Below are 144,179 nucleotides of genomic sequence, written 5' to 3'. Positions count from 1 at the left end.
CACGCTTCCAATGTGCGTTCACCGCGATGTCGCCAAACACGGATGCGACCATCATGATGCTGTAAAGAGAACCTGGATTCATCCGAAAAAATTACATTTTGCCATTCGTGGACCCAGGTTCGTCGTTGAGTACACTATCGCAGGCGCTCCTGTCTGTGATGCAGCGTCAAGGGTAACCGCAGCCATGGTCTCCGAGCTGATAGTCCAAGCTGCTGCAAACGTCGTCGAACTGTTCATGCAGATAGTTGTTGTCTTGCAAACGTCCCCATCTGTAGACTCAGGGATCTAGACGTGGCTGCACGATCGGTTACAGCCATGTGGATAAAACGCCTGTCATCTCGACTGCTGGTGATACGTGGCCGTTGGGACCCAGCACCGCGTTCCGTATTACCCTCCTGAACCCACCTATTTGATATTCTGCTAACAGTCATTGGATCTCGACCAACGCGAGCACCAATGTTGCGATACGATAAACCGCAATCTCAATAGACTACAATTCGACCTCTATCGAAGTCGGAAACGATATGATACGCATGTCTCCTCCTTACACGAGGCATCACAGCAACGTTTCACCAGGCAACGCCGTTCAACTGCTGTTCGTATATGAGAATTCGGTTGGAAACTTTCCTCATGTCAGCACGTTGTAGGTGTCGCCACCGGCGCCAACCTTGTGTGAATTCTCTGAAAAGCTAATCATTTGCATATCACAGCATCTTATTCCTGTCGGATATATTTCGCGTCTATAGCACGTCATCTTCGTGGTGTAGCAATTTTAATGGGCAGTAGTGTAGAAGCATATACAACTAGGGGAAATATAGATACTGCCTACAGAAAAATTAAAGAGATCTTCGGAGAAATGAGAAGCAGCTGTATGAGTATCAAAAGCTGAAATGGGAAAACTATTAACAAACACTGAAGGAAAAGCTGAAAGGCGGAAGGAATATATAGAAGGACTATACAAGGTAAATGAATATGAAGGAAATAATGCACACTGAAGAGCCAAAGAAACTGGTACACCTGCCTAATATCGTGTAGTGCCCCCCTGAGCATGCAGAAGGGCAGCAGAACGACGTGAAATGCCTTAAAGCCTGAAGTAGTGTTGCAGGGAACTGACACCATGAATCCTGCAGGGCTGTCCATAAATCCGTAAGAGTACGAGCGGGTGAAGGTCTCCTCTGAACAGCACGTTGCGAGCCATCCCAGATGTTCTCAATAATGTTCATGTCTGGGGAGTTTGGTGGTCAGCGGAAGTCTTTAAACTCAGAAGGGTGTTCCTGAAGCCACTCTGTAGCAATTCTGGATGTGTGGGGTGTCGCATTGTCCCGCTGGAACTGCCCAAGTCCGTCGGAATGCACAATGGACATGAATGGATGCAGGCGATTAGATAGGATGCTTATGTACGTGTCGCCTGTCAGAGTCGTATCTAGACGTGTCAGGGTTCCATTATCACTCCAACTGCACACGCCCCACACCATTACAGAGCCTCCACCAGCCTGGACAGCCCCTGCTGAGATGCAGGGCCCATGGATTCAATAGGTTGTCTCCATACCCGTACACGTCCATCCACGATACAATTTTAAACGGGACTCGTCCGATCAGGCAACATGTTTCCAGTCATCAACAGTCCAATGTCAGTGTTGACGGGCCCAGGCGAGGCGTAAGGCTTTGTGTCGAGCAGTCAACAAGGGTCTCCGAAAGCCCATATCGATGATGTTTCGTTGAATGTTTCGCACGCTGATACTTGCTGATGGCCCAGCATTGAAATTTGCTGCAATTTGCGAAAGGGTTGCTCTTCTATCATGTTCAGCGATTCTCTTCAGTAGTCGTTGTCTCGTTCTTGCAGGATCTTTTTCCTGCCACAGCGATGTCCGAGATTTGATGTTTTGCCGGATTTATGTTAGTCATGGTACATTCATGAAATGGTCGTACGGGAAAATCCGCACTTCATCGCTACCTTGGAGATGCTGTGTCCCATCGCTCATGTGCCGACTATAACACCACGTTCAAACTCACTTAAATCTTGATAACCTGCCATTGTAGCAGCAGTGACCGATCTAACAACTGCGCCAGACACTTGTCTTATATAGGCGTTGCCGATCGCAGTGCCGTATTCTGCCTGTTTACATATTTCTGTATTGGGATTCCCATGCCTATACCAGTTTCTCTGGCGCTTCAGTGTATAAGCAGTTATAAGAGTCGAGGTGTATGGAAGCGAGGCAGTGGTTGAAAAGGGAGTGAGGCAGGATTTTAGTCTATCCTCAATGTTATTCAGCCTGTACCTTGACCAAGAAGTAAAAGAAACCAAAGATAAGTTTGGAGAAGTAATCAAAGTTTAAGGAAAACAAATAAAAATTTTAACGTTTGCCGATGACATTGTAGCCCTGTCAGAGACAAAAAGGACTTCGATAAGCCGTTGAATGGCATGGACAGTGTCTTGAAAGGAAGATATAAGACGAACATGAACAACAGCGAAACAAGTGTAATTGAATACAGCCGAATTAAATCAGGTGATGCTGAGAGAATTGGATTAGGAAACGAGACACTAAAAGTAGTCGAAGATTTTTGCTATGTGGGCAGTAAAATAACTTATGATGGCCGAAGCAGAGAGGATGTAAGATGTAGAGTAGCAATAGCAAGACAAACGTTTCTGAATAAGAGGAACTTGTTAACATCGAATATAGATTTAAGTGTTAGGAAGTCTTCTCTGAGGGTATTTGTCTGGAGTGTAGCCTTGTATGGAAGTGAAACGTGGACGATAAACAGTTCAGGCCAGAAGAGAATATAAGCTTTTGAAATGTGGTGCTACAGAAGAATGCTATAGATTAGACGGGTGATCATGTAACCAATGAGGAGAAACTGAACAGAATTGAAGATCACATAAATTTGTACTATATCTTGACTAAAAGTATGGCTCACTTCACAGAACACAGTTTGAGATATCAAGGGATCACCAATTTAGTACTGGAGGGAATGTGACGGGTGGGAGGGAGGGGGGAGGTGAAGATTGTAGAGGGAGACAAGGAGATGAATACTAACCAGGTTTGAAATGAGTATGGGTTGCAGTAGTTGTTTGAAGACGAAGTGTTTTGCACAGGACAGAGCTGCATCAAATCATTCTTAGGACTGAAGACCAACACAACAACAATAGTCAGCAACGCATTTCCACTCTAAGAAAGAAACATCATTAAAATAATCCAGCACAAGGAAACATTCTACAGCTAAAAACCAGAAATTCAAAAACAGTCTGACATTTTGGAACAATGGATAGTTTATATCAAACGGCACTTATATCACTATGAGGAGAAATCATCAGTTACTTCAACACATCTTAGTAAATCCATCTCATTCAGTGCATAACGACAATATTCCTTTTGTAATAATAATATCTTCTATCAAGTCCTTCCTAAACAAGCTCACTGCCATGAACCCCGCTACAACTTCCTATCTCATTCCCATGCGATCGTCACCGAACACCCGCGCATCTTCGCAGAGCAAAGATGACCTAACTTGTCTCCGGGCAGAGCTGCATCTGTGTCGAGGCAGTGTGCGCATAACTAAATGACACAAATATTACATGCGTGTCCTAAGACATCCAAAAACAAGATAATTACCTATAAAATTATATACACACACCTTTGTCTACCCCTTCGCCTCTCCAGCCAGAATTTTGCAGAATGAGATTTCTAAGTGACAAAGATTAGTCTGCAAGATTCTCTAACGAAGTTATAAAACGGAGTATAAAAGTTGAAACAACACATTGGGCATAAAAAAGAAACTTGTTACACAATAATAGTAAATACATTATATCATCATGCACAGGCACTCCTCCGACGCCCCATCCTGGCAAGGTCGCCAAGTGAAAGTCATCTTGATAAATAAAGAAGATGAAGAAGATTATGTGAATGTGCACCAGTTTGCTGTACTTCTGGCTTATCTCTCTCTCAATGTATAGTTTCCTTATCAATGTAAACTGTTGTATACCTGATAATTCCATTCATAGAAAAGAAATATGTCCATAAGCTAATCTCACGTTTACAGTTAACAATTACATCTGTCTGCAAGAAAGAGACGCAAATCTGAGTGTGAGAATGTAAATGATATATCCGATGACTCAACCAACACTGTCTGTTAAAAAAAAGACTGAACTTTAATGAGAATAATTAAACTCAAACAGCAACGAACGTATTAAAACACAAAATCTCCCAGTGAACAATGAATAGAATACGCGCATTGTTGCGTTTGTGGTGCCTGTCATTCATTGAGGCCTACGTCAGTCTATTTCGTGATCTTTACGTATAAGATTGTTTGCAGATGACGCTGTAATTTACCGTCCAGTAAAAATCATCAGATGATCAATTCCAATTATAAAATGATCTGGAGAGAATTTCTGTATGGTGCGAAAAGTGGCAATTGGCACTAAACAAAGAAAAGTGCGAGGTCATCCACCTGGGTACTAAAAGAAATCCGATAAATTTTGGGTATACGATAAATCGCACAAATGTAAGGGCTGTCTAAACTCAAAACTGTTAATTGACATGCATTAGGCAGAAGTGAGAAAGACTTATGATCCAGAATAATATTCAAATGATATAATGGTATTGTTCGTGATAATCGTTCCTTTTTTCTGTATTACTGTTTTGAATATATAAATAATGGTTGATGGATACACACTGCACAGATTCTGTGACATTGCTGCAATTAGTTTATTTCACCATAAATACCAAGACAGCTCTTCACTGAGATGTAGTATTTGTACAGCACTTCGTCGGTGATATATATTCAAGGAAAATTGGCAACAACATGAGTGTACCCTGTACAACACAAAAATCTCGTAGAAGGGTATCTCGAACTAAATATTTTGTCGAATATTCAAAGCAAGATAAACATTGTGTTAAATCCCACTGACATCAACAAATGTTGCATAAGTAGATGAATTCATGTGTGAATAGGTTAAGAGCAGAGTCAGAGAAAATTTGGAAACTTGTGGTAAGGTCTTATGGGACCAAACTACTGAGGTCATCGGTCTCTAAGCTTACATACTACTTAATCTAAATTAAACTAACTTACTCTATGGACAACACACACACACCCATGCCCGATGGAGGACTCGAATCTCCAACGGGGGGAGCCGCCCGGACCGTGACAATGCGCCCTAAACCTCGCGGCTACCCCACGCGGCCTGATGCAGAGGATGCAGTTCCAGTCCACAAATTCCCCGCTGACAACTCAAAGCCAACGTGTCTCACAACCGTTACTGCCACGTGCAAATTTCCATATTAAGACGAAAACGTAGTTTCAGTTCGTGAAATGTCTGGTAGTTGTTAGTAATCTTGTCTTAAATCCGATTGAAGAGAACTAGCCTATATTTGTTGTGAAAGTGTGAATTCCTTGCGTAATAATATCATAGTGCTGATTTCCAGGCAGAAAGAATCCCAAAAGTGTGTTCAATCAGAACATTACATAGACTTTAAATATTGTTATAAAAGATTAAATACGTAAGCTACTAGAAGGATTGAAAGATGTGCTGTAGTACACGAACAGCCAAAGGAAGTTGGCACAAAAGAATAAGTTTGCCGGAGGCAATTAAGTATAGAGCTTAAGTTAAAAATCCTAATGCTAATCAAATGACAGAATACAATAAACACTGCATAGTAAGAGATAAATGAAATTATTCACGTCAGTGGAACAAAATATTATTTCCACACTAGACGTTTAATGGGGAAAAGAAAATCATAGCGTTAATGAACAAATATGTGTCTAAGTTCAGTTATAAAAAAATGCATCATCATCATGATATATTAAATCAATGTTCGTGTGTGTAAGACTGGCTTACATAAGGTGAAACATATTTACAATAATTATAGGTCAGAATACTGCATCCTGCAGAATGGTCGAGCTCGAACTCTAGCAACTGCTATCAGGAAAGTGGATGAAGAGAAGAAACAAAAGGCATGCACATGTTACCGGCCAAACCCGAGTTTAGGATGAACTAGTTTTAGGCAAAATTAGTTCAGATTAGGACGTACCAGTTTATCCTAAAGCATGTAAATTCTAACTAGAATAAACCGATTCCATCTAGGCTAAACTGTTTTATCCTATCGGTAACAGGATGAACACGTTTGACCTAGGCGAAACTAGTTCATCTCAAAATCTGGTTTGGCTGGTAACACATATAAAACATAATTCCTCCAAAACATATCTCATAAATCCACGTAATGATAAAATCAGCATATTACCCAAAAATCACAAAGCCATCACGTCCATTACTAATGAAAAAAATTAAACAGTAATCTCAGTAGCCTCCATCTTAAACTATGTATGTGGCTACGGTTTCTTACGGCTCTCTGCTCATAGAATTTACACTTCATTATTCCGCCTCAGTAGCCTCTGCTGAAAATAGGATATCTCCTTCAATCAGTTACATAACATGTCAGACACTTCCAAAGAATAACTGTCTGATCCACATATAAATACTTAACACTGTATGTCAGCGTGCTTCAAATTGGTGAGCATAATAGTATATCTGCCTGTAACAAATATTTCATCAGTTTACGATGTATCTGACGTTACCTTCTATGAATCAAGCTTTCATCCTATTTAATATTACTATGTGAAGAAAATTTGTTGCTTCCTCATTACTTTGACGTTTTTTCCAGAATTGTGTGGCATATACAGCTAAAAATATTTTATGATTAATTATATAGGACTGATAATCTGTAGCAGCAGAGCAAATTATATCACACAAGTACATGAGCTAAAAGAAATACAAAATGGTTTACACCCTCTTCATTCTATAAAAACCAGGATCTATACTTAACCTCCAACTTACGCCTAACAAGACAAAGTGACATAGAATAATATCAAAGGTTCACACCTAAACCAATAAAGCAGTTTGCAAAATTGGTAAAAAATTCTAAAACATGAAGAGGCCGTGTACTTACGACAATTCAGATGTAATTAAATGTGCCAAAAGCTGCATATCAAGTCAAGAGTAGAAAATACGTAACACCATGAAATTTCTGAAGTACTTCATCCATCGTCGAGGTCTGTCTGTTTCCGATACAATAAGTTCGTTAATTTGTCTCAAACCAAGGAAAAGTCTCAGAGAACCATTTGTTCGGTACAATGTGTAACAGGCTGTTGTAAGGACTACCTGCTGTCTCGCCGATACTTTGCTTGAGCATAGGTTCAGTTTTCTGTTTAACCTTTTCTCTGTTAATGAAGGAATGGTGTAATGCCTGGCTACAAATGCATTATGAGATTTCACGTGAAATTCATAAAGAAATCCACGAATAGTTCAATGAACGTTGTCGAAAACGTGAACTTGAGTGAAGAATCTGCTGTGCATGTTAGTTATCTCGGTCTGATGCTGCTACACGGCTGTCTACTTTAACCTGTATTGCCTGAAAAATATCCAAGTTCGATTTGTCATCTCCATTCATCTAAGCGAAATCTACAGTTGTGTAGTGTGATGTGTACCAGTTCATATTTTTATTTCAAGTTAAAAAAATAATCTGTAGCTGAAAGGCTATGCTCGAAGTATAACGTAATTTGAGCATCGTTGTTAAGTAGCGAAACGCATAAATTGTTGAAATCAAGAATGGTTTTGTCTCTTCGAGAAGTCCATACCAAGAATTGCTTCCATCGTAAGTAAAGGAACACTCAAAAAGTGTGCGAAAAATATGTAACCCTGTACTGTGATTTCTAAATGCATTTGCATTTTGACATCAGTTCCTTTTCCTGAAACAGTACCTCTTACTTTAGTTCTTTGTAAGGGTAAAGTTGGACAAGCTTCATCATAATTTCATTTGTTGAATGCTGAATCACTGTTTACTGTGATGAGAGAAACTGAGTCTAAAATTGCGTTAAGGTGTGTCTTCGTATATCTGAGTACTGATAATCGGACTGTAAATATGTTTCCGTGGTTCTTCATTTTCATGGAACAGCGTACCCCTAATGTCTTACAAACAGATAATATTTTCGATAATGTCGTCAGAATGAGTAGTACACTGTTGTTACAACGTGAGCATCTTCCGGACTCCTGGCTGCTAGCCACTGTTGTCCCTTGCTTTCAAGTCTCTGTGTGTTGGGCAACAAAACTTCTACTATTTGTACTGATCGTTGTAATTCCGAATTATTCGAAATATATTGCTGCGAATGGAAGCGACTGTCTGACTCATTCAACGATAAGTTCTGCTGATTTTTGAAATTCTTCCTTCTCCAGTTGTCGTTTCTCTTGTTTCTGTATCTGTCATTTTCCCTGTAATTATAGTTTTGTTGCCTGTGTTTGTAATTATTTTGTTGGTTTGGTGTGCAGAGTACTGTTTCTCTGTACATAATTGTTGCCAGAATTATTAGGCTGAAAGTATGACTGTGACCTCGACTGTTGATGTGAAGGACTGTTCATATTACCTCATGTACAGTATGATCGCTGGTTGCAGAAGTTCAGATTTCGTTGGTAATTGTTCTGTGGTGATCAGTTAAAATTCTCGTTTCCCTGATAACGATTTTGATTCTGTCTGTTATTCCCGTACCGGTTGTCTCTGTTGTTGTTGTGGTCTTCAGTCCTGAGACTGGTTTGATGCAGCTCTCCATGCTACTCTATCCTGTGCAAGCTTTTTCATCTCCCAGTACCTACTGCAGCCTACATCCTTCTGAATCTGCTTAGTGCATTCATCTCTTGGTCTCTCTCTACGATTTTTACCCTCCACGCTGCCCTCCAATACTAAATTGGTGATCCCTTGATGCCTCAGAACATGTCCTACCAACCGATCCCTTCTTCTGGTCAAGTTGTGCCACAAACTTCTCTTCTCCCCAATCCTATTCAATACTTCCTCATTAGTTATGTGATCTACCCATCTAATCTTCAGCATTCTTCTGTAGCACCACATTTCGAAAGCTTCTATTCTCTTCTTGTCCAAACTATTTATCGTCCATGTTTCACTTCCATACATGGCTACACTCCATACAAATACTTTCAGAAACGACTTCCTGACACTTAAATCAATACTCGATGTTAACAAATTTCTCTTCTTCAGAAACGCTTTCCTTGCCATTGCCAGCCTACATTTTATATCCTCTCTACTTCGACCATCATCAGTTATTTTGCTCCCCAAATAGCAAAACTCCTTTATTACTTTAAGTGCCTCATTTCCTAATCTAATTCCCTCAACATCACCCGATTTAATTAGACTACATTCCATTATCCTTGTTTTGCTTTTGTTGATGTTCATCTTATATCCTCCTTTCAAGACACTGTCCATTCCATTCAACTGCTCTTCCAAGTCCTTTGCTGTCTCTGACAGAATTACAATGTCATCGGCGAACCTCAAAGTTTTTATTTCTTCTCCATGAATTTTAATACCTACTCCGAATTTTTCTTTTGTTTCCTTTACTGCTTGCTCAATATACAGATTGAACAACATCGGGGAGAGGCTACAACCCTGTCTTACTCCCTTCCCAACCACTGCTTCCCTTTCATGTCCCTCGACTCTTATAACTGCCATCTGCTTTCTGTACAAATTGTAAATAGCCTTTCGCTCCCTGTATTTTACCCCTGCCACCTTCAGAATTTGAAAGAGAGTATTCCAGTCAACATTGTCAAAAGCTTTCTCTAAGTCTACAAATGGTAGAAACGTAGGTTTGCCTTTCCTTAATCTTTCTTCTAAGATAAGTCGTAAGGTAAGTATTGCCTCACGTGTTCCAGTGTTTCTACGGAATCCAAACTGATCTTCCCCGAGGTTGGCTTCTACTAGTTTTTCCATTCGTCTGTAAAGAATTCGTGTTAGTATTTTGCAGCTGTGACTTATTAAACTGATAGTTCGGTAATTGTTGTCTCTATTGTCATGAAATGATCGTGACTGTCCCCTGCTACGTCCGTCATCATAATTGTGGTTATTCCGTAAAAAGTTACTGTTTCTGTAAGAATCGCTACATTCCTCAATTTCGAGAAGTTGTAAGACGCTGAGGAAAGCATTTGTTATATTTCTGGTGTCCAGTTAGTGACGATATGCGTAATGATCTAGGGTGTTTTGAAATGCATAGCTATATTAATCCCAATGAGCTGTATCGTTCTGTTAAATGCTGATTGAGTTAAAGTAGCAGACTGTGAGTTTTCAAAATTTGGTAGACTGACAAGTTTGTCCTTGACCCCACACCAGATCGGTTAGCGACAAGAAATTGTTCTGAAATTCTTCTGATGAGTAATATTGTCGTGCTAAAGGTCGCAAACGCATCGCTGGTTCTCCTTCTAAAAAACTGCAAACAAATTCTAATTTATGTGTGAGTGGCCAAGTAGGTGGTAAAGAATAACTGAATTGCTGAAACAATTCTAAAGGATGTAAATCATTAGCACCATTGCGAAAGACTTTGAACTTTTTACTGACAAAACTATATTGTCTCGGAGTATCTGTTAAAACAAGTGTGAGAATGCTCACGTTCATGAGCAAAACCCTTTTCTCGTGTAAGTCTGCCTAAATATTCTTGCACGCAGTGTTCATGTCCATAATGACTCTCACAGCAATCACGTATGAAGTATTCAGGTGTCAAATTCTTCTCAATCTCAGCGAGATGAATACGTAACCCATTTACTTCCTGTATATGTTGTTTGTTAATTGCCATTTGTCCTTCCTTGAAGCCTTCTAGAGATCGGAATTCTTCCATATAGTAAAATGTATTAGCTGTGTACCATCAGAGCGATCGCCTGCGTATAACTTGATTTGCGTAACATTGCTTGAAGCATCATCTACTTGTGCTTTCAGTGTGTCAAATTGTTCTATCGTGCTGAGGTCAATCTTTTTTGATCCTGCTTCTAAATGTTGAATTTCTCCCGAATACTTTTGTGATTTCCTTTGGATTCGTAACCGCGGCGCTAGGAACTACCTTGTTAATCTTTGAAATAATTGAAGTTTCGTATTTGCGATATGTGTCTGTTATTTCTTTCAATTTTTCGTCAAGCTCAGTCTCTCTTTGATAAAACTATTGTTTTAACCGTGTCTGTGTAGCTGCAATTTCTTCGATCCTTGTAGTGACGTTATTTAACACTGCTTTAACTCCTGTAGTTAAATTCTTTTCGAGTAAATCGGTGTTTTCTTTTTGTTTCGTAACATCGTGGTTCGCTGTTATTTTGTTGTTTTCTTGTTATAACAGCTGAAGCAGAAGTCCAAGAACATTATTCTGCAAATAATTCCTAACATTCGTTGGGTGATGAACCTATTGTTTCTCTGTGTTTTCAGTGTTTCCTGTAGTTTCTGAAAAATTTTGCGTCGTCCGTATAGTGTTATTGTCCGACTGAGTGGAATCCAGAGAGTCTGTGTTATTGACAACTGAATCATCTGAAATCAAAGTATTATTATCTATCAAATTTTACATATTTCTTCTGTGTGATGTTAGTGCTTAGCGTTTTGCTATTCCGTAAAGCATGCGGCATGATATTGGTAATATTACATAAAGGAAATGCAAAAATGTACCCTAATAAGATGAAAAGAAATAAAAATGGTTAGTAAATGGCGCAGCGGCAAAGCGAAATTATAAACAAATGGTAGACATGAGCAGTGCACTAAATCTGAAAACTCACAGAAAATTCCTCCGACGCCCCATCCTGGCAAGGTCGCCAAGTGATAGTCATCTTGCTAAATGAAGAAGATTATGTGAATGTGCACCAGTTTGATTTACTTCTGGAGTATCTCTTTCTCAATGTATAGTTTCCTTATCAATGTAAACTGTTGCATACCTAATAATTCCATTCATAGAAAAGAAATATGTGCATGAGCTAACCACACGTTTACACAGTTAACAATTAGATCTGTTTGCAAGAATGAGAAACAAATCTGAGTGTGAGAATGTAAATGATGTATCCGATGTCTCAACGAACACTGTCTGTAAAAAAAAAAAAAAAAGAAAAAAAAAAGCTGAACAACTTTAATGAGAATAATTAAACTCAACACTGTTCATTGACCTTGTGAAACTGAAAAGTAGTATGTCCTGTATTTGATTTACCTGTGTCGCAGTGCAACTGCTCTAATAGAAAAAGAAGAAAACTATGTAACCACAGAGGCAGAATAGAAGAATTATCAAGATAAGCACTCACAACATGCTGTGTCAGCAACCTGTTTGGATCGATAATGTCGATATCTTCTGTAGCAGAATGGACGCATTATCTGTAGAAGATAAAAGAGGCCATCTGCCGCAGAGCTCCATTTTCAACAATGTGGGCTGTGCAGTGTGCTCCAAAAGATCTGCTCATGCTCCAGTATTAACTCTGGCGTTTTCTAACAAAGAGGTCCAGTACAGCAGAACTTCAGTGATCCAAACTCCAACTATCCGGATCTTTCAGGACAAAGAAATTTGTACCATATGACTAAAATCGATGGTTCTGTTAGATAGTTATTACAGTATACAGTGCACTGTATGTTTCTTTATCGTTCTAAAATCAAACCGCAACGAACGTATTAAAATACAAAATCTCCCAGTGAACAATGAATACAATACGCGCATTGTTGCGTTTGTGGTGCCCGTCATTCATTGCGGCCTACATCAGTCTATATCGGGGTCATTACGTATAATCTGAGCAGCCCACTTAGATTGTTTGCAGATGACGCTGTAATTTACCGTCTAGTAAAATCATGAGACGATCAATTCCAATTACAAAATGATCTAGAGAGAATTTCTGTATGGTGCGGAATGTGGCAATTGGCACAAAACAAAGAAAAGTGCGAGGTCACCACTTGGGTACTAAAAGAAATCCGGTAAGTTTTGGGTATGCGATAAATCGCACAAATCTAAGGGCTGTCAGTTCGACTAAATACCTAGGAATTACAATTACGAGCAACTTAAAGTGAAAAAAAATGGCTCTGAGCACTATGGGACTCGACTGCTGTGGTCATCAGTCCCCTAGAACTTAGAACTACTTAAACCTAACTAACCTAAGGACGTCACACACATCCATGCCCGAGGCAGGATTCGAACCTGCGACCATAGCAGAAGCGCGGCTCCGGACTGGAGCGCCTAGAACCGCACGCCCACCACGGCCGGCCTTAAAGTGGAAAGACCACATAGATAATATTGTGGGGAAGACGAAACAAAGACTGCACTTTGTTGGCAGAACACTTAGAAAATGCTACAAACCCACCAAAGAGACAGCCTACATCACACTTGTCTGTCCTCTGCTAGAATATTGCTCCGCGGTGTGGGATCCTTACCAGGTAGGATTGACGGAGGACATCGAAAAAGTGCAAAGAAGGGGAGCTCGTTTCGTGTTATCGCGCAGTAGGCGTGAGAGTGTCACTGATATGATAAGCGAGTTGGGGTGGCAGTCACTGAAACAAAAGCGGTTTTCTTTGCAGTGAAATCTATTTACGAAATTTAAATCACCAACTTTCTCTTGTGAATGCGAAAATATTTTGTTGACACCCTTCTACTTAGGGAGAAATGATCATCATAATAAAATAAGAGAAATCAGAGCTCGAAAGGAAAGATTTAGATCTTCCCTTTTCCCACGCGCCATTCGAGAGAGAGGAATGGTAGAGAAGTAGTATGAAAATGGTTCGATGAACCCTCTGCCAGGCACTTAAGTGTGAATTGCAGAGTAACCATGCAGATGTAGATGTAGATGTACACTGATTTGTCGCTATAGGTTCCGTCTTCCGCGCCTTTTGTTTTGTTTTGTGCATGTGGTTTAATTTACTGTGCGGCATATCTCTTCTGAAACGAAACGCCTTGTCCTGTCCTTGGCAGACAAAATAAAAATCCTTGGGCATTAGGCAAAGGCGTGAATGGTAAACAGTTATCTGAGATGTTTGGTGTGAGAACATCGACAATTTAAGACATAAAAAACCAAGTACTCAATTTTAAAACTCTTAGTCTTTCCTTCAGCGTGAAGGTGAAAGTTTGTTGAGAAAAACAGATGGAAAGAGCAAAAAGAAAGTGCTTGAAGAGGCTGTTGTCAAGCGGTTTTTGCAGCTGCAAACATTGGGAAACACTCTTTCACTGTCAATTCTATTATGAAAAAACAAACTTTTAGCTTAGAAAATCGACAGTTTTGCCTTCATTTAAAGGGATTTGTCCTATTTGTCTTTAACAGAAGTAAAACAGAGTAGCATGGAAAAGTCATAATGCGCTGCTTTAAGCCGGCCGGAGTGGCCGTGCAGTTCTAGGCGCTACAGTCTGGAACCGCGAGACCGATACGGTCGCATGTTCAAATCCTGCCTCGGCCATGGATGTGTGTGATGTCCCTAGGTTAGTTAGGTTTAAGTAGTTCTAAGTTCTAGGGGACTGATGAGCTCAGAAGTTGAGTCCCATAGTGCTCAGAGCCATTTTTTGTTGCGTTAACAGCCGCAGATCAGTAGCCGCCAGTGTGGCGACATGTGGATTACAATAACAGACATGCCAGTGGATTGTGCAATAAGAGTAGCCGATCTCGGCAGCAAATGTCACAGCAGAGCCATAACCATGTAGCACGTTGGGCAGTGTTACCACACCAGGGCAAGCCTCTTGTTTCGTCAACGAAACAAGGCGCCAGGTTATACACTACTGGCCATTAAAATTGCTACACCAAGAAGAAATGCAGATGATAAACGGGTATTCATTGGACAAATATATTATACTAGAACTGACATGTGATTACATCTTCAAGCAATTTGGGTGCATAGATCCTGAGAAATCAGTACCCAGATCAACCACCTCTGGCCGTAATAACGACCTTGATACGCCTGGGCATTGAGTCAAACAGAGCTTGGATGGCGTGTACAGGTACAACTGCCCATGCAGCTTCAACACGATACCACAGTTCATTAAGAGTAGTGACTGGCGTATTGTGACGAGCCAGTTGCTCGGCCACCATTGACCAGACGTTTTCAATTGGTGAGAGATCTAGAGAATGTGCTGGCCAGGGCAGCAGTCGAACATTTTCTGTATCCAGAAAGGCCCGTACTGGACCTGCAACATGCGGCCGTGCATTATCCTGCTGAAATGTAGGGTTTATCAGGGATCGAATGAAGGGTAGAGCCACAGGTCGTAACACATCTGAAATGTAAAGTCCACTGTTCAGAGTGCCGTCAATGCGAACAAGAGGTGACCGAGACTTGTAACCAATGGCACCCCATGCCATCACGCCGGGTGATACGCCAGTATGGAAATAACGAATACACGCTCCCAATGTGCGTTCGCCGCGATGTCGCCAAACACGGATGCGATCATCACGATGCTGTAAACAGAACCTGGATTCATCCAAAAAAATGTTATTTTGCCATTCGTGCACCCAGGTTCGTCGTTGAGTACACCATCGCAGGCGCTCCTGTCTGTGATGCAGCGTCAAGGGTAACCGCAGCCATGGTCTCCGAGCTGATAGTCCATGCTGCTGCAAACGTCGTCGAACTGTTCGTGCAGATGGTTGTTGTCTTGCAAACGTCCCCATCTGTAGACTCAGGGATCGAGACGTGGCTGCACGATCCGTTACAGCCATGCGGATAAGATGCCTGTCATCTCGACTGCTAGTGATACGAGGCCGTTGGGACCCATCACGACGTTCCGATTACCCTCCTGAACCTACCGAGTCAAAAATGGTTCAAATGGTACTGAGTACTATGCGACTTAACTTCTGAGGTCATTAGTCGCCTAGAACTTAGAACTAATTAAACCTAAGGACATCACACACATCCATGCCCGAGGCAGGATTCGAACCTGCGACCGTAGCGGACACGCGGTTCCAGACTGAAGCGTCTAAACCGCACGGCCACACCGGCCGGCCCTACCGAGTCCACATTCTGCTAACAGTCATTGGATCTCGACCAACGCGAGCAGCAATGTCGCGATACGATAAACCGCAATCGCGAATGGTTACAATCCGACCTTTATCAAAGTCGGAAACGTGATGGTACGCATTTCTCCTCCTTACACGAGGCATCACAACAACGTTTCACCAGGCAACGCCGGTCAACTGCTGTTTGTGTATGAGAAATCGGTTGGAAACTTTCCCCATGTCAGCACGTTGTAGGTGTTGCCACCGGCACCAACCTCGTGTGAATGCTCTGGAAAGCTAATCATTTGGATATCACAGCATCTTCTTCCTGTCGGTTAAATTTCGTGTCTGTAGCACGTCATCTTCGTGGTGTAGCAGTTTTAATGGCCAGTAGTGTAATATAACAAATGGGCTCTGAAGGCATATAAATTAGTCTCGATTTTGAGGCAGGGATCACTCGTTATCGCCAGAAGCCAGCAGTACCTCCACGACACCAGAACGACGCCAGACAGAGAACGACTGGGCTTCGCCACCTGCAGCCGTCGGTTCGAGACCGGGCTGTACCTGCCGTCTGCACTAAGTCGTTGATGGGGCTTGGTGACTCAGCTCTGCCGACCTGCCATCCACAGCAGCCGACTCTAACACTGAGGTCTTGGTGGGACTCGCCACCACAACGACAGCCGCCACCTGACATGTGTGGGAGGACACCGGCTCGAATCCAGAGTACAGCAAATTCGTCACGCCGTCACAGTGGCTGCGTGTGAAGCCAAGAGGATGCCCCCTGGATGGGGCGGCATTGCAACACAACACGACGCACCACTGACATCGACACCTGTGGCTTGCAGTAGCGTGAGGCACTGGCTCAGTAACAGAGTCTGGCGGAAGGTAATGCCTGTACAACAGACCCCGCCAGGGTCAACGAGCAGAGGCAAGCCTGCCTCGCTATGCCTTGTATCAAGATCAATAAAGTCCTTTGCAACCGTTAACAGTGTTTGCCACGGACCCCCTCGTTTTTCTCACCACCCTTCTGAGATCACAGAGTGGTGTCAGAGGGTCCGACGTCACAGCAATCTACAACAAAGAGATACCACCCCTACAGCGCACAGCGCATCGTCCAAGCTGCACGCCACGGTATCTGGACGAACGGAAGGTTCCAAATGATTGGAAAAGAGCACAGGTAGCCCCAGTTTTCAAGAAGGGTCGTCGAGCAGATGCGCAAAACTATAGGCCTATATCTCTGACATCGATCTATTGTAGAATTTTAGAACATGTTTTTTGCTCGCGTATCATGTCATTTCTGGAAACTCTGTAGGAATCAACATGGATTCCGGAAACAGCGATCGTGTGAGACCCAACTCGCTTTATTTGTTCATGAGACCCAGAAAATATTAGATACAGGCTCCCAGGTAGATGTCATTTTCCTTGACTTCCGGAAGGCGTTCGATACAGTTCCGCACTGTCGCCTGATAAACAAACTAAGAGCCTACGGAATATCAGACCAGCTGTGTGGCTGGATTGAAGAGTTTTTCGCAAACAGAACAAAGCATGTTGTTCTCAATGGAGAGCCGTCTACAGACGTTAAAATAACATCTGGCGTGCCACAGGGGAGTGTTTTTGGACCATTGCTTTTCACAATATATATAAATGACCTAGTAGATAGTGTCGGAAGTTCCATGCGGCTTTTCGCGGATAATGCTGTAGTATACAAAGAAGTTGCAGCATTAGAAAATTGCAGCGAAATGCAGGAAGATCTGCAGCGGATAGACACTTGGTGCAGGGAGTGGCAACTGACCCTTAACATAGACAAATGTAATGTATTGCGAATACATAGAAAGAAGGATCCTTTATTGTATGATTATATGATAGCGGAACAAACACTGATAGGAGTTACTTCTGTAAAATATCTGGGAATATGCGTACGGGACGATTTGAAGTGGAATGATCATATAAAACTAATTGTTAGTAAGGTGGGTGCCAGGTTTAAATTCATTGAGAGAGTCCGTAGAAAATGTAGTCCATCAACAAAGGAGGTGGCTTACAAAACACTCGTTTGACCTATACTTGAGTATTGCTCAACAGTGAGGGATCCGTGCCAGGTCGGGTTGACGGAGGAGATAGAGAAGATCCAAAAAAGAGCGGCGCATTTCGTCACAGGGTTATTTAGTAAGCGTGATAGCGTTACGGAGATGTTTAGCAAACTCAAGTGGCAGACTCTGCAAGAGAGGCGCTCTGCATCGTGGTGTAGCTTGCTGTCCAGGTTTCGAGAGGGTGCGTTTCTGGATGAAGTATCGAATATATTGCTTCCCCCTACTTATACCTCCCGAGGGGATCACGAATGTAAAATAAGAGAGATTCGAGTGCGCATGGAGGCTTTCCGGCAGTCGTTCTTACCGCGAACCATACGCGACTGGAACACGAAAGGGAGGTAATGACAGTGGCAAGTAAAGTGCCCTCCGCCACACGCCGTTGGGTGGCTTGCGGAGTATAAATGTAGATGTAGATCGTCGTTAGAGTGTGTGAGACTATTTTTGCTCTTGTGCGGTGATAGTCATGGGATATAAATTTAGGGTACATAATTACACTCCTGGAAATGGAAAAAAGAACACATTGACACCGGTGTGTCAGACCCACCATACTTGCTCCGGACACTGCGAGAGGGCTGTACAAGCAATGATCACACGCACGGCACAGCGGACACACCAGGAACCGCGGTGTTGGCCGTCGAATGGCGCTAGCTGCGCAGCATTTGTGCACCGCCGCCGTCAGTGTCAGCCAGTTTGCCGTGGCATACGGAGCTCCATCGCAGTCTTTAACACTGGTAGCATGCCGCGACAGCGTGGACGTGAACCGTATGTGCAGTTGACGGACTTTGAGCGAGGTCGTATAGTGGGCATGCGGGAGGCCGGGTGGACGTACCGCCGAATTGCTCAACACGTGGGGCGTGAGGTCTCCACAGTACATCGATGTTGTCGCCAGTGGTCGGCGGAAGGTGCACGTGCCCGTCGACCTGGGACCGGACCGCAGCGACGCACGGATGCACGCCAAGACCGTAGGAACCTACGCAGTGCCGTAGGGGACCGCACCGCCACTTCCCAGCAAATTAGGGACACTGTTGCTCCTGGGGTATCGGCGAGGACCATTCGCAACCGTCTCCATGAAGCTGAGCTACGGTCCCGCACACCGTTGGGCCGTCTTCCGCTCACGCCCCAACATCGTGCAGCCCGCCTCCAGTGGTGTCGCGACAGGCGTGAATGGAGGGACGAATGGAGACGTGTCGTCTTCAGCGATGAGGGTCGCTTCTGCCTTGGTGCCAATGATGGTCGTATGCGTGTTTGGCGCCGTGCAGGTGAGCGCCACAATCAGGACTGCATACGACCGAGGCACACAGGGCCAACACCCGGCATCATGGTGTGGGGAGCGATCTCCTACACTGGCCGTACACCACTGGTGATCGTCGAGGGGACACTGAATAGTGCACGGTACATCCAAACCGTCATCGAACCCATCGTTCTACCATTCCTAGACCGGCAAGGGAACTTGCTGTTCCAACAGGACAATGCACGTCCGCATGTATCCCGTGCCACCCAACGTGCTCTAGAAGGTGTAAGTCAACTACCCTGGCCAGCAAGATCTCCGGATCTGTCCCCCATTGAGCATGTTTGGGACTGGATGAAGCGTCGTCTCACGCGGTCTGCACGTCCAGCACGAACGCTGGTCCAACTGAGGCGCCAGGTGGAAATGGCATGGCAAGCCGTTCCACAGGACTACATCCAGCATCTCTACGATCGTCTCCATGGGAGAATAACAGCCTGCATTGCTGCGAAAGGTGGATATACACTGTACTAGTGCCGACATTGTGCATGCTCTGTTGCCTGTGTCTATGTGCCTGTGGTTCTGTCAGTGTGATCATGTGATGTATCTGACCCCAGGAATGTGTCAATAAAGTTTCCCCTTCCTGGGACAATGAATTCACGGTGTTCTTATTTCAATTTCCAGGAGTGTATATGGGGGTTACCTTTACAAGACTGGAGGAGCCGGCTGATTTATCACAATTTAAGGGGAATTCTGGAGATGAGTGTTTTGTACTCAGTCTACTTTGCTGGGGCACTCTCCCCTTGTGCTGAATGGGCGGCAGTGAACTGCTTTACGTGTAATCGTTTTGGCATTTAGCTAGACAGTGTAGGGAGTCCAGGTGGCTGATGATCAGACAGAAGAAGTATAGTATGTTGATAGAGCACTCTCCGACTACCTTTTCTATCTGAATTAGTTTTGTTATTTCTCTTTCTTCTTCTGAGTCGTGAAATTGAGTAAGGTCAAGGCAGAGGCATAATCAGAGACACAAGGTGTCGTCATTGAGGAGGGTTCGTAATCGTTAGTGAATCAGGTGGTTGTAAACAATGTATTGGCGGAGGAAGATCTCAAAATAGAAATGTTGAGATCTCAGGTTCTAGGGGTAGATCTGGCTGTTGCTAATCTTGCTTCTCCCTTCTCTGGCATGGCGTCGGAGGATGCGCTAGCGTTTATATGAGATCTTAAATCATTGCCTAACTTAGAGGATTGGTCAGACAAGTAATCATTATAGATTGCGAACTGTGTTTGGCGGAGGAAGTTAAGTTGTTCGTAAGGTGCACAGAAGCGTTGCGTAACGCAGAAATGTTTAATCAACTGAGACAGGGGTTGGAACAATGGTACAGGAAACAGGACAGTGCGCTGTTTATTCTGGCATACTGTGTGGAGGAAGTATAATGAGGCAGTGGAGGAGGTCACTGATAAGATTAGGAAGTTGAATGTTCACACATATGACTTATCACAAAATGACGAGGCGAACGAAGTGGTGCTGCAGAAGGCCGGGCACCGAGCACTCGGTGCTTTCCTGAGGGATTTGAGAGATGTCTAGGTGGCTACATACGGGGGCTCCTAAGGACTTCCATGCTACATCTACATCTACGTGATTACTCTGCTATTCACAATAAAGTGCCTGGCAGAGGGTTCAATGAACCAGCTTCAAGCCGTCTCTCTACCGATCCACTCTCGAACGGCTCGCGGGAAGAACGAGCACAAACCCTAGGACGCCCAAGCCTTTTTTTCTAACTTGGGTGCCTAAGGAGGGGGGGGGGGGGGTGGGCTCGGAGAGTCCACAGGTTTTAAATAAGTTTACTGACGAAAAATTACAACTTTCAAAATTGGTTATGTATTTTAATTAAGGCATCGGTCTATAAATGTTGTTAATTGTTATAAATATTGAATTGAGTGAATAAAAAATTGACATATTGCAGTACAAAATACAGATGTGTTCATATACAATAGACTACTCTGAATCCTCAACTTCAAGGCGAGAGACACACTTCACAATTTTTTCTGAATGTGTGTTACACACATATTTATGACACTGTCCACAATACTGTTTTGGTTTACTTAGATTGTTGTACTTCTGCTTCTTTGTTTTAGCTTTTCTTACACAAATATGGCACCGACCTTTCCCTGCAGGAGGCTGACGTGCTTCTGTTGTCACATCTTTGATTTTCTTTTGTAGAATAGTCTCCATTGATTGAACAATTTGGTTCGATAACCCTCTTGCATTGGCACTTCTTTCTTCTACCTGCAATTTCATTAGTTCCATCCCAGATTGCGGAAGATAAAGTTTCCGTTTGTTGTGTTTCTTTTCAATCCATCTTGGATGTTGCTGAATGTATATGGTGGTTGCATTGATAGCACAAATGTCAATGAGAGAGTAAAATACAGATAGAGGCCATCTCTTTGTTCCCCTCTTGCAGGTGTACATACGCGCCATTTGATCAATGGTAGTATCAATTCCACCTTTAGCGGAATTATGATATGCATTTATCTCGGTTTTATTCTTCTCTCCTCCAACAGTGCCTTTATCTTGGTGCACTGTTGCCAAACATCAGTAAGTTTTTACTTGGTTTCGTTTTTGCTGTGTAGGACACCAAAGTTACTGGAGGCCAACGTGTTGGGAACTGCATTAACTCACTGCAAGTTTACAAGATAAATAACAGCTGACTGACATCAACAATCACTTCCTCTGAAAGTAAGCCGATTGTTGAGAATATCAAGAATACCAACCAACAAGAAACTAACTTGCATTGTTGTTGAGATGAGAAATACGAAATCCTACTAAGGGAAATTTTCTATAGCATGGAAGCCTAAGGGGGGGGGGTTTGTTGGACCCATAATAAGTTTATTTATTTTTTCTTTCAAAGCAGGAATTTTCTATAAAATATATTGACGCTAACATTTCATAAAATAGCCAACAAACAATAACTCGAAGGGAATATGTAGTATGAAAGCTACTTGGGTCAAAGCAGGGGACATAAAAAATTTGTGGGTTCAACGAACCCCACCCTTAGGCGTCCTAGGTTTAATTTTTTCTGTGCGAGCCCTTATTTCTCTTATTTTATCGTGCAACCATTTCTCCCTATGTAGGTGGGTGTCAACAGAATGTTTTCGTAATCAGAGGAGAAAACTGGTGGTTGAAATTTCATGAGGAGATCCCGTCGCAACGCAAAACGCCTCTGTTTTAATTATTGCAACTCCAATTCACCCATCATGTCTGTGACACAATCTTCCCTATTACGCGATAGAACGAAACGAGCCGCCCTTCTTTGAACTTTTTCGATGTCCTCCGTCAGTTCCACCTGATGTGGATCCCACACAGCACAGCAATACTCCAAAATACTCTCTAGTAGACCTGTTGCACCTTCTAAGTGTTCTGCCAGTGAATCGCAGTCTTTGGTTTGCTCTATCCACGATATTATCTATGTGATCATTCCAATTTAGGTTATTTGTAATTGTAATCTCTAAGTATTTAGTTGAATTTATAGCCTTAAAATTTGTGTGACTTACTGCGTAATCGAAATTTAGAGAATTTACTCACGTGAATAACTTCACACTTATCTTTATTCAGGGTTAATTGCCACTTTTCGCACCATACATATATCTTATCTAAAGCATTTATCAATTCGTTTTGGTTATCTGATGACTTTACAAGACGGTAAATGACAGCATCATCTGCAAACAATCTAATAGGGCTACTCAGATTGTCTCCTATGTAGTTAACATAGATCAGGAACAACAGAGGGCCTATAACAGTTCCTTGGGGACGCCAGATATTAATTCTGTTTTACTCGATCACTTTACGTCTAATACTACGAACTGTGACCTTTCTGACAGGAAATCACGAATCCAGTCGTACAACTGAGCCGATATTCCATAGGCACGCAGTTTAGTTAGAAGATGCTAGCGAGAAATGGTGTCGAAAGCCTTCTGGAAATCTAAAAATATGGAATCAATTTGACATCTCCTGTCGAAAGTACTCATTACTTCATGAATATAAAGAGCTAGATGTGTTTCACAAGAATGATGTTTTCTGAATCCGTGCTGACTATGTGTCAATAAATCGTTTTCTTCTAGGTAATTCATAATGCTCGAACAAAGTATATCTTCCAAAACCCTACTGCAAATCGATATCAGTGACATGGGCCTGTAATTCAGCGGATTAGTCCTATTTCCCTTTTTGGTTATTGGTGTGACTTGAGCAATTTTCAAGTCTTTAGGTATGGAACTTTCTGTGAGCGAGTGCTTGTATATAACTGCTAAATATGGAGCTATTGCATACTCAGAAAGGAATCTGACTGGGATACAATCTGGACCGGAGGCCTTGCCTTTATTAAGCGATTTAAGCTGCTTTGCTACACGAGGATACCTACTTCTATGTTTCTCATCTTGGCAGTTGTTCTTGATCGGAATTCAGGAATATTTACTTCGTCTTCTTTCGTGAAGTAGTTTCAGAAAACCGTGTTTAATATCTCCCCTTTAGTGGCGCTGTCATCAGTGACTTCAACCGTTGCTATCGCGCAAGGAAGGTATTGATTGCGTCTTGCTACTGGTGTGCTTTATGTATGACTAGAATCTCTTTGGGTTTTCTGACAGATTCCGAGACAGGGTTTCGTTGTGGAAATTATTAATAGCATCTCGCACTGAAGTACGCGCTATATTTCGAACTTCTACAAAACTTTGCCAATCTTGCGGACTTTGCGTTCTTTTAAATTTGGCATGTTTTTTCGTTACTTCTGCAACAGGGATCTGACCCGTTTTGTGTACCATGAGGGATCAGTACTATCACTTATTAATTTATTTGGTATATATCTCTCAATAGCCGTCGATACTATCTCTTTGAAATCATTCCACACCTTTTCTATGCTTACGTAATCAGATCGGAAGGAGTGGAGACTGTCTCTTAAAAAGGCGTTAAGGGCATTTTTATCAGCTTTTTTATCAGCATTTTATCATCTTTTTGGTGGTTATAGGTGTTACTGTATTCAGCCTAGCAGCAACTGCCTTGCTGTCGCTAATCCCTGTATTCATCATGTTACTCCCTATTTGCCCAGGATTATTTGTTGCTAGGAGGTCAGGTATGCTTTCGCAAGCATTTACGCGTCGAGTGGGCTCGTGAACTAACTGTTCAAAATAATTTTCTGAGAAAGCATTCAGTACAATTTCGGATGACGTTTTATGCCTGCAGCCAGCTTGAAACGTATAATTTTTCCAGCACATGGAGAGTAGATTGAAGTCACCACCGACTGTAATTGTATGAGTGGATTACCTATTTGAAATGAGACTCAAGTTTCCTTTGAACTGTTCAGCAACTATATGTTCTGAGTCGGAGGGTCGGTAAAACGATCCAGTTAATAGTTTAGTCCGATTGTCAAGCATACCCATACTATTTCACACGAACTACCTACTTCAATTTCACTACAAAGTAAATTACTTCTGACAGCAATAAATACTGCACCACCAACTGTATTTAATCTGTCCTTTCTGAACACTGTTAGGTCGTTTGAAAAAAATTCGGCTGAACTTATTTCCGGCTTTAGCCAGCTTTCTGTACCTATAACTATTTGAGTTTCAGTGCTTTCTATTAGAGCCTGAAGCTGTGGTTCTTTCCCAACACAGCTACCACAATTTACTGAGTTTTATCGGCCCCCTTTTAGACGGACGCCCTTTCTATGGTTTTCTGATACCCTCTAACCTAAAAAAACCGCCCAGTCCCTTCCATAGAGCCCCCACTACCCGTGTATCCACTACGTGTGTATAGTGGACTCCTGACCTATTAAGCAGAACACGGAATCACCACCCAGTGGTATCGCCCCACATTGTGGTTGCCTACTTGAGGGGTAAGTATACTATCAGAGGTAAGCCTATTGTTCTCTTTTGATTGACAGGACCTTACGCTATTGTTCTGCTAAGTGGATTTCGTTCCCCTGGGGATAATCTGTCCTTCTGAGAAACTTCCTCACACCCCTTCCCCATCCCTCCACCTCCCAATCCCTCTGGAAACTTACAGCTCTCCCCCCTCCTCCTTGCCAATACAAGTACACTTTCAGGCCTGAGTTAGTCGAATAGACCTGTCCCACTCTATCAATTTGATTGCCTAATCAATTAAATCGATCAATTAATTGACCCCTCCAACCCTGGTAAAACACCCAGCTCCCCCTCCCTCACTTCCCTCCTCCCCTCCAACCTGGAAACTGACACCTCCATGTTGGAGAGGAAGGATCCCACAATAGGAAATTCAATTACATAGCAGAGAATATGTTGTTTATTTGTAAAAAATTCAATTTGCAGGTGTTGGATCTCTCTTGCTCATCATTATATGCTGTTTGAGAAGATGCAGGTCTTGCAAAATACATCGAAAAGATGTGCTTAAATCGATCGCCTCATTTTATTGTCATCATGCAAAGAATATTGTCATGAAAAACTCATCACACGTAATTACACTGTTAAAAATCTTGCGATCGCGAAGCGCACACTGTCCACCATCCACTGGCCCACACACTGTGCTGGTTTACCCCACCGCAGCAGCCGCCAGATAATACCATGTGCCAGTGTCCGAGAGACGGCACTGTGCCCACTCGGGGCCTCGCAACCAATGTCAGGCCAGCTGCCACACCATCAGCAGCCTCATGTGATGCAAAGTCCAGATGTCATGCTAATCCCCAAACAACAGTTTCACAGGATGACATCCCTTTGATATTTGATAACCATAAAATTTCATCGAAAAAAACACATGCTCTCTCTCGCTCTCTCTCTCACACACACAAGCGCTCACATCTTGAACCATGCCACTGCCGGGCCTGCATGCACCATCGGTCACAGTAGGATCGAACCACAAACAAATCAATGTTTACCTAAGAAACCGCCAGCTGTATCAGACTGATTGACTAATTAATTAAATCGACACCCTTTGCATGGAACAGTTTTCCCTTACTTCCTATTGGTGGATACTAGGATTGTAATATTTGGTGCGATTCGATCCTGCAACCACCGGTTACCAGACACAACTGGATTTTTTCCCCTTGCCTCCTATCAGTCGATACTGGCACAGTTAGGTCATTTGGTAGGAGGTCCATCACGTTGGAGGTAGCTGAAAATTTCAGGTTTCAGCTCAGTTGCATGCTATATCCTTAAACAATTTGTAGGAGGGGCTGGACAGATGCGTGCTAGCAATGCAACTGTCTGAAACAATAAATTGATCATTCTGGAATTTGATTGGGTTTTTAAAGCACTATAAAATTCCTAAATTCGTTCTCTCCACTACATTTGGAAGGAGGAGGAGTAGTCTACCATGTGATGGGATAGAAACAACAACAACAACAAATATTTCTACAAGACAGAGTCCACTGCAATATATTGAGAAGCAATAAATATGGCACACTCAAACCACAATCCAGTCTGTTGCAGAAGTCATGGCTAGTTGTCGAAGAAGGCTGAAAGACTCGCATATCACCGACCGTTGTGACCGAGCGGTTCTAGGCGCTTCAATCCGGAACCGCGCTGCTACTACGGTCGCAGGTTCGAATCCTGCCTCGGGTATGGATGTATGTGATGTCCTTAGGTTAGTTAGGTTTAAGTAGTTCTAAGTCTAGGGGACTGATGACCTCAAATGTTGAGTCCCATAGTGCTTAGAGCCATTTGAACCATTTGAACTCGCATATCCCATGCGCTCATGTCCCGATGTCCTCACGCTCTCCACCAATACCATCATGTGCCACTAGCGCCCACACTCAGAGGTCAGTGGTAATAAATGCCGCAGCTGCAGCTGCAGGTGTTGGTGTATATCAGAGTGCACCACTCCTGCCATGGAGGGCACCTGGGGATGATTGGAGTGGTAGGAATTCGGATGTTATCAATATGTCCAGCGCCAGTACTTGGCAGTCTCTTAGGAAGAGAGACATAATCTTCTTATAAGCAACCAGATGTTAAAGAAACGATCGCAACTACCATGTTATTGTCATCCTGCATTAAAAGCAGTCTTTCTTCTACAGGCACACAGAAGTATTGCTAACGATATCCATGCTAAAAACTATAGATGCTTTATAAATCAAGGTATGGTATTGCTTCTGAATGAAGTGGTCTTCCACACAAATACCTCAACGTTGAATAAAGACAGTGATCGTGGGGTGTGTATTTACAGAATGAAAGTGCAGGTGCATATCACCAGTGGTGTAAGCTCGTAATAAAATCACCCTTACCATCGAATTTAGAAAGTGATTCGGTTGAGAAATCGGGTGTTAAGCCAATATTGGCAACTCCCTCTTGCCACTGCTAGATATTTTCCATGCTAACAAACAGTACTTGTAGCGCATTCTATATCAATACCATGTAAACTGTGTAACAGAGGAGGTTCTGCAATATATCCACAGGGTTATATGCAAGGGAGGATCATGCTTTACTGAGAATGATCACATACTATAGATGGTGTACTTTGTAAAGAATCACTTAAAAATGCATTTCTAGATTGAAGTCGTAAGAAGTGTACAAGATCCTATGACCAATGCACTGGCTTTCCACCAAACAAGGTGGAGTGGTGGTTAGCACACTGGACTCACATTTGGGAGGATGATCGCTGAAACCCATGTCTGGCCATCCTGGTTTAGGTTTTTCATGATTTCTCTAATTCACTTAAGGCATATGCCAGAATGGTTCCTTTGAAAGGGCATGGCCGACTTGCTTCCCCATCCTTCCCTAATCCAATGGGACTGACGACCTTGCTGTCTGATACCAAAAAATCAACCAACATACTGGTTTTATGTTGGATTCTATGGAGATGTCTTTTAATGATTGCAGCCACTGATGAATCTTACACCCATGTTCCCACTCTTGCTTGCTGTGAGGAAAATAGTCCCTACTGCTCTTACAAGATCATGAATACAAGAATGAATCATAGGGGACAGAACTCCTCCAACATCATGCAGCACGATAACTTTCCATGCAATTTACCATCCACATTAACAGTTGGCATTATTATATATGAATATGTTAAGGAATTGCATTAGTTGATCTTGATACAAATCTCTTGGTACCTCTAATTCCCAGGGTTTCATTCATATGCATTTCCTCTTCAAACCCTGATTGCTCTGAGTTGAAAACTAATTCCTTACTGAAATACTGAATAAGTTTGTTTATCTCATATACAAATTTTTGGGCTAAGCCCGTAGTTTGCTGCTCATTGTCAAGTTGACACTCTGTTTGAAATTTCGTTATCTTATGACTTCTAATTCTGTCGCACTATTTGACGTTATGCAACCATCCACTGCTTGCCTTGAAATCATTATAATATATGTGACGCACAATTTGATGTGCATAACGTAGTAGGTCATCATCATGCATATCATGTGAATTGTGTTGAGTATCCTTGAAATGTGCAAACGCCAGTATTTATAACAAGTGCACCTTGCGGTCATTTTGCTGCGGACTTATTCAAAATCTATTCACAATTGCTTTTTTACTATGCTGCGAGTAGGAGGGCAACAAGGACACAAATGCATTTTGTTAGTGCAGGTTGCCTACGTTCAGGAACAAGTATGCATTCACAGGGACAAACTTATTGTTCTCTTTTGACTGATAGGTCATTAATCTATAATTCTGCTAAGAGGGTTATGATCCTCTGGGGATAACCCATTCTTTTGATTTACAAGTTCTTAATCTATTTTTCCCCAACCTGTCCCCTCCCCTCCTCCTCCCCTTCTTTCCCTCCTTCCCCATCCTTCTGGGAACTCCCCTCACTTATACAAGCACACTTTTCATATCAGTTTCATTGACTAATCAATTAAATTGATCAATTATTTAATCCCCCTCTGGGAAACCCCCAGCCCTCCTCCCATCCCCAATCTGGAAATTGGCAAGAAAAAGACTCAGTTGATTGGCCATTTGGAAGGAAATAGATTGCAGTGTATGGAATATTGTTTAAACAATTTGTACAATCTGTGGAATACTGTTTATTTAAACAATTTATGAGATACAAGATAGTGTATGAAAATACTTTATTTATTTATTTATTTAAAGAATTTGGTGTGAAATCGATTGCAGTATATGAAATATTGTTTAAATAATTTTGACAATGTAGTTTATTTATATATTTAAATAATTTGATGAGAAATCGATTGCAGTGTTTGAGTGTTATTTAAACAATTTAGACAATTGCATTCCAATCACGTAAGCAAACACGTATTTGCACTGTCACAGACCGTTTAAACATATCTGAAAAGCTATCTCGTGTCTCGTCACCCACGCAAGTTGCCTCAGCCGCGCACCCCAGGGCCCCCGACGGCTGTCGGCGGCTCCACAGCTATGTGAAGTACCACGCTAATGCCTGAACAAGAGTATCAATGACGGCACCCCTTTGGTACTGTTACCTGAGAAATTCCTGTCACTGTCCCCTCGCCATCTCAAGAGGTCTGTATGCATGAATCAACCTGCCACATACCAGCACTCGCGAGAGATGCCTTCCTTCCAAATCAAATATCTGACAGGGAATCGACCCAGAAATACTGCTGAAGTTAATAAATAATTAATTTCTGGCTACATGATTGTGATGAATGGGATTTAAGGCACATGTGGTAGCTATTTCACACACACACACAAATTGACGATGTCACAAAGATAGTAGGAGGCTGGCAAGAAATACACTTAAACAAAAGATAGTTGCATACAAAGAGAGAGAGATCTGTAGTTTGCTTTGCAGATGACACAGGAACTAGCATGGGATATTTCATTCCGCCGTAGCCTCTAAGCTGCCCGAGCATTCCTGGCGCACTTTCTTGTGCTGCGTCTCAGAAACTGCCTCAGGAGTTATTAAATCTGCTGCGGAGTATCACATCTTGAAGATGTCGCAAATGTTGCTTCAGAAGACATTCCACAGGAAATATTAATTAAAACTTTAATATAGCGTGTAACAATTCGCTTCACAAAACTTAAAACTACTCGAAATAAAAAAGATCGACCGTGTACAGTATTTTGCGTGCATAAACAGCAGTGTTACGTTTTTGACGAGAAATTTCATTAAATAATCCAAACCTATTACTATTTGCTGTCACGATTCGAAGTGGTGATGTATGAAATCATAGTAGGAAATTCAAATGTCGACGTGAATTTATACCATCATGTTTATAGATTTCCCAACCGCTACAGGTCTGCTAAGTGTATTTTCTTTTTTAAAAGTACTATCAAATTCCTAAGTTGACTGATTCTCTCAGCTACACCAGGAGGGAGGAAAGGGTCTACTATGTGATAGGATAGTAACAACAATAAATACTGCTTCGATGTACTGACGAGCGCCAAACATGACACACACCTAAACCGCGATCCAATCTGCAGTAATAAGTTGTCATGGCCAGATATCAGAGGTCACTCACAGTCAGGAATTTGACATCGTGATTGAGGTTTTAAAGTGGTATAGAATTCCTAAATTGGTTCTCTCCACTACATTCGGAAGGAGGAAGCCCTACTGCGTGATAGGATAAAGACAACAACAAATACCATTGCAAGACAGAGTCCACTGCAGTGTGTTGAGAAGCACTGAACACGACACACCTAAAGCACGACCCAGTCTGTAGCAGTAGTTGCCAAGGGTAGATGTCGGAGATTGCTGAAATACTTGGCACATCCCGTGCACTCACCTCCCAGACGTCCATACACAGCGCGCCCGTCCACTCGTATGCCACCAGCGCTGACGTTCAGAGACCGGAGAAAACTACCGCCATAGCCGCAGTCATGGACGCGTGTGTATGTCAGAGTGCACAATCCCCGGCCATGGAGGGCATCCGGGGATGATTGGAGTGGTAGGAATCCGGATGTTATAAATACGTCCAGCACAAACATCCATTATTTTCAATCTTTTCTCATGCAACACACACATCCTCTGTCATGGGCAAGATCAGACAGGTCGGCCCATTCTTTGTACCCGGAACAACCTGAACAAATCCGTTACTTCGAGTTGCCGACTCCACGTGACCACCACTGCAGCCAGCTGAAGTGCACTGCAAAACAAGCAGATGTAGCTTGGACGTACACAGTAGTTCTGAACAATTCCACCCCAGCATATGCCCATTAGTTTCAAAAAATCCACTTTACCCAATCCGAGGCAGTGATGTTGTTCACTACACACCTCGAATTTCTCGCTCAAAATATGGATTCCTCCCGTTTACACGATTTATTTTCGAGGACAGAATAAATCGGACAATACACGCGTTTTCACATCGCTAAAGTATCGTTACTTGTGAAAATCCTGTACAGGACTATGGCATATGCTATACTCCCTATAAGTATTATTTCATCAGGCAGGAAAAAATCTTTTCTTATCTGTCAAGTCCTGCATCACAGAGCTAGACTATTAAACTCGTTTTTGGCTCATGATGGAGTGCTAAGGTCTACCACTGTCACAGAATGCCTCTTTGCTTTCGGACTCTCCCTTAGGGTAATAGCTCAGAGAAGTTGTTAATATAGGTTTTCTACTACGCATCACCTTGTAAAGTCGATAATACATTTGATTTTAGTACGATGGTCGTCTCTCCTTGTGTAGGTGAGAGATTCAAATATCGTTAAAAGATATCGCCGCAACGAAAATATGCCAAGTCAAGAATCATATCTGTGCTGCCCTAGCCATAGCATCCAACAGCCAGGTGGCACATCACTGATATCAAATCGAAAGGCTAATTAATTAAGTTGATCATGAGAGTCACTTTGCATGGCAAGTAATTTTTCTTTTTCATTAGGTAGATTACACTCACCTGGTAGTACAAATGGGAATCCCTGGAGGGAAGATGACGTTCTTTTCGAGGAACACTACTGAGAACTGACATTTGAAGCTGCCCGCAGAAGGACTCTACCTCCGGCAACATACACTTCGCATAAGGACCACGCCATTAAAAACATGACCACAACAATTCTGTTACCGTCACCCTGAAAAAAAAAGTGGTCTTGGTTCTACAGGCACATGCACAAAAGTCGCTGATAGTTTTACGCTTTCTGGTAGAAATGCTGTCTGCAATTTGGAGTCAAGTCTTTCCATTCAACCACATACCTGGGTGGATCCTATGGAGATGTCTTTTAATGATTACAGCCACTAGTGAATCATATTCTTGGCACCTTTTTCGAACCTATCTGCTACAGGAAATCTTAGACAGTCCCCCAGCATCTTGTAACTGTTCCTTAGTCTCTGCCCTACCATCCCTGAACCTTTGCCCATTTGACCATCCCAATGCATGTCAGAACTGAGCAGAATTTGGAGAGCTCTATATCTAAGACCTTCTGCAACCCGTGTAGTAACAGGGTGAACTGCGTTCATGAGACAGGACCGTGTTTTGTTTACTCAGTGGAAATGAGACCATGTTGTCATAGCTCAGCAAACTATGTATGATGTGTAAGGCCAGCGTCAAACGAATCTTTCTCGTGCAACATGGGGTAGTAGTAGAAAAAGACAGTACAAGCAGTTAGGGGGACTGGGAGACTGATGGGGGTTTCGCTACTGCATTGTGATGCGTGTCCAAACTACATACAGATATTGCAGTCCGAAGGAAATCTGCATTGCTCATGGTGCATTCATGTCTGTTACCCAAACATTCTCTCTATCATTGTTATTTTGTACCATCCAACAGAGAAAAAAAAACTACAAACTATAAGAACTCCACTAACATCAAATCGTAGAGAACTCGAAAAGATATTACTGCATCCCTGTCTTCCAATATATATATCAAAAACAAAGACCGCCTGCATGCTGGCATCGGGTATATGTGCTGACCCTGTTAAATACACAGATATTGACCCACTCAGTGATTGAAGCCACCTGCACAGACCAGTGTAAAGTTTCATTGCCCGCACTATAGGAAGACCATATCCCACAGACCATGAGTAGCAATAGATAGTCCCTGTGTCCCTGTAGTGTTGTTTGATACATTTTTTTTTCTGCTGTAACTTATCCAAGCAATGTATGACTCCAGCTTTGTACACTGCCATACATTGTGTTTTCTACCACGACTTCAAGGTCTGTGTCAAGTTTTTAACTGACATTAACACATTCTGTTTGGAGATCACACAGTGTAAATTATCCTGCTGCTCCCACAACATACAAGCACTGGGTGATTTTAAATACAAGGCAGTCACAGCATGTGGAAACTGAAAGAGTTTTACGGTGTTTCTAAACAGCTATCCAAAGGTGATTGATGACCTCTACATTTAATCTCATCTTTCACAGTGATGAGATAGCTGATGGCTTGGTGTTTTGTTTCGATTGATCCCTCATATGACAGTCGTGTTCGCGATCATGGCTTCGGTGCTATTCATCCCCGGAAGGTGCTGCCCCTCCTCCAAGACTCTTTCTCCATCTTAAACAAGCGATATCTGTCAATCATTATGTGGTAATCAATAGCGTACCAGTGGATGGTTGGGATGGAAAAACACCATCGCTGTATTGTAATAAGCATCACAGTTGATAGTGCCATCAATTTTAGCGATTTTACCAGTTTTTCTGTAATTTCAATGCCTCCTAGTGACACGGCAGCATGCTTCCTAGTTTCTGTATCATCCCTAAACCATCCCCTCACTACTTTCTGAGTACCATTGCGAATGTAAATAGATGACTGTGGGGTATGTCCACTCTCTCTACTCTTTTGGTAGCCCTGCGTCTGCTATACGGACGTCTGAGTCACAGCTCTCGTACAAGTAAAAGTAGTAATAAACTGTTTTTAACACTTTAAACTAATTTATTACGTTAATTATAGTGCTCTTCAAGCGTACCATTAAAGGTTTTTGTCTTACTCGCGTATTTTCACAGTAATCACGTAAAGTTCGTTTTGTTTACATATCGCGACCAGGCCAAACTTTTGATCTTCCAGATTAAACTTCATACCGCAATTTTAAGTGCATTTACTGATAGTTTAGTGTTCTAAATACGTTTGCTGCCCCTTTATATCTGTAGAGTATCGTCATCTCTTAAGTAATTTCTAGTAAAAAACTTCTGAACCACTGTTTACATAGTCGCGAGTAGGCCTAATTTTTCGTACACGTATTTTCATTGTTTTCCGGTAACTTAATTGTCTTTCTGTCACTAAAATCGATTTGTACCATGAGTGTAAAGTGCCTGACGTGCCGTAGAATCGTTAGCTCCGGGATCTGGTGTGATGGATGTAGTAACTTTTTTCATTGGGGCGATTGTAGTGGCGTGGGTATTGGGAAAATGAGCGAGACTCATCAGTGGTTCTGTAGGCTATGTAGTAGAGATAGAAAGATTGTGGAACAGGAGGGGAAAATTGCTGCCCTTCAGGCTGAGTTAGATGAGGCTAGGCGAGAATTGGGCAGGTTAAGGGGGGATAAGGGTAAACAGGGGTGGGAAGTAGCAACAGGCATAAGGAACAGGCCAAGAAATTCTTCTGACAGCCTTGTTATTAATGTACAAAATAGGTTTGAGCTGTTGCCTCAGTCAGAAACTGATGAGCCTCTCACAGAAGTAGATGTAGACAGGGCTCAACAAGCTTTCAGCAGCAAATTGAATAAGAATGTAGGGAAGTCTGCAAAGAGAAAGAAAGTCTTGTTGCTAGGTAGTTCGCATGCTAGGGGTGTGGGCCAACTTCTGCAGGATGAATTAGGGTCAGAATACCAGGTCACAAGTTTTTTCAAACCTAGTACTGGACTGGGGCAGGTGACAGAGGATTTAGGTTCACTATGTAGAGGCTTTACTAAGGAAGATACCGTGGTTATTGTGGGTGGGCCGGGCAACAGTATTGACAGAGATCTGGGGTACAGCATAGAGTGTGACCTGGCAAAGATTGCATCAACATCGAGTCATACCAGTGTTGGGTTTGTGTCGGTTCTGGAACGCCACGACCGACCTCATTTGAGCTCTTCTGTCAGGAGAGTTAATTTGGAGTTGGAACGGCTACTTGGATCTGGTGCAGGGTCACACATTGGTGTGGTTCCTGTTGATTCACTCTGTAGGTGGGACTATACACCTCAACAAGAAAGGGAAGGGTAAACTGGCTGGGCTGATAGCAGGAAATTTAAAGGGGGGAGGAACTACATGTCGTGGTGGGAACTCTTTTTTAGTGTAAGGTCAGTGTCCAGTGGGAAACTCAGCCAGGCAAGTACTAAAGATGTTAAAAAAGTTCAAGATACTCACAAAAGTAAAGTGAAAAATAATGTTAGTATATTTCATCAAAATATTGGGGGATTGAAGAATAAAATTGATGAGCTTCTGCTTTGTTTAGAAGATATAGAAACTGAGAATGTAGTAGATGTACTATGCCTGTCTGAGCATCACATTGTCACTGATGTGCAAAAGGTTAGCATCAATGGGTTCAAATTAGCTGCACACGTAAGTACAGATAATATGATGAGAGGAGGAGTTGCCATATATGTCAAAATCTTCCACAGTGTAAAAAATTTAGAAACTAAAAAATTTTGTGTAGAGCAACATGTGGAAGCATGTGCCACAGAACTTAAACTAAATGATGGCACTTTCATAATTGTAACAGTGTATAGGTCCCCCTCAGGGAATTTCCAGCTATTTCTAGAAAACTTGGATGCTTTGTTGTGCTATCTGTCAGACAGGGGGAAGCAAATTATCATTTGTGGGGATTTCAATGTTGATTCCCTGAACGAGTGTAATAGGAAGAATGACATTGTAGTATTACTCAGTTCTTTCAATTTGAGCTCCGTCATTGATTTTCCTACTCGGATAACAAAGAACAGCAGTACATTGATAGATAATTTTTTTATAGACCAAGATAAGTTTGAGGACATAAATGCTTGTCCTGTTGAGAATGGTCTTTCAGATCATGGTGCACAGATAGTTACGGTACATGACATAGCTCCATGCAGTATATCAAATCAGACTTTCAAAGCAGTGTGTTCAATTAACAATATAAATATTGCAAACTTTAGGGAAAGCCTACAGCAGCTAGACTGGGATGAAGTGTATAAGGAACCCGATGCAAACTTGAAATATAACTTATTTCACAATAAATTTTTAAGGGTATTTGAAAATTGTTTTCCCAAGAAAATAGTTAAACATAATTCCAGGAAAACATATAAAAAACCTTGGCTAACTAAAGGAATAAGAATATCTTGCAACCATAAAAGAGAACTGTATCTAACAGCAAGAGGGAGTACTGACCCCGAAATTGTTCAATATTATAAAAACTATTGTGCGGTACTAAGAAAAGTCATTAAAAAGTCCAGAAGCATGTGTATCATGTCTGAGATCAGTAACTCTGATAATAAAATTAAAGCAATTTGAAATATTATTGAAAGGGAAACAGGGCAACCAAGAGCACAGGAAGACTTTAGTGCCATAAAACTGAATGACAAGTGTACTAACAAACAATCAGAAATTGAAAATATTTTCAATAATCATTTTTTAAATGTTGTGGAGAAAATAGGATCTAGATCTTCACTAGAAGAGGCAATGCTACTAATAGAAGATACCATACCTGTGCAGTTTGAAACAACTGTAATTCCACCAACCTCTCCCTCTGAAATCAGTAGAGCAATAAACTCACTGAAAAGTAAAAGCTCTTACGGAATTGATGGCATTTCCAGCAAGGTACTTAAAGCTTGTTCCCCACAGATAAGTAGGATTCTCTGCCACGTATGTAATAGCTCTTTGGACCAGGGTGTTTTCCCCGATAGACTGAAATATGCCATTGTAAAACCATTGCATAAAAAGGGGGATATGTCGGATGTCAACAACTACCGCCCAATCTCTCTTCTGACAGCTCTATCAAAAATTTTTGAGAAAGTAATGTATTCAAGAGTAGCCTCCCATATTTTAAAAGTAAAGTACTAACATAATGCTAGTTTGGTTTTCAGAAAGGCTTTTCAACAGAAAATGCTATATACGCTTTCACTGATCAAATATTAAATTCTCTGAATAACTGAACATCACCCATTGGTATTTTTTGTGATCTCTCAAAGGCCTTTGATTATGTAAATCATGGAATTCTTTTAGATAAGCTAAATCATTATGGTTTGAGTGGGGCAGTGCACAAATGGTTTAATTCATACTTAACTGGAAGAATGCAGGAAGTTGAAATAAGTGGCTCATGTAATGTTAAAACAACAGCTGATTCCTCAAACTGGGGGGGGGGGGGGGGGCTATCAAGTACAGGGTCCCACAGGGTTCAGTCTTAGGTCCTTTACTGTTCTTGATATACATTAATGACTTACCATTCCACATTGATGAAGATGCAAAGTTAGTTCTTTTTGCTGATGATACAGGTATAGTAATAACATCCAAAAACCAAGAACTAAGTGATGTAATTGTAAATGATATTTTTCACAAAATTATTAAGTGGTTCTCAGCAAACGGACTCTCTTTAAATTTTGATAAAACACAGTATATACAGTTCCGTACAGTCAATGGCACAACTCCAGTAATAAATATAGACTTTGAACAGAAGTCTGTAGCTAAGGTAGAATTTTCAAAATTTTTAGGTGTGACCATTGATGAGAGGTTAAACTGGAAGCAACACATTGATGGTCTGCTGAAACGTCTGAGTTCAACTACGTATGCTATTAGGGTTATTGCAAATTTTGGTGATAAGAATCTCAGTAAATTAGCTTACTATGCCTACTTTCATTCACTGCTTTCGTATGGCATCATATCCTGGGGTAATTCATCGTTGAGTAGAAAAGTATTCATTGCTCAAAAACGTGTAATCAGAATAATTGCTGGAGCCCACCCATGGTCATCCTGCAGACATCTATTTAAGGGTCTAGGGATCCTCACAGTAACCTCACAGTATATATATTCACTTATGAAATTTGTTGTTAATAATCCAACCCAGTTCAAAAGTAATAGCAGTGTGCATAGCTATAACACCAGGAGAAAGGATGATCTTCACTATGCAGGGTTAAATCTGACTTTGGTACAGAAAGGGGTAAATTTTGCTGCCACAAAAGTCTTTGGTCACCTACCAAACAGCATCAAAAGCCTGACAGATAGCCAACTAACATTTAAAAATAAATTAAAAGAATCTCTAGATGACAACTCCTTCTACTCATTGGCTGAATTTTTAGATATAAATTAAGGGGGAAAAAAACTTAAACATTAGTATCATGCAATATTTTGTGTAATGTAATATCTTGTACAGCCATCTTTTATTAACTTGACATGTTCCACATCATTACGAAGTGTCGTATTCATGATCTATGGAACAAGTATTAATCTAATCTAATCTAATCTAATCATCATTAATTCTCGAACTTATACACCAAAGTATACCAGATAGCGATCTACAGATTTCTAGGACTCGGATCATAGGGTGTCACAGAGCATTTTTGCATTCTTAGGATAAAGTTAGAGATCATGTCTTTGACCAATGCTCCCTGCAACGCTGTCGCCGATTTAATGTGTAGCTGACCAGAAGTAAGCTGATACATCCCACATCTCATGAAGGAACGGAGCGAGCCAAGTCCATAACTGCTGTTCCTTCAACAATCTCACTTGTGGAACCCATCCAAGTCCACAAAATCTCTCCATATGCACACATGTTGAGTAGGTTAGCACCCCTTATCAGTGTATAGTATGTATAAGAGCTTTGTGATCATATAATAGACGGTTTAGAATAGATGTGTGGCTTATGCATGATGGACCTCAAGACACATGTAGTTTTGACTCATTTTATGTAAATCAACTGTGCTATCAATTCTAAACTATAGCTCTTGTGTTTGGTGTCCATACCAAGAAGATTGATTTTTGTAATAGTGAAATGGTCATGGAACATAAACACACACATTCCTAAGGCGACAAGTTCTGCACTCAAAACACATTATAACGCTACAGCGGTGCGGCTTCCGACCTATTAGACGTGCGGAATTAAACGCTGTTAATATCCCAATATAAGAAATATACCCCCAGCGCATGACATACATTCTTGATTCAAGTTTTTCTACGATAAACTATCTACATCTACATCTACATCCATACTCCGCAAGCCACCTGACGGTGTGCGACGGAGGGTACCTTGAGTACCTCTATCGGTTCTCCCTTCTATTCCAGTCTCGTATTATTCGTGGAAAGAAGGATTGTCGGTATGCCTCTGTGTTGGCTCTAATCTCTCTGATTTTATCCTCATGGTCTCTTCGCGAGATATACGTAGGAGGGAGCAATATACTGCTTGAGTTCTCGGTGAAGGTATGTTCTCGAAACTTCAACAAAAGCCCATACCGAGCTACTGAGCGTCTCTCCTGCAGAGTCTTCCGCTGGAGTTTATCTATCATCTCCGTAACGCTTTCGCGATTACTAAATGATCCTGTAACGAAGCGCACTGCTCTCCGTTGGGTCTTCTCTATCTCTTCTATCAACCCTATCTGGTACGGATCCCACGCTGCTGAGCAGTATTCAAGCAGTGGGCGGACAAGTGTACACTGTAACCTACTTCCTTTGTTTTTGGATTGCATTTCCTTAGGATTCTTCCAATGAATCTCAGTCTGGCATCTGCTTTACCGACGATCAACTTTATATGATCATTCCATTTTAAATCACTCCTAATGCGTACTCCCAGATAATTTATGGAATTAGCTGCTTCCAGTTGCTGACCTGCTATATTGTAGTTAAATGATAAGGGATCTTTCTTTCTATGTATTCGCAGCACATTACACGTGTCTACATTGAGATTCAATTGCCATTCCCTGCACCATGCGTCAATTCGCTGCAGATCCTTCTGCATTTCAGTACAATTTTCCATTGTTACAACCTCTCGATATACCATAGCATCAGTGAACTTCCGATGCCATGGTGACAAATTGTAAAGTAATAAAATTACTACCTTGCACACCAAAGAAAACATCGATTCTTTGTAAGACAAGCACTACATAGGTTGCCAGAGGTGTATGACACCTGCTGTTTACGTGGTTCACGCCCGATTACGGTTCGGAAATTATGATATGTTCACAAGAGCCCTATAAAATGATCGTCGACAGCCGAAAATGCATCTGAAGAAACAGTGACATCTTAGGAAGAAATAAACACCATGATCAGTAGCCAGAGGAGATGTAACAGTCCCACCACAGTTTACCACCGCCCCTGGTAACCTTCCTTTTGCAAACAGAAGTCATGGTCCCATGTTGGGCTGTATTGCTCATGTGCGGGATAATATTACCGTTTCGCCTCGATGTCATGTCTGTAGAATGCCTCCTCTCTCCGCTATTAAGGTGTGTATATGTAGCATCAGTCTACTCTCCTCCTCCAGAACACGCAGTTTCGTTGATTTGATTGATTTTTCATGGTATTTGTCTCTAATCTTACGTATTCTCAGTCAATTTCCGTAATTTTACTTGGTTTTCGCGATTTTACATATTTCATGGCATTTCCCTCAATTTGTACGTATCTCATATCAATTTTTCTTGATTATGCCAGATTTTCCTCGAATTTTACCGATTATGAGTCATCTTCCATATTTTTTCACAGTTTTCCATAATTATATGGTCGTTCTGCTGACATACCCATATGCTGTTTGATTGTCTATGAGAATATCTGCGCTTCTTATACACCAAGGCTTGCCCCTCCCCGATAATCCACTTGCATACATTCAGGATAGGGCGAAGTTGAAAAGTTTAGTAACAGTTGTTTCGTATTTATATGAAAGTGAAGACTCGATTTATGTCCAAGATGTGGCAGAAAGAAATGACCTACTTCGCATACGTCTTCGTTCGTCTAGAGGAGGGTACCGAATCAGGTTTTTCATAGATGGACTCATTTATCACACATGAGTTGGAAGCCTTTTGATGACTGTGGTTTGGAGAGGTTTGCTGTTAACTATCACATACAGATTGTGCTCTAAGTCACACACAGAACACGCAGTTGTATACTAGTCGATCGCAGGTTATACCATACAACTGATGCATCCCAGGAGAACAACGGAAAAAATGGTTAAATGGGTGATAAATGACCTGCAGCAACATCTCCCTCTCAACTGATCAGCCCATCTAGTCCCTATCACCTTTTAACACAGATCCATGTAAGTTCAGAGGCAGGTGGCTCTCTTTTCCAGGAAAGCATCAAAGACAGCAGTCATCTTGCATGTATCGCTATCACCTCTACAGACATACATTACAGTGTTGCCATACAGCAGTTCTTTGTTTGCTGACACCGCAGGGTTGTGATTGACGAACAGGACAGAGAAGCACATTGTAAATACTGATTGTTAGGGTTTAAAACACCTATACAGTTCTGCACAGGGTCAAACACGAGGGGAGGGGGCACTTGAGCTACTATGCTCACAGACAGCACAATGACGTCATTGACATACATTGTAAGACAAGAAAATCGATGCACCACGAAGGAATTATCCGAATGGGACAGAAATCAGTAACTGTGATGTACACGCATGTGTGCAGAGAAACAAAAGATTACATTTTAGGAAAAACTGGATGATTTATTCAAGAGAAAGAGATTCACAAATTGAACAAGTCAATAACGTGTTGGTCCACCTCTGACACTTATGCAAGCAGTTATTTGGCTCAGCAATGATTGATGGAGTTTTTGGATGTCTTTCTGAGCGATATCATGCAAATTCTGTCCAACTGGAGCGTTAGATCGTAAAAATTCTGAGCGGGTTGAAGGACCCCACCCATAATTCTGCAAACGTCTCAATTGAGGAGAGATCTGGCGATATTGCTACCAACGTAAGGTACAGTAAGCACGAAGGTAAGGAGTAGAAACTCTCGCCTTGTGTGCATGGGTATTATCTTGCTGAAATGTAAGCCCAGGATGGCTTGCAATGAAGGGCAACAAAATAGGGCGTAGAATATCGTCAACATACCACTGTGCTGTGAGGGTGCTGCAGATGACAATCAAAGAGGTCCTGCTTTGGAAAGAAATGGTGCCCAAGACCATCATTCTTGGTTGTTGGGCGGATGGCAGCTGCCAAGTGTGTCTCCAGACATATCTTCGTTGGCCAATAGGGCACTGTTTGAAGCAGGACTCATCACTGAAGACAGTGACATTCCACATTGAAGATGTGTCTGGAGATGTACCAGAGAGAGGTAGGACACCAACCTGTCACCCACTATACTGCCCGACAACCAACAGTGAGGGCATGAGGTGCCATTTCATTTCACAGCAGAACACCTTTGGTTGTCATCTATCACACCCTTATACAACAGCGATACATCAATAATATTCTATGCCACATTTTGTTGCCCTTCATGGGAAGCCAGACGTGTAGCTGAGTGGTTCTAGGCGCTTCAGTCTGGAACCGCGCGACCGCTACAGTCGCAGGTTCGAATCCTACCTCAGGCATGGATTTGTGTGATGTCCTTAGGTTAGTTAGGTGTAAGTAGTTCTAAGTTCTAGGGGACTGAGGACCTTAGATGTTAAGTCTCATAGTGCTCAGAGCCATTTGAACCAAGCCATGGGAAGCCACCCTGGGCTCACATTTCAGCAAGATAATGCTCGCCCGTATATGGCGAGAGTTTCTACTGCTTTTCTCCATAATTGCCAAACCATACCTTAGCCAGAAAGGTTGCCAGATCTCTCCTCAGTTGAGAACATTTGGAGCATTATAGGCAGGGCCCTCCAACAAGCCATGGATTCTGACAATCGAATGCACAATTGAATTGAATTTTGCACAGTATCCTCAGAAGGGCATCCAACAACCCTATCAATCAATGCCAAGCCAAATAACTGCTTGCATAAGGGCCAGAGGAGAACCAACACATTATTAACTTGCTCAATTTGTGAAGCTTGAGTAAATCATTCTATTTTTCTGAAATTTTAATAATTTGTTTGTCTGTATATGTACATCGCATCTACCAGTTTCTGTCTCATTCAGATAGTTCCTTGATGGTGCATCTTCTTTTGTCTTAGAGCATACATAGCGTTATTGGCCACAAGGGGACTGGGGTGGGGGGAAGGAGTTTCCATCACAAGGCATTGACATGGTGATGTCAGGATGCAAAGAATGCTGATGCTGATGTCATCAATTCCAGGAGTGCTGATGCTGATGTCATTAATTCCAGGAATTCTAATGTTGATACCAGCAAAATTCTTCTAGTTCAAATGGCTCTGAGCACTATGGGACTCAACATCTTAGGTCATAAGTCCCCTAGAACTTAGAACTACTTAAACCTAACTAACCTAAGGACATCACACACACCCATGCCCGAGGCAGGATTCGAACCTGCAACCGTAGCAGTCCCGCGGTTCCGGACTGCAGCGCCAGAACCGCTAGACCACCGCGGCCGGCAAATTCTTCTAGTGTGCCCACTGATCAACTACTCCTCTCTACCACAAATTCCGATTACTTCAACTGCATAATTATTTTTCAGCTTTAATTGTATGTGTGACATCATGCCTCTCCACCCCTCTGTATAAATAAGAAAATCCTTTTATTTTTCCAAGTGGCTACGAGTTCTCTCAACCTTTAGTCCCAGTCTCTCTGACGTTTTGGAAGCAGATGGTGCTGTGATTCTGACAGTTCTCTTCCTTGATCCCAATTTTTAACTTTCTAGAAAACTATCCAACAGTCTTGCAGACACTTGGATCTAGTTCTTATGTCACAAATTTCGACTAATTCTTATGTATGAAGACAAATTTTTTATATTTTTGATCGTTTTCCCATATTTTTCCATTTTCGATTCTTCCATGTTCTATATGCAAATGTACATCCGTATATATGCTCTTATTGCTTACATTAGCAGGTGTGGGTTGCTATTTTTACCATCCAACTGTCATACTGAGTCCTAACCCAGCCAGGGTATCTACAAACTTTACTTCTCTCAAATGTCAACCCACATGACACTAACTACCAAAGACAAAGGTATAATGCATGCATGTACATGGATTGCTGTGGAGGTTTAGTGGTGACATTATTCTGTAATAAACACACATACAGCTCAGTTACTGTGTGATTGTGCCCTACAGGGGTCCCACTCCTTACACCCATCCCCTGCACTTAATGCAGTACATACAACTTCGGACACCACCCCAGATCATCCATGGATGGATCCACTTTCAGACACTACTTCAGACTTACTACGAGATGGATCCACATTCAGATGCTACCCGAGGCTTAATGCACGTATATCCATCTTTAGACTCTAACTTGGATGTAACACAGGGAGATCCAGTCTGAGCAATATCTCAGGCATTATGCTAGTGGATCCACCATCACCCATTACCCCAGACTTAGATCAGTGGATAAATTCTGTGGCGGCCTTTGACCGCACAGTTGTCTCATTAGTTCCACACATCCCTAGCTCGCAATGGCCATCTGCTAAGGCAGTGAGTTTCTCCCTTCCTGTGTTATTTCCGTCCCATGTTTTCAATCCTGCTGTGTGACTGGATACCTGCACACTACAGTCGCTGGCTACTGATGTAGTGAGACTTCCATTGACCTAGCCCTGACCAGTCTCCCTCTTCACCTCGCAGCGTGAATGACTATTCTTGCTCTGTGCTCACACCACTACGCACACACCACATGCTGACGTGTACTGTGAAGTTTTGAGAGACACCCATGCTACGTCCTATCTACCTGTGCTATGCAGCTGGGCACGTAAGTGTGTTTCATGCCACGCCTTCCGCCTAAAACTATTAAATCCATGCCTCTCGTCGGAATATCGTTGTGCTGGTGAAACTGGGGACCTGACAAAAGACTCCATCGACTTAATTTTCTATTTTGCCAAGGTATTATCTGACTCATTCCGTTAGCACTCGTTTCAACTCTCGCGCACATGCGCACCCCACCAACAACTTCAGTTTTGGTGCTATTCGCACCACGAGCCGTTTGTCTGAAGTGTTTTGCCGTCCTTTGTGCAGCCTAGCGACAGTTTCTTCCCCATCCACCCAAACCAACTCCTCACTGCACTTGTCTGCTGCTCCAGTGCCACAAAACGTCATCATCAAGCTGACTGAACGCCTCACGGAACCGGAATGCAGCAACGCCAACCTGCATATGCAAGTCGTGGCGACGCGACCACCGGCGGCCCAGCCACTGAAGACAGATTCCACGCAGACGCCAGCATCAGCCTCTGCCTCTGTCGCCTCCACTGCCGTCCCTCCCTACCAGATGCCCATTGCCCCGCATGCGATCACCACTCTATCTGGCCACACTGTGGCTCACCTACCGCCTTTCAATCACGGCCTGTGGTTTTCCTTGACAGGCACAAACTTTGCTGGCTGTTGCATTACTCAGGTGAACACCAAGTTCTCTTCGGTGATCAACCAGCTCGAGCGAACATACGCGATGGAGGTCCACGACATCATTTCGTCGCCCACAGCCACCGACCGCTATGATACACTCCAGTGCTGCCTTGTGACACAACTCACATCATCCGAAATGCAGCCCATCTCGGTCCTCCTTTCACTCAAGTAGTGTGGGGACCGGAAACCCTAGCAATTTCTGCGCCATCTGCAAAGCCTGATGGAGCCACATGTGGTCTCTGACAGCATCCTATACAACATCTGGCTGGCTCACTTCCTGCCCCAATAGAGAAAGCTGTGGCGTCACACACTGACTTCCCCCTCACTGGCGCCACCAGCCTTACTGACTAGGTTCATAAGACGCAGGTCTCACTGCTCTCAACTGCCGCCACCATGGTCCAGTCCCAACCCAATGCGGCACAGCCAGTTGGCTGTCACTCTGCCAGCCACCCCATTTCGAGCCCCCATCACTGATTAATGCGCCGCTAATAACGTTACCAGCCGCTCTTGTCTTCGCCGACCCGCAGCACAGTGCCTCACCTGCCTCTGCACTGACACTGCAATGCTGCAAGCAACTTTGCCCCCCTCAGTTCCGATCGCCACCGTACGCGCACTTCCAGCCACTAGCGCAACGATGGCTGCCACCGCCTCAGCCCTCACTGACCTGCTGACACCTCTCGTGATACAGCCTGCCTCTGCTGGTACCATGAGAATTTCGGCCTGGATGCTACAAACTGCAGGGAGCCCTGCTCTTGGCACCCTTACGCCAACAGCTCATGTTCCCACCGACCCACAGCACAGTGCCCAGCAGCACGGATATATGGCATTCCCACTTGCCTCAGCACCGACATGGCAATGCTGCAAGTGTGACCTCCCTCAGTTCTGACTGCTGATGTCAGCACAGTTTGTAATGGTACTTGAATTACATGACAATTACGGCACCTCAACTCAACCTCTCGATACCAGCAATATTCTAATGTGTTTCTGTAAAGCAGTTAACATATTTCTGAGACAACATTCAGATTTGGTTTCATTAATGTAGAGGTACTTTGATACATCGGTATGTTTATATTGCAATGATATTATTCTTATGTGTATCCTTTCTTTTGTCACTATGATCTTTGACGTACTTGTAACTGATTTTTGAGCGCGTGAGCGATTACTAGTTAGTAGTTAGAGAGTCGGACCTTGAGAAAGTCAAGTCTTGGACGTCATGTTGGAAAGACACGTAACGTAGTCAGCTTATAAAATGTGATCTTTAACAGTGAGGAAGATGTTTTCAAGTATGTTTTGTATTGTGAAGCGATGTTTTGTGTGTTGCGCGATATTGCAACAAAAGCAATAAAAAGGAAGTGTAACTTAAATTCGGAGTGCTGATTATTTTTTTACACCACCATTGTGCTAACTTTCAAAGGTTTTATCTTCAAGAATGGTTTGTGAAACACATCTATAAAACTTCTGAATATAGCAGAATAAAACCTAGGCCTCTTTGCATCCGAGCTTGGAATCATCACCACCTAGATTTTCGACTATTGAGCCATGATTTTACAACGAAACCAGCGTGGGAAACACGAAAAGATGAGTGCCTAGTTTATTCATTATTACATGAAATGACTTTATTAACTGTGCTGTAATGACACCTGCCACAAAATAACTATGTTGTTGCCCGGAAATGCAGTATTTAGCAGCGTGAGCAACACCACAATCATTATTAAATTTTGAACTTTGTTGTGGTAGGGTTGTTAGAAGTTCCAGCCAATAGGGCAGCGATGGCTACCACCACTGCAGCCCTAACTGACCTGCTGAAGCCTCTTGTGACACAGCTTGCCTCTGGTGATACCCTCAGCATTTTGGCCTGGATCCTACGAACTGCAGGGAACCTTGCTCTTGGCACCCTAACCCCAACAGCCACAGAGAATAGGTACACAAGGCTGTTGCTTGATCTCCCAGTGTTTGTCCGTCCAGACGCTCGCCCTGCCACACCTATTCTGATCGACACCAGCTCTGAGTTCTCTATTTTCCCACGACGGCTCATACGAGACCCTGGCACTACCTCAGCCATCCTCCACATGGAATCAAACAACTCCACCATCACCACATATGGCAAACATCAACACATCCTCATCCTCAGCCTGCAACAGGACCTTCCTCAGACCTTCACCATCGCTAACATCACTGACCTCATTATCTGAGCTGACTACATTGGACACTACCACCAACTCCCAGACATTGCACGTTGGTGCCACATTGACAGCAATGCGAGGAGATCAACAAAGTGCACCACTCGTTTCGGCGTTGTTTTCGACTGAAGCATGTGATGTATTCCAGCCCCTATGCCAATCTACTTGCGCAATTCCTGCTCTCACATGCCCACCCAGGGTGCCTTGGGAGGCCTGTCATTAAAGTGTCCACTACATTGGCACCACCCCTAGATCACCCATTTTCTGCTAGCCATGAAGCCCACCACCACATAAACTCAAGATTAGCAAGGTCAATGTGCTGCATCCTTCGAAAAGCCCGTGGGTGACTGCCATTCACTTTATCAAGAAGGATGGTTCCTGGCACCCATGCGGCGATGATCAGAAGCTAAACAAATGTACCATCCCTGACCAATACCTGGTGCCATTCTTATGCAGCTACAACAACGTGCTAGTCGGAGCTACAATTTTCAGCATGATTGACTGTGCCAAGGCTTTCACCCAGATTCTGGTTGCACCTGAGGAAATCCAGAAGACCACCATTCTCACGTCATTTGGACTCCATGAGAATGCCTTTATGACCTTCGGCCTCCATAATGCCTCCCAAATGTGGCATGTTTCTCAGGTGGCGTGTCGTGGGGCTTGCTTTGCTGTTTCACCTACCTGGACGACATGCTCATGTTTTCTGCAATGCCTGAGGAACACCGTAAGCTTCTCCACACTACTTTTGAACGCCTCCAGGACGATGGCATCATCAACACATCAGTGTGTTCTCGGTGCCAACAAGGCGCTATTCTTGGACCACTTCACCTCCTCCGCCAGCTCACGTCCCCTACCCAGTAAGGTACAAGCCATCCTCGATTTCTAGAGACATTCAAGGACCTCCGCCGCCTCCTCAGCATGTTAATCTTCCTCCGTCGCCATCTGAGGAACGCCACCCCTATGCATCAGTCGTCACATCCGCCCTCCATAGTACCAAAACAAAGAGGAACAAGCTGGTGCTGTGGACGCCGCTAGTGAAAGACAGTTTCTCTGCTGCTAAATACTACTTGGCCGACGCTACTCTGCACGCCCACCCTCACCTCATCACTCCACTTGCCATCACGGTCATCGCCAGCTGGACAGCTATCGACACTGTCCTGCAGCAGCACGCTGACACCTGGCAGCCGTTAGCTTTCTTCTCCTACAAGCTCTCTGCCACTTAACAACGCTGGAACGCATACAACAGAGAGCTCCTCCCCATCTAGAAGGCAATCAAATACTTTCTGCTATCAGTGGAGGCCCGTTGATTCACAATCTTCACAAACCACACGCCCATAATATTTACCCTAGCAAAATACTTCGACCAGTGCTTCCCACGTCAATACCGGCAGCTGTCGTTCATATCCGAATTTACTACCGAAGATCACGTCACCGGAATTGAAAATGTCATCGCCAACTGTCTCAGCCACACTTAAGCCGTCACCTCGTCCTGGACTATGAGACACTTAAAACCACCCAGAGGCATGACGCTGAACTCGCCTGCCTCTGCGCAGACGCCATTACAGGACTTCAACATACGCCAGCTCCCAACTGAGATAACAGTATCTGACGCTATGTATCCACTGGCACACTGCGCCCATCCCTACCCACTGCCTTCCACAACGCTGCATTCGATTGGTTGCATAACCTGCCACACTCCATCGTGTGCACATCTGCCACTCTGGTGGTGCAGCATATTGTGTGGCCAGCTATTCAGAGGGACAGCAGGACCTGGGCCTGCGCCTGTCTTGCCTACCAAAGAGCCAAGGTCGGCCAACATGTACACGCCCCTGTAGCCACTTTCCCAAATGTCAGACATCACTTCATCCATGTTCCTCTGATGGCTGCTGCTACCTCATCACCATGGTGGACAGATTCACTGGCTGTCCTGAGGGCACAACAATACCCAACGTCACAGCCGCCACGATAGCTGCCGCCTTTGTCCTCACATGCATCGCCCATTTCGGCAGTCTGTGCCACGTCACTTCGAATCGCAGACTCCAGTTTACATCCACCCTTTTGCACACACTAACAGAACTCTGCAGCACTGACCTCTACCTTACACCAAGCTACCATCTGGCTGCCAACGGCATCATGGGACGGCTCCACCATATCCTGAAGGCTGCTCTTGCCTACCAGAACAACAGGTGGACAGCTGCCCTGCCCCTAGTACTCCTCAGCCACCACATTGCTCACAAGACTGACCTTGAGACATCTGCCACCAACCTCGCTTACAGCCAGCCACTTTCTGTCCCCGGCGACTTCATGGAACCTGCCCACCTGCCCATAGATGACATCATACTTGAGTTCTTCAGTGTCTTGCAGAACTGCATGGCTAACCCATTCCAGCGCCACGATAAGCACAAGGAATTCATTCATGGTGGCCTTGGATGATGCATACACTTTATGCCACACAGTAATGCTCACCAACTCCCACTTTGTCCACGCTACTCCAGTCCCTGCCATTTGCGTTAAAACTCTCCAAGGCATTTACATTATAACTCCGTGGCACCCCTACCAGCATTTCGATCACCAGGTCGACAGGCACAAGCCCACCTATACACTGCCCAATCCCAGACTACCCAGGCCAAACACCATCCTCATCAACACCCTACAGATGCATGCCAGTGCAACTGACAATGATACTGCCAGTGGCCCCAATGGCACCACCACTGCTGACAGCGAGGCCAAGCATCCCAGCTGCTGAAGCCCCCTAGATGCCAGCTTAACATACTATGACCAAGGACACTGTGGGAAACCCATCATACTACACCAGCACCACCTGCGAATCATCAGCAGTCGACAACAAAGGCGCCAGTCCCCCCCTCAATGTGAAGGATGCCCATGCACCTACCCCTGTACTGCCTATGCCCAACACAGCTAATTCCCCTCGACCACCATCAACAGCTTCCAATGCCACATCGCAATCCTCACCATTTCCACAACAGCATTATTTCACATGCTCCCAGCACCACATCCCAGAGTTGCTGCTGCAGTGCCCTGCACATGCGCTTTCATCTGTCAAATGTGGCCACCTCTCCCTGCAAAAACCAGCAATGCACTGTACCCTTACCTCCACAGCCCTACACTGGCAACAGCGCCCAGTGCCTGCCCACCCCTGCATGTGCAGCACAGGCCACAGGCTGAGGCGACTTGGCCCGGCTCCCCCCCTCCCCCCCCAACCTGCACATTGGCAGATTACTCATCACTTGCATCAGCTGCCAGTACTGCACCACCACTGGCTGTAATGCAGCAGACCAGTGCTACTGACAGCCAGCCTCCCCACCCACTTCACACTCAGAACCCTCAAGTCCAGCGCCTGCCCTTCTCACATAACTGGCAACCATAGTGTCACCACCGCTGCCCCCACCCACACTGTGTTCAGTGCAGGTATAAGATGCAAAACCCACAAGTACCAGCCTTTGCTGTCACTACCTTGTTCAGTGCTTGAGCTCCGTTTTGCTCGCAATGGCCATCTGCTAAGGCAGCGAGTTTCTCCCTTTGCATGTTACTTCTGTCCCACACTGTCAGTCTTACTGTGTGACCGGATACCTACAAACTACAACCGCTGGCTACTGGTAGAGAACAGTGGTACCAGTCCATGGCGAGAGTTCCACCGATGTAGCTTCAATGAGTCTCCTTCTTCCGCTTGTGACATCAACATCAGTTCCTGCTCCAAGCTCGTACAACTACAGACACGCCACATGGTGATGCATACTGTGAAGTTTTGAATGATACCTGTGCCATGTCGTCTCTACCCCTGCTACGCAGCTGGGCGTGTAAATGATGTTTCGTGCCATGTCTTTTACCGAAGACTATTGATTCCACACCTCATGTTGGAATATCGTTGTGCTGGTGAAACTCAGGATGAGACTGCCATCTTGCTCAGCATCCGTCTTTTCTACCATGCCACGCCATTTTCCAGCGCCAACCACAGTGGCGAGTGATTTTGTTTAGAACTTATCAACTCTGAGACTATTTCATGTGTTTCTTTGTAGTTGTTTTATCAGTAATTAGATGAATTCCTTGACCACCCAGACCTGGCAGAAGCTGGAGTGGGATCTGGATACAGATAGATAGATAGACAGTGTGAATGTGAAGATTGTTCTTTATGCAGTGCCTACCACACTATGTTCTACCATTTGGTAATCATCTCGGAAGTTAGGTAAGGAAACATTCCTTCAACGCTGATCAATATTCTGGAGTATTACTGGTGGAGCCACCTTTGGGCGACTTCTGAACCCCCTATACCCGAACCTACTCCAGGCTGTGTGACCCCCCCCCTTTTCAAAAGCCATTACACAAAATAGCATAACTGAGCTACGTGTGTGTTTATAACAGAATAATGTCAACATTCAACCTCCATAACAATCCGGGTATGTGAATGTGTTTTAGCATTGTCTGCGGCATGTAGTTTTATGTGAGCTGTCATTTGGAAGAAGTTTAATTTGTAAATACCCTAGCTGGGTTGGGACTCTGTATCAATGGTGGACGGTAATAATAGCTGTAGGTACTTTACGTAATGATTAGATATAAGAAAAGGACTGACAGTCTATGCTTCAATAGTGGAAAGATGGTGCATTATAGAGGAACATGGTGACAAGATTAAATAGTCACACTCGCATTATTTCTGTGTACTTGAGAAAAAGGTAATTTTTTTATTAGGATTCTGAATGCTGCGGTATTCTCTCCCTACATGTTCAAGTTGCAAGTCATATGAATATGTAATCGCAAAAATATTTGTGATGATTCCATAAGCGAAAAGCGATACATGTGGATCACATACTAATGCTACTACAGATGATATCACAAGTAGTTTGTTGATCACAGGTAGCATACATTTTATTTTCATGACAGCATCTAATACTACTACTTGGCGTTTGTCAATTTTTTTGTTTTCTCAAGCAGTATCAGTTGTGAGAAATATACCGTTTTCGGCAGGTATACAACTGACTGTTTTGGAGACAGAGAAGTCTGAAGACGCTGTCAGCTCCTTTGTTATTCATGTCTCCAATCACTATGGAGAGGAAGGTTATGTCAGCCTCTGCTGATTCGTCATACTCGCCCAGTATCGTTATCTGCCAGGCTGTTAGCTCCTATCATCGCCCTATGGTTTTTAATGTTCAACACTGTATCGTCATGCATTTTTTTTTAAATAGCAAGTACACTCTTGCTATGAAGTTGATTGGGATGGCATTTAAAAATGATCTTCCACCATTAGTATGCATTTTATAATGTGTTGAATAACAATATGCATAGAGAAAAGTCACATCCACCCTACCCCAGGACCGGGGGTATCCATGTCACTGCACACACACACACACACACACACACAAAATAGTGTTATTACATCCCCAAACTTAGATGGTATGATCGAAATTGCTGCCATCTTGTGTGTTTGCTCAGAGGTTTTTACTATCAATAAGAATAATCGAATCAACTGTGATTGACAGGTAGGGCTCCAATAGAAAATATTATCTGTTGTCTGTAATTTAATTTATTTAATGTGGAAATCGAGCATGCATACCCATACTGGTGATGTACGCATACAAAATCCCACAGAACGATTTATATATACTCCTCACAGAGTGCTATTGATAAAAACATTTGGTTTATTATCATAAATTTTAAACACACTGCCAGAGGCTAGTAAAAATGGTCCAAATGGTTCTGAGCACTATGGGACTTAACATCTGTGGTCATCGGTCCCCTAGAACTTAGAACTACTTAAACCTAACTAACCTAAGGACATCACACACATCCATGCCCGAGGCAGGATTCGAACCAGAGGCCAGTAATATTTTGATACAGCTGCAGACGTCATTTCAAAATAGCACACATAGGGCTGTGCCAGGTAGCAAGTGCCTGTCATTGAACACTCCGCAAATCCAAAGTGTTGTCTTGCTGGCAGACTAAAAAATTATTCTCACTACCTTCCATTACTATTATTACTGCAGAAGCGGTGCGTACCGCAATAGATACCGAACTATGAGCAACACCTGATGCTTACATTGATGGCTTCTGTGCCAGTGAGCACCTGAAAACGGCATGTTACTAGAATGTGAACGGTATTCTTTGAACAGAGCCGACAGCAGCGTCTAATGCATGTGTAGTACTCCACAAGTGCAAGTCGGGGCGCACAACAAATCTCGGAAAATTATTCTTCTCTTTCAACAGTGAATGCACTTTGCATGTGATGGACTTACAAGCATGTGCACTAAAATATAATTCTGTATTTAAGAACACCAACGGAAACAGTGTAAGATAGTGCAGCTTAAACACAGCCATGATCCAGTGCATTCTTGGCCAAAACCACCTGGCTAGAGTCCGCAGCTCGTGGTCTTGCGGTAGCGTTCTCGCTTCCCGCGCCTGGGTTCGATTCCCGGCGGGGTCAGGGATTTTCTCTGCCTCGTGATGACTGGGTGTTGTGTGATGTCCTTAGGTTAGTTAGGTTTAAGTAGTTCTAAGTTCTAGGGGACTGATGACCACAGCTGTTATGTCCCATAGTGCTCAGAGCCATTTGAACCATTTTTTGAACCACGTGACTAGAGATAATTATACTCGTTTCTTATCGGTTGAAATATGCAAATGAATGTGGTTTTCGGCCACAAATACGAGTCTTTTGTGTGGGTGGATACGTTCCAGTCTAAGAACTGCTAGGAGCAACATCAACAGTGCCAACAGAATCAGCAGAGATGGAATGCCATAGTGGGAATGACGGTTCATAAGCAACCCCTATTTGATTCCAGTGATCCTAGAGATACGTATTTATAATGATTTTTTTTTCATTTTATGTGCTCATTATAGCTATCTGAATATTAATTTCTTCTTCTTCTTCTTCTTCTTCTTCTTCTTCCTCTTCTGTTGCAGATGTGATGGATGTGTGTGGACCCGGGTTTGTACCCATAGCTACTACTTCATGATCTGACATGATTATGATGTATTCCTCACCCCAGCCCAGTTCATAAGTCATGTACTCGTTATGCCTGCAAACACCACCAAACCGCCACACATCATAATCACTGTAGTATGAGCTGATGACTTCAGATCGTTTGCCAATGCAGCCATACCTTGGACCATCTTGCAGTAATCATGGACCTTGGTTTCTAGGTGCACTTGATGATAATATTGTGATGGACTGGCAACATATAATATTACAGGATATCGTTGCAAATAACAGTGTGACGAGGAGCTCATGGACTTATTCAGATGCTGCTAAGTTTGAACATAAGTAGAACTACTATAGACATCTGCATATATCTTTTTTTGCATGTGCTACTTGTTAATATTTTTTCTTTCATTGCAGATGAGATGGAGGTTGTAAGTGGATGTGGCCTTGCACCTGCAACTACTGCACCACCTGACCCACAATAATACATTCATCGATCCAGCCCAGTTCTTCAACTGTCTATTCGTCACACCCATGAACACCCCGCAGCTGGGTCTGTCGTTATCAACATGGTAGGGACTGATGACATCATCGTGTTTGCCAACACAGCCACACCCTGGACTGTCTCACAATTGTCACAGACCTTCATGGTATCAGACATCACTTTGACATCAGTGTGATCCTAGCAGCAGGATCCCTACCTGCTTTATTACAAATCACCAATTAAGTCCTGAAGCCACATTATACTACTCTGTGTTTGCTGGCTCTTTTGGAGACATGATCTCACAAGCAAGTACTGACAACACGAATATGGGCTACTGAGATCCTGCATCTTTCCTTAAAATTTGTGAAGCAGTTTTGAAAAGGGAGTTCCCCAAAATCGTCAGCCACCTGCAGTATGCTGCCATTAAGTATAACACAGTTCTATACAATAAAATCATGCATTCCCAAAAGGAGGGCAGTGATGCTGATGTAAAGAAGTGCATCGTCCAAATTTGGGGAAAACCTGGTGTAATATCATGGGGCAATTCAATCACAGAGTAGCTCAGAACTTTCATCAAGCGTGTCATACTCAGCAATTTTTCCGACATGCATGAAAGAATAATCGCATGTCTACAATCCACTTAATGGTCGATCCAGTTTCATCCCTCTTGTGACAGACATTGCTGATAAACGTCCTTGTATTAATGTCCAGAATCTATATCAGAAAGACGAATATTGCTTTGCATAGTAACTTCTAGCTAGCAACAGAAATCACCCAAAACGTGTACAGTGTAGAAATAAATACAAAAAATCTGATGTTCACTCTCATTCCCCATAAAACTCTAGGACCTACCAAAACTCAAGAGGGAGAACACTGGTTATTCTGTTCATGTATTCACCCTGGCTGTTGATGATAGCAAGTGAGAAGATGACCAAGAGCAAACTGTGCAGAACAAAGAAGTCAAACATAAAGCAGTTAGACCCTGCTCTGCCTCCCCCCCCCCCCCCCACTCCTTCCACACACACACACACACACACACACTTTTCAAAATTAGTCAGTCAGCGCCCAAACATGTAGATTTGTTACTGTTCTCCATGAGTAAGAAACAACACTACATGTGGATCAAAAGCATATCACATCTACTTTTCATCCATGTGAGTAAAAAATAACGTAAACTGTATTTTTGCCATAAATGTCTCAACTCTTTTAGCAAAAGTGAGGACTGACGAAGGCACCTTATTGTCTGCTTCATGCAGGAACCAGTATGTGTGGCAATACCTACTGTGGATGAAATAAAGTTTAGTAATGCCCACCACTGGGAGCAATGTCCCTTCATTCTATACTCCCACTTTGAGTGCCTCCTAGCCCCTGTGGTCCATTGTGAAGGTGACTACCTGACCTCCCATATTATCTTCAAAGAACAAAACATACTACATGTGGAATTGTATCAAGTTGTTTTCTTATATGACTCCACTCGCAACAAATTCGATCATATACCAGGGACAATCCTGCGAGATGGCTGCTCTCTGAGTTCGAAAAAAGTGTGTGGGAAGTTAATGGTGTTTATCACAGGAACATTCTCATGACTGACTCGTAGGAGAGTGATGCATTATACAAGCAGGCAATTGATTGTCATGTTTGTGTGCTACTTTTAGATATAAAAGTGGATATTCCATATAGAGACCATTGTCGTTTAATAGGGATACTCCACGATGCAGCTCATAATGAATGTACCTTAAAGTACCAACTACCTTAGCATAATTTGAATGGGTATGATGCTCACTTCCTTGTTCAGCACTTGGGTTATTTCAGGTTGAAAGTTGATAAGGTGCGTGTCATCCGTGACACAGCTGGAATCTACAGTTCATTTTCCAAGCAAATCACTCCAAGAATATCACTCTGGTTTCGCTAAGTTTTATCCATGTGTCTCTTCAGAAACTTTCTGAGATAATGCATCAGGAGGACATACATATCACCAGACCTGCATATCCTGATCATTCTAAGTTTCAGTTTGTGACAAAGAAGAGGACCTTTCCATACGAGTACCTGGATTCGATGGAGAGACTCCATAAAACCACATTTCCAAACATTTGTACTGCCCTTCTCATTATAAATTCAGTATCCCTGTTAGTCCTATTTGGTATGGGTCCCACACACTTGAGCAACATTCTAGATTTTACATGAACACAGATGTACATCTGCTCACAGACATTTTAGAGAAATTCCAGAGTGTGTGCCTGGTCACATACTCTCTGGATCCTGCCTTCTGTTTAATTGCACCAAGGCTTTTGTAGGGCACAATGTTAGAAGAACGTGTGTCAGCATCGAACTATTGACTGATGTCAACATGCTTCTCTTCTTCAGACACGGCTTTCACAGGCGACCTTGCCAGTGCATGCACAGGTAACTTTGCAGTGCATGCACAGGTATTCCAAGGCAAATAAACTGCATATGAGTGAGAGGGAGTACAGGTCGTCTGACGATTTAAGTTAAAACCTTTATTTGGATGTAAATAACCTGTTCCATAATACTATGCAACTACGTCTATCATTTGGAGGGTTCCGATGGATGTCCAAAGAGGAAATCGCCAGGCTGCAGGAAAACAATCATGATGTGGCTGTAGATGCTGGTCAGGGATATGTTCTGAGGGTAGAACTGGCATATCCTGCCCACTTCCACTTGCGCTTGTGGCTTGCCGCTGTGTCTGAAGTGCCTCCTAGTCCCTCGAAATCTGTCTGACCCCAAGCTGCTGACAAATCTTTGGAACAAGCAGTGACATATTCTGCACTACAGCATGTGCTTCAAGCATCATTAATGGCTTAAGGAATACACTCATGTGAACACTGAAGAGAGTACTTTCAAAATGATTTTTACAACTTAGTGAAGAATTCAATTTTCGGAAAAAACACGGAAAACGTTAAAGAATATCGCGAAACTCATTTAGTTTACCTGTGGGTGGTGGGTCGTTATGGCTCAAGATATTTCATTGCCAGACCAAATTTCATCGCCAGACCAAATTTCGAAGAGTGCACCACCTTCAATCAAGAAATAATCGCTTTGAAGACGGCCAAGGTTTCAATGCAGTTCACGAAGCCCATCTGTGTCGCTATGTATGCTCTGGACCTCTCCAAACTCCACATGTACCGATCCCACTATGAGTTTGCAAAGTGAAACTTCCCTGATCTCAAATGGCCCTGAGCACTATGGGACTTAACTTCTGAGGTCATCAGACCCATATAACTTAGAACTACTTAAACCTAACTAACCTAAGGACATCACACACATCCATGCCCGAGGCAGGATTCGAATCTGCGACCGTAGAGGTCACGCAGTTCCAAACTGAAGTGCCTAGAACAGCACGGCCACACCGGCCGGCCCCTGATCTCAAATTATCTTATACGGGTGCACACAGTTTCATCTACTGGGTGATAGGCTGCAATCCATATGACGTAATTGGGTTCAATCACGAAGAATTCGACACTTCTGGATATTTAGTCTATATTCTTTTTGGAATAACATAATAAAACAAGAGGATTATCGGCCAGATGAGAGACGAGACGAAAAGTTAGTAGATTGTGGAGTTTGTACGGCTCAGATCAAAATGCACGCATACCGTATAGATACAGGTGCCACCCAAAGGCAAGCTAAGGGCGTGCGTCATGCAGCCCCAAAGGCTATCACAATAGAGGATTACAAGAGGTGCCTGCTCGAGAGCTCTGGCGATGCTGCATATGGATGAACCACTTGTCATAATTGCGTGCCTGATTGCACAATGTATGTGCATATATATGTATATATTGTGTGCTCGCTATGTGTGCATGTAAATATTGTATGTATTTGTTTGTATATGTGGTCTTCCTTCAACTGCTGCTAGTAGTCCTCGTTTCTCATATATATTGTATAAAGAAAAATAATCATCAGAAGGATATGATTAAAATGTAAATATTGTATATAAAATGATCAGAAAGAAAATGTAAATATTGTATATGAATAAAAAACAACAAATTAGATATGAAAATATAGTATCTAAGTTTTAGTGCACCTGATAATATTAGTAATGTATACAAGTCTTCAGAGAAAAATAATAATTTTGTAAATAAAACTACTGTATACAAGTAAGGGAAAAAAGGCTGTGTCACTATGCCAACAACGAAATTGTAAAGGAAGCATTGAAATTTATGTTGTGTAAAAAAGTAGCTTTTGAAAAAACCAATGAAACAAATAGCTTTGTAAAAAAAGAAAAAATTATTAATAAACAACAAAAAATTGTAAAATAATTTTATCGCAAAAAAGTTATTGTCGATAATAAACTATAAGTTAATCTGTTATATCATTGTTATTATTTCCAAACACTTTCACCATAGAATTATTGAACTATTTGTAAAGGATGATGCCCAAGCTCGAATCTTATTGGTCCAGAGAGGAATGGGAAGTGTTTCTCACCATTTTAATTTACTCCCATTCATCCAGGGGTTTCCCACCAATTTTATATCATGTGACTGGTATCAAGTTACATCATGATCTAGTCAACTTGCCTCAGTTGCGTGGATAAGACTGGGGCTCCCCTTGGTGACCTTTATCAATTTCAGGTGATTCCCCAGGGGTAGAGGAGAGGGGAGGAACCTCAAATATACATACCTGACACAGGAAATGTAACCTGATGCCCCCCTTATCTCGTCAGTAGTGCCCAGTCCATCTAGAACAGGCATGTTTATCAGTTACAGTCTTATCATATCACCAGATGTACGGGTTGCTTATCCTCCTTGCCCTTGGGCTTGCATTGGCCCTTGATAACGACTTACGTCTTTGTAGCATGAAAACTTACTGGGGGTTTGATGCTCCCATTATTATTTAACGATAGATTGTTCTCAGTCCACCCTTTCCTTTGTCACCCCTTACTTTCGCATTCCTCATCCCTGTATCCACTATTAAACATATGTTACACTGTGCTTGGCGACACTCCCTTTGAATGTTACTGGTACGTCCATACCGATAACACCTCATGTCAGTAGAGAAGACATTCCTTCCATCTCTTACTTTTGTTACTATACCTTTCTACTCAAGTTCTGTGGCCACCTTGATGGCTCCAGCCAGATCCTTCAGGAATTCTACCTGCATCCTTCTTGACATATTAAGCATCATTCCCTTTAAAGGTGTATCTAATGCCCTATGTTCTTGTTCCTATAAAATAATTCTATTTACTTCGTCACTCCCTATCATTTTACAGATATTTGCGTTAATCTTTCGTATTCTATCCACAAAATTTTCCATGGCTCATTACATCTTTCCGTTACCCCATGCAACTGTTTGTGAAAAAAATTTGGAGCTATATTGCGTCTTATAATGTCGTACCAGAGACTCTTTAAGTTTATCAATAGATTCCTCAAATACTCATGATAAATAACATACATCTTAGGTTCCCATATCAAGCGCAGTTTGGTTATCTCCAACAACCTCTCATCTGTCTATAAACTGTGCTTTGCGGCTGACAACAGGTCATCTATAAACGCTACTACAGTCTTTGGTGCTCTACTAGAAGAGGGACTAAGCAAGCTAACGGCAGCTGAAGCTAATGAGGGAATGGTCGAACTGGATGAGACTCCATAATCTCTTAGAATGTTTAATTCTTTGTATTTTGGCATAATTTGCTTTTAGATTAGCCACCTGCTCTAATAAGGGATGCACCACCTATTGCATGCTAACTCCCACTGTGTTTCTTTCAGTCATTGTGGAACCTTACACAACAGGAAAACAAAATAGAAACAAAAACTACCTCTAATGCTTATGTCTGATCATCAACTTGTCTTACTACACTGGTTAGCATAATGGCCATACCTTTGGCATGTATAACATGTAATTGGTGTCGATTCTGTACATGGCACACTGTGGCGTAATAGTTTATACTTGGTGCAACTCAGTGAAGGCCTGTCAGTGAAGTCCTCTACACTATTATCCCACACCCTGTTCCTCTGGCCTAATAAACTTCACCTTCACGTTCATGTGACAATACTATCGATCTGACTAGTGGTTGTAAGTGATGGGGGTACCCTATACATGAGAATAAAATCAGTCAGTGTACTCACATTTCTATATTCCTGACGTTGCATGTCAATGCTGCTGACATCATCCTCAACTCTACTTGGTCACTTCGTTTTACCAGTTGTAAAGGTTGGAGTGAATGACCTCTGTGGTGGATGGTAGAGCTGTACTTCTAGTGGGTAGGATGGCACTCATCCCTCGACCCTGGTTGTCGTTTTAGTGGTGTGGTCGGTAGGAACAAAGTTGAAGCCTACTGATAAATCAAGAGTGTAAGAATGTCATACATTTACTCATTAGTTTACAGCAGTTATGTTGTCACAGCCAGTGGCCAGAGTCAGGTGGTAGCCCCAGTGAGTGGCAAGGTGTTTATTCCTGCACGCAGTCTTTCAAGATCTAAGCAGGCTGTGGCGAGGCAGCGTTCTGACATCATCACTTTGTCAGCAGTGTGGTACTGACACAGGGCCCCGAGCAGGTCGTCATGGGGCAGACAGCCTCTGGAGAAGGTAGCTGTGTCAACTGGAGTTGATGTACAGGTCAGTGCGGAAAGCAACAGAGTGTCCAGAGTCGAACAGTGGGCATCAGCGTGGATGGCAGAGTCCTGCGGCGATGGAGTGTGTCCACAGAGGACAGTGAGCGGCAGAGGCTGTCTGTACGGGTAATGACAGTTAGGTAGCTACTGTATGTGGCCCAGGAGTGAGCCACAGACGCAGAAGTAGGAACCCTGCCGAGGATGGAAGTCAGCCAGCAGGTGGTCCTCCAACTGGTAGGCACCAAATCAGCAGCAAGTGGACTCAGGTGTGACTAACAGACCAGAATCTAGTGAAAACGGTATTTTGCATTGTCGGCTAGATTACACACTTCAGGATGCACCTCCTCTAAAACTGGCCAAGAAAAAGTTTATGTTTTGTGCAGGGATGCTCAAATAAAGGATTATTCATGTTTTATTCGTTGCTGTAGTATCATTCTCAGTCTCTATCGTTGTCTGGCCATCACTTTTGTGTATGAAGTTATATGTAGGAGTATATATGGCTAGGGCGAATCACAGGATGGCAAAACGGCCTGCTTGACAGTAAATTTGGGAAGTATCTCGTGAAAGGATGCACATGGCTGAACTGATCATTAGCAACCAGAAATTTGCATCACATGGTCATCACTTCAGTTTGCGCATAGTTGTAATGACATGGTTCTGCAGTCCCACCACTCACAGTAGTTTTTCCAGTTACTGTAGACTTTGGACAACCACGAACTCGTCACATGGACAGAAAATAAATGCATATATAGGGTGTTACAAAAAGGTACGGCCAAACTTTCAGGAAACATTCCTCACACACAAATAAAGAAAAGATGTTATGTGGACACGTGTCCAGAAACGCTTAATTTCCATGTTGGGGCTCATTTTAGTTTCGTCAGTATGTACTGCACTTCCTCGATTCACCGCCAGTTGGCCCAATTGGAGGAAGGTAATGTTAACTTCGGTGCTTGTATTGACATGTGACTCATTTTCTGTGAACGTTGGTGATGTCTTGATTGGGCCCCATGTTCTTCCACCTACGCTCAATGGAGCACGTTATCATGATTTCATATGGGATACTCTACCTGTGCTGCTAGAACATGTGCCTTTACAAGTACGACACAACATGTGGTTCATGCACGATGGAGCTCTTGCACATTTCAGTCGAAGTGTTCGTACACTTCTCAATAACAGATTCGGTGACCGATGGATTAGTAGAGGCGGACCAATTCCGTGGCCTCCACGCTCTCCTGACCTCAACCCTCTTGACTTTCATTTACGGGGGCATTTGAAAGCTCTTGTCTACGCAACCCCGGTACCAAATGTAGAGACTCTTCATGCTCGTATTCTGGACGGCTGTGATACAATACGCCATTCTCCAGGGCTGCATCAGCGCATCAGGGATTCCATGCGACGGAGGGTGGATGCATGTATCCTTGTTAACAGAGGACATTTTGAACATTTCCTGTAACAAAGTGTTTGAAGTCACGCTGGTACGTTCTGTTGCTGTGTGTTTCTATTCCATGATTAATGTGATTTGAAGAGAAGTAATAAAATGAGCTCTAACATGGAAAGTAAGCGTTTCCAGACACATGTCCACATAACATATTTTCTTTCTTTGTGTGTCAGGAATGTTTCCTGAAAGTTTGACCGTACCATTTTGAAACACCCTGTATACAGACACATAATTCATTTACTTTTCTCTTCGTTTCTGACCTCTGTTTCAGTAGGGTATGTGTAGTTGACAAATTAGCGCAGGCCCTGAAGTTATAAATTTCTAAAAGTTATTAATTTCTACATACAGTAGCTACCTAGCTGCCATTAATATTTTCTATCTCTTGCGTGTGCTCACTTGTTTGTGTTATAAACACCAACACATCGCAACAGCATAAATCGATGTAAGCAGCACTCTGCTGTAAATGTGCTAAAGCATTTCACTGTAGCCTGAATCTCGTGCACCTTTGAGAAGTAATTCAGAGTAGCTTGTTCAGCATTTATAAACACCGGCAACTGTGGTCTTGTGCTGTAGCGTGATTGAAAAATCCATGAATTTTTCTTGTTCAGAACAGTTTGTTCACTCTTTACGACCGAAAGCAGATGTGGACAAAGTAATGGGGCATCCAGCTCTAGCATTACTTTTCCTCAACAGTAATTGTCAGTACCAGTATTATTTTTCGAATTTTGGACAGGTCAGTATTATCACAGCCACTTTTCTAAAACTTTCCTATAATTTTATGCACGGTATGTTATATTTCAAGCTAAAATTTATGAAAAGGAATTACTTTATTTTGGATGTTATAATCGATAAGTACTAGTTCTGAATGTACAGTTAATTTTTTTAGAAACATTTGAAATTACGAATTATTTGGCACACTTAAAATGTCTGTTATTAATTACGCAATCTAGTACTATTTACTACATTTATTTCTAGAATCATTTAAGAAATAATAATAGAAATTGATTTGTCAAGACAAATTGTAAACCCTTTGGAATATTGTTATTTCGGCGGAGTGAGACAGTAGTAAGCATGCTTCTGATGGGATCGGACGTATTTTGGTATTTTGTGCGAACAATGTAATTTCAGCTTTGTTAATGTGATAAATCAAAAGACTGTATGATATACTAAAATGTGACAAAGTGTATTAATGTAACAACAAAAATTCTGCAACAGTCTTCAGATTTATTTAGATCAATTCAACCATGAGGACCTAAAATGTAAGAGTTTCAGCTTCAAGCATCAGACCTCTAGATAAGAAGAATTGGAGCCACCTCTGCGTAATAGTTCAGTCTGATGCCAACTTACTCATTCTCTGCATTTTATTTATTGTCATTAAAACTTTGTGTGTTTGATATTATTGGGTAGACAGACTGCCAGGTACTGCACAGAGATTAGTGCCAATAGTACACAGTGGTCACACAGAATACACTTTATCCACAGATTTTGAGTGCATTTGGTTATTTATGGAGGTGAACGAACCAAAAACCGGTATGGACAAAGCTCCTGGCTACACTATTACTAAATGGTGGGAGGAAGGGGTGTGGATCAAGACATTAAGGTCCAGGGCAGGAGATGAGGGAATGTCACGGAGATAGGCTTGAGGAATGTACATATGATCGCCAGCCACATACGACATGAACTGAACGAGCTCAAGGCAACATTCCTTGCAAATGGGTACAGTAACAGAGACATACAATTAGCTATGAGGTACATTGAAGACAATATAGACAGAGGTACAAAAGATACTCTTCCTGTTCGTCACTTACCTTATGTAAGAGGCGTTAGCGATGGGGTAGGCAAGGAATCAAATCTATATTTCATAGTGGCCGCAGTATCCGAGATTTGTTGAGGCCCACTACCATAAGGATCCAGTGAATGCTCTCCACACGGCAGGCATCTACGAACTTCGGAGCGAATGTGTTGAAGGCGAAACCTGGAGACCCATTAGCACTCGTCTATTGGAGCACAAATGTTATGTATGACTGGAACATAACAACAAATCAGCTGTATTGGAACACCACCAGGAATGTGGCCGTTCTATCAGTTTTCAAGAAATTTGTGTGCTTGCTTGGCAACCATGGATGCAGCAACCGAGAATAAAAGAGGTTATGAAATAATTAAATTGCATAACAATATGAACAGGGAGGGTGGCTACAAGTTACCCATGGTCTGGTTGCCAGCCATTCCAGCCAAGCAGATCACATCTGTTCGCCAGCCTGCAACACCGCTTGACCCAGGTTTAACGCTATAAGCAGCGGCTGCAAGAGAACTACTGTGCGACCTTAATGCTTCACTGCAAGAAAACACTATGGCCTGGATACACGCTGTCGATTTACTACTGCCTTCCAATCGCCAACGAGAGATTGCCTATCAATTACCAAAGTGGCACAGGCCACAGCGAGCTTATACAGTACTTCCTACCGATCATCTACTAGAGCTGCCTTCCAGTAAGTCACCCAAGTAACAAAGTCTGTAGCCTACTGTACAGTCACCCCTTCCATAATGACCTCTCTTCAAATCGTCCAATGGCACCCCAGTCATGTGACGTCAGTAACTATCAGATAACCAAAACAGACAGTATATAAGCGAAGACATTCACTGATGTCCAGCCGTGAACTGACACGAAAAGAACCGCACAAAATCGGTCGCAACGTCGGGAATTTAGTGTCTTTAGTAGTTTGTAACGACGCGGCCCAATATGCAAAATTATTTTATTCTAAATAGCAATGTAAATGGCCAAGTGCAGAGAGAAAGCTACATATTATTACAAAAGGGTGTAAGAAGAAATCAGTAAGTCTGTTGAATTAACCTTAACAATTTTTTTAACTTTTTTTCCCTTTTGTAGAAAAAAAGTAGACAAAGATTCAACTTTGCCGATCTATCTACTTATTTTTCCTAAAAGAAAGAAAATTCTTCATTTAAATCAGCAACAAAACTAAACGTTGCCACGAAAAAACAAACCAAACAGCGACAATGAAGTAACAACCCGTAAGTCACGTAAATGAAATGCACAACATTCCGGTTAGACTCAAAAGGGATGCCCACGTGATGTCAATTTTCTGTCAAGAAACGTCAACGTACCGGGTTCATTCTTGCGCGATACTTCCGCGCAAAATCTTCTTTGGTAACATCTGTAGACTCCCAAGACTCTTTGGCGCAATAGTATCCGGTGAGTCAGCGCAGGGCTAGAATGTGTTGAAATTGCATCTGTTATGAATTTGGTGAATTTATTTGTGGACGAAGAACATGTGTGTCACAGTTGTAGTGAGTGATAGCATATTGTGGTCGGAATTGTCGTCGTCGTCTTCTTCTTCCAACAAACTAGTTGTGGACTTCACAGCAAGTTGGTAAACAAATTAAATGCATTTTTGTAACAAAGTAAATTTTTAGTATTTGCGTGGGAAACGTATGTTACGAGCATGAACATCGTTATGGACAAGAAAATACATATAAATAAATAAAGAGTTTAGTCACAAATCGTCATGTAGGCCACACACAATAGTACGTTGGGACAATAACTTCAGTAACGTAGGAATTACAGTGGCTGAAGTAGCTAATCGCTAGTAGGCTTCAATTCATGATCAAGTTAAATTCCAACAAAAAAATGCTTCAAATTTTCAAGTATTTAGAAGCTGTCCGGTGCCTGGTAGTGAGCAATGTCACTCTTTCATAAGATACTTGAAATGAAACCGGTACTGTCTAATTTTACTAAGCAGTTCAGCTAACTTAAGTATTTTAGTTACGTTATCACTGGGGTTAGCAGTATCCAGTCCACTTTGATTGTGACATATTAAAATCTAATTGACTACTGTATTCAATAGTAGCAAAATTTCGACCATCGAAGCTTGTTACAATAGGGCAGTGAGGGTTAAGTGTAACGAAGCTATTGGTGGCAGCAATGTAATACAGTTACAGTTCTGATATTCGCAAGCCTTAAATCCGAACTTGGATGAGGGATCAGTGATAGCATGCCAATATTATTGTGGTAGAACTGGTTAATGAAGTTTTACTGCCAGATCAGCCACAAACTTATGGGGAGACACCAATTCAGTCCTCTATAAAATCAGAGGGTACTGTACCTGGTTGTGTAAATACGTATTATTCCCCATACGAGCTACATATTAAGGACCTTGCTGTGGATTGTCAGTCACTACCTTGTATTGATACTGTAATCGAGAAAGGAACTTTGTTACTGTCAGTGTAGGTACACAAAGTATCATTCCTCTCTTCATAGACAGACCTGGCAGAGGTAGCTATGCATGTGGATTTACTATGCACACACAAATATCTTTTTCATCCCTGAGAATGCCAGCAATACAATGTAACGGTGTAGGCTGTGATATTCTCAAACAGTCAACTATTAGAATTTTTTTTCCTATATACACACTGATTATATTTAGTTAATGCTATATTTTCAGGCAGTTACAAAACAAGAAAAATTTTCTCAAATTAGTGTTAAAATCTGACTGCTTTTGCTGTTGCTATTAACAGCTTAATATGCCAAGTTACTGGTATAATTTAGTGCTCTTTTTTTCTTTCTGTACTTGACTGAAAGGTGTAGCCCCCCCCCCCCCCCCCACTCCCTCTCAAAAAATATACTCTCACTTCATTTAGTTTTATGCATGCCTAGTTGCCACAAGGAATCAGAAGATGCAATCCCCCAAAACTGTCAAACTCCTTCAGTTTGTTAGCTACCAGTAGGCCTAATAATGGAGAGCAGTGCAAGACCTTCATACCAGAAAATAGAGCAATGTAGTGCAGTTGTTCCAAATCCCAATTTAGCTTTCTAGGTTTAGATTTTCCACACATTTCATAAATTAAGGCAAATAACAGTTTGAGTCTTAGATAGAGGGTAAGGCGGATTTCCTATGTTGTCCTATCTGAGCTTAAGCTATGCATTTGATCATCTTGATGCTTATGGTAAGGTAAACCGTAATATACCTTGCATAAAAAGTTCTTTGATTACCTGCAGCATCAGATTTGGATAAAATCACTAGCTTTAGATTATTGCCGCCATCATCGTCGTCACGGGCTGATGAGTCTGTCAGTTGTGAAAGTCAGAAGGCTTCCACTTTTATGTCAAATGGACATCTCTATGACATAATTAAGCCAATCAGATGCCATCCTCTGGACATATAAGGTGGAGTCTTGCCAGTTTCGTGACAGGCAAACTGCACCCCTGGCAATGATAATGCAAGCAATAGCCTAAAGCTTCGGATTTTATCCGAATTTTATGTGATTAGTTAACCAAGACCTTTTTACCCAAAGACACTTGCCACATAAGATTTCTTACCCCTAATGTATATTCTTCCATGCCAAAAAATTTGGGTTGCATCAAATTATGAGAACATGAGGGTGGCTGCAGTAGTATAGGACCAACTCCAGTATATTGTTTGTAGTTGGTCACTAGTTATCATGTAGCAACTTACAATAATATGAGCAGTAAACAATATTTTGTCTGTTCTTTATACATGCATGTTGTATCATTGCACACTTAGTCATGAGGTAATCATTTGCTGACAATGATTACAGCACACACAGAGGCATTCAAACAATAAATGGTACAATAGTACATACCCTCTGCCAGGCACTTCAGGGTGGTTTGTAGAGTACAGATGTAAATTTAGATGACCCTGTTTGTGATTTGGAAAGAGATTTGTCTTGTGGAATTGGAGTAAATCATAACCTTCGGTATTTAGGAGGATCATAGTGTTTTAGAAGGCTCACACTTATTGGGTACAAAAAGTGTGTATGCCCTACCTCAAACTAAAGGTTTATTGTTGTATGGTTTTAAATTTTAACAACAATGGGCTTTCTTCTAACTTGCTATAGTGAACTGAACCACACTCAGATCTTCTATCAGAATTCTCAGCCAATACTAGCTGTGTACAAGCATGTCTGTCTATCAATTACCTTTTTCATGGACTATGGGTGTTACTTTCAATTCATAATCTATAAGAAGATAAAAGATTCCAAGGCTGGTAAAGAATGCTAATCATAGGTATATTCTCAAAATGTGATGCCATATTTTGTGAATAAAACTGTCTATATCACTTAACTCACAAAATAACCACATTGCTCACAGATTTATTCAGGATATTTATTTCCTTTATTATTAAGGTTACATATGTTTCTTAGATGGCATCTGAGACATATTCATTTGTAAACTTTAATTTTACGTATCCCTTGTGTGTTTTGTTTAGAATATGTTGATTAGACTATTGCTTGTGAGTGGAGGGTAAGGTTGTTATGTTTCCTAGACCTATATAGGTCTAACAGAGATGGTGATCTATTGAGGGGGACAGTATTTTGTGTTGTATTGTATACTGCACCTGTATATGATTTTATAATGAGGCTTCAGCAACAGGTTCTAGTCGCATGGAGGGCCCGTAGTCAAATTTTATTTTGCTAATGTTTTCATATTATCAATTATAAATCATCTGTCATTTATTAAGACTCATATGTGTCCCATCTTAATGATATTGATCTATTTGTCAAGTACTGTGTTATTTAAAAAAAAAAAAAAAAAACTGGGATTGCCAGGATGGTTTCCATCATCACCTAGATACTGATGTGACAAATGTGGCATCTACAGTTGAAATAATCAAAATCCCAAGTGTGACAAGTTATTTACCAGAAATATGAATGCCTCCGAAATTAGTGCAATCACATACAATGTGCCATTAAACTTTTCATAGAAATGAGAAGTAGGATCCTTCCTTGAAAAGTATGTCAACATTCCACACCATGAGGGTTTTGAGAAAATCATTGGGTCACTGAAATCTCTTAAATGTTCTGCTAACGGCTACTTGCAATGGACGAAAGCAGTGCATCTACATAGATACTCTGCAAGCCACCGTATGGTGTGTGCCAGACGGTTTCCTGTCTCACTACTAGTCATTTCCTATCGTGTTCCACTTGCAAATAGAGGGAGGGAAAAAGACTGTCTGTATACCTCCATATGGGCCCAAATTTTTTGTTTCTTGTCTCCATGGTCCTTACGCGCAACATATGTTGGCAGTAGTAGAATCATTCGGCAATCGGCTTCAAATGCCAGTTTTCTAAATTTTCTCTATATGTTTCTCCTAAAAAAAAAAAAGTCTCCAGGGATTCCCATTTGAGTTCCCGAAGCATCTCCGAAACATGCGTTGTTCAAACCTACGGGTAACAAATCTAACAGCCCGCCTCTGGATTGCTTCAATGTCTTCCTTCATTCCGACCTGGCACGGATCCCTAACACCCAAGCAGTACTCAAGAACAGGTGAAACCAGCACCCTATATGCAGTCTCCTTTACAAGTGAACCACTCTTTCCTAAAATTCTCCCAACAACCCAAGTCGACCATTCGCCTTCGCTACAACAGTTGTCACATGCTTGTTCCATCTCTTATCTCTTTGCAACTTTATGTCCACATATTCAAACAACGTGACTGTGTCAATCAGGACACAGTAGTACTGTATACGGACATTACAGGTTTGATGTTCATACTCATCCACACTGACTTAAATTTTTCAACATTCATCACACCAGATGGAAATTTTGTTTAAGTCATCTTGTATCCTCCTACAGTCACTCAACTTCAACACCTTACCATGCACCACGGCAAATGACCACTGATTCCTGCCCACCTTGTCCATCAAACCACTTATTTATATATAGAGAGAACAACAGTGGTCTTATCACAGTTCCCTGGGGCACTGCTGATGATGTCCTTGTCTCTGATTAACACTCACCGTCGAGGATAACATACTGAGTTCTATTATTTAAGAAGCCTTTGAGCCACTCACATATGTGTGAACTTCTTCCATATGATCATACCTTCATTAACAGCCTGCAGTGGGGCACCGTGTCAAATGTTTAAAGGACCCACTCTTCTGGAAATAATGCTCTTCATTAAATAATCTTATAAGCTTTACCTCCACAGCATGGTTCATTTGATCTTCTTCTTCCTTCTCTTTTCTTTTTTGCCCCCAGCATGTATACAGCTTACAAATGCAAGGACAGCATGATGTAAGACAAGGACTAAGGACTAGGTTTTTGAGTGCTAATAATTTTGTGGCACCAGTTTAGAGTGAGCGTGGTAGATTACTAATTATACTCCTACAGTAACACTAATTAGATTACCATTGACCGTATGCAATCGTGGTAATTGGTCGTCTTAAATTCCTGTGGTGTCATAGGCAGAGTGCAATATCTGTGGACAGCGTATAATAAAAAGTTTTTTGTGTTGTCTTGCAGCTGGCCGAAGTGGCCGTGCGGTTCTAGGCACTGCAGTCTGGAACCGCGAGACCGCTACGGTCGCAGTTTCGAATCCTGCCCCGGGCATGGATATGTGTGATGTCCTTAGGTTAGTTGGGTTTAACTAGTTTTAAGTTCTAGGGGACTGATGACCTCAAAAGTTGAGTCCCATAGTGCTCAGAGCCATTTGAACCATTTTGTTGTCTTGCACAAAATTGGTAAAAAAAAAATTGTCAATAATTGGAAGAAATAGGTTGCCTCATTTGGAGAATAAGGAAACTACATACATCTGAGATTGCTGGAGCTTCCTACCCCCGCTCCCTGCGGATCTGTGGGTTAGAATAGGCCCGCAGTATTCCTGCCTGTCATAAGAGGTCACTTACAGGAGTCTCACACATTTCGACCTTTATGTGGTGGTCCCCTGTAGGGTTTGACCTCCATACCATAAATTTTCCCAAAGAGCGAGCCAATTGAGGAAGAGCGCCTTACATGATGCAGTGTGTCCATCATGCATGGAGATCTTTAGCCCTCTTTCTCATCGTCGCATTGCAGTCTCACTCACTCTCCATCTCTTGGGTGGGAATACATACTTGGGTGCAGTTTCTGCCATCCAATATGCTATGTCGCTTTCTGCGCCGACGATGACCATGGACATCTTTGCATCTGATATCCATCACAGTAGCCAGTCCATTGTAGTGGGGTCGCCGTGTACCCTGTTGGTTGTAGCCCCCTGACAACACAGGGATCGCTTTGCTGATGCCTATGCCGTTAACTCCCCATGTATGCCAAGGAGTAGACGCCTATCTCCCTGGGGCATTGGAACTCTCAGCAACGGCCTTCCTGCCAGATGGCCCCTGCTGCGGCGGGGTAGCGCCCCTGGGGAAGGCCCTTGGTTGGAGTGGATGGCATCAGGGCGGATGGAACGCAATTAAGCGTGGCACATTTCTCTTGCTAGTGGCCAGCCATCAGCAGTCTCTAAGCGTTCCAGGACTCAATTTAATGCAAACATGTATGACCCCAAATCGTTTCCCTTTCTGGCCGCTCCATGGGATGAGCGAAAGGCTAAGAATGGTAGCGAAGCTTATTCGCCATGCTGCCTAGTATGTACAAGAGCTGATGGGGAATCCTTTGTGTCCGTGAAGCCTTAGTTCTTTGTAGAGCATTTAGAGAACAAGTTTGGGGAGGTGGAAGGCTTCGGGACTAGTGCAGCAGGGGATACAACCCGTCGGCTTTGGACAATGACGTCACAAGTGGCCAATCGAGAAGCGATTCTTCTTAGTGTTGTAGCTCCCTCCAGTGGCTGATAAGTGGTTTTTGGCTTTTTTTAAAAAAAAAATCTCACGAGATAGAATAAACAGATCCACTTTATTAAGCAATCAGTAAAAAAAAACGAAACTGAAACATAACGGCAAAAGCGAAAATGGTAAACTGCTCTCTGGCGACTTGTGACGTCATTGTCCAAAGCCGACGGGTTGTATCCCCTGCTGCACTAGACCCAAGGCTTCTCCAAAATGTGCTTTGGGTCAGTTTTGATAAAAACAGCTTCCTCTGCCCAGTCATGGGCATTACTCGCTTGTGACAAGTTGGGAGCTGTTTCAGTTACCATCATGCCCCATAAGTGTTTAAATATGGTCCAGCATATTATATTCCACAGGGACCTTCTTTTGCAGTCTGATGATGAGCTGCTCGCCAATTTAGAGCAACAAGGTGTGCATTTCATCCGGCGCGCTCATCGGGGTCTGAGGGATAATCAGGTTGCCACCGGTACCTTCATCTTGGCCTTCGAGGGTGATACATTGCCTGAGAAGGTCTAGGTGATGGTCTGCCACTGTGATGTCAAGCCCTATATCCCTCCCCCGATGTGGTGCTTTAAGTGCTGGAAGTTCGGCCATAAGTCTTCCCGCTGTTCTTCCAGACTCACATGTAGAGATTGCAGATGTCCATCACATCCAAATACTCCATGTGCCCTGCCTCCCATCTGTGTCAGCTGCGGAGAGCATCATTTACCTTGATAACCAGACTGTAGGATTTTATAGAAACAGTGGAAAATCATGGAATATAAGATCCTGGACTGACTGACCAACACTGAGGCTAAGAGGAAATATGAACGACTCCATCCTGTGTGAATGACTTCCTCTTATGCTGCCACTACAACAGTGATAGCCCCATCGGTTCAGCAAATTCCAGTCAGCTCCCTGGGCCATAAGGCTACACCTGCCCCCTTGACTGTGTGGAGGGGGGGTACTACCCTCCCTGTTGCTCCTGCACCACCTACTTCGGGAGCAACGCCCCTCCCCCCCCCCCCCCCCCCCGCCACCCATCGGGGACGTCCATCCCCACTTGTAAGCCAGAGAAGCGTCCAACATCTTCAGCTCCTTTCACTTGGAAGGGGTCCCTTGGGTCCCTCCCTTCCCAGGTTTCCACCAGTGGAAGGATGATGCCCACCAGTGGCGTAAGTGCCCAGAAGCAGCTGGTCGAAGGCTTCACAATCTTCCTCAGTCCTGGAGAATGAATCAGTGAAGCCCTCCCAGCCAGTGAACCCCAAGGAGCAGTGAGAAAAGTCCAAGAAGAAGACCTCGAAGACCAAGGAACTTGTGGTGGTGCCCACCCCACCACAACCTACAAGCTCTGCGTATAAGGATGGGGTGGAGACTCTGGCGTCTGCTGAGGACCTAGATCTCAGTGGACCCTCAGACACCATGGAAGTCGATTGCACGGGTACTCAGTTGGTGGTAGCAGGTGATCCACTGGTGTAATCTGCCTCCTCGCTCCCTTCATGCCTTTTTCGACCACGGACAATGTCGTCCTCCAGTGGAATTGCAGCGGTTTTTTCCACCACCTTGCTGAGCTCCAACAACTTCTCAGCCTTCACCCTTTCTTCTGCATTGCTCTCCAGAAAACTTCGTTTCCAGCTATGCAAACTGCTGCCCTCTGTGGCTATCGGGGTTATTATAAGAATCGGGCAGCTTATGAGAATCTGTGTCTACATCCTTAACTCTCTTTACAGCGTGTGCATCCCTCTTCAAACACCTTCAGAGGCTGTCGCTGTTTGGGCGTGGACGCCTCAGGCTATTACTCTATGCAGTCTCTATCTTCCACGGGATGGTGATGTCCCGCAGCTTGTATTGGCTGCACTGATAGCCCAATTGCCACCACCTTTTCTGTTATTGGGCGACTTTAACACCCATAACCATTTGTGGGGTGGATTGGTGGCAACAGGCCAAGGCACTGACGTTGAGCAAGTGTTGGCATAGCTTGACCTTTCTCTTTTAAATAATGGTGCCTCCACACATTTCAGTGTGGCTTACGGCACGTACTCAGCCATCGACCTTTCGGTCTGCAGCCCTGGCCTTCTACCGTTTGTCCGATGGAGTGTGCATGACGACTTGTGCAGTAGTGACCACTTTCCAGTCTTTCTGTCACTGCCCCAGTGTCACTCACCTGGGTGCATCCCCAGATGGGCTTTGAATAAGGCTGACTGGGACTCGTTTGCGTCCATTGCCACTCTTGAGCCTCTTTCTCATGGCGCCATTGATGTGGTGGTTCACACAATCACCACCGGCATCCGTTTCTGCCGCGGAATCTGCAATTCCCTGTTCTTCCGGGTCCCCTCGGTGGAGGACTGTGCCTTGCCACTGTTGGCACCCGTACCTCTCCATTGCAGGTTTGGTGCAAGATTAGGCGACTCCATGGGTATCAGACACCTGTCAGCGTACCTGGGCTTTCTCTGAATGGAGCAGTCTGTACTGAATCAGACACGGTTGCAGAACTCTTAGCAGAGCATTATGCTCAGAGTTCCACTTGTACGAATTACCCACTGGGCTTCCACTCCCTGCAAGAGCGGTTGGAAAGTCGGAGCCTTTCATTCCATACACGCCACCCCGAATCATACAATGTGGGAATTCTGCAGTGCCCTAGCCGCTTGCCCTGATACAGCTCCTGGGCCGGATCACATCCAATACCAAATGCTCAAACACCTCTCAGTGGACTGAAGGTGACACCACCTCAACCGTATATGGGTTGAGGGTGATTTCCCCTCTCAGTGGCAGGAAAGCATTATCATCCCAGTGTTGAAGCATGGTAAGAACCTCCTGGAGGTGTACAGCTACCACCCCATTAGCCTCACCAAAGTTATGTTCAAGTTGCTCAAACACATGGTAAGCCGGAGGTTGAGTTGGCTACCTGAGTCTCGGAGCCTTCTGGCTCTGTCCCAGGGTGGGTGCCGTAAGGGCTGCTCTGCCACCAATAATCTGGTCTGCCTGGAGTCTGCTATCCACAGGGCATTTGCCCACCATCATCATCTGGTTGCCATCTTTTTTGACATGTGTAAGGCGTACAATACGACACCATGCTTCATGAATGGGTTCTTGGGGGCCCGTTCCGCTTTTTATTCAAAATTTTCTGTCGCTTCATTCGTTCTGCGTGCAAGTTCCTTTGTCCTATAGTTCCTCCCGAGTCCAGGAGAATGGGGTCCTGCAAGGCTCTGCCTTGAATGTCTGCCTCTGTTCAGTTGCTATCAATGGACTAGCTGCAGCTGTGGGAATGTCCGTATCGGCGTCTTTGTATGCTGATGACTTTTGTCTGTACTATAGCTCCACTGGCATTCCAGTTGCTGAGGCTACAGGGCGCAGTCTTGGGCCATTGCGTACGGTTTCCAGTTCTCGGCTGCCAAGATGTGCGTCATTCATTTCTGCTGACGTTGCACTGTTCACCCTGAACCACGGCTTTATCTTGACGGCAAACCTCTTGCCATGGTGAAGATGCATTGGTTTTTGGGCTTGCTTTTTGATGCTTGGTTGACTTAGCTCCCTCATATTCGGCAGCTTAAACAAACATGGCACCATCTTGAGGAACGCTGTTTGTTGCTTGAGTCACACCAGCTGGGGTGCCGATCGGTCTACCCTTCTACGACTGGATCAGGCGTTGATTCAGTCCCGTTTCGATTATGGGAGCCTGGCTTACAGCTCTGTGTCACCTTCCTCATTGCGGTTGCTTGACCCCATACTTCACTGCGGGACCCGACTCGCAACTGGAGCTTTCCGCACAAGCCCTGTAGACAGTCTACTTGTGGAGGCTGGTGTCCCTCCGTTGTGGATCTGGTGCCAATGACTACTGGCTGCTTAAGCTGCACATGTTTGTAGCTTTCCCAGGCATCCAAATTACTGTCTCCTGTTCCCCACCTCGGTCGCCCATCTTCCAGAACGGTGGCCCTGGTCAGGGTGTACGATCGCGGTTTTCGTCCGGGCTCTTCTCTCTGGACTTGAGTTTTTCCCTCTCCCACCTCTTTTCCGGGCTCATATACATATACCCCTAGGGTGTGTGCCCCACCCATGCCTTTGGCTGGATTTGGCACAGGGCCCGAAGGACTCGGTCCCTCCTGAGGCCCTCTGCCACTGCGTTCTTTCCATCCTTACTGCATTTCACAGCTCTGACGTGGTCTATACTGACGGTTCGATGGTTGCTGGTCAAGTTGATTATGCTCTTACTCTTGGGGATCATTCTGAACAACACTCATTGCCGGCTGGCTGCAGTGTTTTCACTGCCAGGCTGGTCACCATCTCTCGTGCCCTCGAGTATATCCACTCCTGCTCAGGTGAGTCCTTCATTATCTCTAGTGACTCCCTTATTGGGTTACGAATTATTGACCATTGTTTTCCTCACTCTCGTGTGGTGATGGCTATCCAGGAGTCCATCCATGTTCGTGCCCGTTGCGGGCACTCCGTGGTTTTTATGTGGACCTTGGGTCACACGCTGGCCAAACAGGCTGTCGGTGCACTGGCTTTGGAGATTGGCCTTTCAGAGTGTGATCTCCGTGTAGTTTTGCGGCAGGAGGTTCTTGGTACCTGGGATGATAATGGCGCACCCTGCCTTCACCCAACAAACTTTGGATCGTCAAGGAGACCACCGGTGTGTGGTGCTCCTCCTTGTGGGCCTCTCACAAGGACTCTGTTGTACTCTGCCGGCTGCTCATTGACGACACCTGGATGACCCACAGTTATTTATTGCGCTGCAAGGACCAACCTCTCTGTCGCTGTGGTTCAGCATTGACAGTGGTCCACATTTTGTTGGACTGTCCGCTTTTAACTGCGCTCAGGCAGACATTTGCGCTGCCTGATACGCTCCCTGCCCTTTTAACAGATGATGCTGCCATGGCAGGCTTAGTGTTGAATTTTATTCATGCAGGGGGCTTTTATCGCTCGATCTGAGGGTTTGTCTCTTTCTTTCGTGTTGAGTCTGGCCTTTGGCCTACAGTGTTAGATTGGGCTTTTTAGTGTGTCTCTTGGTGGTTGGCTTTTGCTTTCTTTTGTTTCCATGGTCGGCCAACCACTGTAACACTCTGTGTGTTTTTAATTCCTCTTTTCTGGTCTTTGTGTATGTCTTTCTTATTCTGTGACATCCCTTAAACTTGAACTGCAAGGTAAATTTAAAGCAGTCTATATTAGATTATGAACAAGTCTCCAGCAAGTATTTTGATGTATGCTTTTTACACATATCATAAGTAACTAGAAAAGATGGAAAGGGGCGCCAGTACGTAACTTTCGCCGTTTTTTTTTGTGTCATGCATACAAATGTCAGGAGCCTTTTTTATGTATAAAGTGCCATTCTGTAATGCCATTTACACCCCCAAAATTTTTAATATTATTGAAGACTTAAATAACTAAAATGTCCACCTCCCAAAACTCAGTTTCCTGCTGGGGTCTAGATATTTTGGTAGTTAAAGTACACGTGATTATATGACCATCACTCACCATACTGGTCAGAATTGAACTTCGTGTTGTATTCTTCAATAGTTCTAAATGATCACTGAGGTGCCTACCACCCCTATATTGTGTTAGGCTTTCAAATATTTTATGCCTATGTCTAAGAGGACCTTTACTGTTGTTGAACTGCAATGAATCCCAGAAATTAAATAAGTGACTTATAATGGATTGTGTGAGCCATTGATTTGTACCAGCTACCAACTTACAAAGATAGATTTTGTGGCTAGGGCACTGATGACATTACCACATAGCACCATAAAACATAAAACACCAATCGTATCATATCCTTGGCTATTCCTGTACAGTTAGCAGCAAATAATAATAGTAAAATGATCCAGCTTGTATGTCAGATGCTGTTTGTTGAGAATGTGTGTTCTGTCCACGTTCCTAAGGGACTGGGAGGCTTATTGGGTACTTTGTAAAATGTAAAGAGGCTTCTTAACAGTCCTCACCTTGTTGTAATGCATTTAGGGGAAGAAACTTTGTAAGAATAATGTGGCGAAGGAGGATTAGGAGTTAATTTGCCATCAATAACAAGGTGATTAGAGACAGAAAAAGCAAAGATTTGGGAAGGAAAGGGAAGGAAATCAATAAAGTCAATTTCAAAGGAATCTTCTTGGCATTTGCATTAAGAATTTAGGGAAACAATGGAAAAACTGCATCTGTTCTGTTGTGGTTCAATAGTCAGGTACTTAAGTGTGAATTGCAGAGTAGTCATGTAGATGTACTCATACATGTCTGGATTGGTGGATGGGGATTTGAACACTGGCCTCCCAGATGTGTGTCATGTCTTTTACCAATGTACCAACTTGCTCTGAAGAGATATGGAGTTACAAAACTAGTTCTGTAAAAATATGGAGTTATGGAACACTTTGAACTTTGTAAAAGAGTTGATTCATATCAAGATCTTCCCCTCAGAGAGCCCAAGCTATTGCAACATCTACTTCCTCTCCTGTGCGGCAGTCACTCATCTCTGAATATCCTTCCTTCTCTTACTCTCTTTCTCATGGTGACAGCCTTCGATGCCAACCCAGCTACTCCCTGGATTTTGCATTCCTTTCTCAGGACATTCATTCGCGTACTTTGCATCACATTTTGACTTCAGTAATTTTTGGTCATTTTCTAGGTTTGACTTTCATTTTCCAAGTTTTTTCTATGGTGTGCGCACTACGTGCATAGGCTCTTGTATACACTTAAGTCAACTCAGTAGCCCATCTGACGTAATGGGGTCCCACTTCAGTGGTGCCCATGGCCCCTTTCCTGCTGGCGATCTAACACTCATCCCCCGATCTCGTGGCTTTGCTACATTGGTCACTACATGATGACCTTTCTGACAGTGTCCACTTTCTCATGATGCTGTCACTTCCTTGTCACAGATGAACCAACTACCATGTTGGCAGCTTCAGAGAGCTTACTGGCAGTTGGATGAGTCTGCTGTTACCTTACCCCCACTCCGCCCCTGTCAGACTGTCAACGAGGTTGTGCAAGGCATCTCCAACGCAATCAACCACATAACTGGAACTGCTATTCTTCTTTCAACAGGTCCTGTTCATCACCAGCTGGTGCCATGGTGGATCAGAGAAATTGCAGTAGCTGTTCAGGATCAGCAGCATTTCAAGACACACCCTTCGCAGACCAACCTCATCACTTTTTAAGTGACTTTGTGCTAAGGCTAATTATGTAATTAAATACAGTAAGAAGGAATGTTGGGAGTGCTATGTCTCCTCCCAGAGAATGAATGCCTCTTCATCCTGCGTGTGGGCCGAGCTCCATAGTCTTCTAGGCCACCAAAGATCCAAAACTCTGCCAGGTCTCTTTCTTCAGGAGGGTCTCTGTGCTGATGCATCAGCTTTTGCTGAACACTTTGCAATGGTTTCGCATCCTCTTCTTACACACCTGTCTTCCACATGCATCAAGTGACAAACTGAAGATGTCCTCCTCTCCTTTGTCCCCTTAGCATTCCGAATTATATCATGACCTATTCACAGGGTGAGAACTGCTTCAGGCTCTGGCCTAGTCTCACAATATGGCCCCAGGCTGAGTCCATTCAGAGTCAGATGATTCAACATGTGACTGTTGCTTAACAGCTCCATCTCCTCAGGATCTTCGACCATATTTGGCTTGATTGTGTCTTCCCTTCGAAATGGTGAGACAGTCTCATCATTCCAATCCTTAAGCCCAATAAAGACTAAACATCTGTTGGCAGTTACCAACCCATTAGCCTGAAAAATGTGCTCTGCAACCTGCTTGGAATTATGGTTGTCCACCGTTCATGCTGGGTTCTCGAATATCAGGGCCTTTTGTCCCCCTATCAATGTGGTTTTCAGGGAGGGATGATCCACAACTGACCATCTGGTGAGGTTGCAAACAGCAAATTAGACAGGCTTTTTCTAAACGCCAGTCTTTCTTGACCTACGTAATGCATATGACACCATGTGGCACCATCACATTTTACTTGACTCCCAAGACGAGGACATTCAAGGCTCCCTGCCAGTTTTTATCCTGTCAGTTGTTCCAGTTAGAGTTGGCCCTTCAATCAGCTTGTCATAGGTCGAAGAGAATGGCATCCCTCAGGGCTCTGTACTGAGTTTGCTCTCTTCCTCGTTGCCATCAGTAGGCTAGTGACCTCTGTCGAGCCATCAGTCACCCTGCACCATATGTTGACTTTTGCACGTGGCACAGCTCCCACTCGGTACCCCTCAGCTAAAAGCCAGCTCCAAGCTGCCATCTGACAGGTATCTTCTTGGACCCTTTTCCATGATTTCCAATTCTCTCCTGAAAAAACGTGGGTTGTGCATTTCTTGTTGTACCGTGGTCCATCCTAGCCCAGAACTCGGATACACAACATGTGGACATTGTTAGACAGTCCTGATTTTTGGTACTGCTCTTTGACAAGAAGAATACTTTTGGCTGCCACATATTTGTAAACTAAAACTAACTGCATGCAAAAGATCATGTTATCTTCTTCCTTGCCCATACCTCATTGGTCAGGGATCACGCCACATTCCTTCATGACTGCTGGGCCCTAGTCCAGTCCTGCTTCAACTATGGTAATCAGATTTATGGCTCCATGGTGCCCTCATCTTTGAAATTGTTAGACCCATTCCATCATTGTGGAGTTTGACTTGCCACCGGCGTCTTCCAGACTAGCCCCATTGACAGCCTCCTTGCTGGAGTGGGGATCTTCTGTTTTGAGTTCTGACGATACCAATAATTAATTGAAACCCTCAGCTGCCGACAGGTGTTGTTGACATACCTTGATGGGGACAGCTGAAAACGTGTGCCCCGACTATTAGGAACATTACATATGTAGATTGTGGACAGTTGGGATTGCGGATCTCACGGAAAGCGTGCAAGGGGTAAGTCCGTGCAGTCACGCTATTCATCTGTGTCCTTGGTGGCTCAGATGGATAGAGCATCTGCCATGTAAGCAGAGGTTCGAGTCCCAGTCGGGGTACTTATTTTCAGCTGTCCCCATCAAGGTATGTTAACAGCAGCTGTCAGCAGCTGAGGGTTTCAATTAATTATCATTTATTCTAGAGAAGCTCCACGGTCATCAATGGTATTTCTTCTTTCGAGAACAGTTACTATCTTCAGACATAAAATGAATTAGCAACGAACAAAAATCCTGGTTACTAGCGATAAATTTTGCGACTCTATTTTCAAAGAAGTAATTGAAATCTGTGTTACTGATAATTTAATCAACAGGCACACAGGCTTCCAACTGGGCAAGGCAAGGGTGCCAATACTATCCTCCATCAGAGCAGAAAGCAAGATTCAAAATGCAAGGTGCAACAGGGATGGTGGGCGGAAGACAACTGATACTCTCCCCCCAATAATGCGGCTGCACACACCCCACCACCGAGCACAGCGGGGGGCCGGTGAAGCCCAAACTCTGGACCAGCAGGCATAAATACCATAGGCACGCAGCAGACGCTCATTCCATCAGCACCACGTTACAATGGCAGAACAGTTATTCGCCAAAATATTGTGCACCTTCAATGATTGGATCTGGCAGTACATCTGAGAACCTTGTAAGCAGGATAGGATATGTCGGATCTCAGGAAATTGTCGAATGGTGATTGCATAGCTGAGGAAGAATTGGTACTGTCAGAACTCAAAACAGAAGATCCCCACTTCAGCAAGGAGGCTGTCAATGGGGCTAGTCTGGAAGACGCCGGTGGCAAGTCAAACTCCACAATGATGGAATGGGTCTAACAATTTCAAAGGTGAGGGCACCATGGAGCCATAAATCTGATTACCATAGTTGAAGCAGGACTGGACTAGGGCCCAGCAGTCATGAAGGAATGTGGCGTGATCCCTGACCAATGAGGTATGGGCAAGGAAGAAGATAACATGATCTTTTGCATGCAGTTAGTTTTAGTTTACAAATATGTGGCAGCCAAAAGTATTCTTCTTGTCAGAGAGCTGTACCAAAAATCAGGACTGTGTAACAATGTCCACATGTTGTGTATCCGAGCTCTGGGCCAGGATGGACCACGGTACAACAAGAAATGCACAACCCACGTTTTTTCAGGAGAGAATTGGAAATCATGGAAAAGGGTCCAAGAAGATACCTGTCAGATGGCAGCTAGGAGCTGGCAGAGCTGGCTTTAGCTGAGGGTACCGAGTGGGAGCTGTGCCACATGCAAAAACCACTTTTGGTTCAGCATGTTATGGCTGTGTGTGTCTTAGACAGGATAGCTCTCAGTTTGGCTGGAGATCTGTTCACCATCCTTGCTGACACTGACACCAGTGGTACATGTGTTCTAAAATTATGTGAACTGTTTGGCCTTTTCCATGAAGTGCTGAATAGGAGTATTGGACTTCAAAGGATTGTAAACTACTATGCATGTGGGGACAGCCTTCATCAGTCCATCCCCCTTTCCTCTCCTCCCCACCATGTGAATGGCATGTTGACTTTTTGTCAGGGCATTCATGAGCACAATTCTGAGCACCACACATCCACAGTTGGCATCATTATCAACAATAATCCCTGTTAAGATACAAGGACATGATTTATGATATCTGAACTCTTACCCAAAAACATCACATAAATATAATGCAAAGTCAGTTCTTAAGAATCTGGGTGGCAGAATATCAACAGGAATGAATCTGACTGGCCATCATTGACAGTTTTCTGTTGTGTTTGTTACAGAAGACTTTTAAATGTGGATTGATACATATCATTAGCAATAAAAAGTACTTCAGATTTTCTAGAGTCTAAAGGTAGAAACAGCAGCTCTGTGTGAGGCCTACGTGTACATTTACTATAGCAAAAAACTGTCATTACTGCTCCCCCCTCTGCAGACATATATCTTAGTGTGTCACAGGTATTCTCCTTGGAGACACTGGATGCTAATGTGGCCATTGACAGGCTGAAACAGAAAGTAGATTGATCTGACTAAGGAACTGTTCGCAATGTTTTCTGGTGTAATGGTTAACAAGAATACATGTACAGGTTACCTTGCGCAGAGCCCCATTTTCTGCAGTGTGTTATGAACAGTATGTTTTCAAACACTGCTTCCATCCCTAGCACTTTTGTCTACTACCCATTGTGATACAGATCACTGCGTATTTCAGTTTACAGCAAATACCCATATCTATACTAATAATTAAACTGTAAAGCTGTCATGGTTAGATTAGATTAATACTTGTTCCATAGATCATGAATACGACACTTTGTAATGATGTGGAATGTGTCAGGTTAATAAAAGATGTCTGTACAAGATATTACATTACACAAAATATTGTATATATATATATATATATATATATATATGAATATAATAGAGGGAAACATTCCACGTGGGAAAAATATATCTAAAAAGAAAGATGATGAAACTTACCAAACAAAAGCGCTGGCAGGTCGATAGACACACAAACAAACACAAACATACACACAAAATTCTAGCTTTCGCAACCAATGGTTGCCTCGTCAGGAAAGAGGGAAGGAGAAGGAAAGACAAAAGGATATGGGTTTTAAGGGAGAGGGTAAGGAGTCATTCCAATCCCGGGAGCGGAAAGACTTACCTTAGGGGGAAAAAAGGACAGGTATACACTCGCGCACACACACACATATCCATCCATACATACACAGACACAAGCAGACATTTCAATGTCTGCTTGTGTGTATATATATATATATATATATATATATATATATTCAGCCAATGAGTAGAAGGAGTTGTCATCTAAAAATTCTTTTAATTTATTTTTAAATGTTAGTTGCCTATCTGTCAGGCTTTTGATGCTGTTTGGTAGGTGACCAAAGACTTGAGTGGCAGCATAATTTACCCCTTTCTGTGCCAAAGTCAGATTTAACCCTGCATAGTGAAGATCATCCTTTCTCCTGGTGTTGTAGCTATGCACACTGCTATTACTTTTGAGCTGGGTTGGATTATTAACAACAAATTTCATAAGTGAATATATATACTGCGAGGATCCCTAGATCCTTAAATGTCTGTCTGAACTTGCTATTCTCCAAAACTACTAGATGAATTTTCGTGGGGTTTTCGCAGGTAATTTGGCATAGCTTAGGCCGAAATGTGCTTTATTTCATCAAAAACAGAACACAGAGGAAAAAGATACTGTCATTCAGAGTTTTATCTAAAATCGTCTGCTTAGTGCAGTAGTTCAGATGTTTAATCACCATGGTTTAGTACACCAAAGAAGCAATAGTTGGCACTGTTAGTTTTGTAGTATACCAAAGAACCAATACATAGTGACAGAATTAAGTGCCACAATCTTATCTTTACAAATAAAAACTAACATTGAATTTACTTGGCTAGGATGTACAAATTTACTACTTTCACTTTGTGTATTAAAAACTTAATGACATTGCTTTGCCTCTTTTGAAAGGTTTTATGTACGTTCTTTGCTAGGAACAAGGGATTTATTAAGTTTGTGTTGTGATTTGGGTGTGTACTCATTACATTTAGATTTAGTGTTGTTTACAAATAAAAATGCTGTGATACAGTCAAGTGTTTCTGAAAACATTAGAACAATTAAGACTGAAGAGTATGCGGCCACAAGAACTCAATGAAGATTGTGAGGCGAGACTTGCTGCAGCATGAGAACATGAGCCTTTAACTTGCTCTTTCGAAAGTAGTTCTGGAAGTGAAGTGTGACATAACTCTGATCTAGAATGTCACACATTATCTTGCTCCTCAGAACCCTTCACTTACAGAGGCATAAAGTTATGTCTCTGGTATGTAACAACAGAGAAGGTGAAATTTTGATGAGAGTGGTGCAGGTGAAAGAGTTCCACAGCTGAACCAGGAAGATCTCGTGTATTGACAGGCGTGGACTGTAGAGCATCAAGGAGAGTGTTGTAAGAGATCCCATGAAATTAGTGGAAGGAATCACTCACAAGTTTCAAAGTGCTACCAGCAGTGCTCACTGTGCATAGGGAGTTAAAAAGAATGGGGTACATTGGTGCAGCAATTCCTCATAATCCATGCATTTCGGCTAATGCTGAGCAATGCTTGAGTTGGTGTAAGGAGCTGGACAGTGCATTAATGGAAAGGAGTTATTTGGAGTGTTGAATTATGCTGTACCATGTGGCAATCTGAATGAAGGGTTAGGGTTTGGCAAATGTCTGGAGAACTTTATCTGTCATGATGTGTAGTGCTAACAGTGAAATATGGAAAAGGTGGTGTTACAGTATGGAAGGTGTTTTTCATGATCCCCTTATTGCCCTTAATAAAATGCTAAATATGGAAGGATATGAACACATTTTACAGTATTATGTACTGCATACAGTAGAGGCACAGTGTGGAGACAGTGATTGATTGTATTAGCGGGGCAATGCACCCTGCCATAGAGCATCTGCGAGACAATGGTTTGTGGATGACTTCATTCGTGAAGCAGACTGGCCTCCTCAGAGTCCTGACCTGAACTCAATGGAACACTTGTAGGATGACTTAGAACATCCCAGTATCCAATGTAGACACCTTCTCTTGTTTCAGCTCTTGAAGAATAATGTGCTGCCATTTCTTCACAGACGTTGACACGCCATTGAAAGCGCCCCCAGCATAGTTCAAGCCATGCTGAAGGTGAAGGGTTGACAAACTGCTCTAATAAGTGTCCATACACTTTGATCAGATAGTGTAACTCAAAGGTGGTTAGTTTAAACTCAAATCTCTGAAGTAGTTGTGAGACTGGTGCATTTTCCAATCAATGGTGTGAAACTGTACAGGACTGCAGAATGTTTTGTCTCCACATCTGGACTGCAAGTGCAAAGATAACGGGATAGTGTATATTGTGGTACAGCATGTGACCCTCCTTTGATGTGATCAGATTTAAACAGCAATAAAATCACCAAAATTCCAGGTGGTTACATATATTACTGGGTTCAGTATCTGAACACTGTGACATATACTGCCTAACAAACCTGAATAGTGTGAAATTCACCTACCCAGCCCTATTACAGCTGGTTATATGGTCCCTTTCAATTATAGAGGTGCTAGTATTGCTTTGTATGTGTCATGAGCTAGTTTTCGTTGATAGTTTTGTACTCTGCATGTGTATGTGTGGCCATATACTGAAGTTAGTTAGTATTATCAAATCTTGGACATATTATCATGGTTGTACTGTTTCATGGGAAGTAGTTATTTACATAATTAATGATGATATGCATACAGACTGGATGATGTCACAGTGGAGCTATTCTATTTTGGTAACCTACTTTCAGTGTACACTCTCTCTCTCTCTCTCTCTCTCTCTCTCTCTCTCTCTCTCTCTCTCTGTCTGTCTGTCTGTCTGTCTGTCTGTGTGTGTGTGTGTGTGTGTGTGTGTGTGTGTGTGTGTGTGTGTGTTTACATTTATGAACTAATGTGTTAAATGTTTGTTTGTACGCCAGGTAAAAATTAATACAGTGAGAGGTGCAGACCCAGCAGGCCTATAAAGGAAAATATAGCAGCCCATCTCAGCAGGAATGTCAAGTGAAGCGGAGACTAGTGTACAGGGCCATGTAAGTTGTGTTGACCAAGTTTAAGTCATGATACGAGAACCTGAAATATTTCACACCTAACATTTTCTTATGCTTTCTGTATGTTGTATAGAGTGTCAGGACTGGGAAAAGAAAATTGAGAGTGAAATCTTCTGAGTTATTAGTTTGTCACTTTCTCTGATGTTGTTATCTCTGTGCCAATATCTTTTTCCAGTCTTTTGTTATCTGCATGTGGCCAGAAACTCAAATAAATTATCTACACTTACAAGATTACCTGTAGAATTTCCATCTCTTTTTCACACTGAAGATTTTACTCAGTGTTTAAATGTTGTACTTTTTAAAATGTGTGTATACAAACTTTTCACTCTAGATGGAAATCTTAATTACTTCACAGAGTGCCAAATGAACTCAGGAAATATGTATCTTTTTTGTAGATACTATAAAAGTTTAACTTCTGTCTCTCTCTGTCCTGGCGAGTAATTTGTTTTTAAAATGTGTGGATAAAAATCCTAGGTCAATATTGCTAAAATTCCTTCATTGATTACTAGTTTCAACTGACTGGTGAGTTATGATACTGATACACACTGAATGAAGTAATAATTTTTGTTGATCTGAAGATGGCTCACCAATTACCTGAAACTAGTAATCAATAAAAGAATTTTAGCGATCTTGACCTAGGATTTTTTTTTTTCCCCCACACATTTTAACATAACAGATCAACTATCTTCCAGTTGACAATGTCAAATAACAATGTGATTTGTTTTTCTTAACAAGAATTAACTTGAATTCGACCAATATTCAACTTTCCAAACTCACAAAAGGCAAATAGCATGATAGTTTGTAACAAAAGAGAGCTGTGACTGAAATTTTAGATGTTAATTATTCTAAATGTTTAATGGCTTTCAGAAGGAACTGTAAGTTTCAATATCCTTTACAAATAGTCAAATGTGTCATATGAGGGTGCCAAGATTTAACAAACAGGCACGAGGTGATGTGGTTGAGATGTGAGACTACTATTGTTTCAAATTAAAAATGTAATAAAATGGGCTAGGCTATTTTTATTCTATTTTTAATGGAATTTTATGACCACTGACATTACTTAAAACCATGTTTCAAAGAATTTTATTGTTTCAAAATTGCAATTTGTGTTCGGAAAGAATGGCAGGTCAGAAATTGGCAGAGTATTTTATTTACCGTGAGCATTTAAAGGAACAGCATTTTTTTAAAATGGAAATTTAATGTGAAGGTACTTGTTCAGTGATTTATTATTATTATTATTATTATTTGTGTAAAAGCTTAACAACAGTGCCTTATATAACTTTGCTTAACTTTTGATAATCAATCAGTATTAGAAAAAAATGGTTCACAGTATTTCTTCAAGGCTTCCATCAGTGATAAGTTTTGTGAAGGTCAGTCAAAATCAGTTGTTGTTCTTCCCAAAAATAGGCAATATCATACACGTGATTGAGGGCGATTGGCATATGGCCCACCGTGAGATAGCTAGGCGTCCTTAGCCATATTAAAGACTGCATTCATCTCACTTTGCATGAACATTTAGCTGTGAAAACATCTCTTCATGATGGACTCTGCACAATTTGACCAAAGCTCAAAAATGGGCTGCGTCAATTGGTGTAAGGAAATGCTCAAAAATTTGACTGAGGAAAGGCAAAATATGTAGACAGCATTTAACAGGAGACAAAACTTGGATAGAATTGGGGAAATAAGCAGCAATCAACTCTTTCAGAGTTCCCAGGTGAAATGAAGCCAACAAAAGTGGTTCATTAACAAAGCACTTCCAAGAAATATCACTTTTCTTATCAAACAATGGAAAATCCAGGATGGAATGATGACAATGTTATCAAAAGGATAGATTGGCTGTTTGGCTGAACCCTTAATTCTTAAGTCTTTTTGTAGAGCCTGTCTGCAACTCAAAATCTCTGCTAGATGGTGAGTAGCAATATATTCTTTTCACAATATTGTCACTCTTTAATCAGGTTACATTGGATGTGGCATTACCATTCTTTCAGAATATTGACGAATGGTTGACAGTGAGCGGTATACAGTGATTTGTTTGCCACAAGTCCTCAATGAAACCACGCAAAACAAATAAAAATGTTGTGTTCTCAAGCAGAATAATGTCAGGTATCCAATAGCATGTCAAACAGTTGATTATTTGATAGAGAAAAACATTGAATAAATGTCTCATTGCCCCTATGCACCTGATGTATTTACTAACAACTTCTTTTTGTTCCCTTATGTCTGACAAAAAATTCAAAAACAGCGATTTTTGTACTCTTAAAGAAGCTGTTGAATCCCTCCAAAACAATGTTTTTTTTAAAAAAAAAAGTTCCAACATCATAGTGGAAATAATGTTTCCAGAACTTGACGCATTCCAAAGGGAATAAATTTTAAAGATCCAGATTTTGAGAAAAAGTAAAATGAGTACCAAAAATTGCTTTTCTTTCATTGTTTTTGTGGAAATTTGAAAGGTGAGTTTCATATTCAAGTGCTATTCACTGGGTTGAAGTGTTAGGTTTTCTAAGATAAGACATTGTCATACTGTTAAAATGCCAATATAGTCCATAGGTCAATGGCACTGTCAAATGCCAGGATATAAACTCAGAATGATGAACACCCCCCAGGGGGTCCACAACTCTTTTGTGGATACATGCGTAGCGAGCACGGGACCCCGAGCTAATGTGACCCTCCTTCCTTTCCAGACTGCATACCTTCCTTTTCCGCATCCTTCCCTATCCCCCGTCTTCGCCCCCCCTCCCCTCACCCCTGGCTCTTTCCTTCCCTTTCTCCCCCTTTTGTAATATGGTTTGTGCCTACGTCCGGAGACGGACGCTCGTAAGTGTAACGCATTCTTCGCCTTTTCTGCTTGTATGTCTTCATCCTTCCTTTGTCCTTCTTTTTTCCTTACCTTTTCTCTTTCCCCTTTTCTCCGCTGCGGCGTTTGAGACCTCTCTTCTTTCCTTTCCCTTTCTTTGTTTTTCCCTTTCTCTTTCTTCCTCCCTGTGCTTGTCTGAAGGCCGACCCACGCATTTTTGTGCGTAGCCGGTGACGGGGTAACGCGTAATTCCCCGCCCCGGGTAGACAGGTAGGACACGTACGTACCCCGTGGTAACGGCCAGGCCCAGGGAGGGGTGATTACCCTAGCTGATACCTTCCGAAAGTGCCGATTGATCCCTCCGTCCATTTCTCGGGAGGTGTGACCTGAGGTGTGAACAATCACCGAAGGTGGGGGTGCCCTCAGAGAGGGCCCCCACAAGGAAGAAGCACGCCATCGGAGACGCCAGTAATCATGGGGGATACTTTCGCAATGGTTTCCTCATCTTCTACTATGTCTGCTCACAAGCGTAAGTTCAATGAGTCTCAGCCACAGACAGTCCTTCCATCGTTGCCACAGTTCCTTGTTATTTCTTGGTCTGACAAAGGTCGTGACTTCTCCACGGTCAACCCTTTCATTATTCAGAAAGGTGTCGACACAATTGCAGGTCCTGTAAAGTCTTGTTCCAGATTACGAAATGGCTCCTTGTTGTTAGAAACAGTCAGTGCCCTCCAGGCACAAAAATTGCTGCATACTTCACTGCTCCACACCTTCCCTGTCCGGGTTGAAGCGCACCACACTTTAAATTCCTCGCGTGGAGTCGTTTATATATGCTCCCTTGATGGATTGTCTGACGAAGAAATTCAGCACTACCTGTCTGACCAGGGCGTAACGGCTGTTCATAGAGTTATGAAAAGGGTTGACACGAACATCATTCCAACCCACACTGTCTTCTTGACATTTGACAAAGTTCAACTCCCATCAAAAATCAAAGCAGGCTATGAGATAATTTCCGTTCGCCCTTACGTCCCAAACCCTACGCGTTGCTATCGGTGTCAGCGGTTCAATCACAGCAGCCAGTCCGGTTCCAATCCGGCCAAATGTGTTACATGTGGCAAGGATGCCCATGAGGGTGCTTGTCCACCTCCATCCCCTCGCTGCATCAACTGTATGGGTGACCATGCTGCTTCCTCTCGAGATTGCCCTGTTTTTAAAGACGAAAAGCTCATCCAGGAAATCAGAGTGAAGGAAAAGGTGTCGACCTTTGCTGCTCGAAAATTATTCGCCAGTCGACAACCCACCGTGCCTCAGACAGCAAAATACAGCACTGTCCTTGCTTCTCCTCGGCCAACAAAGGAGGCGGCCACGCAGACTTGCGACCTCACCTTTAGTGCCACGGTCGTCAGATCGGCCAGCGCAAAGATCGCCCGCTCAACCTCACCACTTTCGCCTGCCCACTCTATGGCTCACCCTTCATCGGGTTCTGCTAAATCTCGAGCCCAAAAGTCAGACACCAAGACTTCGAAAAAAGAGCATACTCGTGAAGATTTTTTACGTACCCCAACTTCACAACCATCGGTTCCTCCTTCATCTAAACATCATATTTCCAAGAAGGCTACTAAGAAACCCAGTTCATCTCCTTCTCTGCCAAAGCGTGTCCCATCTACAGTACCACCCAGCGGAAATCACCCTCGGCCGTCTTCTGTGTCGCCGAGGCACACTGCTGGCGGCCAATCAACCGGCCGATCGCAGGTGGCAGGAGCTGCTCCTGAACAACCTATGGATCAGGATCTTCTGCCTTCGGCTGAATGCTATTCCATGCTGTCGGTCGCAAGCTCTGAGCAGTTGTTGAGTTGACGGTAACCTTGGTCACATTCCTCCATTTTCTGTTCACCCCATGTCCATTATCCACTGGAATATCCGCGGCATTCGAGCCAATCGGGATGAATTGTCGATCCTCTTACGGTCCTGCTCGCCAGTCATCTTCTGTCTTCAGGAAACAAAGCTGCGTCCCCATGACCGCTTTGTTCTCCCCCATTTTCAGTCCGTCCGATTTGATCTCCCCTCTGTTGAAGGCACTCCAGCACATGTAGGACTCATGATTCTTCTCCATGATACTCTCCATTATCACCCAGTCCCCTTAAACACTTCCTTCCAAGCTGTCACTGTCCGTCTTTCCCTTTCTGGATATACCTTTTCTCTTTGTACTGTATACATTCCATCGTCTACACCAATGGCACGAGCTGATCTCCTTCATCTTCTTGGTCAGATTCCACCCCCCTATTTGCTGGTTGGGGACTTCAATGCCCACCACCTGCTTTGGGGATCTCCACATCCTTGTCCACGTGGCTCACTATTGCTAGACGTCTTCCACCAAGCGGATCTAGTTTGCCTCAACACTGGGGTCCCTACATTTTTGTCTGCCTCCACGACAAATTTCTCTCATTTGGACCTTTCGGTCGGTACTGTTCCGCTAGCTCGGCACTTCGAATGGTTCGCCCTTGATGATACACACTCGAGTGACCACTTTTCATGTGTCCTTAGACTGCAGCCTCAACTGCCATATATGCGCCCGCGACGCTGGAAGTTTGCCCAAGCCGATTGGACACTTTTTTCGTCTCTAGCGACATTCGATGACCGTCACTTTCCCAGCGTCGACGATGAGGTCACACATATTACCGACGTTATTCTTACAGCTGCGGAACGTTCAATACCACGCATCTCTGAATTGCCCTGGCGCCCCCCAGTTCCTTGGTGGAACGAGGCGTGCCGTGACGCAATACGTGAGCGGCAACGTACTCTTCGCGTTTTCCGCCACCATCCTACTTTGGCCAACTGTATCCGCTATAAGCAGTTCCATGCATGATGCCGTCGCGTCATCCGCGATAGCAAGAAGGCAAGCTGGAAATTCTTTATTAGCTCATTTAACACCTTCACTCCCTCCTCGGAAGTTTGGAGTCGGCTTCGACGGTTCTCAGGCGCGCCTAGTTTCTCCTCGGTCTCTGGGCTCACTGTCGCGCATGATACTTTAGTGGACCCCGTCGCAATTTCTAACTCATTGGGTCAGCACTTTGCTGAGATTTCGAGCTCTTCAAATTACCCGCCAGCATTTCTCCCGAAGAAACGTGCAGCGGAAGTGCGACCTCTTGCTTTCTCCTCTCAAAATCGCGAAAGCTACAATACTGTTTTCTCCATGCGGGAACTCCAACATGCACTCTCTTCTTCTCGCTCCTCCGCCCCGACCGGATGGTATCCACGTCCAAATGTTGTTGCGTTGAAGCGTGTGGCTGGATTAGGCATTCCTCTGGCAGCAAAATGCAATGTGCTGGACAGATAGCAGCTCTGGTGGAAGGCCAAGTTCAAGAGACACCTAGTTGAGGATTGTGAACCCAGGACCCCTCAGAGATGCCCAGGAGCCTGATGATTACCTGAAAGAGACCTCAGCAGAACACCAACACAATTAAATCTAGAGCAACCCATAAGCCAGCAGTTAACAGAGGCAGCAGCTAGTTGGAGATGAGGTTGGGTGGTCCACATTTGGCCAACAGGGCTAGTTCATAGTAGTCCTCGGCATAGACAACAGACAAAAACAAATCCCGCTAGGCCCATACGGTGAGTATTTATGGCAAACTTGCCCAGCTTTGTTATGACTGGGGTCATGCCACTGGTCATGTAAGGGGGGTGGAATTTCACAGGCAGTATACTGACCTGCCTGGCTAGGGTTGTGAAGTCTGCTAGGAAGAGTGTTTTGCAATGATACAGAAGTTGCATTATTGCTCCGAAATTTGAAAGTTGCAGAGTGGGTGCCATCTGCATTTCCCTCTGATGATCATACTAGAAATGATGATTGTTGATGACAGGCACTTTTTCATTGACCGTGTGTGACCTTAGAGGTAATTTCAAATGATTAGCCCTTATGGAACTCGCTCAGTTTGGCATACCTGGGTTACTGATCTAGGAAGTGGTTTATTCCCACTAACTACACTCCTGGAAATGGAAAAAAGAACACATTGACACCGGTGTGTCAGACCCACCATACTTGCTCCGGACACTGCGAGAGGGCTGTACAAGCAATGATCACACGCACGGCACAGCGGACACACCAGGAACCGCGGTGTTGGCCGTCGAATGGCGCTAGCTGCGCAGCATTTGTGCACCGCCGCCGTCAGTGTCAGCCAGTTTGCCGTGGCATACGGAGCTCCATCGCAGACTTTAACACTGGTAGCATGCCGCGACAGCGTGGACGTGAACCGTATGTGCAGTTGACGGACTTTGAGCGAGGGCATATAGTGGGCATGCGGGAGGCCGGGTGGACGTACCGCAGAATTGCTCAACACGTGGGGCGTGAGGTCTCCACAGTACATCGATGTTGTCGCCAGTGGTCGGCGGAAGGTGCACGTGCCCGTCGACCTGGGACCGGACCGCAGCGACGCACGGTTGCACGCCAAGACCGTAGGATCCTACGCAGTGCCGTAGGGGACCGCACCGCCACATCCCAGCAAATTAGGGACACTGTTGCTCCTGGGGTATCGGCGAGGACCATTCGCAACCGTCTCCATGAAGCTGGGCTACGGTCCCGCACACCGTTAGGCCGTCTTCCGCTCACGCCCCAACATCGTGCAGCCCGCCTCCAGTGGTGTCGCGACAGGCGTGAATGGAGGGACGAATGGAGACGTGTCGTCTTCAGCGATGAGAGTCGCTTCTGCCTTGGTGCCAATGATGGTCGTATGCGTGTTTGGCGTCGTGCAGGTGAGCGCCACAATCAGGACTGCATACGACCGAGGCACACAGGGCCAACACCCGGCATCATGGTGTGGGGAGCGATCTCCTACACTGGCCGTACACCACTGGTGATCGTCGAGGGGACACTGAATAGTGCACGGTACATCCAAACCGTCATCGAACCCATCGTTCTACTATTCCTAGACCGGCAAGGGAACTTGCTGTTCCAACAGGACAATGCACGTCCGCATGTATCCCGTGCCACCCAACGTGCTCTAGAAGGTGTAAGTCAACTACCCTGGCCAGCAAGATCTCCGGATCTGTCCCCCATTGAGCATGTTTGGGACTGGATGAAGCGTCGTCTCACGCGGTCTGCACGTCCAGCACGAACGCTGGTCCAACTGAGGCGCCAGGTGGAAATGGCATGGCAAGCCGTTCCACAGGACTACATCCAGCATCTCTACGATCGTCTCCATGGGAGAATAGCAGCCTGCATTGCTGCGAAAGGTGGATATACACTGTACTAGTGCCGACATTGTGCATGCTCTGTTGCCTGTGTCTATGTGCCTGTGGTTCTGTCAGTGTGATCATGTGATGTATCTGACCCCAGGAATGTGTCAATAAAGTTTCCCCTTCCTGGGACAATGAATTCACGGTGTTCTTATTTCAATTTCCAGGAGTGTATATACCACTGTGAGCTTTGTGCATGTTCCAGTGTCTACCATGGGACACGACAGTGGAAATTTGTTTCTCCCCAAGTACTTTCTCTATTTATAATTCAGTGGCGGTAGAGATATCTATGGAACCTTCTCAAACTAAAGTTCACTGACTTTCAAGCTTTTCTCTGTGCAACTGCTATGAATCTTCAGCTAAGCCCAGGAAGTATTATTGTAATTGGTCAGGAGGAAAAATCACTCAAGTCTGAGAAAAGTAAGGCTATCAATATGATAGATGTGCTACATACAGTGGTCAGTTTTTTCCTTCTGCACACGCAACACACAGGAATGATTCATGTTGTCTAAGGTGAGACTTCATCTCCAGCCCACTGGTGTGGCCTCGTCAGTCTCCTGAGCTCAACATCTCACTAATCATTGGAAGATGCTGACTCAGTTTTTCAGGTGGATTGAGGGAAGAATGCGAAGACATTTATGAGGTATAATTGTATGTTTACAGGCTTGGAGTCAGTGCTAAGGGCGTAGGAACAAGTTCTTGGTCCAGGAGTCACAAGTGGTTGTCCGTACCATGTGCAGTGATGAGGTGCAAAACTATATTTTTATATTATAAGTTAACTGGAGCAAATTGTATGTAAATCGAAGAACATCGTATAATAAGGGGCAACTGAATGAGGCCATCTTGATTTAGGCTTTCTGTGGTTTACCTAAGTCACGTAAGGCAAATGGCAGGATGGTTCCTTCATTGAGTCAATGGCCGGCCACCTGTTCTCATAAAAATTATTTTATGATGACGAAGCTTGTATCATTGTGAGATGAACCCTGGGTATATAAATAAATAAAATACATAAATGCTGTAAAGCTACAGAATATAGAAACACTATGTTCACTCACACTAGAAGATGCGAATTGTTTTGGTTACTAGGCAACCTGAAGTGTAAGCTTTCGAGATTGTATTTATGAGAATAAAACTGAACAAATCCTGAAACAGAAGTTTTATTCTAAAGACAAAAATCCCTATAGGCCTCTTAAAACATAAATTTCTTCATCAACAGCAGTTTATCAATTCATACATAATATTGCTCAATATAAAATTCATCCGAGGTATCATCTGATTCAGGCTTTGAGCTATTAATTGACCCATACTAGAATTTTGCTTGAACACTGTTACGTGGTCCTTAACCAACATTATTTTGTTACCTTAGGTACACAGGCACACTTTGTTCCATGGGAAGTTGTAATTGATTTATATTTTGACAATTAGTCAAGTTGCACCATAAATTTCTTTTCTGTCGTAATTTGTTTCAGTACCTCTCCCCATTTGTTATTTGATCTACCCTACTAATCTTCAGCACTCTCCTGTAGCATCACATTTAAAAATTGTCTATTATTATCTTCTTATGTGTACTCTGTATCATCAATGTTTCACTGCCATAGAAAGCTACACTCCAGATGGATACATTCAAAAAATAGATGCTAACATTTAATCTTATTTTCAGTGTTAATAAACTTCTCATTTTCAGAATGGCTACTGTTGCTGTCACCAACCTGTATTTTGCATCATCTTTACCATTGTAACTTGCTGCCCAGTTAGCAAAATTCATCTACTAATTTTAGTGTCTCATTTCATAATATAATTCTTTCATCAGTGCCCGATTTAAAGTGATTGCTTTCCACTGATCCTTTTCTTTACTTTTGTTGTTCTTCTTACAACCTCTTTGCAGGACGCTATCCATTCCGTTCAACTGATATTCCAACTGTTTTGCCACCTCTGACAGAATTACAATGCATTCACCAAAATTAAAAGTTTTTATTTCTTTCCCTGAACTTTAATTCCCTTTCAAAGTTTATCCTTCGATTCCTCTACTGCTGACTCGATGTGCAGATGAAATTACATTAGGAATAGGCGTGTTGTTAATGAGAAGCAAAATGAATTCTGTGTTTGTGATAAGTGAAATATTTTTGCATGAGTGTAACTGTTCAAACCATTTGTTCAGTACTATGTGTGTGCACATTTTTACCAACACAAATTCTTGTCACCGGCTGATATATGCCATATGCCTTTTCAGGTGGATCTGGCCAGTTTTTATGATAAAAAGCAGTGTGAATGTTTGAATGAATCTGACGAAAATGGATTTAAAAATTGCCTCACAAATTCTCCAAGTTATCTGGAGTCTGACTGTGATGAACAGGTTAGTATCAAAACACACTATGAAAAAGACTGTCTACACATTTGTCGATTATAAAAGTTATTTTCATGTACTGATATGAAGAATATCAACTGTATTATCATCATTTGAAAATGTAGAAATATGTTACATATTTATTCTTCCCATCCCTTATCTTTGCAGCTTATAATATCAATTTCATTCATGCAACCTGTGAAAATCCATTCAATAAAACTTAAAGCTGATAAAGAAAAAGGACCAAAAACCATAAAACTTTTCATTAATCGCACACAGACCCTCGATTTTGACTCGGCAAATTCTTATGCCCCAGTTCAGGAATTAATGTAAGTATGTTTACTGCTTTTGCTTATATTTGATGTATTTATGAGGTTAGTTACAAACTAAATCATTAGCCATTCATACATGTGGGCCTCAGCCTTTTATTTATTTATTTTTTTTTTTTTTTAAACTCATTATCAGTTGTGCAGTGTTGAGATGGGGCTGACAAGTGTTTTGATGAAATATTTGCTAACAAGAAATTTGTGATATACTTTAATTGTAATAGGCTTGGTCATTTTACAGTATATTGATAATTTTTACTTTTTGGACCATCTGACTACCACTGAATGAAGTTTGCAGTGACTTTTAATTGCCCTGATGATGTGTGAAAACAGTGGTTTCAAATATTTTTCAAAAATAAGGATCTTGGGAGTGTACTGGTTGGGAACTGATAACACACAAATGTCTCCCTAATAGCAGCGTTGTAAGAGATTTCTTAACACAAACTTTATCTGAAACTAATATGAGTAAAATTACCTGCAAGTGTTAATGCAATGGTTGACCTGAACTGAAGCTATGGTCCCTGTGCTGTCAGATAAAGTGGTGGGCATTGTCTCAACACAGCCCCATATTTATCATCCAGATAAACAAAGCAAGCAAGCCAGCTAACCCCATCTATAAAGATGTCATCTCTAACACATGAAAAACACACTGAAAAGCACTGTGTACCGAAAAGTCATGTTCAAAGTCATTCGACTGGTCTCGTCAGAATCGGAAGAACACCAACCGATAGATGACAAGGACTTTAAAGTCTGCTTGAGAAAACAAACCAGTCCCTCTGTTAGCACCCCACGAATGTGGGTATACTGTGACAGAAATTTAATAGGAGGAAGGATAATGCAAACTGTTAAGACAGTTCCAATCCTACAATAGAATGTAAATTGGTTGAGGATACATGTGTAGTAGTTCAACTGTTAGTACAGAATGGGCTCCTATACTTGTTTGTACAAGAGACACATTTTAGTGTCAGACACCTATGCGCTAAGAAGTTAGCGCCTCCACAGAAAGGTCATCATCATCGTGAGAATGCTAAAGAAAAAAGCTCTCTTTGTAGATAATGCAACACCGCGTCACGCCTCTCCCTCCCACTTACTCCTGGCGCGCGCACGCGCGCGCCCTCACACACACACACACACACACACACACACACACACACACACACACACAAATCAAAAACAAGCAGTTGTTACAAGATTGTTCAGGGTGTACATAAAGTCCGGGAACACTTTCAATTATTTATTGCACAAGAACCAAACATTGTACAGATATCATGCATATGTCATTTTGAAGAGAAGCCCTGAAAGTTTTTTTTCATGTATACTACCACAGCGTAGTTTGGTAATTTGCCGATAGCGCTAGTCACAATCGTGGAAAGTTCAGTTGCGGACAGCTGTTTCATGAAATGGCCTCCCCAATCACCAGATCTCACTCTGTGTGACTTTTTTCTGTGTAGACACATTAAAGACCTGGTGTATGTACCAACTCTACCACGTGATGTAGCAGAACTCCGGGAGAGAATACGGGAAGTGACTGCCACAGTCGACGATGCCATACTGGGATGGATATAGCAAGAATTCAATTACTGTATTGACATCTGCTGGGTCACTCATGGTTCACATATCAGATGTTTGTATAAAAAAAATAAAATTAAATTAAAAAAAAATTCAGCGTTTCTCTTCAAAATGCAATATGTATGACATCTGTACAATGTTTAGTTCTTGTGCAATAAATAATTGAAAGTGTTCCCGGACTTTATGTACACCCTGTATGTGTTTATAATGTCACTGCTCCCTCCCTCCCCATCATCAACAAGAAACTTTCACTATTCACACCACCCAGTTTCCCCATCCATTCCTTGTGTTTAAGGCTGGAGGAAGAGAGATTAATAGCATTGTCCCATGTATTCAATAAGCCACTTGTGTCAGACGGGTCGCATTAAATAGTGAGCACCTCACCTAGCTCTGTCGTTCTTGGGCTGGTTATGAGTTTAGAAAACCCCTGGGTTCCTGAGCTAGGGACTGGTGACCATTGCCAATCCTCTGTATAGTCTGTTAACTGAAAAGCAAACGGTGCATATAGTGGGAGAAATGTCCTCTCCTGGAAGAATGCCACAACTTCCATGCTGGCACATTGAGAATTACTTTCCTCATTACCCTTCTGACAGTGAAGTGCAGTGCATTGTGTGATGATTTACATAGATTCTGTTTGTTTGTGATTGTATCTGTTAACCACTGTTTATTTCTGTTTATATATTTAGTGGCAAACTTAGCGATTTAGTGAGGGAAAACAGTGAATAAACTTACTAGACTGCAAGACAGTGTTCTCAATACAAAAAAAAAGATATCTGCAATGATCCTACCCCTCTTCTGTTGTTAAAGATTCAGAAAATGAAGGTTACTCAAGATGATTCAAAATTGTGCTGTTATCATAAGCGCAGCTTCCGTATAAAAAGTTATCCATGTAAAGCATTAAGTAATTGGACAGTAAAATAGGTAAAGTTGTAACTCAGCCACACACTACGTAATAAACAGTATTTATTTCAGATTGGATCTCACACATTTAGTCACTACACGCATGTGTTCTGCTAATTATCTCATGAACAGCAATCCAGTAACAATAAACCTTTCTAGAATGTGCAGTCGCAGTCGCTTCGAAATAAAGTAATAAGCACTTCTTTGCAGTCCATACTTTGTGGTATTCAAGCCATGTGATAAACTTGTTAAGTAAACAGAATAAAACATTGAGCTCTCTGATGATATTGCTTCATTACACACAATAAAAGTAATTCTTTTTATCGCAAAGGAAAACCTGAAACAGATTGTTATTCACGTAAAACAACTAGTTTACTGTTACCAGTCATTGTTTATTTATATCCACGGTGCATTTTGAAGGTTTAAACTTCCATCAGGTGGATTTAAATGTTTTAGTACAACATGTGTTGTGTTAAGATTTTGGGTTAACTTGTGGCACTGTGTCCAATCGTCAAAAGTTCCTTTCTCTGTCGTGACACATCATATGTAAATTTTCATATTTTGTAAACAAAGATGGTGTCTGTATATTAGTGGCAGGTCACCACAACATTTGAAATCCACTTTATATGAATAACATTTATTGTGCAATTTTTAATTTTGGTAAACATTTGACATTGTTGTATTGGATGTGACTGGTGAATGTTTTGAAAGGCAGCATGCCACAAGTATGGCTCATTTAATATGTGGCTAAATACTTCATTCCCATAGGTGTCTAGGGCTAATACCTTTAGGTGTGATCTAAAAACTCTTCACGGTGTCCTGTCAACTTCATTCCACCCACAAAACTTGTTTATAAACCCACATAATTGGAAGCCACACTTTAAGCATCAATCCATATTAAGACATACATTGTAGTTAAGTTGCACACTTCATTGTCTCCACATATTAACACTTTGTTTTGCTGTCTTTCAGCTGTGATACATTGGAACATTGTCTTTAAAAATTGATACCTCGCACTATTGTCTTTAAACAGTAACGATTCACCACATTGTCAGTATCCAAGTCTTCCAGTAAAATATCACTTCACGCCACTTTGTCCTTACAAGTGCTAAGTGTTAAAACACCCCAAAACCAACTCCAGAGTCTGAATTTATCTTAGTTATTCTCAGCTATATTGCCAACTGTAACTGAGCAAACCTCTAACATGTTTACAGTAAAATCCCAAATTAACAAACCCACTTTTAAGGAAATCCCACTTTTAGCAAAAATTTCAGTCAGTCATGGCAAAACTCCCGTGAGTACAATGTTATTTCTCCCTGCCTTTAAGGAACCACACTGTAATAAAAAGTCTGCTTTTAAGGAATAAACACACAACATTTTGCAAATTGAAATCCAGGTTTTTTTTTTTTTTTTTTTTTTTTTTTTTTTTTTTTTTTTTTTTTTTTTTTTTTTTTTTTTACATGATTCCCAACAAGTTTGAGTGTTTCTGATTTCTTTCATTTCATACAGGTCGTATATTTTGTCGTGTGCTGCAATAAATGATGATTGATTCATCTGGTTGACACACGCTTAGTCATCAATAACTCGACTTACCTTGTAGCAATACCACCAGATACGTTGACAGAATGGGAAATAGACTCCCTTGTGACTTAGGTCACATGGTTGACGTCGTAGTCACTGCACCAAAAATACTCGTGGGCCTCACACTAAATTTACGAAGCACGAAAAGTGTGGTTGTTTGTTTACTGAAGTTTTGAAGTTACCAGTTTTACTTTTATGCAGTTATGGTCTGCAAACATTGAAAACTCACAGTGCAGCAAAAGCTGACGTCAATGACAATCTTAAAGAAAATATTTCCGACATGGCAAAGAAATGTAATTTAGTATCATCTACATGTGCAGCATATTCAGAAATACGGACGTGTTCTTAAATGCCAAAGCTAATGATTCCCATGGGTCCAAAGAGCATGAATATCTGTAAGCCGATGTTCAGTGATGTGGAAAATATTCTTCTAAAGTAGTTTCAATGACTTGAGGAGTGGAAGCTTTCCTGTGAACAGAAATGTACTGCAATGTGAAATCTCTCAGATTATCAACATTGAAAACCCCAGTGCATCAAATGACTGGTTGAATCATTTTGAAAAACATCATAATCTGTTGTTTCAAAGTGTGTGTGGAGAAAGTGTGGCTCGGGTCATAGAAAATGTAAACTATTAGAGGAACATTATATTGCTACGATTGATACTGGGTTGTCAGCCCAGATACATTTTTAACACTCATGAAACTGGCGTCTTTTATAAGTTACTGAAAAATCATATTCCATTATGGGAGAAAAATGCCACAGAGGTAAAGAAGGTAAAGTAAGTGTGACAACACTATTGTATGTAGATAGCGATGGGAGTGCAAAGTTGCATCTTCTGTTAATTCCCAGATGTTTCCAAAAGCTGAAATGCTACTTTGTACTTATGAGTACCTGGAAACATCAGAAGTCTTTAGGACTTTTTCATGCATGTATATGCCAAGATGGGTGCAGCATGAAGGAATCTGACTTATTCTTGATTTATGCCCTGTACATCCGAAGGAAACATAATTTCTGAGGAATGTAAATGTTGTGTTCTTTCTTCTGAACTGCATAAGCCATCTGCAACATCTGGACATGTAAATGTTGTGTTCTTTCTTCTGAACTGCATAAGCCATCTGCAACATCTGGACCTGGCCATAATACACATTATTAAATCCAGCTACAGAGTAGCAGTTATACAGAAGTCAGTTTCATTCTTTGAGAGGAAGGAAGTGATGAGACTCGGCCTTGTACAGGCTATGCATATGTTTGTTGCTCCCTGCAATTCTGTAACACAATAGACAGTGTTAAATTGCTTTACAAATGGTGGCTGTGATACATGAGTTGCTGATGAAAACAACATTGTTCAAAGAGAAGGAAGGAGTAGCAAAATTTGTATTTCTGAAAATGCAACATTCCAGGAGACAGTTGTGATGATGATGTGATGACTTCTATACCTGAGATTGAAACAAGTGAAATGCTTGTAAGGGAACATAGGTTGGAGCTGGCAGTGACATTGAGCTAGAAGTAGGAAAAAGAAGGTGGCCGTTGCATCAAGTTTTGCTGCTGCTGTGCAAGGAACTGATACTGTTAACATTTTTTCCCCTCTTTTAATGTAGATGAATCAATTTTAACTTATATCAACTAGCTGGAGCAACAAATTCCTTTACTACAAGATGTCAAAAGGACAAAACAAAGACGACTTCTTGATTTTAAAAAAAAAAATTAAAACAAAGTTTGTGTTCTGTGAAAAATGTACTGATTGTATATTTACTGCATTTAAATTTGTAGCACAGGGTATTGGTAATTCTGCAATTAAATAGCACTTGTATCACTTAAACAAGCTTGAATTATGATTCTGTGTCACTCCTTCCATTAACTCTGCCACTGTGGTACAGTGAAGTGTCATGAACAACGTACTACTATTCCTGACCGATTGTAGCATTCTTCCAGAATAGGTGACTTCCTCCACAGTGAGTGCAGCTCACTTTCAAGTTTACAGACAGACTATATCGCCCCAGTATTTCCTGTCCAGTTCTTTTATGTAAGTAGACAAAGTAACTTCACTGAGCTCATGTTAATGGAATGGAGTTATTAAGTAAGTCTTTATTTGCAATTGAGTTAGTTTTCATCTAAAACATTCCTATAAACAATGGCTGAGAAGAACTTAATTTGTAAGTGGTGTTGTCAGTAACCTATGTAATTTTGGTGGGAAAGGATTGGATGTGTAACTTAATAAACTGAAAATAATTCCACTGTGTAGAAATGAGTGCAGTAATGGTATTTTGTTCTACTCATATGAGAGAACTGGACAGGAAATGCTGGGGAGGTATAGTCTGTCTGTAAACTGAAAAGCGAGCAGCACTCGTGGCTAGGGAAACCATTTTTCGTGGAAGAACGCTATAGCTACCATACAGCAGGGTTAAGATTCAGTTTCCCTCTAATATTGTAGAATAGTCTATAGAGTTTTCAGTATAATCTTTCCATATGTGTTTCTTTGTGTTAGTAATTCATATATGTATTATACATTGTGAAGAATACACACCCTCGGATATGTCTACAGTTGCATCATCAGTGGTTCATAAGACGAGCTGTGGAAGGGTCGGTATAACTTTCTGAAACACCCTATAGTCACTTTTTGTGACATTATCTTAAAGCTGATAAGGAAAAAGGACCAAAAACCGTAAAACTCTTCATGAACTGCATATAGACCCTTGATTTTGACTCGGCAAATTCTTATGTCCCAGTTCAGGAATTAATGTTATTATGTTTACTGCTTTTGCTTATATTTGATGTATTTTTGAGGTTGGTTACAAAACTAAATTTGGAGTGCTAGTCATCATTAGCCATTATTACCTGTGGGCCTCAGACTTTTTTAAGTATCAGTTGTGCTCTGTTGATATGTAGTTGACAACTGTTTAGATGAAATATTTGCTAACAAGAAATTTCTGATGTACCTTAATTGTAATAGGCTTGGTCAGTTTGCAGTGACTGTCAGACCTCAATCGCCATGGGAGTAAGAACCACTGACCTAATATAACTCAGGAGATATGACATAAACACTGAGAGGCATGAAAACTGCCACATCGTGCTTGATATTTAAATTATTACTCCTTCACAACTAACTCTATTTACAACATATTTCACAGATAGTATCCACATTTGCCACTGTATGCATAAGTGTACGACTCACAGTTCAAGAGATACAGAGGTTGCCTAGAAAGTAATGCACTGCATTTTTTTCTTCAACAAATCTTTATCGAACATAATGAGAATTACACACATGAAAGAATGGTGTTTTATCTACACACCCGATTTTCCCCGTAATCTCCATCCTGTTCTATGACCTTCCCCCAGTGCGAAACAAGGGCATGTGTGCCCTGTCAGTACCAGTCCTTTTCCTGGTGGCAGAGCCAGTGCTTCACTGTGTGAATCACCTCCTCATTGTCCTCAAAATGTTTTTCACAAATGGCATCCTTTAAGGGCCCTAACAAATGGAAGTCCTAGGGGGGTAGGTCAGGACTGTAAGGTGGATGGGGTAACACTGTCTAACCTTGTTTCGCAATGTGTTCAGCAGTCCTCAGACTTCTGTGGGGCCGAGCGTTATAATGTTGGAGCAAGAAGGCCTCCCCCCCTCAACTTCAAAATGTTGCAACAGATCAAGACAAATGTTTTTTTTGGTGTGATTTGTGATCCACCGTTAGACACTGCGGGACTCATCTTGCACACACTTTTGAATATCCAAGAATGAGGATAATTGCATCCACATTTCCTTTGCTGATTGACAGATGTAGCACCAGATGCCGAGCCATTATGTCTGTCCAAGTGAATGACATCATCAGCTTGCTGCAAAAAGTCAGGTGTGACAGCCACGGATGGTCTCCCCGACCACTGCAAATAGTGGAGCTCCGCCGAACCATCTTCCGATAACCTCACCCTCCACGTCCAGCCACTAACTGTACTTTTGTCAACAGCAGATGCTCCATAGACTTTGCACTAGCTTTTTTTGTGAATATTCCCCACAGTTTCTTTGTCTGCAGTGAGAAATTCAATGACGGCACATTGCTTATAATGTAAATCACCTACAGACGCCATTTTGAAACTGTCCTGCAGCTACGCTATGTGTCAGAAGTGATGGAAACTTGGCATGCTCAATCAAGAGACTTCAGATAATACATACGTATCGTTTTGCATCCGTAACACTGTTTTCGGCTGAGGAAAAAGTGTGGTGTGTTACTTTCTGGGCAACCCTCATATGGCGTCACAAACAATAAGGTGCATGGAAACTTGCCACATCGTGCCTGAAGTTTTAATACATTTGTTCTTTATTACTAAGACATTTGTACAGTAAAGTCAAATTAATGAAATATCTGACACCTGGCAGCACTTTTGACAGTTTTCAACCACCAAATGCGAACAGCTGTAGGTGAAGACAGTAGCTGTCTATAGAGCTATGAACAGGTGTTGCCATAGAGACATTTACAAAATTGCATTGTAGACACGTAAAGCAGCTGTGCCCATCATACAAAAACTGTCTGGGATCATGTTTCTTAATATAGATACTGTATACATTTGTATATTATGCATATTTCTTTGTATGACTGTTTCGTAATTTTGAAGGTGTTTTCAGAAACATGTGGAAATGAAATTTTTCAATACTTCATTACAAGCTCAATCCATCTTTTGTTTTCATTACTAATAGAAAATTGGCAAAACTAATACTTGGAAAATGCTGGGTTAGTCAGCTAGTTTAACAATATACATTAACTTTACGCCTTTTAAACATTATTTTTAATAATCCGAAGTTTTCCATTCTGTGCATCATGGAAACTTTTAGACCATGCACTCATGCTCCATCAGTCAGGCTATTTGTTTCATTCCCCCTACCATTGTACAAAAATTTGAGAAATTATGAATTTTTTCCCATAATTTTCCTTCATTGGCTGGACTGCAGATTTAAATTACAATTTTACAAGATACATTACAAACAAGTAATGTGCAAGCTTCCTTAATACATCACATATTGCTAGTACCAAGCGGCCTATACACAACCTAGCCACAATAGGCCATATCAGAAAAGAACACCAAAGTAAACTACATAGTTTTGTGGAATTGCCAAGGAAGAATGCTGAGGATGTTGCAGGAAACCAGTTTTTATAGAAGCTTTGACAAATCAGTAATTAGATATACAGTGGAGGACTTTTATATAAATCAAAAACAACTGCCAACATAACACTATGCACTACTTGTTGTGAAACAAAGGCTTTATTTGCCTTCGCATAAAGATGTGCCCAAAATTTTTTGTGAAGTGTGGAAGTAACTTGAAAGCAAAAAAAAAAAAAAAAAAAAAAAAAAAAAAAAAAAAAAAAAAAAAAAAAAAAAAAAAAAAAAAACTGGTACAGAGGCCTGATATAGTGTAGTGGTGATGTAAATGCTTGATACAAATAAGAAAATTAAAGAAAACCAGAATTTTTTTATACTTTCAGATTGACAGGTATTATGGTCTATATTAGTAGTAGATACGTAAATCCTGTCTAGTCTTTTAATATTTTTTCTCAAGATAATGTACACTGGTGTGTCAAATTAAAGGGACGAACCACTATTTCCCTGTCTTGTGTCTAATTGACCATATAATCATACAGGCATTGCCGTCAGTGGACGACGACGTCAACAATGATGTCAGGTCACCTATCAAACGGCGTAGTGTTTTACAGGTAGTCCCAAATCCAATGGTGCAGTATGGCACAGAGAAGGTGCCCACCAGACTATCTGTGATGGAGAGCCATAAGAAGAATGGAAGCAGGGCAGTCGCATACTGATGAGGCCCAATGGCTTAATGTGAATTGTTCTGTTGTTTCTCGGATGTGGCAACAATTTATAGAGACGAAACAGTATCCTAAAGGCCAGGCGATTATTTGGATATAATGGCACAACAGTACCGCCTTAGTACTGCGTGACACCTGGCATCTGATGTCACAGCATTCACTGGATGTGTTGTATCAAGGCAGAGTACAGAAGGCTTTGGCAGAGTGGCATTTATGGTTGGAGACCTACTGTATGTGTAGCTCTGATGTGTCTTCACGGGAGGGAACGTTTAGAGTGTAGTCATCAACATGTGACGTGGGCAGTCTAACAGTGGGCCAATGTTTCTTTCACAGATGAATCCCGACTTTGTCTGGAGAGTGATTCTCGGTGCATTTGCACCTGGAGGGAACATGGGACATGATTTCGGGACCCAAACATTATGGAAAGAGACAGATATCCAAGAGGAATGTTGTTGGTAGGGATTATGTTGATTGACCACATGAAATCGTATGGGTGGATCGGCAAGGTTTAACTGTTGTCAGGTATCGTGATGAGATCTTGGGTCCTCCTACGCGGTTGTTGTGAGGCAATGCGGGCCAGACTTTGTATTGATGGATGATAATGGTTGACCTCATAGACCAAGAATGGTTGATGTTTTCTTGGAAATGGAAGATATTGCATGCATGGCCTGGCCTGCTCACTCTTTCCATTTGAATCACATAAAGTATGTCCAGGGAGTGCACTAAGGAGACCGGCTGCAGCATCCACCAACCACTCTCTAAGACGTGCGAAAAGCTCTCCCGGAAGAATGAGTGTTATTGCCTCAACATGAGAATAATGATATCATTCACAGCATGCCCTCTCATTGTCAGGCCTGTATTGCTGCTAGAGATGGTCACACCCCACACTGAGCACATTAACTAGTTGTTGGAATGCGTGTGCAAATCAGTTAAGTTGGAAAAAACAAAGAACATTTTTGTCTACCGTTATGCATATTGCAGTTGTTTACATTCTGTATTCTTTACATTGTTTCTACTTTACTATCACATGTTTATACTTTTTGTGGCAAAATACACACAACCTTGTAAAATTTCCATTTGTTGCTGAATCTGGACACCAGTGTAGTTTATTCTGTAATGTTGTGATTTCAGAATATCTCATGTTTTATATTTTGTATAGTGTTAAACATTTAGCGAAAAATAAGCACTGCCTGAACATTGCAGCACAGTGCATCATCACTCATTAAAAGGCATGCCGTTGTAGTGGCGGTACAATTTTTTGAAACTTTGTGGGCCCTCTTTGGGACATGGCATAGTAGAAAGAGCCTCGACTGTCCTGTGTGCTCTTCAGTTTACCAATACACTATAACCTGAATCTTTGTGCATGCTTTTGTGGCCATGTGGTGGTGGAACAATGTCTGTCACAGATATCTTGGGTTGCCAATCTGGTATGAACCTTAAAACCTCAAGTTGTGCTTCATGCCTCTGGCTGTTGAGGCAAAACAGTAGTTGGTGGGGAACCTCTGAAGAATCTTCTGCATGCTAGTTGTATAGTGGATCTCACTCTGGGTGGATCTTTACAGGTCAACAGAATGGGACACCAGTGGATCCTACAAGCACCATGAACACTCACAGCTATATCAGTGTTGATTGGGCTGTGTACCACCCAACTAACAAAGAGACCTTCTGAGGCTTGCACACCTGAGAAGTCAATCAGTGGTAGAGGAAGCACTGTCAGTAACAGGCCACATCCTGCAGTAAATAACAGCATATTTATCGTAATTATGCACATACACAGCACTTTCGAAAAATGTATCCCTCGATGTACGTAGTGTAACAGGGACTCTGAAGGATACTTAAATCCGTCAAGAGGCTGTGTAAAGGTACACTCCTTGCAGAGACAGTCCGTCTACCCAATTACCAAACTACCAAATTGCAAATTGCTTGGTGAGTGTGATACAAACAGTGAGCTTCACACTGTGCTAAATTACAGTAAAGTTGAAACTTCCTGGCAGATTAAAACTGTGTGCCCGACCGAGACTCGAACTCGGGACCTTTGCCTTTCGCGGGCAACTGCTCTACCAGCTGAGCTACCGAAGCACGACTCACGCCCAGTACTCACAGCTTTACTTCTGCCAGTACCTCGTCTCCTACCTTCCAAACTTTACAGAAGCTCTCCTGCGAACCTTGCAGAACTAGCACTCCTGAAAGAAAGGATATTGCGGAGACATGGCTTAGCCACAGCCTGGGGGATGTTTCCAGAATGAGATTTTCACTCTGCAGCGGAGTGTGCGCTGATATGAAACTTCCTGGCAGATTAAAACTGTGTGCCCGACCGAGACTCGAACTCGGAAGGTAGGAGACGAGGTACTGGCAGAAGTAAAGCTGTGAGTACCGGGCGTGAGTCGTGCTTCGGTAGCTCAGCTGGTAGAGCACTTGCCCGCGAAAGGCAAAGGTCCCGAGTTCGAGTCTCGGTCGGGCACACAGTTTTAATCTGCCAGGAAGTTTCATATCAGCGCACACTCCGCTGCAGAGTGAAAATCTCATTCTGGAAACATCCCCCAGGCTGTGGCTAAGCCATGTCTCCGCAATATCCTTTCTTTCAGGAGTGCTAGTTCTGCAAGGTTCGCAGGAGAGCTTCTCTAAAGTTTGGAAGGTAGGAGACGAGGTACTGGCAGAAGTAAAGCTGTGAGTACCGGGCGTGAGTCGTGCTTCGGTAGCTCAGCTGGTAGAGCACTTGCCCGCGAAAGGCAAAGGTCCCGAGTTCGAGTCTCGGTCGGGCACACAGTTTTAATCTGCCAGGAAGTTTCATATCAGCGCACACTCCGCTGCAGAGTGAAAATCTCATTCTGGAAACATCCCCCAGGCTGTGGCTAAGCCATGTCTCCGCAATATCCTTTCTTTCAGGAGTGCTAGTTCTGCAAGGTTCGCAGGAGAGCTTCTCTAAAGTTTGGAAGGTAGGAGACGAGGTACTGGCAGAAGTAAAGCTGTGAGTACCGGGCGTGAGTCGTGCTTCGGTAGCTCAGCTGGTAGAGCACTTGCCCGCGAAAGGCAAAGGTCCCGAGTTCGAGTCTCGGTCGTGCACACAGTTTTAATCTGCCAGGAAGTTTCATATCAGCGCACACTCCGCTGCAGAGTGAAAATCTCATTCTGGAAACATCCCCCAGGCTGTGGCTAAGCCATGTCTCCGCAATATCCTTTCTTTCAGGAGTGCTAGTTCTGCAAGGTTTGCAGGAGAGCTTCTCTAAAGTTTGGAAGGTAGGAGACGAGGTACTGGCAGAAGTAAAGCTGTGAGTACCGGGCGTGAGTCGTGCTTCGGTAGCTCAGCTGGTAGAGCACTTGCCCGCGAAAGGCAAAGGTCCCGAGTTCGAGTCTCGGTCGGGCACACAGTTTTAATCTGCCAGGAAGTTTCATATCAGCGCACACTCCGCTGCAGAGTGAAAATCTCATTCTGGATACAGTAAAGTTGTAGTAATGTTCTGGGGACATCATTAATATTGATACCAAAGAACTGTAACAGGAATGGGAATCCAAATGTCACTGAAAGTAAAGCACATAATGAAGAGAGTAATCAGTAACCTTGAAAAGAAAGCAGATTCACTCTGGTTTACACTGTGCAAAAGTTGTCAGTGCACTTTGCAGCAGTTTTACCAATCGTAAAATTAGGTTGTATGTAGCTACTGAAGTTCAACACTTAAGTCACACTGCCATCTTATGTGAAGGACAGGCTGTGTTGGAGATGCAGTTCAGCTGCCTACAAATCACATGTTCTATTCTTTGCTCTGGCCTGTGTGTTAGTTTCTTTCAGAACCATGCAGTTGGGAACAAAGAATGTCAAGTCTTCATAAAAACAAAGAAAATCCAGGAAACAAAGGTTATACAAGGCACCTTGTACTTAAGTGAGGAACACATTTAAGGCCATGCAGCTGGTTACTTTCACAATTTCATTTGCATCAGCAATGAAGCTGCCTAATGTTAGCACCAAGGCCTTGACATCCGATCTATTGCCCCTGTGAATGTAGCTGCAAACCTGCTCCGCTGGCTAAACCAGCAATTATATGCTGAAACAATAATGGTACCAATACCTATTCTTGAGAGCAAAAATATGCATTGAAGGCAAGTAGTGAAAAAAAAAGCAAGAAGACTGTATGTTTCTGCTAAAACAGCCTTAGCAACATCCTCTAAATCCACGCAATGGAACGCAAACAACAAGCGAAAAAGATGTGGTACAAAACTATCACACCATCCAACCTTGTCCCTGTCTGATAGATCAGATAGTGGCGACCATTCATACAATAGTACAGATGTCACTGTCAGCTTGAGGGAACCAGCAAGTCCCTCAAGAACACCCCCCTCCCGTCTGATGAAACTCCCCACCATGGAGGAACAACACGATGAAAGACAGAAAAGATTTCTCTTGTGCAATATGTGGATGAACTATGAATTGTAGCAAATGGAAGGCCAATGTGTGTAGGTGTATGAATGTACTTAAATTTTATTACACTCCAGAACTATTTGATGACAATCCCCACAATAACCACCTTAGTGGAGAGAGAGCTAGTGGAGTAGCGGATATTTTTGTAAACAATATGTACCACTCTTCACACCTCCTTCTTGTCACCAGTCGTATAAATGCATGAGTATCACATATTAACAATACGTTTGCTATATTTGCCCTCATGTGGAGTTGTACTCATTAAGCAGTTCCTCCTATTATGGAATTGACACACACACACACACACACACACACACACACACACACACACACTCTGTGCCATGGTGCTCAGCAACTACTTCTTCCAGGGCTAGAGCCATTGAGAGTGCCCTAATGTCACCATTGACATGTCTCTTGGACAGGGCGTGGAGCATGCACTTAATCAATTCAGTAGGGTTGTTCACTGTTATCAGTCTCTTGATATGCTCTCCAGCTGTCAGATATTCTGCTCAACATGAGGTGGTTGATAACTTGCACTCCAGTGACCAGTCCTCGATGTGGATTCATCTTCCAGTATGAACAGTGACCAAAACAAAACTGTCTCAATGGGTGCTCAGCAAGGCTAAGTAGATACTGTACAGCTGACTGTGTTTGAATGTAAAGACATTACCAACATGATCCACATTTCTGCAGATGTACCCATGCCAAAAGTCTTTAGCATTTATTAGAAGGTAATCCGTTCACCACTTGAATGAAGAATGCTACTGTGTGATCAAGGACAGGCACCACCTGCTGAGAACCTTTCAGCCTTTTGGGTAGTGAGGGCAAAATGCTGTTATATAAAGGTGAGCAAGAAAAGTTAAAACACCAGTTCAGTTAAACTTTTGTAACAAATGGAGGGTGATTTCAAGATGAGTTAGGAACTGCCCTGTTACTGCTATAATGAGAAATGAGTCTCCTGACCAGATGAGACCTTGTCCAGACCATAATATCAAGCACTTTGCATGAATCACTGCCGCCCAGAATTCAGCTTCCTGTCGCCTCCAAGCAATTACCGACAGGCACAGTTCGGATATCAGTTCCATCAGCACTGAAGCTTATAAATCCCACTTCTCTATGTGAGAGCTGGATTCAGCAATGTTGTACATGACATATCAACAAGTCATGGCAAAATCTGTGATTGTGTGTTATGGCACTTCGCCAAAATGCAAAGGAAATCCTACTTGACCATTTTAACTTAATATGAGGAACACAAGTTACCACATCATGGTAGGAAGCTATTTTAATCTCTCTCTTCAATCCTGGTAAGGATTTCATTGGCCCAAGTACCTATTGTAATATTACTCAGCAGGATAACTATCAGTGTTTTAAGGCCAGAATCATGATACAGTGTTTTGGACAGCTCGATAGTGAACTCACATTGATGCCTTTGCCACTCTGAACCCAATGGTACACATCTATCAGGCACCAGCTCTGTGCCCACCAGCCCATAATTTGCAGTTATTATGTGGCCTGCACATAAACATCCGGTGCCACACATCTGTGGTAAACTGCCAAGGACTAGTTGAATCTATGCCACATAGAAATGGCTGCTCTATTGAATTCTAAAAGTGGACCAACACACCTGAAGCCAATGAAACTATATGGTTCCAGGTACCTTTCCAAGTCTCAAACATCTACTGTATTTTTGAGATTTGAAAAGGTCTCCCGAGCCATATAGTTTCATTTGATTAAAACACCTATCTCTATGTTTCAGGCAGGATCCCTCATTTCATTCAATGCTGAGGGGCTATTCCAATATTGTTGCTGTTCGAGTTTACCAAGTGGACTGGGGCGTGAATGGGAATTTGGGTTGAGGAGGGAGGTTGCTAGGGTAGTCTGTGCAGTTGTGCAAAGCCTCTATGTCAAGATGGCATAGTGGTTAGTGCAGCTGCCTAGTGAACAGGAGACCCAGGTTCAAATTCCGGCCTTGGTACAAATTTTCATTCGTGGCCTCAGTCTGCATATATACACATTAAGTAGGTGGTCATAATGTTTTGGCTCCTCAGTTTAGAAATATAATAGGAGTGAAAGACATTTACAAGTAAAAAATGTAATGAAGTGATCAAGCAGCCAACTATAAATTATAGCTTTATTTGTTGTGACCTTAAGCTCTCCAACTATTCTCGAGTATATATCAGCCTAAATGTGATGCTACATGTCCTTAACACAATCTGCTGTTTAAAAGCCATGGACACACCATCACAATAGGTAATGGAAGTGCAATATGTGGAAAATGTGGCCAAGCTGCACATGTAGATGGAAACCCTTGTTCGGCTCCTGTATTCTGTAGGAACAACAGAGGCAAATTTTAATATTTGGTGCTCTACCTGTAAAGGTTTTCTGGATAAAAAGAAAATTCAGAAATTAAGTCACAAGGAAAATTGCTTATTTGAAAATCAAAACAGTATATGTGGTTCAGAAACTGTCAAACTTTGTCATCAGCTTCAGTGGCTAAAACATCATTAAAAAAGGTGTGGGACAGATTCCTTATTACAGAATTTACCAACTGAAACTGCCAAAACATGTACCTACAAGAAGAGTAGCAGTGGTGGTGGTGCTGTAAGGGCAGTTCTCTCTTTCATAGAACCAACAAAGCTCACAAACTCACCCCCACAAGGCCACAATAGTCCTGCTCGCAAGCAAAAATCTAGCAGAATAAGAGCAACGTACTTACAGTGCAGTTCAAAGGGTACAATAGACAGGCTAAGTTGTAACCAGGAACACAATTATATGAAATCAGCATCAGCTTTGAACGAAACCAAAATAAATATGGAAGACTTTAAATCACTCAATAAGGAACCGAAATGATGGATTGATAAATTTGCAGCTTTCAGGGTGGTCTGGCAGCAAAACAAGTCGTATTACCGAAAATCCCTATACAGGTTTCAGTCCGGTGAGCACAACCACGCAAGGCGGCAACAGTTTATCCTCGCACTTTACTAGGAAGTCAGTGGTGCTACATCACCACGCATGAAACGATTGAACACGGCTTAATCACTGTGACCATTCGCAGTGACCAATGGTATAGGAGCAGGTCACACAGTCAAATCGCCAGTGTGCAAGCTGCCTATTGCCATATCCTTTCGATGATCTGAGTACCAATTCCTTTGGTACATGTAGGTGTTGTAACACGTCAAGGAAAGGTAGTTGGCTGCTTTTTTAAACATTCCAGCATGGATTTTATATGAATATAGATATAGTTTAAATGTATAGAGACTCAAGCTTTTCCACTCCTTGTCACCACGTCACAAACATGTCCATGTACCAACAGAAACACGTTTGTTTCAACTTGGGGCATTCTACTGCCTTCACTTCAAAATCAAATTGAATGGGCGATGCAATCAAAATGAAGCATATTTGAGAAAGACCGAGGAAGAGAAGCCAAAAATCTTTGCTCTATCTTACACTATACCAGTATCTGGAAAGATTGGTAGACTCCTATGGAAACATGGCATCCAGTGTATTTCATTCCCTACAACCGAAGTAAAATATGTTCTTGTAATGTCAAAGACGATCTAGGTCACCGAACGCCAGAGATATATATATCATGTTTCATACTAATGTGGCATGTCTTACATGGAGTGACTGTCAGAACAGGCAAGAAGAGATGCAAGGGACATCAGCAATAGACAAGACTAAAACAAACAAGCACATCAGGTTGTCTGCGATCACTGCCTTGAATATAATTGTGAAACAAAATAAGAGACCAGTATCGTGGTGCAAACGGCAAGTTTCTGGGACAGTGTCATTTAGTATGTTGCAATAAAAATGTAAGAAAACCTAATAAACAGAGACAGATGCTTCAATTTAAACAAGGTTTGTGGCCCGGCACTCAATTTATTAAGAATTCACCATCTATTCTCCCCCCAGGGGGCTCACCACTCTTTGGTGAGTATGAGCTTGGTGACCATGGGGCCCCAGCCCTCGCAGCACCACTTCTCTTTCAGCGCTGCTTGTCTCCTCTCCTGTCCTTTTCCCCTCTCTGGGGAGATGTCTCGTGCCTCCATGGGCTCTTGAAGCTCATTTGTGTTGGTTTACTGGAAGGTCTCTTCTCTCTTGTACTGCTCTTTCCCTATACGGTTCTTTCCCTGTATCGCTTTTTCCCCACGCTGTTCTCTTCCTGTATCGCTCTTTCCCTGCACTGCTCTCTTCCTGCACTGCTCTCTTCCTGCACTGCTCTCTTCCTGCACTGCTCTCTTCCTGCACTGCTCTCTTCCTGCACTGCTCTCTTCCTGCACTGCTCTCTTCCTGCACTGCTCTCTTCCTGCACTGCTCTCTTCCTGCACTGCTCTCTTCCTGCACTGCTCTCTTCCTGCACTGCTCTCTTCCTGCACTGCTCTCTTCCTGCACTGCTCTCTTCCTGCACTGCTCTCTTCCTGCACGGCTCTCTTCCTGCACGGCTCTCTTCCTGCACGGCTCTCTTCCTGCACGGCTCTCTTCCTGCACGGCTCTCTTCCTGCACGGCTCTCTTCCTGCACGGCTCTCTTCCTGCACGGCTCTCTTCCTGCACGGCTCTCTTCGTGCACGGCTCCCTTCCTTGTTTTGGTTTTCCCTGTTCCGCTCTCCTTTTCCTTCGCTGTGGCATTTAAGGCCATCCTTCCTTTCTTCCTTTCCTTCTTATCTTTTCTTCTCCTCCCTGTGTGTGCTTGACGGCCACCCACGCGTTTGACACGTAGCAGGATACTGGGTAACGGGTAATTCCCAGCCTCTGGTTGGCATGTAGGGTCCGCATGTACCCCCAGGCACAGGCCAGGCCCAGGGAGGGGTGATTGCCTGAGCTGTTACCTTCCTCCTCTGCCGATTGGTCCCTCCGTTTGTTGTTTGAGAGGTGTGACCTAAGGTGTAGACAATTACATAAGGTGGGGGGGTTGGCGGGGGTTGGGGTGTCTCCCCCTTGGAGGGCCCCTGCTCTAAGGAGCACGCCATCGGGTACATGTGGGTTCCTCCTTATCCCACACCTTTTCACAGGATAACGGGGTGCCTCAGGGCTCTGTACAGAGTGTCGTCCTCTTCGCCATAGCCATCAACCCCATTATGGACTGCCTTCCAACTGGCATTTCTGGCTCTCTTTTTGTTGACGACTTTGTTATTTATTTCAGCTCCCAGCAGTCGTGTCTCCTGCAATGCTGTCTTCAGCGTTGTCTGGACTATCTCTATTCGTGGAGTATCACAAATGGTTTCTGCTTTTCTGCCACCAAATCCGTTTGCGTCAACTTCTGGCGCTACAAGACGTTTCTTCCACCATCCTTGCGACTGGGCCAAAATGCTCTCCCATTCCTGGATGCAACAAAGTTCTTAGGGCTCTGTTCATTAGGAAACTCAGTTGGTCTCCCCATGTGTCCTACCTGGTTGCACGCCGCACCCGGTCCCTAAATGTCCTTCGTGTATTGAGTGGTACCTCTTGGGGAGCTGATCGGACTGTCCTCCTCCACCTCTATCTCTTGTCTGCTCCAAGGTGGATTATGGATGCCTTGTCTACTCCTATGCATGGCCGTCTATCTTACGCCGTCTAAATACAATACGTCATTTGGGGCTCCATCTCGCCACTGGTGCCTTCCGTACTAGCCCTGTTGAGAGTCTCTACCCAGAAGCCAGTGAACTACCACTGTCATACCAGCGCGACATCCTTCTCAGCAGGTATGCGTGTTGGCTTTCTTCCATGCTAGGCCACCCAACCTTTGACCCTTTTTTGATGACATTCTTGACCGCCAGTACGAGATGTACATTTCTTTTCTGTGGCATCCCGGTGTCCACTTTCGTCTCCTGCTTCAGCAGCTGCAGTTCACACTTCCTGCCACTTTCCGAAAGGGGAGAGCCCTTCACCACCTTGGCTTCAGACACAGCTCGTTCCCGAAGGATTCGACTCCCGAGCTGAGCTATTGCTGCAAATTTCTCAAACTTCGCTCACAACTTGCCGGTAGCGTATTCTTGTACACTGATGGTTCCAAGTCCTCCCGAGGTGTTGGCTGTGCTTTTGTTGTCGGGGCTGATAAGTTTCAATACTGGCTTCTCGACCAGTGCACAATTTTTATACCAGAGCTTTTTGCCCTCTGTCGGGCTGTTCACTACGTCCGGAGGCACCAGCTCACTTGCTGTGTGATCTGCTCTGACTCCCTCGGTGCCCTTCAGAGTCTAGATGATCCCAATCTGGTCCACTCCATCGTTCGACGGATCCAGGACTGCCTCCATTTGTTCTCGGATGGGGGAGCCCAAGTGATGTTCATGTGGGTTCCTAGACATGTTAGTGTGCCTGGGAATGACGCTGCTGATGCTGCAGCCAAGGCCGCAGTCCATCTCGGTCGGCCCGCCTCTTACTCTGTTCCCTCGCAAGATATTTGTACTTTTCTCTATCAGCGTATGATGTCACTTTGGCACGACCATTGGTGCTCCCTTCATGGGAACAAACTCGGAGCAGTCAAACCTCTCCCAACAGCCTGGTCGACTTCCTCCCGGCCGTCTCGCCATGAGGAAGTAATGTTAGCTTGGATGCGAATAGGGCACTGCCGCTTTAGTCATCGCCACTTGGTGAGTGGCGACCCTGCATCCAGCTGTCCTTTCTGTAGCCAGCCATTAACAGTCAGACATTTCCTGATCCTCTGCCCCTATTTTAGCCAATTACGTCTCATGGTCGGGCTGTTTTGCCCGCTTTTCCGGACATTTTAGCGGATGACGTGCAAGCTGTGGCTCGCGTTTTTAAGTTTTTTAAAAAGCAGTAATAATGCAAGAGAGATTTGATTTCTACCCGGTGACTCGGTGTCTTGCTGGCGTCTTTTAGATACTCTTCGGTAATGTCCTGATGTTTTAGATTTGTTTTTTTCTTTTTTTGTATTGGACCTTACATCGACTTTTTACCCTCACGGTCCCAGCGTTCTATGGTCCTATACTGGCGCTTATGACCTTAGATGTTTTGCGCCATAAAACCCCACAAGAAATGACGTGCAGCAGCAACAATGATCATAGAGACTTGAATCCAAATGTGGTCACACAGTGCATTGTCAAACACACCCCTAGTAATTCAGAGCCACTCATTGTTAATTTGCAAAGGTTGGCAGCCATGGCAAGTCCGACTACGACCAACAACACCCGAATGGCAGCAGGCTCCACGTCTTAGCGGACAAGCAATACACCTGTTACGTTTATGTTCTGGAGGTGGGAGACATTGTTGTGATTTCAGTTCGTGCTGTTAGAGGCTTGTTGGTCATGGTCCAAAAAGTTAAAAAGTCGAAAATTTTTGATTCTGCTAAGATATAATGTTTAGAACGTCGTTCATGGAGGCCGAGGGGCTCCTTGAGCTTGGGAGCCTTGGGGCACTGCTCCGCTTAGCTCTATGGTAGCTACGCCATTGCCACTGGCGCAGGCTATCAACTTCCCACAACATGAACACATGTTCATGGGTTTCCTTCCCCCAACATTGAGCGCTCTGAAACAAGAGCTGAGTGTTATCCGCTAAGCTGACACAATGCAGATCTCTGCTAGATGCAGTTCTGAGTTTGAAGAAGAGGTTTGACACTAAAATAAAGATCTGATCCTGCTTGCATGCTTCCATCCAAAAGTCAACACCAACTGGATTTATCAACATGCCTGTGTGAACAAGGGACATCTGCTGGAAGCCACACTTCAAACAACTGTACGAGACACAGACAGGAAGAAGCAGAAGTACTTGATGGCAAAGAGGAAGATTTTTCTGCTTTGAGAGACAAAATACACTTAGCTAATGCACTCAACAGGATCTTGAACATTTTTACCAATTTCAACAGATATACAGACACTCCATGTGTTTCCTTCAGTCAAGACTCTCTATTAAGTATACATACAGCCATATCAACTAGTGCAAATGAAGAGAGAATTTTCATATAAGGGGGTATCAAGTAGAGGGCAGTGAAGGGGAGGTTATTTACAGTTGAGTTACAACCATCATTTTAAAAGTAACTGTAATGATCATTACTTTTTGTGTATAGTAACCTTATTATAATATAGTTACTTTAAAAATGTAACTTCTCCAATTTGCCTTGTTTCTGTTAATCCTAGCCTAGCTATGAGTGAGTTGTGCAGATGTTGTTGTAACTCTTGCACTATCATGGTAGGCCATTTTCCATTGCACACCGTTATAATTAGCTGTCTCATTGCTGGAATAGTTTTCAGAACAGATGCCACTTGTTACCAATTGTAATGGCTGCAGTGCACTTAAACATTCGTTCAAAATTCACCACTTACAAGCTGTGAGAATCTGAAGATCGGAACACAAAGATGATAAATAGGCTGCAATGCGTTCCTTTTGCTCTAGTAGGAATTTTAGCACATAAAATGTACTGTTCCAATTTTCAATTTCCTGAATTAATTTTTGTAGAGGTTTCTTCATTAGATCAAGTATCTTGTGGAGTTTTTCATTAGCATTGCAACTTGTTTTAAAATAACTAACCAGTTTTCTGGCGATTTCCAACATTATACAGAGCTCACTGTTGCTGTTCAAAGAACTATCCACAACTAAATTGACTGCGTGTGCTAAACTAGACATCTGTTGCATATCTATGTAGCCTCTGCGAATACACTGTACAGCTGAAGTCATGTTACTGACATTGTCAGTTGTGATGCTTACAACTTTGTTTTCGATGTTCCATTTAGAAACCACTCACTAATATTTGGCGCTGTATACTTTTCTGGGAAACGGAATGCCTTGAGAGCTAAAGCTTTCAGACACAAATTACTGTAAAAGGACTGACCAGTTACAGCCATATACACCTCACAATTCAGCAAGGCGCTGATATCAGTCGTTAAAGGAACTTCAGAGTTAAAACTTTATTTCCCCTCAATCATATGACATAACTTTTTTCCCGTTTTGATGTTAAATGTTTTGGGTCCAACAGTGCAACAAAACATCATAAACCAGGGACTTCTACGACTGAGAGCGGTTGAAAATCGTCTATTATAATGGCCACTAGTGTTGCATCTAGTTTTTGTTGCCTTTTACGTCCATCTGTGAATAGAAACACAAGATGTAGATCAGTGCTCCTGCAAGGAGATACGATTTGCTCAGAAACTAGTCCAATAAAATTACATATCACACCATACAAAAGTTCAGATAGTTTTGAATTTGAGTTAGGGTTGTATGTCGGAGCCTGATTTAAAAATAAGCTTTCGAACCACGGAGGACTGCTTCAGGTACTATCCGACCTTTTGCACGAAATTCCCATTTTGTGCAATTTTAATGGATGCCATACATACCTAGTTATTTTGTCTGCCTCACATTGTGAGAAGAACTGAGTCCCTGTATCAGTGGATGTCGGTGTTTATTGTTCGATAAATTGTGTAATGTAAGAAGTCTAATCGTACCTGTTGTATTTTTTTAAACATTATGGAGCTTCTTAAAGCAAGTGTTGTAACAAAGATGCGTATTCTCCATAAAGTATTGCCAGCTGCTTTACTGTCGTTTTCGTGTATCCTTATTTATTTGAATCACTACTTTATTCAGTGAAACGCGAGACGTACGAGTTAAGAGCACAGCGAGCGTGTTTGTCTTGTGTCGGCAGTTAGTTCAAATAACCACTCCGGTGCATGTTGTCTCGGTGAACGAGCAGGCAGCGACACGCGCCGCCACGCCGTTTCTTGAGAACCGCTGGAGAAGCAGAAGTGAAGGAATTCTCAGTGCGCTCGAGTCGGTGCGCCTCGCCGTCCCATCCCTAGCCAATAGGCAAGTGAAGTGATACTTTAGTGTCATTAAAAAGGCGAAAATTGAATGTGAAAGGCGAGTGATGAGAGGTGTGGGGGGGGGGGGGGGGCGTGAGAGAGAGCGAGAGAGAGAGAGAGAGAGAGAGAACTCTATAAAATGGCGATAAACTCAGCAAACCTGAAATCTGTAGATAAATAATGTAACTGGAAGGTAGTGACATAGAGTAAAAGAAAAGACAAGACTGCAGCCACGCAAGGGCACGAAAATGAGACTCTTATAATTGGCGACTTGATGCTAAAAAAGATATCGCTGTCACCAACTGCAAAATGGAAATGAGGCCGGGAATTAGAAAGCAACAATTGGATAAACATTTTAAAAATATGGTAAATGGAAAACAAGCGACTATGAAATCGGATTCTGAAACAAAGCGTAATTACAGAGGTGTCGTTATACACATCGGAACGAATTTGTTTGGCAAGAAGTATCTATGCGGGATTCTAGCTGATACTGACCACCTCGTGAATCTGATGAGTGAGTAATAAATATATCTCCAAAATAAACTGTGCCATCAAATTACAGTGTTACCATCTTGGGGCAGTTTTCATTGGCCCTAGCAAATTTCTATGTGAAAACTGCCTAGGAAAGGATGGCATGAATTTGAGTAGATTGGGGTCAGTAACACCCAGCAAAATGTCTACAAATGTCCGCAATATACTCAGAAGCAAGGGGAACTAATATGGCATGACTGGGAGGGGGAAGGGGGGGGGGGGGTGAAATCAGGTGCCACAGCTTGGAAAAAGGAAAAAAAAAAATATTACCACCACACAAAAAGTAGGGGCTGTAGAATGTGTTCTAAGAATGCAGCCCACAACATGTAAGTCAGCAAAATAAAAAAAGCGTAACAGCACTACATTAAAATATTAAATACATTAATAACAAGAAACATGCAGTAGAAATATTTATAAGTGAGATACAGCCAGACCATGTATCAGTGAACGTGGGCTAACTGAAAGTCAGGTAGCTAACCTAACAAAGGACTATGTCTTATCCAGTTACTTCTGTAGATCTAACCAAAAGGTGATGAAGTTTCTACACATAGACTGAAGAGCCAAGGAAATTGGTACACCTGCATAATGTCATGTAGGGCCCCTGCGAGCATGCAGAAGTGCCACAACAATATGTATCATGGACGCGACCAGTGTCTGAAGAAGTGCTGGAGGGAATTGACACCATGAATCCTGCAGGGCTGTCGATAAATCCGTAAGAGTACGAGGGGGTGGAGATCTCTTCTGAACAGCATGTTGCCAGGTATTCCTGATATGCCCAATAATGTTCATATCTGGGGAGTTTGATGACAGTGGAAGTGTTTAAACTCAAAAGAGTGTTGCTGGAGCCACTCTGTACCAATTCTGGACGTCTGGGGTGTCTCATTGTCCTGCTGGAATTGCCCAAGTCTGCTGGAATGCACAATAGACATGAATGGATGCAAGTGATTAGACAGGATGCTTACGTACCTGTCAGAGTCATATATGAACTTATGAGGGGTCCCATATCACTCCAACTGCACACGCCCCACACCATTACAGAGCCTCCACCAGCTTGAACAGTCCCCCGCTGACATGCAGGGCCCATGGAGTCATGAGGTTGTCTCCATCCACTCGATACAATTTGAAACACGACTTGTACGACCAGGCAACATGTTTCCAGTCATCAACAGTTCAATGTCCATATTGACAGGGGAGGCGTTAGGCTTTGTGTCATGCAGTCATCAAGGGTACAAGAGTGGGTCTTCGGCTCCGAAAGCCCGTATCAATGATGTTTCATTGAGTGGCTCGTGCACTGACACTTGTTGATGGCCCAGCATGAAAATCGACAGCAATTTGTGGAAGGGTTGCACTTCTGTCATGTTGAACGATTCTCTTCAGTCGTCATTGGCCCTGTTCTTGCAGGATTTTTTTCTGGCCAGAGCATCGTGGGAGATTTGATGTTTTACTAGTTTCGTAATATTCAGGGTATACTCACGAAATAGTCGTATGGGAAAATCCCCACTTCATTGCTACTTGGAGATGCTTGTAATCTCCTTCCTTCTTCCAACTATTGTCCACATTAAACAATGCCCAAGCCAAGCAATTAATAAACAGTCTTTTATGAAGATTTAAGAGGAGCGAAGATTACAATAAACTTTAAAGTTTAGTTAGCTTGTATCGAGATGGCTCCTGTTCTTCTTGTCTAGGGGTCTGATTCTTGAAGCTGAGAATCTAACATCAGGTCCTCACGGTTGGTTTGAACTAAATAAATTGGAAATTGCTGTTGCAGAATTTTTTACATAAATATACTTTCCATTGATTTTCTCACTTTTAGTATATCATACAGTATTTTGATTTTTCACATTAACAAAGCCAAAATTACATTGTTCGCACCTATTATACAGAAAAATGTCCGGTCACATCAGAGGCAAGCATACGACTCCCACACTCTGCGAAAATAACAAGATCCCAAAGGGTTTACAATTTTTCTTAACAAATGAGTTCCTACTAGTTTTCGTTACATTATTAAATTCGATTATTTCATAAATGAATCCAGAAATAAACAAAGTAAACAGTACAGGATTGCGTAATTAATAATAGAAATTATAAGTGTGCAAATAATTAGTAATTTGAAATGTTTCTAAAAAAATAATTTTAACTGTCCATTCAGAACTAGTACTTATCGATTATAACATTAAAATAAAAATATTTTATAATGTAATTAGTTTTCATAAATTTTAACTTGAAACATAACTTTCTGTGTATAAAATTATATGAAAGTTTTCAGCAAAGCAACTGAAATAATATTGACTGGACCAAAATTCGAAAAATAATACTGGTATCGACAACTAGTATTGAGGAAAAGTAATACGAGAGGAAGACGTCCCGTTACATGCTGTGTCCCATCGCTTTGTGTGCCGACTATAACACCACGTTCAAACTCACTTAAATCTTGATAACCTGCCATTGTAGCAGCAGTAACCAATCTAACAACTGTGCCAGACACTTTTTGTCTTATTTAGGCATTGCCAACCACAGCGCAGTATTCTGCTTGTTTACGTATCTCTGTATTTGAATATGCATGCCTATACCTGTTTCTTTAGTGCTTTAGTGTATATTAAAACAGGAAAGCCTCTAAACACTAAACAATAAATATGTGAGGTTACCTGTAGCTGAGAAAAGACTTTGAAATTACTGTTACAGTGACAGATGACTTAAGTGTGTTTTGTGTGGACGTAATACTGGGTGGCAAGATAAGCATCTGATGGAAAAAAATCCACCTTGCTAAGAATTAAAATGAAGAAAAAAAAATTTATGTGGAGACTTCAATATTGACATCAGAAAAGGAGCAGGAAGAAAACAAGATTTCAAATTATTAACACAGTATAATAAGGAGGCAACACCACATGCATGAACAAGAGTGATTGAAGTGAGACTGCTATTGACAACATCATTACTAATATTAGTAGGTGTAATTATGTCTCATGTAGTCCAAACAGAAATATCCGATTATCATGGGCAGCTGATTGGCTTCTGCTGTAGTAATGACATAGTGTCAGACTCGGAACGAACAACCAAAGAAATCAAAATCATCAATGAGCAAAATGTTAACATGTGTTGAACAATGTTAAGTAGGGAAACCTGGACGAAGCCCTACAGATGCAGAATGTAAATAAAAAGTATGATTTCTTTATTACAACCATTAAACTCTATTTTAATGTAGTGTTCCCTGAAGTAAAGAGACGAGAAAAGCTGCAGCATCTAATACAGTGGATCACCAGTGAAATAATAGAACTTGGGCTGCAGGCTCAGAGACAGGGGCAAAGCTGAAAATCATAAAATATTACAAAAATAATATGGAAAAATAATAAGAGAACAAAGGTAAGACCGAGCGAGGTGGCGCAGTGGCTAGCACACTGGACTCGCATTTGGGAGGACGACAGTTCAATCCCGCGTCCGGCCATCCAGATTTAGGTTTTCCGTGATTTCTCTAAATCACTCCAGGCAAATGCCGGGATGGTTCCTTTGAAAGGGCATGGCCGACTTCCTTCCCCGTCCTTCCCTAATCCTATGAGACCGATGACCTCGCTGTCTGGTCTCCTCCTCCAAAACCAAGCAACCAACAAAGGTAAGAGCAATTAATGCCATAATGAACTCAAAAAAAGTTAAAGGCAGTTTGAAATATAATTAATGTTGACAGAAAGGAAAAAGTGGATCAAACAGAGATTAGGTCAATGAAAATAGACAACACAGTGGTTACAGATGGTAGAGAGGTAGGTAATATATTCAGTGGTAACTACATAACTAAAGATTGGAAAAAAGGTTACAAAGGTATATAAAAAAGGGGGCAGAACCATTTACTTCGAATAATTTGCGTAAGATGAACTGAGGAAAACTGTACAAGAACTGAAGTATAAGAAATCAGCTGATGAAATATCAAATCACATGATAAAGCTAGTATGAGTGCAAATCTAATAATTACACCATTGCTGGATATAGTGAACAACTCTATCATAAGTGAACCTTTTTCAGAAAAACTGAAGATAAACAGGATGGTGCCAGTATTATACAAGAAAGAATGATCCCAACAGAATCAGGCCTCTTAAAAATCATGGAAATGCTGACGTATAATGGATTAGCTGATTATCTGGATAAACATAACTTTCTTGAACCATTGCAGCATGGTTTCACAAATGGTAAATTCTTAGAATCAGCAGTTGCCAATCTGGCAGAAAAACAGTTGTTTCTGCAATGTTTCTGGATCTCTTCAGAGCATTCACCAAGATTGACCATTAAATACTGATACAAAAATTGGAAAACTAGGATATTCAATGGAAAGTGGGGGAGTGGATGGAATCATATGTATGCAACAGGAAACGATATACATCAGTAAGGGAACACACATTTATCAGAAACCAAAGCCACCAGACATGGAGTGCCACAGGGATCAGTAATGGGGCCATTGTTATTTAATCTGTCTGTTAAAGATGTAAGAGTTGGGGGGAGGGGGGGGGATGTACGCACGAGATGACTATACTAAACAGTTACCAAAGTGTGAACAGCTTGAGAAAAGATCACATGCTTCTGCAAATATCACATCTTGATGGCTCTTGCAAAATGGACTGGTTATAAACCTAAAAAAGCATGTGTGTGTGCACCATGTTCAAAAACAGAGAGAAGAGTGCACGCATGGGTATTAGACTGGATAAAACAATGCTGGAAGAAGTAGAATCCTTCAGATTCTTGGGTACTGTTATGGATAATGCGCTGAAATGAAAACAGCATATTAATTCTGTCCATAAGAAACTCAGATCAGTCATATTCATAATGAAGCAGCTATCACAGTATGCACAGAAACGGATTCTGTGCACTGTATACCATGGACTGTTTGAACCATACATGCAGTATTAAGTAGCAGAGTGGGGAAACTCTAACATTCAAGAAATAAAAAGTGTGTTCACATTACAAAAAAAGCAATTAGGATCATTTTAAGAAGAGATTTCTGAAACACGCAGAAACTGCTTAAAAAATGTAAGCATCTTAACTTCTACATCTTTGTATGTATATAAAACAATAATATATGTTAAAAAAAGGTAGCACAGAATGGATTAAAAATGCTAGTGTACACACCCACTACACACGGAGGAAGAATGATATATGAAGCATACACCATCGACTGACAATGCTTGGAGGATGACCTGATTACACTGCAACTGCACCTTGTCTATAAGCGTCCACCATACACCTTGTGCCTAAATTCCTATATGACACTAACTTTCCAAAGAACCTCAAAGACACTGGTGGAAGGGGAATTTTGCAGTATTGAAGAGTACTTTTAACATTAAATTTGTATATATTGTTATTGACAATGAAGCACCAAAGAAAGTGATTTAGGCGTGCGTATTCAGATACAGAGATATGTAGACAGGCAGAATACGGCACTGCGGTCAGCAACGCCTATATGAGACAAGTGTCTGGCGTTGTTGTTACATTGGTTACTGCTGCTACAATGGCAGGTTGTCAAGATTTAAATGAGTTAGAACGTGGTGTTATAGTCGGTTTTCTGTATGATCATTTCACATGTGTATCGTAAATATTAGGAATCCAGTAAAACATCAAATCTCAGACACCGTTGCGGCCAGAAAAGGATCCTGCAAGAACAGGACTGACGACGACTGAAGAGAATCGTTCAGTGTGGCAGAAGTGCAACTGTTCTGCAAATTGCTGCAGATTTCAATGCTGGGCAATCAACAAGTGTCAATGTGCGAACCATTCAGCGAAACATCACTGATATGGGCTTTCAAAGCCAAAGGCCCTCTTGTGTACCCTTGATCACTGCATGACACAAAGCTTTACACCTCGCCTGGGACCGTCAACATCAACATTGGACTGTTGATGGTTGGAAACATTTTGCCTGGTCAGACGAGTCTCGTTTCAAATTGTATCAAGCAGATGGACATGTATGGGTATGGAGACAACCACAGGAATCTATGGACCCTGCATGTCGGCAGGGGACTCTTTAAGCTGGTGGCGACTTTGTAATGATGTGATGGGGTGACAGGTGACATGCACGTAAGCATCCTGTCCAATCACCTACATCCATTCATGTCCATTATGCATTCCGAGGGACTTGGGCAATTCCAACAAAACAATGCAACACCGCACACGTCCAGAATTGCTACAGAGTGGCTCCAGGAACACTCTTCTGACTTTAAACACTTCCGCTCGCAACCAAACTCCCCGAACGTGAATGTCATTGAGCATATCTGGGATGCCTTGCAACGTGCTGTTGAGAAGGGATTTCCACCCCCTCATAATCTTACAGATATCTGGACAGCCATGCAGGATTCGTGGTGTAAGTTCCCTCCAACACTGCTTCCGACATTAGTAGAGTCCATTTCACTTCATGCTCTGGCACTTCTGCATGCTTGCGGGGGTCCTAAACAATATTAGGCAGGTGTACCAGTTTCTTTGACTCTTCAGTGTATAATCAATTATTTTAGAATGTAATAAAAATGGTTAGGAAGTACATGATAATGGATGTTTTTTGTTTTTGACATGTCCTGAATTACATGCACATTTACCAAGCGAGGTGGTGCAGTGGTTAGCACACTGGATTCACATTCGGGAAGATGACGGTTCAAACCCGTGTCTGGCCATCCCGGTTTAGGTTTTCCGTGATTTCCCTAAATCGCTTCTGGAAAATGCTGGGATGGTTCCTTTGAAAGGGCACAGCCAACTTCCTTCTCCAGCCTTCCGTAATCTGATGGGATCAATGACTGCGCTGTTCGGTCCCCTCCCCCAAATCAACCAACCAACCAACATGTACATTTAATGTACACACACTAATCCTACACAATCAAATACAATAAAATTCAGTTTGATTGAGAGGTCATTGGTCACATCCATAGATTGTGTAGAAGACCATGTCCTAGAGCGTCTGTCACTATGTAGCACTCCCACCCAGTCAGCTGTAACTTATCTTGCGACCAAAATCGTGGTTTGTGTACATCTTATCACTTAAGTTGTGTATCAATTCTAATAGCTTTTAACTGAAGCTGAAGAATCTGGATGATAACTATTAGATCATTCTACTTGAGTAGTGACAAATTGTAGCTTATATATGTTGGTTTAATAGGTGAAAAACTTGAATAAAAATCATCCTTTGACAAAACAACATCCAAGTATTGATTTTTGTAATTGATACCCTGTGTGAACTTCTATTAGTTTAATGTGAGTATAACATTAAAAAATGCAAGAATGATCCATACTGACTGTCAGCTAGGCAGCAACTGCACGCTGTCTATATGTGCCCAGCATATACTTCGTGCAGCCATCATTGTTAGACTCTGAAAATAGCTCATATTGTTTATCAGTGGTTACAGATTTGGCTGGTGCACTGTAATACTATGCCTGTGCAGTGATAACAGGCATAGAGAAGTAAATAAATAATTTTTAAAAAATGCTATGGTAAGCATGCTGCGCTCATAAGCTGAACATTCAGTCCTACTGGCACAGAGACCAAGTTAAGTAGTGTGTTCACAGCACTGAACCATGACTGTATTCTGAACAGTTTGCAAATGAAAATAAATGAACCATAACCATCAGGCAATGCTGCATGAAAGTTGGATACCGAATCCAATTAAAATAGAGGTATAGTCATTATTGGCAACAAAATCTGCCAGAGGGAACCAGCAAGTCCCTCAAACCCTCCCTCTTTTTCTCTCATGTCACCACCCCACTGATAATATGATAGGAGCAAAGAAAATAAAATACTCACAAATAAAATGGCCCCCATTTTATTAATGGAAAACAAATGAATTCAGGCCACATGTAGAGGAAATCGGACTTCTAGCACTGGGCAGAACTTCGGGCTTGTGTTTATAAAAAATGCGTAAATTGTATGATATCCCCATGCCAAGGGGTGGTAGCCTCCACACAGATGAATGAAGTGGAAAGGGAACTGAAAGAATAGTAGCTGTCTGTTCTTGATGCAGTCCACTCACTGTGTTTTCCTGCCAACACTAGCCTACAAGCAGTTACTATTATAATATACATGCATCATATCATTAGTGTGTGTTCCGTTTGTCTCACAATGAACCAGTTGATGTAGAGATTCCTACTAACCTTACCACTTAACTTCCCCATCCTTTTTCCTTTGTGAGGATTTTAATGTATATGAAGTGCTTTGGGGCTGTCCAATTGATTGTTCCAGGCTCTTGTTCTGGAGAGGCTCTTGTTAACAGGTTTGTGTCTTGTGAACACACAACAGTTTTGTCTCAAGATCATTCTCTGCCATGATATTGCCGGCCGCGGTGGTCTAGCGGTTCTAGGCGCGCAGTCCGGAACCGCGCGACTGCTACGGTTGCAGGTTCGAATCCTGCCTCGGGCATGGATGTGTGTGATGTCCTTAGGTTAGTTAGGTTTAAGTAGTTCTAAGTTCTAGGGGACTGATGACCACAGATGTTAAGTCCCATAGTGCTCAGAGCCATTTGAACCATTTTTTTGCCATGATATTTCTTTATGCTCTCCATCCCTAGTATAGATTGGTCAGTGGAAAGTGGTCAGTGATCTATGTGAATGCAGGCACAGTAGGTATATGACGACCTAAGGAGTGTTTTGCCATAACTGTTGCAGTTAGCACTTGATCTCTGCTTTGTTTGATGTTGGTTGAAGAAGTCATCTTATCAAATGACAAAGTGTTGTCAGTGGATGACAAATCTGAAGCAATTTGTTTACATCTCTGAGATAGCTGACACTCTCCCTGTTGGATGAAGAAATGAACATAAGTTTTCATATATAATTAAATCTTCCCCAATATGAATTGAAGTTTGTGTTGGGGAGGACACTGGAGTTGGGCAGTTCGTGCAGCAATGATGTCCATAGTACTGTGGTGGTGTAAGAGTCAGCATTCCTGCCTAGTAAGAAAGGAGACTTGGATTCGAGTCCCAGCCATGGCACAAATTTTAATCCTTTTCTTCAGCTTCCATTATCATCATGGCACTTTTCATAGCTTATTTGCATGTACCCTTGTACATAATTGTTCTGGGGCTCACAACTGCATTATATTACAAGTCATGCAATCTCACTTCTTGACATATTTTGCTGATACTCAAGTAAACCACTCAGAATAGTCGTCGCAGCCACCAAACCTGTTGTAATGAGTGAACTGTGAATGGAGAATAACCTCACACACACTGTGGTGACAGGTTCTTCACATCATTCTATTGTATTAGTCCATAGATAATTGCAATGAAGTGGACTTCACAAAATTCTCTCTCTTTTTCAAAGCAGTGTCTAAAGTGTCATTGTCCAGGTGATCACACATACTTCTGACATGGCAGATGTCATCTGGCCAGCTACTTCAGAACAATGTTGGCATTGTTAGTGAATGTATACTGTACAAGTAGTCTTCTTAAATTTAATTAGAGCCATGGTGATGTGTTGCTATATTATGGACAGTGTTTTGAAAGTGGTGTAGTGACACGCAAAACAACAAGGGATGCAATCCCATCGAAAAACGCACCACCACTGTAACACCACCACCTCCGAATTTTACTGTTGGCACTACACATGCTGGCAGATAATGTTCATCAGACATTCACCACACCCACACCCTGCCATCAGATCGCCACATTCTGTACCATGATTCGTCACTCCACACGTTTTTCCACTGTTCAATTGTCTGATGTTTACGCTCTTTACGCCAAGCGAGGATTGTTTAGCATTTACCGGTGTGATGTGTGGCTTATGAGCAGCCACTCTACCATGAAATCAAAGTTTTCTCACCTTCCACCTAACTGTCATAGTACTTGCAGTTCAGAATTCCTGTGTGTTGGTCTGAATAGATGTCTGCCTATTACACATTATGACCCTCTGCAACTGTCGGCGGTATCTGTCAATCAACAGACGAGGTCGGCCTTTACACTTTTGTGCTGTATATGTCCCTTCACGTTTCCATTTCGCTATCACATCGGAAACAGTTTAGGAGTGCGGAAATCTCGCGTACAGACGTATGACAGAAGTGACACCCAATCACCTGACCACGTTCGAAGTCAGTGAGTTCCGCAGAGCACCCCATTCTGCTCTCTCATAATGTCTAATGACTACTGATGTCGCTGATATTGAGTACCTGGCAGTAGGTGGCAGCACAGTCCACTTAATATGAAAAACATATGTTTTTTGGGGTGTTCAGATGCTTTTGATCACATAGTGTGTGTGTATCTATACAAGAACTACTCTGGCAAAATTTCAGATGTTGTTCAGTGATATTTCTTGAGTATCTTATTACAGGGACCAATAGGCTCCAGTGGGTCTTTCAAGAGTAACAATGTAAATACAATGTATTCAGTTTGTTATCCCAGTTTACCTTTGTTTCTTAATGTACAACATAAAATATGGAGTAATGCAACAGCAGTCAGATGCAAAAGTACTGTAATGAGGTTAGTTTTGCTCTGCAAACAGTTAATCATAGGCTTGTTGTACCACTATTTTGTTTCTTTCAGAGAACACATACACAGAGTGCATATGGGCTAACTTTTCCGCAGTAAACCTATCTATAGTGCTGTGTATCACTGTTAAATGTACAACTAATACTGCCAGAAGAACAAACCAAAGACAGAACCAAGCAATATTGAATAAACGCTTGAGGGCGAGGAGTAAAATGAGCGTTAGTGTTGTCAGCAGCAAGCACTGAGAGCAAATAGAACGAGTTTGTTTACAAAAAAAGATACATACGGTGCATATTGTTGACATTTGCAATGTTGGGCAAATATTTCCATTGCAATACAGATAAAAGGATAAATAGGGACAAGAAATAAAACAAAATTCAATTACTCTGTATTGAGCCATTAAATATTATGGATTCCTTAGACCAAAATACTCATAAAATATCCCTGAACAACACTGAAATTTTATCACAGTTCATGCTCACCCTGTATAGTCCCAATGCGTCCATCAGTTCAGATATAAATTTTTCCACAGTGGTGCTAATGTGGAAGATTTGCATGATATCGAGTCTTTTGAAATTGTTGGTATTTACTTATTTCCATCCACAAGCATCTCTCTCTCTCTCTCTCTCTCTCTCTCTCTCTCTCTCTCTCTCTCTCTCTCCCCCCCCCCCCCCCCCCCCTCGCTCGCTCTGGTCACACAAAAAATATTACAATATTGTTTTGATACAGGTCATGGACAAATGAGGTGCACTGAAAGATTTGCTGCCATCCAAGTATTTCTGAGTTTCCGTCTATTTGTGTGTGTGTGTGTGTGGGGGGGGGGGGGGGGGGGGGGTTCAATTGTTTCTGAAGAACAAGGTATTACAGTTGAAGCTCTCACTTTTCAACTGTCGTTAATGACATTTTTTAAAATAGCAATTATATTTTTGTAACTCCATTTTTTTGTGATTCTAAATAGGCTCATTTGAAACTGAACCCACTGTAATTAAGTCTTAGTGTATGTTTGATGAAAATATTTAAAGTAATTTCGTGTTAATTGTTTCAGACTTACACCAAGTGACCTCGAAGGGAAGCCTATAAACTTAAAGTTTGTAAAGTTCCAGAATGTTCAAAATATTCAACTATTCATCAAAGACAATCAATCTGGAAGTGAAGCGACTCAAATTGAATATCTTTCATTTATTGGTTCAGCTATATCGACTACAAAAATGGGTGACTTTAAGAGAGTCGCTGGGAAGAAAGGTGAAAGTCATTAGAAACATTGGAATTTACTCACAATTATATTATCATCTGCCTAAAAATGACAATACTTATGTAATGCTAAATCAGCATTTCACTCCTTTTCGTACAGTTTGGCAACATGATGGAGAAATAATGTTTACTGCTGAAAATCATTTGTTTATTCAACAAGAATGTCTGGTTTGTGTGACATGATATTGAGTAGCATTTTCAACATTTGAGTGTTTCACATTTCTGTGATCAGTACTAAATTTCTACACAGATGAGGAAAGGACAAACATGTTACCCATTCAACAAAGTACATGCAGTACCTCCTTCTGATATTGTGCTGAACTATTGCTTCAAATTTGTATGCCTCAATTGTTTATTGCACTGTTGATTAATTTGCATTCTTCACGTAAACAGCTTGTATGATTGAGATGGCATGTCTTACATGTAAGATACAGTGGTATAAACTCATGTATTTAGTGTTCCATAATACAGTATTATTAGTTTCGCTCTACATGTGAAAGGTGATGTGCATTTTTATCTGAAATTGTTTAAAGGCACAGTGACAATGAAATTTAATCTGACTACACATAAAGAACGATGTGTAATTACTTCAGGATATTAGTTCAAGTTACTTAACTAAGTAAAAAAAGAATCCAAGTGAGATATATACTTCAGATATATTATTACTGTTGTAGTTCCAATTATTTTCCTCAGCAGAGGTTAGATTAAACCACCTTCTATAATCTCATTCAGAAAATTGTTAAATTCACTGAAAGACAGATGTTTTTGCATTTAACTACTATAAACTAATTCGTATATTTGATCTGTCAGCTTGATGTATCTGAAACAGATGTGTTGAAGGAATATGAAAATGCAGACAGAAGTAAATGTCATTAGCCTTACATGTAGCGACACATGTAATTGATTTAAATTTGTATATTATTAGTCATCTCACTGGCATCTGTGTATATGTTGATACACCATATAATCACTAACTGAAATGAACTAGCAGCTGTACAGTGTGTGTGTTTCTGTTTCTGTATCAGATCCTTTTCTTGTGTTGTATGCTGAGTAACCATGGACAGAACAGCCATGCCCTCAATGAATTCAGTCGTGTCATTTTTTGTTTTAAAGCTTTTGAGAATCATAATGCATTAATATGGCTAATAAATTTTGTGGATGCTACTGCATAGTGTTTTGTTTGTGTTGAATGAAGCTGACCCTTTGCCAACAGAACCCAAATCTTTAATGATTAGGTGTGTAATTTGATCTGGTATTCTGGCTGTTATTGCTGTGATCTGTTTACATTTGGTTTACACCCTCTATAACCATCTCCCTCATTTACTGTGCATAATTAAATTTATTGAATATCATGAGCACCTGTAATAGTTGTTGTGCAGGTGCCTTCAACAACTTGTATTTTCCAATGAATCATGGAGAAAACTGACTTTCTACCAAATTTGTTACTTGATATTATATTTATTGATGGGATATTGTTCTTGTTTACGATTTCTTGGATATTACTCTTGTGAAAGGAACATATTTAATCAATGCTTATAGTAATCTCTAAAAGAGTGCAAATCTCAGTGATTGTTGATACAGTATAATCTATTACATAAGCTGGCTGTTTGGGTAGTGTATTATGTTACCTATGTTAAGACTCAAAAATTAAATGTTCAATTTCTTATTAAGCTGCCATCAAGCAGTCATAAAAAAAGAATAGCACAGACACTGTCATTGTGTTATAGGCCACATTGTAAGTACATTTCAGACTATCATTATCATTTGTCTCAGAACTGTGAATGGTATGATCACATCCAGTGTCAGGTCTTTGTAATGCATGTTGGTATCCCTTCTATGTAAACTGTGAATGGTATGACCACATCCAGTGTCAGGTCTTTGTAATGCATTTTGGTATCCCTTCTATGTAAACATTCATGAACTGGTCATGTAAAACAGTAAAATATTTCCAAATTCAAATGCCATGTTTCTGTATGAAGCCAAGAATGATAGTTATTTACAATCAGAAATCCAAATTCAGACTCTGAAGATATTGGTTTGCATCAGTGTAAGTACTGTTGATTATTTGTTAGAATGGAAGAGCAAAGGAAATGAGCATTCAGTATATGCTGAAGGAAAGACACTAAATAGCTTTGTAAAATGTAAGCTGTTTATTGAAAGGATGGCCTTTTCTGTGCATTAACAAGAAGGCTGAGTTGCAGTCATCATGTCAAGGATGATCTATCAAGTTCAAATCTTTCAGGCCTGGCTATACTAATTATAGAAAGTACACTCTTATATTCCATTCCCGTAATCCTGAAACAAAGCAAATAACTGCAGAAAAGTGCTTCCAAATGGAAGTAGAGCTTTGGGTGAGGACAATAAGGAACAGCCTATAGGAGGAGCTGCAGCAAATGTGACTCATATTTCTGTCTTGTTATTGTATCACAGCTGGTTTCTCAACAGCACCTTTTCAATTGTAAGTCTTAACTGCTTTGTTAGAAAAACACTTATTTCAAAAGGGCAGTATCACTGTGTGAACACAAATTATTAAATATATGTAATTCGAATAGGTGAGAAGGTTAGATTAAGAATTATGAAAAACATTGTCATTTGCACCCAAGTTACCCCAACCAACACTACCCAAAAACTGATTCTCTTAGTTTCATAAGATGATGGCTGAAGATGACATAAATATGATTCTAAAATGAAAATGCTGTAATTGACTGTAACCAGTGTCTTCTAGGTAAGTCAAAGAACTCATTGCGGAGAACATGCCAACAGGTTTCGCACTGTCTTTTTAAAGATTTTAATTTTAATTTTTTTTATTTTTTTTTTTAATTTTTTTAATTTTTATTTTTTTTCCACAGCCTTAAAATACACTAGTGCAACATTTACACAGAGACTATCACTTGTCGAAAGTAATAAATGTTAGCAAGCATTAGTCTGATTTATTTTTACAGGGTGAGTCAGAAAGGACTTAACAACTTTGGAATGCTTGATAGGTTCCCGGGACTTTGGAATGAAATAGAATTTATTGAGGTAACTTACATAATCAGTAGACAGCATTTTGTAGCAAAGAACCTCAAGTTTTATTCACATAATGCATCAACCCCCATCCTTCCTTGAAACAAACTCTGCAACAACTTTTTGGCATAAATTTCACACCAAATACACTAAAGAATCTCCAAGAAAGCCTACAACTTACCCTTGGCCCGAGAAATATTTCTTCATGAAGAAAACTGTCACCGGTGTTGTGTATATGGATATGTTTGAAAACTTTAATTCCACGTATCGATGAAGATGACAGAGGTGGGGTGGTTTACTAGTAGCAAGATGGTGAACTATCTTATTTCCTCATGGAAGTTCGAGGCTTTCTCAATAGTCGCTTATCAGATCAGTGGATTGGTCTTGGGCCAATTGCATGGCCACCTCGCACCCCAGACTTGACACCACTGGATTTCTTTCTCTTACCATGTGTATGTTCCTCCTCTACAAAATAACATAGCACAAGTTATACCAGATTTGCTGCAACGGGTGTGGGAAGAAATTGATTACTGGTGGGACGTTTGCTGCATCACGAATGGTAATCACATCGAACCAAAATGACACTTGACACTTTTATGTGGAACTTGAGGTTGTTTGCTACAAAACGATACCTCTACCAATACTGTAAGTTACCTCAAATTTATCCAAATTTTTAAGTCCTTTTTGACTCGCCCTGTAAAAGGGACATAACAAAATGGTGCTGAGAAATGTAAAGGAGTTGTACAAGGTCTCTTAAGAGACGAGTTGAGTACAGGAACCCATTTCCAGAAGCATCATCCAAGAATGCTACAGAGCATGGAAGTAAAAGGAGTCAATATCTCCCACTAGGTCACCCCTTTGGCAGCAGAGTTTGTTTGCTGATGAATGAAATCAGAACTCACAATGGGCCTGAAAGTATTCAGGATGCCAGATGGCATCCAACACATCTTTACCTGTCACAACACAAAGAGAGACCACTACGTATAGCATGGCAATTTACCGACTCACACTTCCTGCCAAAACATTTACCTCATGACAGGCAGTGGCTCCTAAAGTTTCAGCACTGTGTACCTCCATCAGATGATTTCAGATATGGCTTCCTATCCTCAGTTGTCCCTCAAAACATTCTCTACAATGCCTTCAACTTTATCAGTAGATTTTGTTACAGCCTGTATCTTGCTCGTGTGTACCCTATTAGCAACAGCATCTTCATTTCCGTAATATGGACCTTACAAAGTGTACAAATACTCACAAAAAGTATGTCATTCAAACATAAAGGATATACCTAAACTCCACTGACAAAATTTCCAATGTTGTTAAGAAATATTTTGGTACCAGGTAGCTTGTTACAGTAACTGCATTTCATTTGATTTCTACCCATTTATCTTTGAATTACACTAAAATACTCAATTCACACACAGTACTTGTTGACAATAATAATGCCCACTTTACTCTTAGCCCACAGGCTTCCATTCAGTATTGTTCTGCCTTAGGTCTGGTTTTCCCTTTTTTTCCCTCTCTCCCCCCTCTCCATCATTATTAATACATTAAAAGTGATATGCCGTGTTGTGGGAAGTTTCACTGATGAAGAGCTGGCTGGCCCCTTGTGTACGGTTTCACTGAAGGAATGGGCGAGCAGTGTGATGGACACTACGCTGAGATGTCCCAGCTGTGTTGGCAATGATATTACAGCAGTTTTGCATCTGCCACTTTTCAACAGTGGACAGAAATTTGCTAATCCTGCAATTAGGCTGGCAAGAAGCATGCAGATAATAGCACAGCGAAAGCTCTTCTCGAAGACGGAACTGGCAAAAGTGACCTTTGTAGGTGTCGGAGCAAGTGCTTTACATAAATATGTAGGCTATGTCTGTCCAAACATTAAAGTATTGTTTCAAAATTTGAAGTAAATTGGGCAAGAACTTCTTGACAAATTTGGTAACAATGATAAACATCTTGGTCTTTATATTGTAGTACAGATTAAAGTGCAGCTTCCTCATTGCATTATCCATACCTATTACTGATGGTGTAGTTATTCCAGAAACCGTTCAGACTTCAGTATGAAGTTATTAACCACTTCTTGTTACACCATGTTAGTGGGTTTACTAAGATTTTCCGTCAGTTTTCTGCAAATACTGTGGGAAATACCAAGTCCTACTATATAAGTGCTCAAGATCAAAATTCCAGCATAACCAGCACATCTAATTCTTGTAACTTAATACTAAATATTTCTTTGGTAATGACTCAAAGGACCCAGTGCACTTGAAATTATGCCCACACAACAGTTTCCTATTCTACAATTAATTTCCTACAATGCACACACTTGGATATCATGATGAAACCACCGATGTTTTAATCTGAAGACTTTGGTTATTTGGCTCATCACATGCATTTATTATAGAAGTTATTATTCATAATTTAGACAAAACTTTTCTACTGTTGTCAGTGCATTGATCCATCAGCACGTGCAGAGTGATGAGAGAATTGGTTGAGACATTTGGAAGAATCTGGATCTATACACTTACCTGTATTACCAAGTCCCCATTGTTCAGAAGAAATATCTCACTGGGAGTCCAATTTTACCATAGAAATTTCTTATCTAAAGCAGTTGTATCTTACTCACCAACATTCCACATGCCCATCCCAAAAAAAGTATGATGTATTATACATTGGGATTTTGGAATCTCTCTCACTTTTGTTTATAATTTTTTCAGCCAAGTTACACTAATTAAATAGGATGGGCCTGTGAATGACTACTAATACCTGTTGCCTATAAAAAGCTGGTAAACTGCAGATGATGTGAAAATATATCTACTCTTACCTTCTGTGGTACAAAATTAGGATCACATCATAAGTGACACTGCAAATTGTCTCTATTGGCATGAAGACATTTAAATGTGATTTTTACAAATTTAAGACAGGTCAGTCTCAACAGCTTTAATCTCCATCTGTGTGAAACAGTTGTTGGACTGCATTGGTAGAAACAGAGGGTGTTTATTTCTATACAGTGAAATACTTCCAGTCAGCCATATTGATGAGTAGTCAAGCAGGCTTAAATCTTAAGACTTAGGTGCCAAAGGCTTTTCAATAGCAAGTGTGTTCATTTTCTGAAGTTACACAGGAAACTGTATTCTAATGATTTTTAAGGCAGTGGCAATAATTACTCACTTAACCCTGTAGTTTTTTGGTATTTTCTGATCAACATCAAACAGCTGTATACAACACTATAATGATACACATCTTCATCTAATTTAGTTTGTAATGCCATATTGTATTCTTTGAAACAAACCTGTCTCACTACTAGCCAAAGAAAAAAATGCTGTTTGACTACATAAATTGTTATTAAGAAGTCATAACTATCAAGATATTGAAATGCAAAACAAATTATATGAACAATACAATTTGCCACTTCTGTTTATCAAATTCATAACAGTCACAGACCTCATGTAGATACATATATCATAGATACAGTTAAAATTTAAAATATGTATTAGTTATTGAGTGAATTAATAGGAATATCTATTGTTCTGAATCACTGTAATTATGTACCTACTTGTACACCATCAACCGTATAAGAGATTTGAATAAAGAAATTTGGGATCATTAACTAGAATCACTCTCCAAAAGACAAGTTGTGTGTGTGTGTGTGTGTGTGTGTGTGTGTGTGTGTGTGTGTGTGTGTGTGTCCTTGTTATAGTCATCCCACTTATATGCCTTTCTGTGTCTGCTGCTGAACACATGCTTTCTTTAACACTCCAACTGCTGTAGACTTGCTTGCTACATGCCATCTTGAGTTTCTGTCATTACCGTAAAATTCTGCTACCTGTGTTTAGTGCCTTGCACTTTGGCCTTATAAAGTACCAAGTTACTTTGATGGCCAGCGTCATCCTATGCTGAATACATCTGGAGCATTAGCAACCGGTCTTGTCACTCAAGTTTTGTCACTGCCAAGTTAAACTAAATACAGTGACTTTACAAATTATTCAGACAATTAATTTCTGACTTTGCACCTATGTAAATTACTTACAGTAATGAAAAAACATCTACATGACTACTACACAATTCACAGTAAAGTGCCTGCCAGAGGGTCCATTGAACCACTTTCACATTATTTCTCTACCTTTCCACTCTTTAACAGCATGTGGGGAAAAACAAACACTTAAGACTTTTCATAAAAGCTGATTTCTCTTATTTTATTATGACGACTGTTTCCCTCTGTGTAGGTGGTTGTCTATTGAATATTTTCACATTCGGAGAAGGTTGGAGACTGAAATTTCATGTAATGAAAAAAGCCTTTGTTTTAATGGCTGGCACTGTCATGTATCAGATCCAAGACATAGTCTCCCCTATTTCACGATTATGCAAAATGAGCTTTTCTTCTTTGAACTTTTCCAATGTCCTCCACCAATCATACCTGGTAAGGATACCATACCGCACAGCGATACTCTAGCGAAGTATGCACAAGTGTGGTGTAGGTGCTGTCTTTAGTGCTGTGTTGCATCTTCTAAGTATTGTGTCAATAAAATGCTGTCTCTGGTTCACCTTCCCCAACATTATCCCAGTCAGGGATGCACAGACCTCGAACTGCAGGCCCCTCACTGTTTGTTCTTGTAATTTTTTAGTTTTTTCTTTTTACTCATCTTTCATTGCCCCCTAAAATAAAGGGAGAGGGGCCCTTGTAGAACTTCTTTTGAGCCCTGTCTAGCTGGCACTGGGGTATGGGGATCCTAATGCAGAATAACATCTTGTCTCATGGCACAATATTTTTGAACTTGTAACCCTTATGTAGCCACACTAAGTGGTTTGTTGCACGTGGTATTCGCAAGTCTGTACACCCCTGGTGTATGTGATAATTCCAATTTAAGTTGTTCTTAATTGTCCCCTAGGTATTTAGTTGAAATGACAGTCTTCGATTTTGTGTGATTTATCGCGTAACCAAAATTTAACTCATTCCTTTTAGTACTCATTTGGATGACCTCACACTTTAATTATTTAGGTTCAATTGGTCCTGTCTAAATCATTTTGCAATTGGTTTCAATCCTCTGATGACTTTACTAGATGGTAAATGTTCCGCAAACAATCTAAGATGGCTGCTCACATTGTCTCCTAAATTATTTATATAGATGAGGAACAGTACAGGGCCTGTAACCCATCTTTGGGGAGTGCCAATTATCACTTTTGTTCTAGTCAATGACTTTCTGTCAGTTACTGCGAACTGTGATCCATCTGACAAGAAATCACAAATCCAGTTACACAACTGAGACAATACTCTGTAGGCAAGCAATTTGATTAGAAACCCTTGTGAGGAACAGTGTCAAAAGCCAAAAAACACACTCTCATTTTTCACTATGAATTACATGTTTATTGGTTGTTTGCTATGTGACTTTTATTTCATAAAAGTAAAGTGTCAACAGTTACATAAATAATTCATTATAGGTCGCTATTTGATGGAGAGCAAATTAAGCTGTGCTGTTTTTCATGATCATCTCCATTACTTTCGCAGGAGAGTTTTATTAGCAGGTCTGTGGCTTACTCTTTTCCTTAAGTAAAAAAACTTTCGTCAGCTACGTGTTCGTGTTCTATTTAGCTTTTGCGTAGTTTTGGAACACCTGTATCCAAAACAAATGTTCTCTATGTTTCCAGTAGAGGACAGAGAACAACCATATCTTGGCTTACACTAGAGAGTTCATGTAGCAAGAAGTATCCCATTTTGTTATACGAGGCTTGTTCAGAAAGTAAGCTCCGATTGATTGCCAAATTGAAACCACAGTGAACATCAGAAATGTTTTACTTGTAACAATTAGCTACACCTTTCAGCTACTTCTCTACGTAGTCGCCGTTCTGACTTAGACTTTTGTCATAGCGTTGTACCAACTTTTAAATAGCCTCATCATAGAAGGCAGCCGCCAGTGCTTTCCGCCAATTCTCCACGCTGGCCTACACCTCGTTGTCTGTGTCAAAATGTTGTCTTCAAAGACAGCGGTTCATGTGAGCAGAGATGAAACTCAGGGGGAGACAATTGCGGACTGTATTGTGGGTAATCTAACATTTCCATTTGAAAACGATGCAGGAGCATCTTCATTGCCCCTGCAGAATGCGGCTGAGAATTGTCGTGAAGACGAAACAGCACGACAGTTATGTAATGTTAGCTGCATAGCTTCAGGCGAAATTTCTCACCAGGCCCTCGTACTTGGCGGCAGACACTATTTTCTAGACATCTTTACGCACTCACTGCGAGCTCAGAAATGAGAAGAGCGACGTGATGCTAACTGGGGTTATAGTAGAGACACTACCCAACACATCTGTGCAAAGCTTTATCGGATTTTCATAGTCGTTTCCATTTCGCGACCGATCGGAGCTTACTTTCTGAACGCCCCTCGTACAATGAATGAGAGATAAAGACCATTTATGCTTTCACTCTATCACAGTGACAATCATTGCATCTTCAGTAATAACTAGTTTGCTTCATTTTTGTTGGATGTGACCTCTTTAGTAACTTCATCTAAGATATGGTCCTTACACTGTAACAATCTGAGCAATTAGTAACAGAAGGGCACATTAATTATCTGTAATAAAAACATTATTTATAACATGACTATGGCAAAGATTCTGTCATCCTGTTTCGTAGCTTATGTTTTGAATAATGTATTGTGCACTAAACATGAACAGCATGCAGCAGTGTTGGAAAAGCGTGTTATGTCACCCTCTGATGCTTGCTTCTGTAGCAGATTAGATTAGTTTTTCGTTCCATAGATCCGTGTTGAGGAGATCCTCGTGGATGTGGAACATATTTTGTTCTGAATTTTAATTTTATTTTTTTAAATAACTATCAAGAAAACTGCTGTATAATTTGAAATGCCCAACCACCCATGTGATAAGCACAATAATTCACCCACAGACAATCTTCAAAACCAGTACATTTGTCTGTTGGAACAGTTCCTAGAAGTGTACCTACATATGTTGTGTGCATAAGCACAACAAATTGTTCCAGTGCTAAAAGGTATGAAAAGTGAGTACTTTTTGTTCATGTGTGCGTGAGTGTTTTATTAAATATAAGTACCATACTGTCTAATAAAATTCCAATCTAAGTTTTTCTGTGCAAGAATTTATTGGTGAAAACGTTCAACATCAACATTCAACATTCACACACAGCAGATGTATTGTCAATCTCTGTTTTTGTTGGGGGCCGTCAACCTGTATTTTTAACAATGTTTTGAAAAAGTATTACTGTCCTGTATAGTTGATGGTGTTAGGAATTTGTCTTTGTGTCGGAAGACACGAGGCAGAGTGCAACACACAATGATAGTTTGCATGTTTTGCATTTTTATTTGATTTCTTAGCATACTTGGGCACCTATGCATTAGCAGACATATCTTGGATTGTTTCCATTTTGTTGCATACACTTCTAAAG

At 42.1% G+C, this 144,179-nt stretch overlaps 1 protein-coding gene across 2 annotated transcripts; it reads left to right on the top strand.

Moving 5' to 3' along the window:
- Positions 1 to 66,019: 66,019 nt before the first annotated feature.
- Positions 66,020 to 134,929, top strand: LOC126471072 (thioredoxin-like protein 1). 2 transcript variants are annotated; one of them, XM_050099145.1, is made up of 5 exons: positions 66,020 to 66,216; positions 86,735 to 86,845; positions 97,120 to 97,242; positions 97,402 to 97,562; positions 133,560 to 134,929. In XM_050099145.1, exons 2-5 carry the CDS (start codon positions 86,810 to 86,812, stop codon positions 133,768 to 133,770), a joined length of 531 nt encoding a protein of 176 aa, XP_049955102.1. In that variant the 5' UTR covers positions 66,020 to 66,216; positions 86,735 to 86,809; the 3' UTR covers positions 133,771 to 134,929. The 2 variants fall into 2 exon arrangements, with proteins under 2 accessions (XP_049955102.1, XP_049955101.1); XM_050099144.1 differs by having other exon boundaries at positions 66,020 to 66,220.
- The last annotated feature ends 9,250 nt before the right edge of the window (positions 134,930 to 144,179 follow it).

Source organism: Schistocerca serialis, chromosome 3 (assembly GCF_023864345.2).
Source record: "Schistocerca serialis cubense isolate TAMUIC-IGC-003099 chromosome 3, iqSchSeri2.2, whole genome shotgun sequence".
NCBI lineage: Eukaryota > Metazoa > Arthropoda > Insecta > Orthoptera > Acrididae > Schistocerca > Schistocerca serialis.
Note: the sequence above shows the minus strand (reverse complement) of the source record. Positions and strands in the feature narration are given on the sequence as shown.

Excerpts from the sequence above, each read along its gene's own strand:
- LOC126471072 (XM_050099145.1), top strand. The coding sequence starts at position 86,810 with ATGTCAAGTGAAGCGGAGACTAGTGTACAGGGCCAT. Across the intron at positions 86,846-97,119 it reads AGACTAGTGTACAGGGCCAT|GTGGATCTGGCCAGTTTTTA; the intron begins GTAAGTTGTGTT and ends ATGCCTTTTCAG. Across the intron at positions 97,243-97,401 it reads AGTCTGACTGTGATGAACAG|CTTATAATATCAATTTCATT; the intron begins GTTAGTATCAAA and ends TTATCTTTGCAG.